The 144,179-nt window shown below is 39.9% G+C and overlaps 1 protein-coding gene across 2 annotated transcripts; it reads right to left on the bottom strand.

Moving 5' to 3' along the window:
- Nucleotides 1–7,847: 7,847 nt before the first annotated feature.
- LOC126184657 (rab11 family-interacting protein 1-like) lies at nt 7,848–119,114 on the bottom strand. Of its 2 annotated transcripts, none has more exons than XM_049927137.1 (12): nt 118,979–119,114; nt 110,385–110,423; nt 76,074–76,179; nt 75,829–75,966; nt 66,181–66,344; nt 44,245–44,313; nt 31,804–31,946; nt 27,093–27,318; nt 17,457–17,750; nt 11,435–11,592; nt 10,886–11,023; nt 7,848–9,043 (listed from the first exon to the last, which is right to left on the bottom strand). In XM_049927137.1, exons 1-12 carry the CDS (start codon nt 119,007–119,009, stop codon nt 8,996–8,998), a joined length of 1,554 nt encoding a protein of 517 aa, XP_049783094.1. In that variant the 5' UTR covers nt 119,010–119,114; the 3' UTR covers nt 7,848–8,995. The 2 variants fall into 2 exon arrangements, with proteins under 2 accessions (XP_049783094.1, XP_049783093.1); XM_049927136.1 differs by having other exon boundaries at nt 10,857–11,023.
- Between the last annotated feature and the right edge of the window lie 25,065 nt (nt 119,115–144,179).

Below are 144,179 nucleotides of genomic sequence, written 5' to 3' on the forward strand. Positions count from 1 at the left end.
AAGGTATGTAAATAGGAACCCAACTGTCTCAAACTCTTCTTATAGCACTGAATGTGCTATCAAGATAATATAACATTCTTTTACTAAAAAAATGGGACAATTCCATGAGGTTTATCTAGCCAGTGGAATCACACACCAGTCTGATTGGTCAAAAGAACTAGAACTGTGATAAATGTGCTTCATGTTCCTGGAGAGCTACTATACTTCCTCACAATACAACTGAAAACTAGTTTTACTTGCAACTTTACTCCCTTTAACACAGTTTGCAAAAACTGTCTAGAAACAACATTAAGAAAGTGTTGAGTCATATGCTATAAAGAAGTTCATACTTCGTTAAAAACTAAGGTTTTGTATGTGATAAACTAGTATAAGGCAAAGGGAAGCACGTGGAAAAGACACTCACAGTTCTACTGTTCCTTTTCACATATTAGTTCATTAAAAATATGGATATTAATACATTTGCACATGTATTCAGTTTTCACAAAATGATTGCAGCTATTTAAAAAAATAATTTTCACAATCTCTAAACCTAGTACTGACAGATAAAAACCATTTAAATCACTGGGAGAAGCTGTGACATACTTAAAAAATAGAGAGACATCTAAAGCAGAAGTTTATTAATGAGAATGAAGGTGTTCCCAGAAAACTCCACTGATGAAATCTTCTCTGGTTATTGTCCAAGAAACAGTGTCTTCTTGAGGCAACTTTTTTGACAAGTTTCTTTAGACGAAGAAGGTGTCTAAACACCCAATGAGCAGGAAATTTGTTGAAAACTGCTTAAGTCAATACTGTTACTCAGCTGATAAGCCAAGAATATTCAATCAAGAATATCTTACTGTACCAAAACCGAAAATGGAGAACCATTAAGTCACTGTTTCATGTGTAAATCTTTTGATGCCCACCTTAATGACTTCCGTTTTTATCTTTATACTGTTTCTTTTTGAAACATTTATCCTTACCAAAATTTAATAGTATAGCAAACAATGCAAATTTATTATAAAACTTTACAAGCGGACATATTTAATGAGCTAAATTACAGTTATTTAAATAGGTTTTATTCCTGACATACTTTGAAGCCAGTTATAAGGCATTCCCTGAATAATGCTTATGACACATTAATTCCCAAGATTATCCTGTAGAGAATCTTCGGCGAGAACGTGTACTTTGCGATTTACTGGCACAATCTGATTAGACAATCATAAAATGCAACTTCCTCATTAAAGTGGGCCTCAATGCACTGATTTATTACTCTCTGTATTTTTTGTATCCTTTATAAATAGTTTAATATGCTGTTTACAATAGGTATGATTGTGAAACATGAAAATCTCAAACAAATAAATTAAAGTATTTTGCTAAAGCAGAAATAATACTGAGATAGACTGTAAACAATGGCACAATCAGTAGTCAGCTTGATATATACATATATGGATGTAAGCCATTCATTCAGGCTTCTTCAATGCAATGTGTAAATTCTAAAATTAAGTTTTGAGACTGAATATATTGTTTTGGTCTTCCAAAACTTTGACGTAACAGTTTAAGTTTATATATTTTCAAATATATTTACAATGAGAGGCAAGCAACATATTTCAGTATACCTCAACATAAGCAGCAGAAGTTATTTCCTCTATACTATATGGGCATAAGTAAGAAAATTAGAAAGATAAGAATACATTTTAAGATAAAGGCAATTGTTAATTGTTCTGCAACCTAAACTGCCCAGTGAGACAAGAGAATTAAAAGGGCAAAAATTCTCCATGGCTCAGTATCCAAAATGCATTATATAACAATAAGTAGACAGAACAAATGTAACTGCTGATACCATTACTGTTCACAGTCTAATTCTAACTAATAAATAGCAGCTATCAAATAATACTGAGTGAGACAGTATGGCTACTGTTTATGAAAAAAAGAATCTTTCTGAAGAAAAGATTACAAACATCCTATCCATCACAAGGTTATTAACAGATAAGGATGTTTTTAAGAAGAACACCAAGTATAAAGGATAACAGTAATTGGGACAATACACTAAGCACTTGTATACTGATATTCTAACATTTTAAAAATATATACCTTTATTTTAATATACACAACCACACATTGCTCCTCTATCTGTGATGGGAGGGAGGGACGGAGGGGCGGGGGGTATGTGAGTAAAAAAATCTCTGCTAATGTAGTGACTCAGACAATAATCAGTAGCTAATAACTTTTTATAACACTACAAATCTCCAGATCGATTTCAACACTTTTTTTCTACACTGGAGTATACTTTCATCGGTTAACTGAAAACAAAACATAAAACACCCACAAGTTCATAACGCAACAAGAATATTATTCAGTGACACCACAGTAACTATGTTATTCCTTAATATTTTTTGGGTTTTTTAAATAGTGCTTCTCTCTATATAAATATACTTTTCAGTGCTATTTCATTTATTTTCTCTACAGCTCACTGCACATCTAACAGAATCCAGTTTTATTAACTTACCCTAAATATAAACTGGAAGCTGCCTGTCATTATCATCTAGCCCTCGGGCATCTATAATTGCATATGTAATAATTGTATATAGTCAGTTTGTTTGGTCTGGTATAAATCATTTAATGCTAGTCAAAGTGGCAATTGAACTTCATTGTTCAAATCAATAATTTATCTTCCTTTTGCTCAGAGGCATACACAGAGATTGCAACTGCATCCATATTTCCATCCATAGAGTAGGACCTGATTCAAACCCCCCAATCATATCCTCTGTATTATCTGAGTTCTACCAAACTTCCACCACAACTGGTCACACACACTACCGATATACTACATATTCCTAGGACTATCCCAACTGGTTGGTTGGTTTGTGGGGTTGAAAGGACTAGACAGCAAAGGTCATCAGTCCCGACTATCCCAACTCATTTATCCTCTAGGATAATCTGACCTTTGTATCATATATATGTTTTGCAGATAATCACAATTGTTGTGAAGAGTATTAATATTTCCAAAGAATAAGGTTGTGGCCAAATGAATCATCCTATAAAGTTAATCATATGAGTCCTAAAAGGATGAGGATGCTATGTAATGTCAGGGGAAAAAAGGGATCTAACAATAGTAATTTTTTTTCCATTTAACACTTTTTTACATATCAGAGAAGATAATTCATGAATTAGCCAGTGTATTCTGCAATAATTTCTGTATACAAGAAAAGGAGGATGTGGATGGGAATGTCCCATGTGTTGCTGCTGCTGGCGATATTGAATTTCCTACATAAGCGATCTCCATCACAATCATCTGTAATGAATATAAATGCAGCAGCTTGTTCCACACAAAAATACATATTTGTTTGAGCAAACGACAAAAACAAGGTGTTTTGCTGTAAAACAGAGATGAAATTAGGTTCTATTAGGAAATAACATAAGACAACTCAGTCATTTGTGCCAGAAACTTCAAAAGCGCAAAGTCCAGCATACAAATCATTGTCAAAATACAGTGTATAAGGAATAAGTAAATCTGTAAAACAAGCAAAGAGAGACACCAAATGATGTGAGGAGGCTATAACTGGACAGAAGATGAAGAAAATGGGTGTGATAACTTTGAGACAATGATATTTAAATGGGCTGTATTAAATTTATGTTACTGTAAAATATATATTAAAGCTGCCTAGAGTGCTTTCTTAGCATGCTTTTTATTTTATGACAAATTATATTTAGATATCTTTGGTTCTGATCCTATATCACAGACTTATCCACTTCCATAGTTGATAGTTAAATTCATGTTTCAAACCTGAGATCTGAATCATCAAGAGTGCCATCTTTTGCCAAATCATTGTGGCACAGGGGAGGACACAATATAAGCAGTTTATTTGAAATGTAGATTTGTTTTCAGCTGTACACCTAACATAAAACTTTTATCTAACATATTTTACTGTGATTGGTAGATTTTTAAAAGGTACACTACAATGGGCCTTAGTGTGACAAATAAAGATGCTGCTCCATGATATATGTAACAATGAAAAGTCTATCGACTGAAAATTAGCTCATATGTAGACAGTGTAGGCAAGTTGGTAAATAGGGAAAACATTATAGGTGTTGCACTGCTTGTTTCACAACAAAATTAACGTAAGATGACAACAATAGATATATATTTACTTTTACTGCCTCACAATTTATTGGAAGATGAACAAATTCCTACATCCAGTATCTACATACAGAAAAATCTGGCAAATCATCAACAGATGCAAAAAGAGGTATTTGCAATTACAGTTTGGCAACAGTAATCCAAGCAACAAAAATTTCAATTTCGTCCTACAAACAACCTGCAAAAATGCAATATGAAGCTTTCAAACCACAACCACAATGCAGATTTTAAACAATGACTCAAAAAAATACTTTTTTAATAAAGAATTGTACAAAATACAAATGCCACCTCTGTCTATTCAAGTTCTCTTTTCAAACATGAGACATATGCCAAACGAAAACTGAAAAACAATTCAGATTCTCTATAGAGTTTACCCCATACCAATAATCAGTGAATTGGTCTCGCAAATGCAAACTGAGTCACCAAATGCTGTTGTATGCATTTGGTCCACATATAGTACTACAAGAAGAAAGAACTGCAGTACAAATTGGTAACTTAATCCAGGTTTATAAACATGGTAAGGAAAGTTCTGGCAGAATGATCTATGGATTAAGGAGACAACTCACTGAATAGTAACTGACATTCCAGTTTAATGACTTACACCTTCAAATAAATCAAAATTGGCCAGGCGAATATTTTTAAATTTTGCACTGATTTTTGTCTATAACTGCAGTGTCACTTATTTTCAGAATAACTTTCTAAACAACAAGATTATTATCTTTGCTTTTTAATGACATTACTCTCCATTTTCAAGAAGAGATGTGAGACTCATACATGACTGTGAAAATGCCTATTATAAAAGGAAAAACTCATGTGTTGAAGTTGATTTATTTTTGGTTCTATACTGTTATGACACACATTTGATTGTAATCTGTACTGTATTATTTTATTACCACTATTACCTTTACTTCACCTCATTTTGTCTTTGTAAAAAATCTCTATTGGCAGTCATACCCAAGTTTTTCCATCTTTTTTGTGTGCCTGTTGTCGACTCAACACTTCTGCTATATTTGGTGAGTTGTCTCCTTTATTCCTAAATTATTTACTTTGGGTTTATCTATTTCACCCTCCTCTGCTAACCCTCCATCTGATAAAAAGTCATGCTAATAAAGAAAAGTTGATGTATGCATAGAAGACAGCCACAGAAACCCTATCAAACCATGTTTCTAACAGTCTTCAGTCAGAAACTTAAGAAAGAATCTGGGGAGGGGGGGTGGGGTGGGAATAAAAGAAATGGCAAAGGCAAAACAGTACAGGTGACAGGACATGAAGATACTGATAAAAAGAGACCCAAAAATGAATTAAAATTAGAACAAAACAATATCACACTGCCACATTTTTCTACAACTCTTTGTCTCCTTCATCATTCAGCAAAAGGATTATCAGTTCCAGCAGTTGGGACATTTTGTGAATATTAGTCACCATATATTTAACATCATTTCATTTTTTATTATTTGTTCCATATGATTACTTTCTTATCAATTCATTACGTATCTCTCTTTCTTTTCTGTTTTTGCTTCTGCTTTTCATTTATTTTTTGCCCTATTTCTTTTTAGAATCCTGACCTTCCCCTCCCTCCCCCAAAGTCGTTAATTCAGTTCTTTTCTTTCAACATTTTCATCGAGGCCAGTCATCTCATCCGGGCCAGACATCTCATCCACCTCCCAGCTGAATGCCATCCACTAACTAAAATCATTCTACAAATTCTGTGGATTGCAGGTAAAACATGCATCTCCTTAAGCTACCATCTTCGTGGAGAGTAGATTTAAAATCTGCATCTTATAAGCAGTTCTGAGATTATCTGAACCATGAAGGAGTTTACAATACACATGTTATTTTATGTCTCATCAACCACATACAAGCTAACAGTACCACACTGGCACTATCCCATACCCCATTTTGAGACATTCAGGATCTAAGAAGTCGATTAAACGTTACCTAGGTGTCTACTGATGAACAAAGGCAACAAAACACTAACACTATACATGGCCTAGAATTGGGTTCCAGAATTGGGTAGTTTCCCATACACATATTTCAATCACTAAGTGTATCATACATGCATATTCATTCATCTTTAATGCCATAAGCATGAACTACCAATATGAAGTAAATGCTGATGTTCTATCTGTGTTCATATATTTTTGGAATACAAGAGTAAGTCATTAAGTAAGTAACAAATTGATATGTGATGCTGAATGTCTGAATTAGGCACCACAGGATATGGATATATTAACTAGAACAGTGCCAAGTGATATTTGACACAAAAAGAGTGTTTACAAAAGCATAACAGCAGTTTAAAAATGTACAGTTCCTCTGAGAAAGTGTACAATTCTTAAGCAGCATTCTTTTATGCATTTCTTGTTGGTAAAGAATACGTAATCAAAGAATATCCATAAAGAGGAGCTTCCTATGTGAGGTGTGGGTTGCCTGTCATGTAGCACTGTTTACAATGCGTGTAGCAGTTTTTTGGTACACACTTATAAAAAAGAACATCACACTGGATTACAAGTAGAGATTAACAGAGGTAACAGACTGAAGAATTAACCCAAACAAACAGAAGTGTACAGACAATGTATCAGCTCCATCAGTTATTCATATGGCATTGCACACCATATAACACAAGACTGGTTGAGAGCATTGAACTAAGCACACAGAAGCAAAAGAATGGTATTACGGTATCCCAATCACTATGATGATTAAAATAGATGACAATAAGCCCTTGATTCACCATTACCAGCATAGGACAGTACCCACAATGTAGTAAACACATCTTGTTCTGGTTGTGAATAAATCTAAGGATACATCTGTTAAGAAAATTATATGCAGTGTTCAGGATTATAACAGCATTTACTCACCAGATTACAGCATCAAGATGAAACTGTAAATGTAACATCATCAGGAAGCTTTGAAAAGACATTTAACGAAACTGTCAAACACTCCACGCCAGGGCATGCTGGTGTGTCACACCACCACCAATAAGTCAAGCAAGCTGCTGCAAAATTTCAAGTTTTAACTCCCCAAGAATCTTCTAAGGTAGTATGATCTAACTCTAAGCTACTTTCATTTGTTCATACCTGTATATTTCTTACTCTGGTAGTCTAAAAGGTTACTGGACAAACAGGTATACACCTCAATGTACAGGGAGATTATAGTGGGAATTGTAACTATTGTTTACCTCAGTATTCTTAATTTTCTGATTTATGTCCACCTGTATCTTACTTATTGGCTTATGCCAGTAGTTCTAAAATTTTGTTCTCGTACCAGGAATACTAATATGTAAGTTCCAATACCATCATCAAAGTGACAAACAGTGTTGATGGTCTCCCTGTAGGTAATATTTTTCATGAGAGAGAGAGAGAGAGATTTAGAAAATTTCCCAGAAGTGACACAAAATGAAGCTCTATTACTGATAAACTTAAAGACAGTGAAGTCTATCTAAAGTCTTAAAATTCACCTTTGTTTTGGAAATTAAAGCTACATTACCAAATATGCTCTCTCTCTCTCTCTCTCTCTCTCTCTCTCTCTCTCTCTCTCTCTCTCTCTATCACACACACACACACACACACACACACACACACACACATTAATAATTTCCAGTGTTAGCTGTGCTGCACTCTTGGCTAATGGAAAAGATTCTATTCCGTATAGTGTGTATGCCCATATGATATACCACCAAGTAAGTATACAGATGACCTGTATAGTTATGCACTACTGTTACATTTTTCTCTCATTTAATTATAATTCCAGTTCTGATGTTCAGTCTTATTGGCAGGAGCATTGCTTATCAATCTAATACATTTCTAGCAAAAATATAAGCTATATATGGAAGGGCATAATAAGCCTGAAAAAACATTTCTTACCACCATTCAAACCTTCAAAAGCTTTCTCACACAGCATCTTAAAACACAGGTTTACATAAACCACTAAAAAGCAGCAAATATTTACAGCTTGTGGTTACTATCTAAAACTGACAGACAATTTTTCAAACATCACATTGAGTATGGACAGATTTTTGCAAACCTTATCTTTTAAAAAGCATAGAACAAACAAGAAATCTTCCATTATGAGTGACATTGCTAATAATTGCAGCTGACAATTAATCAGCCTGAGATACACAAACTTTAAGATTATTATGCAATAATTTTTGGAATAAAAACTGAGCAAACCTATTACGTGTGTCCCGAGAAATATTTGCATTCCTTCCTGGGCAAAAGGAAACAGTCTCTATGTGATTATTTATTGTCAACATAAACTTCGGTCCATTACATAACAGACACCTAGTAATACAACAAAGAGGCTCAAATCTTAAGAATTCCAATTTTTTTTGTCACTCTGAGAAAAACATTTCTATTTACAAAGTAAAGGAAATAATATATCGCGAAAATTATGCCGGTGGAAAATTCATGAAAAGAACTGAATAACAAATTCCAGTAAAATAATTTTCTGTGGTATTTTTGTTACAAAATAAATCAGTTTAATGACTGTTATTAACACATGTTCACTTCATGCAACCTCATACACAAAGAGGCATGAAATATCTATTAATAATGCCAGTTTGGAAGATTTATAAACACTTATGTTTTCCAGGAAGAGAGAGTGAATGAATCACAAAAAATATATAAGAATGGTAACAAAGGAAGAATAGCAGTAACAATAACAAAAACAATAACAAAACAACAGAAATAACAACAATAGCAAAAATAACAACAATAAAAATGTTAGCATAAAGTAACAGGAAGAACTTTTCACTGTATCAATACATTAAAATCACAGATTTAAATCATTAAAATACTAGAAGCTAAGATTTTCTTCACCAGATGCTGGCAGCTATCATCATGTTTAAGAAACTGACACTAACGTAAGTGTATTTCTGGATTCTCAGTAGTTTCTTAATAAATACTTTGCTCTCTCACAGAAACCATGTTCCTGTAACCCAAAAGAAGGAATTTTTCCACATTAGGTAAATGTTCCAAAGTGGTGGACATGGTAAGCGCACAACCTATAGTTTTAAAAAATAAGGTAGATACACATACGGAACAACATTTTATCCATTTATGGTGCTGTAGATTACTGTAACATCATGGCTTTGTTTTTCTGGTTGCCAAATGCATTACCAGATGGACAGTTTTCACTGACAAATTGGAATTTAATTTAAAAGGGAGTTCAAGGCCTATATGGCATAGCATCAAATCAAAGTGTAGATAAAACATATGCCAAGAATTTGATGAGAGTTTTCACTGAAATCCTTTTTAAGTAGTACAGTTCATTAATTTACTCTAAACTGAATCAATTTTAATAGGGAAAAGTAGAAGCTCAAGGTTTCTGAAAACTTTACAGTGGAAAAAGATTAAAGCTCTCACTTCATGATTCATTATTATGATAGGATAAATTCATTTACATAGACAATATCACATTTATTTTGTGAACTAATCAGTTAAATAGCAGACTGCTATACATAAAAAAATATTGTTCAAATTGAATAAGAGCTGAATAAAGAAATTAAAAAATAAAGTTTTTGTTATAGTGATGGAAATGGTTCTAATAAATTATATACTACAATGAAGTTACTCTATGAAAAAAAAATCCAATTGCTGGACGGTATATAGCAATGCAGGTACAGGGACAGGGGCAACCAATATTATAGAAAAATTAAAGAAATCTGTGGTGGTATAACTAGGTCACTCCTAAGAAACAGATTGACCACCAAATTACTTAACAAGTTACACTATAATAAATGAACTTTTGGTTTCAGTTATGAGAATTTAACTTCCTGTGTATCTACATGAAGTTAGCAGGAAGCTGCACACTATTGTGACTGGGGATGAAGATACATAGTTGTCATGGCAAGAAGAAAAGTATATGCCCTTTCTTCAAGAGGGAGACTTGTTCTTTGTAACTATCTTCAATTGTTACTCTATTTATTTCTCTAACCACTCGCCATTTTTTTTCTGTCAAGACAAAGCATGTAAAAATATGACACAATGAAGTGTCACAGGCTAAAATGCAATGTCAGATAAACTAACACATGAAAAACAGATTATCTGGCAAAAGTGGTCATACAATCAATACATTGTAAGATTTCTTGTTTACACAATGATAGTCACAGTCTTAAGCCATAAAAGCACTCATAAAAAAGCCTCACTGCATACCACAGCACAAAAAAACAAAGCTGGTATCTACTTTTCTACTGTTTCACAGACAAGTATCTAACAACAGTTTTCTGTCAGATCCTATGTAATATTCATGTTTACATATGGTCATGAATTATAATCTAAAAAGTACTACAGCATGAGGAAATACTGCTTTTCCACACACAAAAATAAAATCACTACAACACAATTTAAAACAGCATATAAAGGTTTTCATTTGAACTTTCAGGATAATCACTGTTCTCCTGAACAGCAATAGTGGGATAGCAACAATTTGTCATTCAATGTTCCACTACAAGTTTACAGGTAGCTGAAGTATTTGTATGAACTACTTCAATGGAAGATTGTTGCTGAGATGACTGATTCCCATGAAGCAGGCTGAAGGGACAGACATTGCTTCATAAGAGTCAGTCTTTTCAGTAGCAGGCTAGATAAAAACCTAATAAGTTGTATCTTATAAAACCTGATTAAAACTGTTTGCCACTGGCCAATGACTAAAACATATTGATGTTTATACATGCCATTTAACACTTGCTCAAAAAATATGTTTTGGTGTAAAAATTATCACGTCAACTGATTTATTTGCCTACCTAGAGTCTATTTCTGTTTTGACACTCACATACGGATTCTGGAGGATACGAGGAGTTGTTTCCATTACTCGCAGCAGTAAATTATCCAGATAGTCTTCAAGATCTTTCACTTTCTTGTTTTGGTCTTCAACAGTGAGCTGAAGGTTATATATTATTGAAATCAATTCCTGAAACAATGATTAACACATGAAAAACAGTATTCATGACAAACTGAAGTAGAACATCATTTCAAATATGAAACAAATTAATTAATTGTCTTATTAAGAAGCAGGGAAATATCATCTTATGGAAAATTACACAAGACACTAAAATTCAAGTTTTACGCACAGAATTTTAAGTTCTTACAGCCAGAAAAAGTTCTGGAAATACAATAAAGGGTCATGAGCCGTGCTTGGGTAGCTCAGATGGTAGAGCACTTGCCCACGAAAGGCAAAGTTCCCGAGTTCAAGTCTCGGTCCGGCACACAGTTTTAATCTGCCAGGAAGTTTCATATCAGCGCACACTCCGCTGCAGAGTGAAAATCTCATTCTAGACCCCTACTGACAGCACAGTATAATGATACATTAAGAATTACTTACTTCTTTGGTATTATTTTCATATTTTTGGATAACAGAATCTGGTGTTTTATTCCCACAAGTACGGACTTTTTTATCATCATTTTCACCACCTATAATTATTCGCTCTTCTGCAGTAGGAGTTTTCACCTCTGGTATAGCTTCCTCATTCTTCGGATCACCTACAATACAAAGAAGTTAAATACGATAATTTATAATCGGTAATTATAATGAGATAAGTGGCAGTTTATACGAAGAGGGCTTACAAGCAGTACACATAAATAATTTAAAGGCATCACTATCAACATTTGTTTTATAACAACATGCTAACGAGCATTATAGAATCCACACAAATTACTGGTGTTGGAACTAACCGCAGAGGTCAAACAAAGTAAGAGAAAGACTTGATGCAGAGAGCCACCTCACGACTGCAGCTCTGCCTTACTGCAGCACACTGTTTTTGTTTTTAAACTTTTATATTTCTAACAGTTCTGTTGATGCCTATGTATCACATCCTCCATATTATTATATTTATTTACTTTGGTAAAATGCAAGCACTGACTTCTGCCATTCTTTTGATCTAGCTTTACCTTCTTGCTTCACAGTGATTTCTCTGTTGTGACCACTATATCCCATTCTGCCTGGCTCCCTTTCTTACAACCCTTGTAAGCTGCATCATCTACCTTATTATGGCTGGATTAACTGGTGCAAGTACTTAAGGAATTTTAGTAAGTTGCTTGGGAGATCAATATTACTGGCCTGCATTTAACACAAAAGGTTCCATCCCCCCCAAAAACGTTGCCTGACTCACAGTACTCTGAACAATGTTGGACAACTACAGCTTATCAAGGACAAGATGGGTCATCAATTGAAATTAAATTAGCATAAGCTAGAACATGACAGTTTTATGTAAAAAGTGTTCTCACAAGTAATACACAATGAGAAACTGTGAACATACACCCCTCACCACCCCCAGTCCCCTTTTCACAGCGAACTAAGGTTGTGGAGCAGCCTTCAAGTGTTACGCAAATATTTCTAACAACTGTATAGCTCTATTAATAAAGTAAGATACAATGACTGTTTTATATATTTTTAATCTTCACTTTTTTTTGAATATATATGAAGTTGGCCTCTATAGCAGAAGGAAATGGTCATTATCAACTACAAAATTTAGCAGTTGTGAATGAAAAATCAGTTTTAACTCATTGACAGTTGCTGTTACTCTCAAAGAGGATATGTCTCCCCTTAGAAAAATATTGTGTCAACATTATGGTTTTTTCCAAAACATTTAAAGCAAAAGTACGACATAGCCAAATCATAGCCAAGGTTTTTGAATTCAGAATGTTTGATGGTAGTCTTCTAAACCAAATATTAATACACTGAGGGTAGTTACTGTCTTATTTTGTCAGCCACATGCAACTGGGCACCTTTCATTCATAACTTGTCCAAAAATAAAAATCTACCCTCTCCCATTAAAAGCCTGCCAGAATCGCACACGAGTACACTTCAGTTGAAAACAGTTGTTCTTACTGTCTTCACTCCAATGGCTAGTTCGACCCAGATCTCTATGCAAGTCTATCCTGTGCAAGTACCTCCACTTTGCACAATTGTTGCAATCTACATCCATTTTAACCTGCTTCCTGTGGTCACACCTATATTCATACTTAAGAATGTGTCCTATCCACCCACCTCTTCTTTTAGTCAAGTTGCGTCACAATTTTTTTTTCTCCACAGTTCGATTCAGTACCCCTTCTTTAGTTATCCCATGTACTCTTCTAATTGTCAGATTTTTCTGTAGCTCCAGATTTAAAAAGCTTCCATTTCCTAATTGTCAGCATTCCTTTACACACCACATTTCAAAAGCTTCCATTCTTTTTCCACATGAACTGTTTATTGTTCTCATTTTGCTGATGTATGAGGCCACACTCCAGACAAATACAGTTTGTTTCTACCTTCATCAGATATTCTGCAACTCAAATAGCGAAACTTCTCTGCTACCACTGTAGACACTACACGTTCTGTTCAGCTGATCTTCCAAGTTCTTTAGTATCCCTGACAAAATTACAGTATCTTTGGCAAAACCTTAAATTATTATTCCTTCTCCCTGAACTTAAATCCATATTTTTCAAATTTCTCTTTGCTTTCCTTTACTACCTGCCCAACATACAGATAGTAAAATGGGGGAGGGAGTGGGCTACAACACTGTCTCATTCCCCTCTCAACTACTTCCTTTAATGCCTTTTGACTCCTTATGCCACTGAATGGTTTCTGTCAACAGCCTTTTCCTCCTTGTATTTTATCCAAACTATCTTCATAATTTCATAATGTGTATTCCAGTAACCTTCGTCAAAAGCTTTCTCAAAATCTATAACTGCATTAAATGTAGTTTTGCCTTTTAAAACCTATCTTCTAAAATAAATTGCAATGCTCAGCATGTTCTTTTATTTTTTCAGAACCCAAAGTGATTTATCCAGAATTAGTTTCTTAAAGTCTTCTGATTCATCTGTAAATAATTTGCGTTAATATTTTGCTGTCATGTGATACTGAACTGATTGTCTGCTAGTATGCAAATGTTCGTACTTGTTTTTGGAATTGAAATTACTGCATTCTTCTTTAAGCCTGAGGATATTTCTCCTCTCCCATCTCTCCCATATACACTGCATACCGGGTGGAATAGTTTCGTCATGCTCGATTCTCCCAAAATCTCAATAATTCTGAAGGAATGTCTTCTACTCCATATGTCTTGTTTTCACTTAGGCATTGCACTGCAGCATCAAATTGTTCTCAGAGTATTATATCTCTCATTTTGTAACACTTATGCCTGATATTGATTAAGACAATTTTTAGCAACCTCCATGTTCCCCGTGGGTACTGTAACATCTATGTTATATATGTTCTTTGATTTTAAACATATGGAAATTCTGTAGCATTATGTAAACAGAATTAATTTGTAATTTTTTAAAAACTATGTTCTTTCATAGTATAATGAAATATAAAAACTGGAGTAAGTCTCTCCACAACAAAAAGGCTTAGGTGAAGTGTGAAAGGTGGTTTTGGCACGGAGTAGTGCGAGATATCTTTGTGGAATATATAGTCTGTGGTCAGCAGACAATGAACTAACATCCTGAGTGCTTAGTGAGGCAGGGGCTGCATTGAAAGTGGAAGAAATATGCCTGAGATGTGGATTATTATTTGTTGTTATATGATGGTATTTATTGATTTGCTTTGAAACAGGAAATTCTGACACCAAGAAGATATTTCAAATAGCATTTTACACCAAGAGCCATGATTGTACAATATGCCTTTGCTCTGATGCCACAGAAAAGTGCCAATGCCACCACATTCAGTCAAAGTAGGCATTAACGTTGTATTTACATGCTTGGACCAGAAGTATGCCGAAGTTACCAATAAAAAGTTTTCCTATTTAAATATGTCATGAATATTTGTTTATCCTTAATCATTTACCTTTAGAGGGTCTATTTCCTGTTACTGAGATATTCCAGGTTTTTCTCAAAGTTGATGAACTATATAATCAATATTGTTAAAAGTTTTTGCTAACTTTGGGGAAGAATAACTTTGTTAATTGATTAATGAACCTTTTCTATGAAGTGTTCAACATTGTTATTAAAGTACCTCAGGGAAAGCACAGTAAAACAATAATTGTTAACAAATACTAAACTGAAGCCTGAAATTTCAATTACTATTCAAATCATTGCACAGAATTTAAATTTTGCAAAGTAAAATAGTTGAGTACAGAAAACAAATGTAGGCTGCAACATTTCAAAGTCCCAGACCTTTCTGATTTACTTTACAGGTTTGCAATAACGTTTTTGTTTGTGAATTTATGACTGTGTGTATTATTACTGTGTATTATTAGAAGTGTTCGCATAAAACCCAATCAGTAAAAACAACAGCTTCTAGGTTCCCCTACATCAAATCTCTGATTTAATAAACCTACAGTAAAAATTTATATAAGGTTTAGTAATTATTCTGCAAATATTTGTGCACTTGATAAAATAACTGGCACTAACTGATTAAAACTGTAACAGATTAAGGGTCCATAAAAACAAAGAGTGCTCATGTCAGTTAAAATAACAGCTTCGTAACTTTTTAAAAATTACTGTCTTTCAGCAGTAAAGTGTTAGAACCACCTTATATCTGAATTGTTCCACCTGTTGGTTGGCACATTGTGATGAGCATTACCAATCACATTGTAAAGTAGACAGTGTGTGTTAGTGTGAAACAATTTGTTGCCATCACACTTTAAACACTTATCTATTTTATTACATTTTAATCATTTATCTGTCTCACTTATGAATAGTTTGTATGCCAACACATACTATGATGTGCTGGTGTTATCAAACCGATTTCATATTCGTGTATAGCAGTTAGTTTACTTTGTTAGCAGTATATTTACTTGGAATTACTTTCTCTAATTAGGCTGATGGCCATATTCATTTGTATGATCACAGATTTACTTTCCAAATGTAATAATGTAGGTTCGATTCCCCCCAGAATAATTGTTGCCTCCTTTCAATACACAGCCTTTCAGATGATGAAATGCTGTCCAGTTACTTTCCATTAACACACGTCAAATTTCAAATCCCATCAATAAAGTAACATTATAACTGACTTGCTCATACAGTAATAACCTAAAGTGTTACAATTTCATCTTTATCCATGTCTTCCTCCCGTTCTGTAACAATGACTTCATGTTTCTTTCCCTTATATGGCCCTTCTCTATGTTCTTTCCACCTCGCTGCTTTCCTTTCTTTGCTTAGTACTGGTTTGCCATCTGAGCTTTAGACATTCATACAGCTGCTTCTCTTTTCTCCCGAGGGTAAGCTATAGATGGCATCAATCTCTCCAGTCATGCATGCTTCTACAAACTTGCATTTGTTCTCTAGCCATTCATCTGTTGCCACTTTGAACTTTGTCAAGTTAATTGTTTAGATTTCCACACTCTCTTTTGACTATTTCATCTGAAGCATTTTTATTATTTCTCCTCTTATCGATTACATCAATATTTTGTGTGTTATCCTCGGATTCTATTGTACACTGTCTTTCTGCCTAGTTGATCTTCTGCTGCCATCGTTGTTTTATCTTTAAAAGTAACCCACTTTCATTCTATCATATTCCTTTCCTCTGTTTCAGTCAAGTGCAGCCCAATACTCCCTTTGACACTCTGAAGAACCCCTGGTTCTTTTAAATTATCCAAGTCTAACTTCCTATCTTTCCAAAATTTCTTCTGTTTCAGTCTGCAGTTCATTAGCAACAAATTATAGTTGGAGTCCACATCTTCTGCTGAAAGCATTTTGCAGTTTAAAATCTGGTTTTGGAACAACTATCTAACAATTATACACTGTATCTGAAACATTCTGGTGTGTCTAAGTCTTCCCCACTTATATAACCTCCTTTCATGATTCTTTGCAATGATTAAATTGTGCTCTGTGCAAAATTCCACCAGATGGCTTCCCCTCTCCTTTCTTCTTCCCACCACGTTTCCTTCATGTCTTTTCCCTAAACTACTGTCCAGGAATAATGTGTTATGGAGCATCCATTCAGCTAATTAGTACCAAATATTTGGTTAATAGGTACCTCAATATTATATAGTGAATGGCACTGAATACTTTGTAACTAAAAGCATGCACTTGGAAATCAAATAAATGTTTCATATTTCTCTTTACCAACACCAACTGTTGTCTTTTCATTTCACCTGCTCTAAGTTAATTTTTCCATCAATGTACTGCTTGTCAAACAGCATAAACATCTACACCAGTCCAGCCAGTCATCAGTGTCATAACTTCTTGAATCACCAAACATCTTACCCTGTTATCATCAATGGGATCAGATAACTGTTACATATTTTTCCACACACTTCTATTCCCTTCATTGGCTTCTTACCCAGCTGTGTGAACACCACAAGACAGCACTATATTCATAAGACAGATAAAGCAGCTACTACTAAACAGCACCATATAAACAAAGTTTAGTAGATACTGGAAAGAAATGTAAGAAACACACTTTATCTGTGCAGAAAACTCACCTTTACGAAAATGTTTATTAAAGCGTCTTGCAAGTTTTGAGATATCTTTTTCTTTTGTTTTTTCCTTTTCTTTATCATCATGTGTGATGGTTTCAGTAACATTTCTTGGAATATCTTCATTAACCTTTCGTAATGCTGCCACTGGAGTGTCTATTGTATTTGCGCGGACAATTGCTGGTGTGCTTGCATGAGTGATGTTATCAAATTCTTTATCTTCACACTGACTCATAGTAAATGACTTCGATGTATCCCAAGACCTTCTCTTTAGTGTATCTGAATTATTAATAACTGAATCTGTTCACAGAAAAAAGCACATCAGCTTCATTAATATAACAACAATATGTATAATTTCGAACATAAATTTCCAGTACACACAGATAATGATTGTAATTATTATGAATCTCACATCAACTGAGTACCTTCTGAGCTTGAAACAACTTGTAACAATAAAACCTGAGGATATGACAGCTCTAACTATAGGATGGTAGACTGATGAACAACTTTAGTGATGAAATGGAAGCAATGGACGTTAAATAACAAAACACTGTAGGTTGAAATCACTACTGAAATTGTCACATTATTTCTGAAATTATGGAATATTCCCCCCAAAAAAAGAGTAAGTAAACTTTTATGTACACTCCAGTCCATCTGATGATTCTGATGCTTTTATGGAAGTAAATGTAATCTTGTTTAAGCCCAAAAACACTGGGCATTACACTAATTACATTCCTTACAACCCAAAATTCTGTAAGATTCTCAGAAATTAGATTTCACTTGAGTATTACCAATGCTGGCCATCTATATCTGATTACAGGAGGACAATCAGATGCAGCACAGGACTGATATAGATGACTTAGTGAGACAGTGTATTGATATGGTGACATGATTTAGCAACTACTGCATATTATTCCAGTTATTTGGATGGTCATCTGCCAGTAAAGTGTGTTGTTTGCCCTTCTTCAGTATCCATTTTCCCAACTTCATTTCTGTGATTCCACCACACCGAAAAGTGGTCAGGGACTGTCATTAACTTCTCCTTTTGCACAATTTGAGAGATTACAACAAGACAGTGGCAGATTTACATATAACTTAAAAGACTCTTCATTAGTGTTACAGTGTGTTATGTCCAACACTGAGTAGTCTTGTTTAATTTTATGACACTCAAAAACTTTGGCTCCAGGTGATGGCAGAGGGAGCTCCACAGCAATCACATACAGTAATTTTTCAAGAAGAAAGACGATGATAGGGTTCAGCAATAGGGACATTGACAGACATGGTGTTACCAGTGTCATGTAGTGAAAGACAGGAGTACTGTATCTTTTACAGCCACTTGTATGTTACAACATGTGGGTAGCAGTATTCAGACCCACTGGTCGCCACATGATTTAGAATGGGGTCTGATGAAAACAGATGAAAGTTTGTTTACTTTGGTCCACAATCCATTTAAGCTCTGCATAAAAATGAGATCACATTAACAATAATGTCTATCATCATCTTCACAATGTTTGTTCCTGTAAAACTATCACAACAAGCAGACTGCATGTTTTTGGATTTCCAACCAATTTGACAAAAGAATTTTTTTGTGACCTAACCATCACCTTAGGCTGCACCACATGGTGGCCTTTCATCTTACACGTTCTTGTTGATTGGCCTCCAACTAGACTTTGAGATACTGTCATTGTCCCACATCTTTTTATAGCAGAGTTCCAATTCTAATGTCCAGCATGTCCTTTAATATACAGAATGATTCAAACTAAATTTTTCCGATTTGAGCCAGGGTAGACAGAAAACCATTTACCGTATGGTTTCACAACTTTAGAGGAATGATGTTCAGACGGCCGGAGGTAGGATTCTCATTGTTGTTAGTGTTAGTGTCATGACTTGCTGTGATGCACTGGCACTGGTATAGCGACATAGGGCTGAAACACAAACATCAGTGTTCATTACAGTTGCAGGCAGTCAACACAGGTCTGGACAATGTGAGCAGGGCTTTACCTGTAAAGCTGTTTTATGAAAACACCAAGAATAGTGTAGCTGCTCTTTGTATTAATGCATTAAAGGAATATGGAGAAGTTCTCTTTCTGCACCGAGATTGAAGAACCTATTCGGAAGTTTGAATTAATTGGCAATTTGCGAATTCCTTCTGGGAAAGGCCCACGGCCAAAAATTGTTGAAAAAATTACTGTTGCCATGACTGAGAATGATGGGCGCAATATGTGAGCTTCAAGTAGTGTACAAGCTGTGCCATGACAGCTGAACATTAAACGGTCCACCTTTCGAAAAGTGCAGTAAACTGGGAAATAGTACCTCTAGTGCCATTTCAGGCTCTTGTAGATACAAGTGGTTGTCACATTGGGCTATGTGTGTAATCTGGAACATAAACATGGTATGCAATTGCCTCTCATGTGGCAGTTAAAATGTATTTCTTTCAGTGGTTTATTTGTTATTTCTCTTCCACATGTTCCTACAAATGTTTCCACGAAGTTTCATTGTCCTACATCATTTGTTTTTCATGGGGTCTCTCAGAAGTAGTGGAAGTTTAATTATAATTGTCCTCCACATTCGTTTTTCTGTTATCATATCATTAAGCCTTGCTCACTGTTTTAAGGACTCTGATGAACTGTGTGGCAGGTGAGATCCTAAGCCTTCCTTAAATTCTGAATGTGTGTATTTTCTATATGTACAACAGGCCACAGGTATATCCACTCTTCTCTTAAGCCAACAGAAGCAGCAAGGCACATCAGCTGTTAATGAGTATTGCCTGGGATATAATTAGTAAATGAGAAACAAGGCCAGTATTGTGGCGAGAACTCTTGAAAAGTTTCCCATAGAAGATTGGCAAGTAGCCTCCTGAAATAATTAATGGCAAACATCATATAGGGAGGGACTGAGGTCTCAGATTCACTAATTTATGGTATCCCCAACTTAATTTGTTGAGATCTTCCCAGCAATCTCATCTGAAAGGACATTTTTCCATGGGGGAAAAAAACTGCAGCAAGGAGTATAGTGAGCACTGACAATTAACCTCTGTTGTACATATGGACACAATACATGAAAGGCAGTGAGCACAAATAATACCACTATTTGCAGCACCTGAAGGGGGAGACTACATTGGTTGTCAGAATACTGTCGCAAAAATGTATCAGTGTTATGCCCCAGAATGATACTCTGGGCAGATGTGAAACATTTTTGGTTTCCCCTCACTGGAGCCAGTGCCAGATTTAAAGCCAAGGCAGTCTAGTACGTAATATCAAGATTGGAATGCCGACGAGGAAGAATGGGCAATATTGCATGCAGAATGGGTAAAACGGGCGTACCAACAAATTAACTGCTGCACATCATCCGAGCTGGATGATTGAAGCACCGATGCAGCAGAGTGACCTCAGAGAGAAGAGAGTGTAATGTTATTCTACTGATCACACACAGTGAAGTAACAATGTGTAAGTTGTATGCAAAACTGACTTTCAGAACACACATGCTGCAGAAATAACTAAACTGAAAGTCCAAAGAGAAGAGTTCTGACACTGCGGTGCTTTGCAGAGCACCGTCGGGTCCAGAAAACTAGGCCACAACTGGTCATTCTTGCCACACAATAACATCATTGGCATAAGCTGACCAGTATAAACACTGTTGACTTCCAAAGGCCAGTTCTCAGTTTGCATCTAACCAATTCAGAGGGGGACCTGTGACACGCTGTCTGTTGTCCAACAAGTTGACTTCAGTCTACAATACAACAGCCAGGCCCATCTGAAGTACTTAGCTGCCAAGGGCTGCTGCCATCTCATCTTTGCCTTTGCTGATGAGATGACTTGGGTGCTTCCTACCACCACGCCTGCTTGATGTCTAGCTGATTGTACCTGGTGAGCTGCTGAACCATCATCAACCTGTGGGATAGCAATACCTGGCACCATCTGACCTGCATCTATGAGCAAACACTGGCATCAACACAGGGAGCAAAAGGTCATTTACAACTTGTACAGTAACTCAACTGCAGTTTTAAAAGTTGGAGGGCCTGTAGAGAAAGTGGTGGCTGAGAAGGGAATGAGACAGGGATGTAGCCTATCCCCAGCGTTATTCAAGCAAGCTGTGAAGGACAGCTAGGAGAAATTTGGAAAGGGAATTAAACTTTAGGGAGAAGAAATAAAAACTTTGGGGTTTGCTGATGACACTGTAATTCTGTCAGACACATCAGAGGGCTTAAAAGTGTGGATGAACAGAATGTACAGTGTCTTGAAAGGAGGATATAGGATAAACATTATCAAAAGCCAAACAAGGGTAATGGGATGTAGTCAAATTAAAACAGATTATGCTGAAGGAATTAGATTAGGAAATAAGAAACTAAAAGTAGTAGACTTGTTTTGATATTTGGGCAGTAAAACAACTTATGATGACCAAAGTATAGAGGACACAAATGTAGAGTAACAATGACAAGAAAATAGTTTCAGAAGAAGAGAAATTTTTTAACATCAAATATAAATTGAAGTGTTAGTAAGTCTTTTCTGAGAGCATTTGTCTATAGTTGGCCTTGTACGAAAAGTGAAACATGGCCAATAAGCAGTTCAGACAAGAAGAGAATAAAAACTTCTGAAATGTGCTACCGAAGAATTCTGAAGATTAGATGGACAGATCAATTAACTACAGAGGATGTACTGAATAGAATTGAGGAGAAAAGAAATCAGTGGCATAACACATTCTGAGACAGCTGTTTTAGTATAGGAGGGAGGTGTTGGGGGTAAAATTTGCAGTGTGAGACCAAGAGACGAGTACAATAAGCAGTTCGTATTCAGAGTTGAAGAGGCTTGCACAGGAGAGAGTAGCACGGTGAGTTGCATCAAACCTGTTTTTGAATTGAAGAAGAAGAAGAAGAAGAAGAAGAAGAAGACCACCACCACCACCACCACCACCAGAACAACAACAACAACAACAACAACAACATCTTTCCATTTCATAATCAACTACCAAATAAAACCAAAAGGCAACACCAAGGGAAGACTTAGTGGTAGCATATTTATCTGCTGACATCACATTTCTTGATACAATACCACAAATAACTGTACTACAAGATGCATTCTGGAGAGATCTTTAATGCTGTGTATGTTAGCTTTGATTCATGCTTAACATTTTTTGTGTTTTCAATTCTAAACTTGAGAGATTTAATGATTTGTGTGTTTACAATCTGCAGCATTTATGAGTTTGTGCAACAAAACAGTGATGTTCCCATTTGTTGGTAGATATTCCCTTGTATGTATGTTTACACAATGGGACACACTGACTCCTGAGAGAGAGAGAGAGAGAGAGAGAGAGAGAGAGAGAGAGAAAGGGGGGGGGGAGGAGATTTTTTCACATAAATGTGAAAAATCTTAAACATTCTTTACATAAAACAAACATGTCAGCCTACAATTTCGGAGCTATCTAGCAGTAAAGGGCTGCAAATGAAGAATAAAGATGCAGAATGTTAATAATGTTAGTTTTATTTAAAAAGCTTTAAGAGTTCTCACACAAAAAAATCAGAAGCAGTACTTTTCAGCATTTTCTTGTAATATTACACAACATATTTCTATTAAATTAATAAGCAAGTCCCAGCGACTTTAAGAAAACACAGAAGTGCACAAAAATTTTGGAGAAAGGAGGATACAAACAATCTCTCCTTTACATTTCCGCACTTATCTTATCTTATCTTATATTACTTGATCCCTAGAAAGCATTAATCACTGTTATGTTGTTAACTGACATTCAATTAGAACATATCATACCAAAAACAATGCATTTTTGATACACCTTCAATGTGCCATTACTTTGAAATGGCATACTTCCCAACACACATGTTGCAATTCAAAAACAATGAAATGCCAACATTCTTTCACCACCAATATGATGTTTCCCATCATTTTCTAACAACAAATCATGCAAATAATGATGCATTTTTGAGAGATCCTTAATGCACTGGTGCTTTAAACTAGCATATATTCTAAGGATATGCATTATAATATAAACTCAACAATATACAGACTTAAAATAATTAGGACGAAACGCAATATGTCACCATCTACGTTCTGCTTGTGACACAGGATGGCTAGGCTGTAAGGACTGAGCCAACAGGAGGCCCATAAGAGCCGTACTCTGTAAAAGCCACACTCCCAAGCCTCTGGTGCATAGAGCTAAGTGGAATTTCAAGGAACAGCCTTAAGACTAATTACTGCCTGTTCGCAAACATCATTTGACATCAGATGCCAAAAATGTTGACTGTCATTCTGTAAATTCATGGCACAAATATTTGATATCAGGGGGTTGCCACAAGTTTCCCCAAGTGAAATTCTCCAATATTTTTCTAATTTCCAAACAAGTTTTAGCATTTCCCTGACAAATTTTGAGATCTCAAGGGTATGGAAAGACATAGGTTGACAAAAAAATATGACTTCTGTACTTCTCCCTCATGTGAGTAAAAAATCTTAAAATACTAACATCAACATCTTTTGTAGTGAACTGCTTTTAGATGGAGAAAGCAAGCCATATGGTATGTATATTTCAGTAAGACCACTGTTGTTATTTTATTTCAATACAACGAAACACATCCGGTGACAAAAATATGCATTTCCTTGGAGTTGCAAGAGAGATTTAAAATACCTTCACTGATTACAGAAATAACCTCAGAAAAAGTAGGCCTCTTGAAAGAAGTGCATACCGTATTTACTCGAATCTAAGCCGCACTCGAATCTAAGCCGCACCTGAAAAATGAGACTCGAAATAAAGGAAAAAAAAAATTCCCAAATCTAAGCCGCACCTGAAATTTGAGACTCGAAATTCAAGGGGAGAGAAAAGTTTTAGGCCGCACCTCCAAATCGAAACAAAGATGGTCCATTGCAATATGAGACACAATTTAGGTCGAATGAATGACAATACAGCTACAGTAGTTTGGTTCGAGTCGAAAGCTTAGCAGTTAAGCTTTACCAGGTAGCCATTGCTATGCGTCAGGCACTCCGTCCGTATTTATACAGATACCCTTCCTTTTTCACGTGCTTCGTCTGGTTTGAATCGATTGCTTATTTTGCTTTAATCTGATAAGTGCCGTTTTCTATGTTATAGGTGTTTACGCCAGTCACTCTAAGCTGAAAATGCATTACTATACTGTGTCATGCATTGTTTGACGCATTCGATAGTGCGTGTTTATGACCTGTCGCTGCTCGCGGCATGGCTTGTTTTTGTGCGTGCTACCGCCGCCTACAATTAAAAAAAGAGAGGAATCGTCTCATTAGCGAAACAATGGCAAGAGACTGCTATTTGTTGTTAATTACACTGCTGCTTTCTTTGATAATGATCAACAAGAACCAAATAATAGACTGCGTATGATAGAACATGTTCTGAACGAGAGTTTGGCGAAAATTTTTCTCCGTTTGAAACTCTTTGCGGCCGCTTCTTTAGTACATCAAATTCTGCACAGAAATTGGTCATCTTAGATTTAAAAATCTAGTCAGTTGCCGTGCTTCATTTCTGACTGTATCACTATTAGGCATAAGAGTAATATGAATATAAACATGACACGATACGTATATTCTTATGCGTTTGCTGTTGTCTCACTCTAGTTTCGTAGTTTATTTGGCAGACAGGATTTAAATGAGATAGAAGCAAACGCGAAAGAATACATGGCAAAATGTTTATATTCGTATTATTCTTATGGTGAAGAGAATACTGCATGTGATTCACATTTCATCAGGTTCCTATTAGCAACCATCTATTCTCACAGGTAGGAAAAAATTCAGAACGTAGAGTTGGCCATATTCTCAAAAATCCCAGTATTACCAGTCGGATTTTCGTAGTACATTGAAATTCGAAGATGAACAATACGGAATTTGTATTTACTTCGTTGGATAATGTATGAAAAAGCAGTGGTCGAAACTCTGGCGGAGAAAAAAAACTCGTCTTCCAATTTTTTTTTAATTTTATTTACTGACACAGAGGTTTTGGCACCAGTATTTATCTTTGTGCGTACAAAGGATGCCTGTGTAGCGCTACATATATTCGACGGCAGAAGTTAGTCGTGGCGGCACCTATCAACATTTTTCAGAACTTCCGCTTGCTTTGCACTCGATTCTAAGCCGCAAGCGGTTTTTTGGATTACAAAAACCGGAAAAAAAGTGCGGCTTAGATTCGAGTAAATACAGTAAGGCAGGGAAGAGTTATGTACACCAACACTATAGGTTACCACCAATAAAATGTTAGTTCTACTATGTTCATTATTGTCGGCTATTATCCACTGCGTTATGACTATTATTTTACAGGTACTGTGTGATTTTTCTTTAAAGAAATATACGAATACATAGTGTACAAACCACCAGCGACGGTCACAATTTCCTTCTTATTATCATTCATACTTTCTAATACATAAACTACTTTCGAAGAGCCAAAATGTGCTACAATTAATAAAATGTCTATAAAATGCCACACTGTACAATACACTTGCGGTGAGACAATCACAATTCCTGAAATCCATCGCCCATGGCCTCTGGCATGCTGAGGAACACCTTGGTCTTGGTCCATGGAGAAACCACACAAATCCACAACATTATGCCAAACACAGACAGGCCTGACCTGACCTGCAAGCATATCTGTGAGACTACATCTGACAGGCATGGCCTGCACATTAGAGGGAAACGAAGGGCTTCAGACTGGCAGGCGATCCGTTACAGACACCCACAGAAATGGCCTGCAGTTTTGGTCCATCACAGAAATCCACTTGTGTGGCCAGCTATTCACTTGTCACATGTGATGAAGTGAGATTCCAGTGATCAATTGCAACAGATAACTTGCGCAAATACTCTGAGAATCAATACTAATAGGATGGGTAGCAACTCACCATAATAATGATTTCTGAGCTGCAGACGGGCATGTAGGAAAGACAATCACACTCTCATAACTAAATTTTCGGCCACAGCCTTTGTCAGAAAATGAGAATATACACATATTCCCACAATCACTCAGACGCAACTCGTGCACACATGACTGCCATCACCAGCCATTGCATCAACAATCTCTGAGAATCAGATTCAAACAAACCACTCCTCGTGCTTCCCTGCGTTGGTAGTTACTAGGCTAGTGGCAAAAAGCGGTGGCAGCACTGACTTCAAGCTGAGAGATGTGGTAGGAAGGGTAAAAGCAGTAAGAATGAGGGAATAGGGAAGTGGCACACGTTCTCAGCTGCGCCCAGCCAGTGACGATTCATGACATCCCAGTAAACAAACCATTTCATCTACTGAGACAAAAATAGATTTATTTATTTATTTATTTTTTCAAATGTCTCTGACACATTTGAAATTCCCTGATCTTCACTTATTTCCAGAACTTGTGGCAACCCTGGATATTCATTCTGAAATTTAACTTCTGTAATCCATTAATGAGAAATGTATCTTCATTTAGGGGTGGCTCTACCTGAGAGCATTTAACTATGAGCCATGCCTGCTGTAACACCAGAATATCAGTATTTTATGGGCTCTACTTCTCTAAACATCACAAATGTTACTAATAATAAGAAATAAGAAACTGCTTATTCAGGTAGTTGCTCAACATAATTAAAAAGTCTCTACTTAGATTAAGAAGTAAACCGAACTACAAGTATAAGTACTACAGCTATTTTAGAATTACCTTTCCCCTGCTTTCCATATAATTTCTGTTCCCATTCATCAACAGTCTTATCCTGTGAAACACTTCTCGGTGGCTTAGGTGGAACAGAAGCTGTACCAGTCATGTTTGTTCTTCGCAAAAATTCTCCTCCTGCCAAATTTTCAAGGGATCCAGCAGGTGGAGTTGCTGCCGTTTGCTGACTTGTACTCAGAGAACTCAGGGAACTTTTGTGAGACAGGTCATCAAACTAGAAAGAAAATGTTAAGATACTGTAGACTAGAAGCCCAGTAACATTTTACTCAACAACAAATACAAGGTAGGTGTGTGAGGGGAAAGAAGGGACATGAGAAAAGGTAAGCATGAGGTGGTTTGTGGTGGTGGTTTTGTTTTTAAGATGTTGATTAAGCAAAAGAAGAGTGAATCACAGGCACATGGTAAGATTAATATTATTTTTTAATTTGACTGGTAAATCATGGACGGAATAGAACAATCTGCAATACAGAGGGAGCCTTGAGTGACAGATAAGCTCATTAATGACATGGTGAACAGTAAAGAGCGGGTCTGTCTTCTAGTGTAAACCAATTTGTGTGCCAATCTACTGTTCAATACTTCCTGTACGTAGCAACTGACATTACTGAAGAATTTGAGCAAATATATGAAATGGGGAACATGATTCTGTAAGTTTATACCTATACTAGGAAGTAACCAGATACAGTGCACAGAAACATTCTAATGCAGCAATCAGCTTCATATGTTAAGATCTTCTCACTCAGAGAAATGTATGAATTTTTCAAATACAATATTTGCTAATGAGACTGACGGCAACGTACTCTTGTGTATGAACAATGACCATAAGAGAAATTAGGGATAATATGGAGGCATACAAACAGTCTATTTGCGAGTGGAACACTCAAGGGAATGACAAATAGTAGTGAAAGATACACTTCACCATGCACCATATAGTGGCTTGCAGACTATTTATGCAATTGTAGATGATAGCTCAAAACCAAACACGACTTTTTGAAATTTTTAACATGATCAATAAGAAAAGTTCTGAGAGACCATCTTTAAAAATAACTACCAAAAGTTTAACCTTGTAAAGAAAAATGACAGCTGACTGACCAATCATGTAAGAACACCATTTATTTAACAGTCTGTTTACCCATTCTTTGACTTATGAAAATACTGATTTCAGCTGTGGCAGATACCCCACTAGTGAGAATCTAATCTCAGCATTTCTCATCAGAATATATATTCCACAATACATTCAAACAATATAGACAGCTGCTTACCACACAAAGGAAGTGTCAAAATAAGTTGATAACTGCACAAAGAAAAACTCAATTCTGTCAGTGTACTGTTCAACACCACCACCAAACAGTGGGTTGTTGTAATTATCCACTTATTTCTTGACATGTATCCAGGATTTTCCATTACCACAGCATAATCATTGTATTTACATAAACTTTGTAAATCATGGAAGTAAATTTACTAAGTATCGCCATGCACATGATTAAATACCAGATCAAAATGTAACAGAGATTAGAATAGAAGTAGCCCATCAGAGTCTATTACTAAGGGCAAATTTAGTATGATAAGCTGCCACACTCCTACATGTCTCATCCCATCGGCCCAAAGTTTAACTGTGATGCTGGTGGTAATAAATATTTATATTTGATTACTTATGAACCCCACTGTCACCCATGCATGTTAAAACAACTTTATGATATTTTATTTTTGGCACAGGTTGCTACCACACATTGAATTATTTACTCATAGTGATTAGAAAGTTACACAATGAACTAGTTTAGGCATTTTGCCATTATCAAGCATACCTGTGCAGATAGTATAGTGTGCATAATATTGTTTCTTATGTCTGTGTTATGTATTATGAATATGTATGGTAAATAATGCTTATGTATTAGCTGGTACAACATGGTCCATATTGCATCTTGGAGTGTATCAGTTGTCTTTCTTTTATGTTATGATCACATTATTTCTATATACTTTGAAGATTTCAGTAATTTTTTAGTTTTATTTATTTATTTTTTGACGGCTCCAGGGATGCTGTATTTTTACAAAGAAAATCATGTTTTGGGGTAAGTCAGTGAGAATGTTTAATTTCACTGATTGTATTTTTTTGGTTTTACATGCATAATGTCCTATTGTTTGTCAGGACAATTTACCCTTTTTTTCTTTTATACTGTCAATAAAATTTTTTCAGGTATTTTTATGTTTAAAATCTGTTGGGTATTTTTCTGTATAATGTAAGTAAAATGTGGATTGCTTTCTGTCGCAGTTTTGTATATATTCACTAAATATCATTCTGAAATTCCTACCTGTTTGTTTGATATAAAATTATTTGCAATTGTCACAAGAAAGTTTGTAGATGCTTGGATTTGAAAAAGTGGAGATATATTTTTTGGTGACTGTATTTTGGCCTTCAAGTTGTTATTTGTACAAAGTGCTAATTTTATTTTTGTTTTCTTGACCATGTTGTTCATCTTATTCAGTATTGGACCTATGTATGGTGCTGCAACATAGGTAGGTTTCTTTGTGGTTTTTCTTCTCATTTTAATGTTATTTCTTTGTCTATGCTATGTTTTTGGTTTTGTATGCTGTTAATATAATTTTAGTACTATTTTGGAGTTTTTTGTTGTGCTACACACTGTAGAGTTTTTATTTCATATTGTATCACATTATTAGCAAGATGTAACTTTAAAATTCTGTTACTCACTGATTTGAAACATGTGCAGATCTTCAGACTTGGGCAATAAGAATTTTTATTTATGATGATGTCTTTGGTAGTAGGTTTTTATATATACAAGGTGCGGCTAGAAAAAAACCGGACTGATGCTGGAAAAAACATTTATTTACAATTATTTACAATTTCATGTTATTTCCTTCAATGTACTCTCCTTCAATGTACTCTCCTCCTCGGTCTCTACACCGCTCCATACGAATTTTCCAGTGTTCATAGCAAAGATGCAGATCATTTTCGGTAAGTCCATACATTACTTCCATCGCTTTTTCTTTTACTGCTTCAACAGTCTCAAATCTAGTTCCTTTCAAAGCTGACTTGACTTTAGGGAAAAGAAAAAAGTCACAGGGGGCCAAATCAGGTGAGTAGGGTGGATGATCTAAGATGGGAATGTTGTGTTTTGCCAAAAACGTCTTCACTGACAACGCACTGTGAGCTGGGGCATTGTCTTGGTGAAGGATCCATGACTTTTTTCTCCACAAATCGTTCCGTTTTCTCCGTACTCGCTCACGTAGGGTAACCAGGACGCTAATGTAGTAATGCTGATTCACTGTTTGTCCCTCTGGTACCCAATCAATGTGCACAATCCCTTTGATGTCAAAAAAAAACAATCATCATTGCCTTGAATTTCGATTTTGACATTCGTGCTTTTTTTTGTCGTGGAGAACCAGGAGTTTTCCAATGCATCGATTGGCGTTTAGTTTCGGGATCGTAAGTAAAAAACCACGATTCATCGCAAGTAATAACATTTTGTAAGAAGGTGGGATCACTTTCAATGTTTTCCAGGATGTCAGAACAAATCATTCTTCGGTGTTCCTTCTGTTCAATTGTGAGACACTTTGGAACCATTTTTGAACACACTTTGTTCATGTTGAAACTTTCATGAAGAATCTGCCTAATACTTTCCTTGTCAACTCCTGTTAACTCAGACACTGCTCTGATTGTTAAACGGCGATCTTGTCGAACAAGTTTACCGATTTTTTCAATGTTTGCATCAGTTTTTGCTGACAATGGTCTGCCAGTGCGAGTGTCATCACTGGTGTCTTCGCGGCCATCTTTAAATCGTTTAAACCACTCAAACACTTGTGTTCGCGATAAACAATCATCGCCGTACACTTGCTGTAACATTACAAACGTTTCACTTGCAGATTTTCCTAGTTTGAAACAAAATTTGATGTTAACACGCTGTTCTTTCTGTACACTCAACATTTTCCGACGCACAGACAAAACGTCAACTACTTAAAACAGACGCCACGGGCAGACTGAGTGCAGGAGGCAGATGAAACTCGAGCAGTAGGCGGAGCGAGAGTCACGTGACAGGCCACGCGACTTTCAGCCTTATTGCATTCATTTTATTGTTTCACCAGTACTAGTCCGGTTTTTTTCTAGCCACACCTCGTATTTCAAACTGGTGGTGGCTGTTTTTGTTGCTTACTTCCATTGTAAACATAAGGCATAGCTTGAGCCAGAGCTGTCAAACACTTTATGATAACAAGTGAAACACCCAAGTTAAAGCAGATATTTTCAAACTGCAATTTATGTTCACTGAATGTATTTAAGGGGCCAAAGACGTTTGTTGTTAGCCAAAATAGAATATATGTACGGCTTCGGCAGCCAGAGGCAATGGTCGTGTGTGTGTGTGTGTGTGTGTGTGTGTGTGAGATGCTCTACAATGTTGTGCATTTTTCATTGTCGTATCTACTGTGGTTTTTCTCTCCTGGGTCTTTGAAATCAGGGAGGTTTGGGTGGGACACCCTGTATATCCCTTTCTTATATTGCCATTATTCCATCCCGGATTTTCCATTGTTTGATATCTATTACTCAGTTGCCTCTAGTCCCAATACAAGACTGAAGAAACAAACAGCTATGAAACATGTAGAGATTATGAACACTATATGAATTGAAAACATTTTAGTACGTGATTCCTATTTCCATTAGTCAATTAATTGAAATTTGATACATAATATTTACAGTGAATTCATCCTCATCTTCACTGATTACACCAGGGTCAGCTTCTCCAGCGATCTGGCCAATTCTTCGGTGGCCGGGACCAAGATTTCCATCAAATGACTCTTCCTTCAACTTGCTATTTGAGCCTTTCCCCACTTTCTTTCCTGAAAAATAAAGTGTTCATCTGAAAATCGAACTCTCCATTACTTGAGTTCTTCAATATCTACTAAGCATTTAGCTTCTAAATTATTTACACCCATTCACATACTCTGCTGCAAAAAATGAATCAACAAGTACTGCAGATAAAATTAGACAATGCCAGTTTCTTTATGTCTGATAACAGTAATTGCATTTTTCCCTCCACCCTCTTACTTTAATTGAAGACTTGTTCACAGTTATTAAATCATGAGGCCAGCAAGTAAAATGAGCCATATTAGGCACCAAATTACTTATTCTGATGATGAATTACTGTTTCTATCAGTTTGTATGTATGTACGTATTTTTGAAACCACACATAATTTGTTCCTGTAAACACAGCAACAGTGCTATTATTTTTATCTACTGCACACAAAACTCCACAACAAAAGCTTCTCTACTGCATCAAACAATTAAAAATAAAAGTAGAATGTTAATTTCGCAACCAGTGACTGAAGCACAACCACCTTTTCTCGTCATTAATAATCCAAAACTGGCATCTGATTTTGTCCTTCATACAAAATTTCTATACTGGAATATTTTCAAATTTTTGGAAAGCTTTAAAACATTTACATTGATGGTCAGATGCATTAGAATAGGTAATAGTGTAAGATAACAGCATAGAGGTAGCGAACAATGCTGTAGAAACCACTGGAACCTAGTCAAAGATAGTCACTGACTGCAGGAAAGGCTGGCTGCCACTAACAGAGTTACAACACTGACATGCAGTGGTTTCCTTTGAAAAGTACTGGTAGCTACAGAACTGTGTGCCAAAGTAAATATGTTTGATAAACTGATATAACAGAGTAGTACGGTTTACTTTCACCCTACCTTGGTGGTTTGGCAGTTTTGAGTCTATGCTTGTTGACCATTATCACAAATGCATGTTCTGCTACAAAATGGATGTTTTAGAGTTGAGGGTTTGACAAACTGAAACAGCTTAATCCTCAACAGATTTCTTATCTCCAACCAATGTGATAGACTCACATTACAACATAAACTACATACTTCTGATTGTGAAAGAGGGTGACAATACTAGAATCCAACAACATTACCAGCAGATAAATGATGGAAACTGGTAGCATCTTCTGAGGAGAAGTATGACAAATCCAGGGGGAATGGTAATGGCAATAGGACTTGCAACACAGTGTAATCAGAATCTTCATTGATTGTGGAGTGAAAGAGCTGTAGATGATATTCCCCCCCCCCCCCCATTCCACTCGCAGGTCGCACGAGGGAAAAACAACTGACTGAACGTCTCAGTACAAGCTCTAATTTCCCTTATCTTTGAATGGTGACCATTGCGCAATTTGAAGGTTGTTGGTAATAATATATCCTCTACATCCTCGACAAAGATTGGATTTTGGAATTTAGTGAACAGCCCCTTCAGTTTAGCGCGTCATCTATCTGCAAGTGTGTCTCACTTCAAACTTTCTATGAGATTTGTAACACTCTCACAATGGCTAAATGTACCAGTCACGAATCTTGCCACTCTTCTTTGTACCTTCTCAATCTCTTGAATCAAACCCAACTGGTAAGAGTCCCATACAGACAAACAATACTCTAAGGCTGGATGAACTCAAGTATTGTAAGCAATTTCCTTTGTTGAAGGACTGCATCGCTTCAGGATTCTACCAATAAACTGCAATCTAGAGTTCGCCTTAGCCATTACTTGTGTAATCTGATTGTTCCATTTGAGATCATTTCGAATAGTCACGCCCAGATCCTTGACAGATGTTACCTCTTCCAAAGACTGGGCATTTGTTTTGTACTCATACATTAATGGGGATTTTCACTTTGTTATATGCAGTAGGTTACACTTACTAATATTGAGAGATAAATGCCAGTCATTACATCACACATTTATTTTCTGCAAATCCTGATTGATTTCTTCACAACTTTCGTGTGATACCACTTTCCATCATCAGCAAACAGTCTAATGCCACTCTCAATACCATCAACCAGATCGTTCATGTAAATCGTGAAAAGCAGCGGATCTATTATGCTGCCCTAGGGAAGCAGTACAGAGATATGTAAACAGGCAGAATACAGCGCTGTGGTCGGCAATGCCTATATAAGATAACAGATGTCTGGTCCAGTAGTTAGATTGGGTACTGCTGCTACAATGACAGGTTATCAACATATTAGTAAGTGTGAATGTGGTGTTAATAATCGGCGCATGAGCAGTGGGACACAGCACCTCCAATGTAGCGCTGAAGTGGGAATTTTCCTGTACGATCATTTCACGAGTGTACCGTGAATGTCAGGAATCTGCTAAAACATCAAATCTCTGACATAGCTGCGGCCAGAAAAATATTCTGCAAGAACGGGACCAATGACGACTGAAGAGAATTGTTCAGAGTGACAGAAGTGCAACCCTTCCACAAATCGCTGCACATTTCAATGCTGGACCATCAACAAGCATCAGCGTGCAAACCATTCAATGAAACATCATCGATATGGGCTTATGGAGCTGAACGCCCACTCGTATACCTTTGATGACTGCACTACACAAAGCTTTACACCTCACCTGGGCCCATCAACACTGATATTGGACTGTTGATGACTGGAAACATGGTGACTGTCTGGTTTGAAATTGTATCAAGTGTATGGGAATGGAGACAACTAAGCGAATCCATGGACCCTGCATGTCAGCAGGGGACTGGTGGAGGCTCTGTAATGGTGTGCGGCATGTGCAGTTGGAGTGATATGGGACCACTGATATGTCTATATAGGACTCTGACACGTAACACGTACATAAGTATCCTGTCTGATCACCTGCATCCATTCATGTCCATTGTGCAATCCGATGGACTTGGGCAATTTCAGCAGGACAATGTGACACCCCACACATCCAGAATTGCTATGGAGTGGCTCCAGGAACACTCTTCTGAGTTTAAACACTTCCGCTGGCCACCAAACTCCCTAAACATTAACATTACTGGGCACAGCTGGGATGCCTTGCAAAGTGCTGTTCAGAAGAGATCTCCACCCCCTCATACTCTTACGTATTTGTCTGCAGCCCTGCAGGATTCATGGTGTAAGTTCCCTCCAGTACTACTTCAGACATTAGTTGAGTCCATGCCAAGTCACGCTGCGGCACTTCTGCATGTTCACGGGAGCCCTACACAATATTAGGCACACAATATTAGGCAGGCGTACCAGTTTCCTTGGCTCTTCAGTGTATTTCGTACACATGTATTTGATCCTTGTCATGATAAAAGAACAAACTGTCAATCATTGATCTTGCACTGCTTAGTGGATGATTCTAAAAGATGTGCTGAAACTTGAGGCAGCCATAGATCCCCATACCACATACCAGTGTGCGAGTCAAGAATATGTTCTTACATCTCGTATCCCTTATGGCGATGAAAACAGCCTCCATTTTCTTCGTGGCAGACAAATGTTCTGACAGCAATGGTTGTGCCCTCAATTTAAAAACTTACATTTGATTTGTTATAATTTTTTAATAGTGAAACTAGATTTGTCACCTACAACAATGTTGTTCACATAGTGAGATAAGCTGCTTTCAAAATTTTTGAACATTTATTTGCAACACAATGTGTTGTAAACTTCTCTGGCATAAAGCATATCATAATCGAAGATTGTGAGAACTGCAGGTGGAGAAAGGCATTAATATTCTTCCTTTCAGTGATGTAATAAACAGTGGTTTCACTCTGTTTGTTTCTGTAGTGTAGTACCAATCCCTTTAATGACCAAGGAATTAGATAAAGGTGAAAGGAACGCATTCTCAGGCCTGAATAACTAGTGAGATTTCCTCTGAGCACTGATATAATGTCAGCAATAAAACTGGTTTCTTATTCCCCTTTTGATGATGCTGTTAACTTATCCACACACTATATAATGCCCAGAACTGATTAAGACCTCTGACTACGAAATATGCACTTGCATATATGACATGAATATCTTATCTCAATAGCCAGATAATTTCCATCTCTCAAAACTTGAAATAACATACACATAGATAATACATCATTATAAGGCTGATTACAGTAACATAACTCTAAAGGAAAATGAACAAACTGCCACCGCAATATTTAACTGTTGAGAAGCAGATTATGTTGGCTCACCTTCCGGAATGATTCCAGCAGGTTGCCAAAGGTACCTTGCATCTTGGTCCTCGCAAATCTAAGGGCTCAATGTACACAAAACTGTCCTGTCATCTCTAATGCTGGTGCTTTTTCTATTTTTAGTGTAATTTTTCACGCCATTTACATCCCCTCAAATAACTCCTGCAGTCTAGCTGTACACTAACATCTTCTGAATCTTGATATTCATTATTTTCTCTACATTGCAAGTTGACAATCAAACATTAGATGGGTACACAAATGTGGACAATTAATATTTCACTTGTCTCACCAGCTCATCTTTAGGGTTTTCCTCACCATTTTCACACACACACAAAACCACAAACAGCAGCACTGCTGAGAGCTTGGTCCCACATTAAACCCAAAAAAACTATACCCTCCACCACTTGCATGGACTATGATATATTGCCAAGCAGGATGCACCACCTCATATGGTTTCCAATGACTGATAACCTGCCAATTAAACTGATATTTTTTTCTTGCTCTTACAATCTGTGACAGTCTAAAACGAAACCAGTCATTAACACACTATTGTCCCCAGTAGCTTATCCTGGTAGCACTAGTTTTCTTCAAAGTGTGGTACTCATGGGACAATTTTGTCATTGGGCAGGGGAAGAAATCTGTGGTTGCACAACCTCAGAGACAGTGTGTCATATGGCTTATTTGATATCCTAGAATGGCAATACCAATTCTGACAGGACAGCAGAGACACTACTACTTATATAGTCATATTGGGTATTCAAGTGTGAAATGAGTACAATAGCCTGTGCCTATGACAGACTGGTACACACTGTGGCATTTGTGTATGAAGCCATCATTAATCAACATTCAGATACCTGTATACAATTGAGCTCTTCTTTGCTTATAGCATGGACTTTGATTTTGGATTCTCAACTCTACTTAACAAGATTCTTGAATATGTCATTGTCTGTCACATCTTCCTTGTAAACATGTAATCATCAACAACTGTCCCATACGGTAGTCTCTTAGCAGCAGTTCTGCAACTCCTAACCAAACTTCTGCAGTTCCACAACTACTTCAGCATTAACAAACATTAAAGCTCTGCTGCCTTTACAGTGTTCAGAACTTTGTTTCTCTCAGGTATAACAGAAAAGTGTCAACAAGGACAATGGATCCACCCGATGAAGTGGCATAAATGTTGTTAATTCAGCCTTTGTTACATTGCAAGTGGTATTTCTGATATTACTCATCAGATTGCTACTTTACTTTCTTAAACTAGTAAACAATATGAATTATTTCACAAGTCATAACTGAGCAAGTTCGTATAGTGATAAGATACTGCACTTTCCTTCAGGAGGATCATCGTTCACATTCCCATATGGCCATCATGCTTTAGGGTTTTCATTGTTTCCCTAAACTGCTGAAGTCAGACACCAGATTAGTTCTTTTGAAATGGACATAGTCAATTTCATTCCCCATACTTGTGTTCCCCCTCTAATGACCTCATCACTGATGGGATGTAAACAGAGCCATATGCTGCTTACATCTAGCCCACTTGAGTTCTCCACAGTGGGCTGACCTGTCTTGGGTGAGCTGGCCACTCACTGGTCAGCCAACTGACCTCAGTCTTGCTTCCACAACAGACTAGTCTGTTAGTCTGGCCAGTGCATCCAGCTCAGCCAACCCATAGCTCGGGATCCACAGCAGGTCCAGGTCCAGGTCCAGGACGTAATGCTAACCCCAAGCGCCAAATTTGTAGCTTCACTGCAGTGCTCATCTACTTTATGAAATTCATTTCATCTACTTTATGAAAAGTCATGTAATCAACCAAGTGTGTGGTACAAATTAAAGCAGCAAGAACTATGTTATCACAGCATATGCAGTTGCATGTATTTTTACATTTCCATATGAGAAAAAAATACTGCAATTACAAACATAGCTACCAAAAAAGCTCTCATTTAGGTAACAATCTCAAGAAGCAGGAAGCTTTTGTCTCTTGTGAGCTCTCTGCATCAGGTTCAAGATAAAAATAAAAATGGAGAATTACTTATTCTTTCTGTAACTCCATGAAAGAAAAGTCTGCAATTTTACAGTAAATAATTTTGATGAGACCCTTACCAAACAACTGTGTACAAGTAGAGCACAATTCTAATTCTGAGCACTTATTGTACCCTTTTTCTGTGAAATGACAAGTCCTGCGCAACTGAAATTACATCCTGCTTAGGCAATAAATCTGCATCTACTTGACTAATCTGCAGTTCACACTTACATGTTTGACTGAGGTTTCATACAACCAATTTCAGACTCTCTCTTGATTGTTCCTCTCTATACAGCATGCGGAAAAAACGAATACCGAAATCTTTCTGGGAGAACTTTGATTTCTCAAATTTCTCTCTTTATAGGTAAAAGTCAACAAAATATTTTTGCATTCAGAGAAGAAAGTTGGTGATTGAAATTTTTTCAAAAGATTTCATTGCAAGAAAAAACACCTCTGGTTTAATGACAGCCACTCTAACACACTTATTACATCCATGGCCATTCTCTCCTGTGTTTTGATAACACAATACCAATTGCTCTTCTTTGAACTTTTTCTATATCCTCCATCAACACAATCAAGTAAAGATCCCATACAACATGGCAATACTCCAGAAGAGAACAGACAAGTGTAGTGTACATAGTCTCTCGAGTACAGTTGTTACATCTTCCAAGTGCTCTTCCAATAAAACATAGCCTTTACTTCACTTTCCCATAAGATTTTCTATGTGATAGATGCATCAATAGATCACTTTCTTCGAGGTACTTTATAGTGGTGGAACTCAGTATAAGTTCTAAAGTCCTGCTACAAACCGATTTCAATAATATGGGTCTATAACTCAGCAGATTACTTCCGCCTCCTTTCTTGTTTATTGGTATAATACGTACAGCCTATCAGTATTTACATAAAAACCTTTCATCGAGCAAGCAGTTGTATGTGATAGGTACAAATTAAGTTATTTAATCAGCATACTATGAAAGGAATCAATCTGGTACATAATCTGGACTGTAAGATTTGTCTTTATTAAGTGGCCTAAGTTACTTTTCTTTACAAAGGGTACCTACTTCCAACTTACTCATGTTGGCAGCTGTTCTTTGTTTGACTTCTGGAATATTTACTGCTTCTTCTTTGTTGAAGAATTTCACAGAACTATGTTCAGTAACTCAACTTTAGTTGCACTGTCATCAATAATACTACCACTGCCATCACATTATGAAGATATTGATTGTGTCTTTCTGCTAGTATGCTTTCCATACAACCAGAATAAACTTCGATTTTCTGCCACATTTGGAAGAGAGTTTCATCTTGGAAACTATCAAAAGCATCTCACACTGAAGTCTGCACTAAGTTTCGAGCATCTGAAAACCATTGCCAATCTTTGAGATCTTACATTATTTTAAATCTAGCATCATCTTTTTGTTGCTTCTGCAACAATCATTTGATCAGTTTTGTGTACAATGGGGGATTTGTTCTGTATCTTATTAATTTACTTGGTACAAAATTTTCAATAGCTGTCAACACTATTTCTCTGAATTTACACCACATCTGGTTGAAACTTACATAGTTAGTATGGAAGGAATGAAGACTGTCTCTTAGAAAGCCAGCAAGAGAGTTTTATCTGCTTTTTTAAATAGATATCTTTCATATTTATTTCTGGTGGATTTGGATGGTACGGCATTCAATCTCGCTAGAACCACCTTGTGCTCACTAATTTCTGTATCCATCTAGATGCTCTCTGCTCAGGATTGTTTGTCACTAAGACGTCTAGTATGTTATCACAATCACTTACACTTTGTGTGAGCTATAGATCTAATTTCTCAAAATAAATTAGTAACTGGAACAGCTAAAATCTTGCATTCCAGTCTAAAAAGGTAGCACTGATGCCACAATCTCCAGTAGTAAAGCAACATATTTGGGTCTTCACTGTCTGGCTTTTTTGTCATTAGGTACAGTCTTGCCTTCAAAACATACTGACATTCTCAAGTCTATCATTCTCAGAAGCCCAGTTTCCAAATCTGTTCCTCTTGAATGACGAGCATTTCTTATCTGGTGTAATTTCATTTTGTACATCTAGAAAAAGAATCACTGTCATATGATGTTATAATAATTAAAACATCAAAGTTTGAGACTTTATTCTAACCTTAAGCGGAAAATTAACAGACAAAATTTTACCCACAAATACCTCTCCCTCCTGATCTGTTTTCTCCGAGTACTATTTTTCTTCCACTATCTAAAGTTCACAAGTTAACACACAAAGATGAACTCAGTAGCTCCCCATAATTTTATTTGAAATAGAAGTGTGTTCACAGTGTCCATACATTTCCACTTTGTGGTTACAGTAGCTCTCACTAGATTATGAACACACATCAAATCAAACCAACTTAAAATAGTAGCAACTACAATAATGCCTTCTTTAGTAGCTACATAGGCATGACAATGTTGCTGCACTACACGTGTGATTCGATTTATGGGAAGCACAGAGTTCGAACCTACATAGAGACGAGCATGGACTTGCGCACACGGCTAACGGCTAAGCATTCAGTACAACACACAGCATGATATGCTAGGTGAGGTTCGCAGTGGTCAAACTCCAAGTAAGCACTGACCCAGCCGGCCAAGTGCCACCCACAAGTAAACACCTCCGCCAGTGGGTCTGCCCATAGTACACATCCCGTGCATCCTCCATGGCAGGTTATTGTACTGTCTGACTGCGCTCCCCATCAAGATATTGACCTCTTTCATTTCACAGCAGTTAGAAGGCAGAATGAATGAATGCAATCATCACAGATGCGCAATGTGTCTTTAGAAGGAGTGCAGGCACATGAGAAACAATACTCTTGAGGAAACACTATAGAAGGCTCAATATATTGTCTTCATTGATTTAGAAAAGCATCTGACAGGGTAGACTGGCGAATACTTTTAACATGCTGAGAGAGAGTGGCATAAAATACACACAAACAGACAAGTAGTGCAGAAACTATACAGAGAAGAGCTGGCTGTGGTAAGGCATTGAGAACATCAAGAAGAAGCTACTGTAAAATAGGGTATATGAAAGAGCAACTCACACTCTCCTGTCTTGTTCAATGGATACATTGCAAGGGCAGATGATGATGTTAGGGACAAACAAGAGACTATAGAAGGAATTAAAATTCATGGTAAGAAAATAGACATGTTGAGAGTTTCTGCCTGTATCACAGTGTTAACTGAAGTTGCAGAACAATTAGAAGCAATGCTGGTCCAGATGGAAATCACCATCAATTCTTCCTATAATTGAAAATTAAAAGAGGGGAAACAAAAATCTTAGCGGTGAGCAGACAAAACATTGTTGCCCAATGCTCATTTATTAATGAGCGACTGAAGACCATCGAATTCTTTGCCTGACTACAGAGTAAAATTACATCAGACAGAAGATCCAGGGAGGATATTGCATGGTGAAACCACCAGGCAAAAGCTGCTTTTAACAAGAACACCTCAGGAAAGACCTCATAAAGACATTTGGAGTGTGGTGCTGTACGGAAGTGAAACATGGACACTGGGACAAGCATAAATCACAAAATAACAGACTTCAGGATGTGGTGTTACCACAGAATGCTGAATGAAGAGGTGCTCAACAGAGTGGAGGAAGGGAAGCCTTGTCTCCTAAAACTTATCAAACACAGAAGGGACACATGGGTTGGCCACCTTCAGAGACATGATGGTATCATTAAAAGTATCACTGAAGGCATAGTAGAAGCAAAGAAAAAAAAGAGGCAGACCAAGACTAGAGCACATCAACCAGATCATGGAAGATACCACAGGGTTGCCACAAGTTTCCCCAAACGAAATTGCTTGATATTTCCCTGATTTACAGACAAGACTTGCATTTTTCCCTGACGAATTTTGAGATCTCAAGGTTAAGTTCAAATGTAAGTTGACAATCTGTCTTTGCAGCAACAGTAAACAAGGAAATATCTAAAAAAAACTTCAAGCAGATGGTGTTTCCTGGTGTGAGCAAAAAGCTTAAGTACTAAAAACAATGTCTTTTGTAATGAACTGTTTTTAGGTGGAGAAAGCAAGCCAAATGGTATGTGTGTTTCATTAAGACCGCCAATGTTATTTTATTCCAATAAAACGAAACATTTTGGGTGACAAAAATATGTATTTGCTTGGAGTCGCCAGACAGATTTGAAATACCTTCACTGATTTCAGAAATAACCTCAGAAAATAAAGTAGGTCTCTTGAAAGAAGTGTACAAGTTGAGGAAGAAATGTGTAGGTGACTGACAATAAAATTTGGTTCTAATATGTTCGTTATTATCATTATTACCCACTGTGTCATACCTATTACTTTACAGGTATTTTTTGACTTTTCTTTCGAAAAATATATCAGTATACAGTGTACAAACCCCCAGTGACTGACGATCTTCTTCTTCTTATCGTCCATACTTTCTAACACATAAACCACTTTTTAAGCACCAAAATGTACTAGAACAAATAAAATGCCTTTAAATGCCACACTGTGCAATGTACTTGCAGTGAGACAGTCACAATCCCTGAAATCCATCGCCCGTGACCTCAGACCTACTGAGGAGCACCACAGTCCTGGATCCATGGATAAACCATGAATATCCCCTACATTACACTACACACAAACTGATCTGGCCTGCGGACAGATCAGTCAGACTAGATCCGATGGGCAGGGCCTGCTCATTAGTGGGAACTGAATGGCTTTAGATTGGCAAGCTCAACCCGTGACACATGCCCGCAGGAAAGGCCTGCGGTTTTGGCCCATCGTGGAAATCCACTCGTGTGGCCAGCTATTCACGAGCCACAGTCAGCATGTCGATGAAATGAGACCACGGTGATCAATCCATGCAACAGATAACTTGTTCAAATACTCTGAGAATCAATAATAATGAGGATAGGTAGCAACTCACCGTAAAGATGATTGCTAAGCCACAGATAGGCACGTAGAAAAGAAAATCACACCCTCACAACTAAATTTTCAATCATAATTTTTGTCAGAAAATGAGAGCACACACAAATTCACTCAATCACCCACACACAACTCAGATACACATGGCGGCCATCTACAGTCTCAGAATCAGATCCAAACAAAACACTCCTCATGCCTCCCTGCCTCTCGTCAGGTGGCAAGAATGGTGGCAGCACTGACTGCAAGCTGAGGAGAGTGGTAGGTGGGGAAGAAGCAGTAGTAATGAGGAAGTACAGCCAGTGACGATGCAAGACACCTCAGTTAACGAACCATTTTGTCTACTGAGACAAAAAGAGATTATTCCAGTTTTTTTTTTTTCAAATTTCCCTGATATTTCCCTGACATGTTTGAAATTCCCTGATTTCCAGAACCCCTGGCAACCCTGTACCAGCTCCACCATCTATACCACTCTCAAGAGGGAGGCTGAAGACAGTAATGTATGGGAAGCTGCTGTGAACCAATTTAATTTTGAACACCTAAAAAAAGTGTAATGTGTTTTACACAGTCTCTTATTCACGATATAGTGATTAGATTAGTCCCTCATAAAAATGTAAGAGTAAATATGCTGGGAACATCAGACCTACACATTGGTGAAGTCCTGACAAAGCGTTTTGTTCCCTGGAAAAACCCAAGCAATCCTGGGAGTTTATATATGTTAATTCTGCTGGGACTATTCCAGGAAGCAATGTAGCTACTTGTGGTACATGCGGTCTAAAATTTCCTTGTGAGGCACAGAGGTCTACCACCTCACTGAGCACTATGAACCATGCCCTGAACACCATTTCTGCAATTGAGGATAATTCTTTTGACGTAATGTCTGATGCTGGTGGCCTGTTCCCAGTCACAGCTGTTGCTATAGACCAACCCCAGCTGTACTACTCACACACCACAGCAGCATTATGATTTGAGATCACACCAATAGTTTTCTAAGGTTTATACAGAGCAGAGATGGAAGCCATCAAGACAGAGCTCCTTCCGCCACTCGTGCAACTCCCAAAACCAACGCTGTCAGAGGCTGACCCGAGCAACGCCCCACAGGCTGTAGACAGAATGATTTCATTACTGCCTCCCGTGCTGTCACCTGTTGCTTCAGACATTGAAATATCACTAGATCCTGGCATTGTCATGGCCACTATTGTTTCCATCATTCATCAGCATACGTAAATGTTGATTAGTACAATTACTAACCTATACTTTTGGCTATTTTCTTCAAGCTCTTCCTCTTTTCCAAACTTCCAATACTGAGTAGACTGCCACCTGAAAAATACAAAAAGAACAAAACAATGAAGGTTTTCACTGCTCATCATCTTTGCTGCTGATGAATTTTCCATGTTGTATGGTCATGATTCATGAAACAGACACAACCATGCAAACCTGGTGATTCTCTGGCAGCTACAAAAATAATTACTGGCTTTAGCCAAAAAGCTCAAATAAAAGCAATACATTATCATGAAATCTCCATTAAGTAATTTAAGGCAACAGTCAACAAAAGTATTTATACTGACAGCATCACACCGTACTCATTGCATTTTAAAATACTTTAATGATTTTCTATGACACAAAAGGACTTGTTAGACTACAAGGCAAAATTTGGAAACTATACCGTTTGCACTATTGTACTTGTGTTTCTCATATATTAGACATATGTTGTTGTTGTTGTTGTGGTCTTCAGTTCTGAGACTGGTTTGATGCAGCTCTCCATGCTACTCTATCCTGTGCAAGCTTCATCATCTCCCAGTACCTACTGCAACCTACATCCTTCTGAATCTGCTTAGTGTATTGATCTCTTGGTCTCCCTCTACGATTTTTACCCTCCACGCTGCCCTCCAATGCTAAATTTGTGATCCCTCGATGCCTCAGAACATGTCCTACCAACCGATCCCTTCTTCTAGTCAAGTTGTGCCACAAACTCCTCTTCTCCCCAATCCTATTCAATACCTCCTCATTAGTTACGTGATCTACCCACCTTATCTTCAGCATTCTTCTGTAGCACCACATTTCGAAAGCTTCTATTCTCTTCTTGTCCAAACTAGTTATCGTCCATGTCTCACTTCCATACATGGCTACACTCCATACAAATACTTTCAGAAACGACTTCCTGACACCTAAATCTATATTCGATGTTAACAAATTTCTCTTCTTGAGAAACGCTTTCCTTGCCATTGCCAGTCTACATTTTATATCCTCTCTACTTCGACCATCATCGGTTATTTTACTCCCTAAATAGCAAAACTCCTTTACTACTTTAAGTGTCTCATTTCCTAATCTAATTCCCTCAGCATCACCCGACTTAATTTGACTACATTCCATTATCCTCGTTTTGCTTTAGTTGATGTTCATCTTATATCCTCCTTTCAAGACACTGTCCATTCCGTTCAACTGCTCTTGCAAGTCCTTTGCTGTCTCTGACAGAATTACAATGTCATCGGCGAACCTCAAAGTTTTTACTTCTTCTCCATGAATTTTAATACCTACTCCGAATTTTTCTTTTGTTTCCTTTACTGCTTGCTCAATATACAGATTGAATAACATCGGGGAGAGGCTACAACCCTGTCTCACTCCTTTCCCAACCACTGCTTCCCTTTCATGCCCCTCGACTCTTATAACTGCCATCTGGTTTCTGTACAAATTGTAAATAGCCTTTCGCTCCCTGTATTTTACCCCTGCCACCTTCAGAATTTGAAAGAGAGTATTCCAGTCAACATTGTCAAAAGCTTTCTCTAAGTCTACAAATGCTAGAAACGTAGGTTTGCCTTTTCTTAATCTTTCTTCCAAGATAAGTCGCAAGGTCAGTATTGCCTCACGTGTTCCAACATTTCTACGGAATCCAAACTGATCTTCCCCGAGGTCGGCTTCTACCAGTTTTTCCATTCGTCTGTAAAGAATTCGCGTTAGTATTTTGCAGCTGTGGCTTATTAAACTGATAGTTCGGTAACTTTCACATCTGTCAACACCTGCTTTCTTTGGGATTGGAATTATTATATTCTTCTTAAAGTCTGAGGGTATTTCGCCTGTCTCATACATCGTGCTCACCAGATGGTAGAGTTTTGTCATGACTGGCTCTCCCGAGGACATCAGTAGTTCTAATGGAATGTTGTCTACTCCCGGGGCCTTGTTTTGACTCATGTCTTTCAGTGCTCTGTCAAACTCTTCACGCAGTATCTTATCTCCCATTTCATCTTCATCTACATCCTCTTCCATTTCCATAATATTGTCCTCAAGTACATCGCCCTTGTATAAACCCTCTATATACTCCTTCCACCTTTCTGCTTTCCCTTCTTTGCTTAGAACTGGGTTGCCATCTGAGCTCTTGATATTCATACAAGTGGTTCTATTCTCTCCAAAGGTCTCTTTAATTTTCCTGTAGGCAGTATCTATCTTACCCCTAGTGAGACAAGCCTCTACATCCTTACATTTGTCCTCTAGCCATCCCTGCTTAGCCATTTTGCACTTCCTGTCGATTTCATTTTTGAGACGTTTGTATTCCTTTTTGCCTGCTTCATTTACTGCATTTTTATATTTTCTCCTTTCATCAATTAAATTCAATATTTCTTCTGTTACCCAAGGATTTCTACTAGCCCTCGTCTTTTTACCTACTTGATCCTCTGCTGCCTTCACCACTTCATCCCTCAGAGCTACCCATTCTTCTTCTACTGTATTTCTTTCCCCCATTCCTGTCAATTGTTCCCTAATGCTCTCCCTGAAACTCTCTACAACCTCTGGTTCTTTCAGTTTATCCAGGTCCCATCTCCTTAAATTCCCACCTTTTTGCAGTTTCTTCAGTTTCAATCTGCAGTTCATAACCAATAGATTGTGGTCAGAATCTACATCTGCCGCAGGAAATGTCTTACAGTTTAAAACCTGGTTCCTAAATCTCTGTCTTACCATTATATAATCTATCTGAAACCTGTTAGTATCTCCAGGCTTCTTCCATGTATACAGCCTCCTTTCATGATTCTTGAACCAAGTGTTAGCTATGATTAAGTTATGCTCTGTGCAAAATTCTACAAGGCGGCTTCCTCTTTCATTCCTTCCCCCCAATCCATATTCACCTACTATGTTTCCTTCTCTCCCTTTTCCTACTGACGAATTCCAGTCACCCATGACTATTAAATTTTCGTCTCCCTTCACTACCTGAATAATTTCTTTTATCTCGTCATACATTTCATCAATTTCTTCATCATCTGCAGAGCTAGTTGGCATATAAACTTGTACTACTGTAGTAGGCATGGGCTTTGTGTCTATCTTGGCCACAATAATGCGTTCACTATGCTGTTTGTAGTAGCTAACCCGCACTCCTATTTTTTTATTCATTATTAAACCTACTCCTGCATTACCCCTATTTGATTTTGTATTTATAACCCTGTAATCACCTGACCAAAAGTCTTGTTCCTCCTGCCACCGAACTTCACTAATTCCGACTATATCTAACTTTAACCTATCCATCTCCCTTTTTAAATTTTCTAACCTACCTGCCCGATTAAGTGATCTGACATTCCACGCTCCGATCCGTAGAATGCCAGTTTTCTTTCTCCTGATAACGACGTCCTCTTGAGTAGTCCCCGCCCAGAGATCCGAATGGGGGACTATTTTACCTCCGGAATATTTTACCCAAGAGGACGCCATCATCAATTAATCATACAGTAGAGCTGCATGTCCTCGGGAAAAATTACGGCTGTAGTTTCCCCTTGCTTTCAGCCGTTCGCAGTACCAGCACAGCAAGGCCGTTTTGGTTAATGTTACAAGGCCAGATCAGTCAATCATCCAGACTGTTGCCCCTGCAACTACTGAAAAGGCTGCTGCCCCTCTTCAGGAACCACATATTTGTCTGGCCTCTCAACAGATACCCCTCCGTTGTGGTTGCACCTACAGTACGGCCATCTGTATCGCTGAGGCACGCAAGCCTCCCCACCAACGGCAAGGTCCATGGTTCATGGGGGGATTAGACATATACTCCATATAATTTAATTATCACTGAACTACTAGTGAAAAGTTATTATTTTCCCCAACAAAAGTCAACAGTCCAGATACAATAGTCTTGATGTTTCTTAAGATATGTCTCAATTGGAAAAGAGATTTCAGGGTATGATTAATACAAAAAATATTGATATTATTCTGGGACTATTGACATGTTTGTGCTGTGTGAATTACTGACACAAATAATACACTGCACAAAATTTAAATTTTTCATGGAACTTTAGACTTTCATACAATGTGGTGTGAGGTAAGGGCAACTCACTAAGATGTCACATACCAAGCCCAAACTGCATATTTCATTCATATTCATTTTATACGTGACATCACAAGAGATAAATAGTACATGTTGTTAACTGCCAAAGATGAATTAATCTTTGAAATTAAATTCGACTTTTTTTTTTTTTTTTTAAGTTTAGAACAGTGACTGAAAGAATTTGCAGAAATGTTGCTGAAGACTGTTGCAGTAGCCACCAGAAAGATCGCGGGAGGCGCATATCGGCATGGTGCGTCACGGGCAGTAGTTGCCACAAGTAAAGTCCCGTCCACCAGAGGGCACGCGAGAATTCGGCCGCACCCTCTGCCGGTGGAACAACAACAACTCAGGCACCACGGGCTGTGCCCAGTCAGTTTTATATCGGGCATGCCTAGCAGACAGTTCCCGGTCTACACTATGTGAAGTGCGACGGACAACGTGAATCATGTTAATACAACTCTGCTATCTACAGCACCATACTTTTCAATGATCATATGCAAAATACAAAGAAAGGTAAAAAGAGAATGAAAATGTGTGGAAGACACAAAGTCCACAGTGTGGTAGTTATTGGATGCCAGAGGAAACGAGAGATAAAGGTAAATATTACAGGTAATATGCAGGAAAAATGAGGTATTAGCAAAATGTGAATGAATATTGAAAAGACAACATGACCGTAACATGCAGGAAGACTGTGATGGTGAAAAACAAAACACAGAATTGAGGAATGGAAGGAAAACCAAATTTATCAGCTCAAATAAATAATAAGTAAAATATGAAAAATAGATGCAATAAACAGAAACAAAAATTGCATCTTAAAACCTTCAGAAGACAGACAGAAAGGAGAAAGATATATGAAACTTGCATTATTCGATTACAGTTTCAAAATGGTTAATGAATAGTCACTCAAGCTGCTAATTTTCTTCCCCTCCACAGTTTTGGTTTTTACACTGAAGCCATTTACTAGTGGATCTGAAAATGGCTTCAAAATAAAAGCTGAAACTGATTGTGGACTAATATAAAGAACATTGCAGCACCTGGGGCAGCTATTCATTAATTCAGTATACTGTTGCACACCAGCAGTTCTCTCCAAATAAGGGGAAACTAATAATTTAAAATATTTATTATAGGAAAGGCAGGAAAATGATGTCACATAGGAGCTCTTCGTTTTCTCAAATAATAAATCACTTCATGGTTAGCATTACTTTCTTTCCAAACTACAACATATTCCTCAAATTATCACACACACACACACACACACACACACACAGACACACACACAGAGAGAGAGAGAGAGAGAGAGAGAGAGAGAGAGAGAGAAAGAGAGAGAGAGAGAGAGCTGATCTACTTTGTTAAATAAAGCTTCCTACAACAAACAGTCTGCTTTGGTTTGGACATAGTACGTCATCTTGAATCCCAACAACGAGATAATTTTGTTTCTTCTTCCCCTATTTGATGTCCAGCTGGATGCTAATCATATACCGCCATGCTCTTTATTGCACTTTCCTTAGTTTTGTTTGTATACAGACTAGCTTAAAAGAAAAGAACAGGCTAAAAGAACCTGGTTTCCATAAATTTGGGAATAACCAAGAGAACTATAACAATTCGCAAAAACTGTAAACTAACAGACACAAATACTTATGTGATTATCACAGTAAACATCACATGCAAAGCAGAGGCACTAACAGCTAACTGACCGATATGATGAATGTAGCAGATAATTCTAAGTTTGAAAGCAGGATGGTAATCGGAGCTGTGCAAGTGAAGAGAACAGGTAAGATGGAAAAGCTGGTTGAATGGTATCACGCCATTAGTTAGCAGGTATACTGTAATGAATGGCCACAGAAAGATTGTGAAAGTAGGTTAAATAGAGGCATGCAGTGAATTGTTCATCTCTCACTGACTTTGTAAACAACTGTATCACAGGTTCAGTACAGACAAGGTTTAATTAGTGACAATCATGATATGACAAACACCAATGATCAATATTTATGTTACATAATTGAAAGTGTAAGATCCTAAGCCATCCAAAATTTAGTGAACGTTTGTTGCAGCCACTTGTGGAGTGACATGAACTATGATGCTAAGCAGAGAAGGCTTCATAATGTTAAGATGGAGGACAAAAATATAAGGGTTTAATGTCCCTTCAATGGCCTGATCATTACAGATAGAGCACTATCTCAGATTGGAGAAGAATGACGATGAAAAGCTGCTGTGTCTTTTCAACAAAACCAGCCCAGCATTTACCTTCTGCAAAATTATCCTAAACCATGGGAAACCTAAATCTGGGTAACTGGTGGGGGATTTGAACCCACCTTCTGAAAGCAAAACCTTCATGAATGTAACATGTATGTTTGTAGAGTTTAAACCCATCACAGGAGGGAGCATTTGCAATAGGTACACTGACTTGTACAATTGAGTGCACATCATTTAACACTTGTTCTCTTGACAGAAAAGTTACAATTACGTTTGCAAAGTGACAGCAAAAGATTTCAATTTGGCGAGAAGACAGAACCAGTTAATAATCACAACAGTGAATGAGAAATAGAAGCTGGTTCGTTAGAGGGAAATGAACGTATACATCTTAAGGACGAAGAAATGTCATGAAAATAATGATGTTGGTGACAATGATTTTGATTTTATTTGTGAGTCTTTTGTTGGTAAAGATGGTAAAACTAAATGATCCAAGGAAAGTATTATAGCCAAACCTGCAAAAACGCAACAAAAATCCTTCTTGGTCCAAAGAGGTCTGCTGAGGATATAACAAAGGAAGTGACGCCTTTCACAAAGATTATTAGTGCGGAAATGATTGCTTCATTGTGGAATACACCAACTTGCATATTAGAAACATGATATCACAAAACAAGTATATTTGAGAGAGAGAGAGAGAGAGAGAGAGAGAGAGAGAGAAGTAAAGGAGACATCAACAGAAGAGTCTGTGCTCTTATTAGAACCCTTATTTTGACTGGCTTGAACAGTGGAAATAAAGCAAATGATGAACAGCTATGGAGTAGTTATGGCACTGGTATGATGATTCTCATGAGTTTGTATGCCATGCAAACAGTTCTTATTTCTCTTCAGAAGTGTTAGATTTGATGATGGAGTGACAAGAACTTGGAGACATGAGAAAGATAAATTTGCACCGATCCTGTCATGTTTGGATAAATTTGTTACAAATTGTAAGGAAAGCTATAGTTTGGGAGAGTTTGCTCGTTTGTTCGTTCCTTCAATACATACCAAACAAACCAGCCACGTATGGCTCGAAATTCTTTGCTATTTGCAATGTCAAAACATTCAACGTGGCATCAGTTGAGTTATACTGTACAACACAATCAAATGGCCTTTACAAGGTGTCAAACTATATGATATTGTGCATCAACTAGCAGAGACTTTGAATGAGTCCAATTGGAATATTACTTTTGATAACTGTTATATTAATTACCCATTGATAATCTCACTTTTGCAGAAACACAACAGTTGCACTGGAACTCTTGGGGAAAAAATAAACAAACAAACAAATAAATAGAAGGGAAATCCCCCCGGAATTCCTACTACTGAAAGCCAGGAATATTGGTTCTTTACTGTTTGGATGCCTGACAGATGTCACAATGGTGTCATATGTGCCCAAAAAAAAAAATAACTGTGTTGTTTTGCTTAGTATCACACACAGTTAAGGCACAATTGATGAAGAAACCAATAAACCACACATTACCATGGACTACAATACGACAAAGGGAGGGGTCATTGCAGTCGACCAGATGTGTAGTAAATACTCTGTGGCTTGTGCAATTAGAAGATGGACAATGGTTGTATGGTTTGATTTACTAATGCTGGCATCAATGCCCAAATTTGTTTCAGTCTAACGCAGAAACCCCAAGAAAACCAAGGACAATATTTCTGTAACAGCAGCTTCAACGCCTTATTAAAGCTCATTTAGTTACAAGATCTCACACACCTGCACTTCCTAATGGCATCAAAATATTTTTGGCATTTTATAAACTGGAAGAGCCTCAACAACTGAGAGAAACTCCAAACAAAAAGAAGAGTTGCTGCATTATGTGTGAAAGGAAAAACAATGTTGTTAGCGCAATTCATTGTTATCAGTGTAAGATGTCTGTGTACAAAGAGCATTCTTCCATTGTCTCTGAAAAGTGTGCATGTAACAATGGATGAAGTGGAGGAACAGAATGAGTAACATTTGTTTATATATAATAACAATAACATATTTAACAAATAACCAAAATATAATGTAATAGGATAGATATAAAATCTACTCATCAAGTGGCAGCAGCACACATAAAAGAAGGTTGTAATTGGGCAAGCTTTCAGAGCCAGTGGCTCCTTCTTCAGCCAGAAGGGTTGAAGGGGAAGGAATAGGGATGAAGGAAAAGGACTGAAGAGGTCTAGAAAAAGGGGTAGATTTTGGAAAAGTCACCCAGAACTGCAGGTCAGGTGGAGACTTACCAGATGGGATGAGACTCAGTCCCCAACAGTCAGTCTTTCCTTCTCATTCCATCCGGTGGCCCCAACAATCAATCTTTTCTTCTCATCCTGTCCGGTAAGTCTCCCATGACCTGCAGTTCTGGGTGACTTTTCCAAAATCTATTCCTTTTCCTATACTGTCCAGTCCTTTTTCTTCACCCCTTCTACCTGAAGACTGAGCCACTGGCTCCGACAGTTTGCCTAATGATTACCTTCTTTTATGTATGTGTTCTGCCACTGCTTGTGAGTAGATATTTTTATCTATCCTATTACAACACAACAACAAAAATGATTGTTTCCTTTGTTAAATAACACAAATATGATACAGTAAGTGTTACATAAGTAATATGCACTGTGAAACAAATGTAGGCTGATTGTGATTTTAGATTATTGTGTGTGTTAGAAATTTGATGTTAATTAAAAGAATAGGATAATTTTATTAGATTCTGTAACTACCTACTATCAGGAAATTAAGTTCAAAAATTAAAATATATGCTTATGTACATAAAAAACAAAATAAAGTTAATTTTTTTCAATGCCAAGCTTATTAAGCCAGTATTTTTTGTGCCTCTAAAGAACACAATGGCTAGGTGATAAGAGTCAACCATGCGACCACTGCTGTTGCAAAAAATGACACGGCCACTCGAGGGTTAAAAGAGAACTTTTTTTACATACTGCACAAATAACAGAGCCGTTTCACATGCAAATGTAGTGACATATCTCTATGGAGATGAGATAATTCATGCTTGTCTGTCTCCTGAGGGTGGCACATAAGCCAATGATTTCATCCTATAAGAGTTATTTTAAAAATATCTCATATTTTTTTAGGGGCATAGAGAAATATGGTTGTTGGCCACTATGCTGTGGCTGCACTGCTGCTGCTTCCAAACAAGAATGTGCGCACTTTGATTGAGTGCTCAGTCTTGGTTTGGCAGCCATTCAATATAGAGTTCCCATTCAACAGTACTATGAAGTACAAAGCTTGCACAGTTATTCAATTTTTGAACACAAAGGCATTAAACCAGTTAAATTCATCCCCAATTGACTGAAGTGAATTGACAGTCATGAATGGATGTCAAAAACATTTGCTAGGGGTGTAGAGAGTTTACAATCGGTTGTACTTAAATTCATGATGGAGAAAGGAGCAGCAGGCTGCCAGTTCCTGACAAGACAGTCATGAATGCTGAGGAAACCATGTGTTAAGATCAGAGGATCACTCTGAATACTCACCAAATTTCATTCCCTAGCTTTATCGTAGCATCATCCACAGGATTTTAACAGAAAAGTTGCAAGTTAATTCTAGTTATACCTGTGAAACAAATGGAATGTACCTATTTCATACAGAAGAATTTCTGCTGAAAATTGTGCTAGTTTTGTTGGTTGTCTAAACAATGGATCATGGTTAGAACTGATTTCACAGTCAATTGCTAACAATGCTTATGATGCTTTCTGTTGAATATTCATGTCAAATTTTGAAATGTGTTTTCCTAAGAAACTAACTGGAGCCCATTTATGTCAAATAACTAAATCTAGTTCCTCGATTATGTCAGGCATTAAGATTTCCTGTATTTTAAATATGCTCAGTTCTCAAATGAAAAGGCCCACAGATTCCCAATTTATGGAATATGGAAAGATTTATAAGAAAATATACTGACAGGTAAGTGTAAAGGCAAAGCTTCTTAGAAATGATATAATAAGAATGTCAGGCAACTAATCAAAATCTGTATGGAATACTGTAAAAACTGGAAGATGGAAGATACACGAAGAGCAGGGAGTTACGCTTAAAAAGGTTGTTGTTATCAACAGTGCAAAAAAGGCCTGCCAAAAATGCTTCCCAAAAACTTAGCTTAAATATCAAAAATCAAGATAAACTAAGGTTTTGCACAGAAGCATACAGCATGAGATTCGTTCCAACTAGTGAGCATCAAGTAGTAAAATGTCAGATGGTGTAGATGATATACCAGTGTCACCTATAATCCACACTACTCACTTTGCTAATTTATCATTCACTGAGGGACTGTTCCTCAAAGATTAAAAATGTGGGGAACAGTACATAAAGTTGAAAATTACCAACAAATTTCACTCCTCTCAGCATTCTCTAAAGTAACAAAGAGATTAATGAAACAACGAATTGTCAAGTACTTAGACAACCCCAGCCTTCTGAATAATAATCAGCATGGCTTCTGAACAGGTACAAGAACAGAAATAGTTATAAATGATTAAACCGACGAAACAGAAATCTGGATAACAACAACAGTGTTGTAGGAGTTAATTTAAACCTTCCTAAGCTTTCAACATGGTTAGTAATGAAATTATTTTAGATAAGCTAGAAGAAATGGTGGTAAAAGGAATAGAAAACAAGTGGGTTCAATCACACTTGCAAAATATGATCACAGGTTGTGGAGTTCATATCAGTTCATGCTAATCATAAAATCAGATTAGTATCGGATGTGACCTCTTAGCCACAAACAATTCAAAGCTAATAGAGAGCATCATGACTGATACAGGGATTAGTGATCCCCAGGTCGTTGTAGCTAGGCTCAATACCATATCTTCCAAATCCACCAGAAACAAACGCAAAATAATTTTATTTAAAAAAGCGGATGAAGTGTCACTTCCTTCCGAACTGACTATGCAAATGTAGACGAGATGTGGCTCAAATCCAAAGATATAGTAGCAACAGCAATTGAGAGATTCATACCTCATAAATTGGTAAGAGATGGAACTGAGCCCCCACAGTACACAAAACAGGTCCGAACACTGTTGCAGAGGCAACGGAAAAAGCATGCGAAGTTCAGAAGAACGCGAAATCCCGAAGATTGGCTAAAATTTACAGACGCGCGAAGTTTGGCATGCACTTCAATGCGAGATGCCTTTAATAGGTTCCACAATGAAACATTGTCTCAAAATTTGGTAGAAAATCCGAAGAAATTCTGGTCGTATGTTAAGTACACAAGCAGCAAGACGCAGTCAATACCTTCGCTGCACAGTGCCGATGGTACTGTTACCGACGACTGTGCCGCTAAAGCAGAGTTATTGAACGCAGTTTTCCGAAATTCCTTCACCAGGGAAGACGAATGGAATATTCCAGAATTTGAAACACGAACAGCTGCTAGCACGAGTTTCTTAGAAGTAGATACCTTAGGGGTTGCGAAGCAACTCAAATCGCTTGATACGGGCAAGTCTTCAGGTCCAGATTGTATACCAATTAGGTTCCTTTCAGATTACGCTGATACAATAGCTCCCTACTTAGCAATCATATACAACCGCTCGCTCACCGATAGATCTGTACCTACAGATTGGAAAATTGCACAGGTCACACCAGTGTTTAAGAAGGGTCGTAGGAGTAATCCATCAAACTACAGACCTATATCATTGACATTGGTTTGCAGTAGGGTTTTGGAGCATATACTGTATTCAAACATTATGAATCACCTCGAAGGGAACGATCTATTGATACGTAATCAGCATGGTTTCAGAAAACGTCATTCTTGTGCAACGCAGCTAGATCTTTATTCGCACGAAGTAATGGCCGCTATCAACAGGGGATCTCAGGTTGATTCCGTATTTCTGGATTTCCGGAAAGCTTTTGACACCGTTCCTCGCAAGCAACTTCTAATCAAGCTGCGGGCCTATGGGGTATCATCTCAGCTGTGTGACTGGATTCGTGATTTCCTGTCAGGAAGGTCGCAGTTCGTAGTAATAGACGGCAAATCATCGAGTAAAACTGAAGTGATATCAGGTGTTCCCCAGGGAAGCATCCTGGGACCTCTGCTGTTCCTGATCTATATAAATGACCTGGGTGACAATCTGAGCAGTTCTCTTAGGTTGTTCACAGATAATGCTGTAATTTACCGTCTAGTAAGGTCATCCGAAGACCAGTATCAGTTGCAAAGCGATTTAGGAAAGATTGCTGTATGATGGGGCAGGTGGCAGTTGACGCTAGCTAAATAACGAAAAGTGTGAGGTGATCCACATGAGTTCCAAAAGAAATCCGTTGAAATTTGATTACTCAATAAATAGTACAATTCTCAAGGCTGTCAATTCAACTAAGTACCTGGGTGTTAAAATTACAAACAACTTCAGTTGGAAAGACCACATAGATAATATTGTGGGGAAGGCGAGCCAAAGGTTGCGTTTCATTGGCAGGACACTTAGAAGATGCAACAAGTCCACTAAAGAGACAGCTTACACTACACTCGTTCGTCCTCTGTTAGAATATTGCTGCGCGGTGTGGGATCCTTACCAGGTGGGATTGACGGAGGACATCGAAAGGGTGCAAAAAAGGGCAGCTCGTTTTGTATTATTACGTAATAGGGGAGAGAGTGTGGCAGATATGGTACGCGAGTTGGGATGGAAGTCATTAAAGCAAAGACGTTTCTCGTCGCAGCGAGATCTATTTACGAAATTTCAGTCACCAACTTTCTCTTCCAAATGCGAAAATATTTTGTTGAGCCCAACCTACATAGGTAGGAATGATCATCAAAATAAAATAACAGAAATCAGAGCTCGAACAGAAAGGTTTAGGCGTTCATTTTTCCCGCGCTGTTCGGGTAGAGAGATAGTATGATAGTGGTTCGATGAACCCTCTGCCAAGCACTTAAATGTGAATTGCAGAGTAGTCATGTAGATGTAGATGTAGATGAAGAAAACAATCTATGTAGAATTTGGGAACATGAATCAAAACCAAGATCTCCGCCTGTTACAGGGTGGAAGTTAGTTAGAGAGGGTATATGCAAAAAATTTTGAAGAAAATATGTTGACCAAGACTTAAGCTGGAAAGACCACATGACTAAACTCTTCCAGAGTGTCAGTTCTGCATGCTTCGCTCTGATAATAATTTCTAAAGTTTGCTACTCAGATGAAGCTAGAATGGCTTATTTTGGTTGCTTCCAGTCCCTTGTAGCTCATGGAACAATTTTCTGAGGTAAAATTAATGGTCAATTAAATGAAATTTTTGCATTACATAAATGGGCTATTCGAATCATGTCACACAGCTCTACTAGGGCTCACTGCAAGTCCCTATTTAAGAAGTTGTGTTTGCTTACTATACCCTCCTTCTACATATATAAATGTGTGTTGCCACCAAGAGCTGCACTTGGTAACCTGCAAACCAACTCCAGTTATCACAGCTATAATGCTCGCAACTGTGGGTCCCTCCATATGGAACAACTTACAACAACTTGTAGTCAAAGACATGTGAGCCAATTTGGTGTCACTCTTTATAATGCACTGCCAACACACATAATGAGGTTGCAGTCACAAACAGCTTTTAGAGCAGAGTTAAAATCATTTATTGTTGAGAGGTGTTCCTATAATTTTAATGATTATGTTGGCTTACAGGTTTACTAGACCATCATTTATTGTTGAGTTCTTTTGATTCTCTTAACCGATACACCATGTATGCTGTCTTTGCAAAGAATGTTTCTGCTGCTGTTTGTTTTCTGTTTCCTCTCTTTTAGATGCAGTGCAACACACATCCTCTGAGGAAGGATTTAATTCTAGCATAGTTGTGATGGGTACAGTGTCAGCAAGTTTTCAAGTATTCATGTGTTATACTTCTCCGCAGTGCTACATAATGAGTTCATTTATTTTTATTATTTCAGTAGAGTTTTATATCAAAGTTTCCTTATTTAACTGCATCAATGATTTACTTATTGTGCATATTGCACTTTTCAGTAGTGTCATATAATGTTTTCAAATGTTTATACTTTTTCAGCAGTGTTTTTATTTTCAAAATTTCTTGTACATTGATTTAGTTCTTGTGCAAGTTGTACTCTCAATGTACACTATGTATTTGTGATTCCCTTTCCAATCATGTACCGAGTGAGATGACTGCACCAATCTTAATGTACCAGACTTGCACACAGGAAGACAAGGGCTATTCTCCATCCAGCCAGACTGATTTAGGCTTTCCATTGTTTTCCAACTTACTACAGTGAATGCTGGAATAGTTCCTTTGATTAGGTCACCTAATCCTATCCTACCCTGTTAATGTTTTATATATGTATATATTTTTTCTGTAATGTATCTGACATGTCCAACACTATTGTACTAAATGGTCAATGAATGAAAGACTAAATTAAATAAATAAAATGTCAGAAGGTGTGTGCCAGATGGGTACTGCATATGCTGGCAGAAGACCAGAAACAGCAAGAAGCTGATTCTTCCTGCAAATTTCTTCACCGCTATGCAGACAAAAAGGACAACTTCTTGGGTGTGATTGTCATGGGTGATGAAACCTGGGATTTCATATTATGCATGAGATGAAACAAGTAACTTGGGTGGTGGCACCCCTATTTGTCCAAGCCACAAAAATTCAAACAAACACATTCTGCTGGGAAATGCATGGCAGCTGTGTTTTGGGACCAGAAGGGGACACTGCTGGCTGTATTTCTGTCCACTAGGGGTAACAATAAACACTGAAAGGCACAATGATACACTCAAAAAACTGAGAAGGGCAATTCAGAACCAGAGAAGAGGAATGTTGACCAAGGGGATAAGCATTCTCCATGACAACACCAACCTGCATGTCACTTGCCATACCACTAATCTCTTGCAGAACTTTAGTTGGTACATAATCAACCACAAATCATATAGCCCGGACTTGGCACCGAGCAAATACCACCTGCACCTTCAGCTGAAGGGATATTTGTCTGGATGGCAGTTCTGCTCCAACAAAGAGGTGAAAGATGAGTTTCAATACAACCTGAATGACATGGTCATTGTGAAACTGCTGCAGCATCTACAAAAATGCATTGCCTGAAATCGCAATCAAGCAGAAAAATGAAACACTCTTCAACTTTTAAAATGATGTAACTATTATAGAAAATAAATGGCTGCTTGTAAATATAAGAATATAAGGTCCCTCACAGTGGCAATGCCCTTATGGAACCAGACCACGCTTGATGACAGCACACAGTTCACAGCATTATTGGGCAGCTAGATCGACTAATGTTAAACCCATAAGGCATATTGAGATTGCTCTAAAGGGACCTACTGCTGCACAGATTGAACCTAGACAGATCTCTGCCATTCTGAAAGCAGCTTTGGAAGACAATCAGAATTACCTCCAATGTATAGAGGTCTGTGTGGATGCAGACATATGCTGTAGTAAATATTGGGTAAAAACCTGTACAGGTGTGGGCAAATACCGGGTTTACCTCCTAAGAGTCTTCATGCAAATTTTCATCAGCATTTTGGCAGAAAATTGCAAATTTTGTTTTCACAGTGCATAGTGGGAGTCAGCCCAAACACATACTGCTCACCACATCTTTCTTGCAATGTCCAGTGTTGATGGAAAGCATCAGTTCGTTTCCTATTGTGAACAAAATTATTTTCAAAGTGGATTTTTGCGTGCCCATTCAATAGAGTGGTCTGAAATTAATCTACTACAATACCTGTTTTATCAGTATGTATTAAAAGCAACATTAAATCATGCTGCCCTAGCCCACACTGATTGCTACTGCCATGCAGCAGCGATGCTCACTCGCTGCTGGCGTACTGTCTACTCGTTGTGTTGTAATACTCCTGTTAATAAATATTGATAAAATGGATACCGCACTTGACTAATTTGAGAACACTCTACTGAATGGACACACAAAATTCCACTTTAAAAACAATTCTATTTGCAATGGGAAACAAACTGATGCTTTCCACCAATGCTGGTTGTCAGATGAGACATGTAATGAGCAGTATTTGTTTGGGCTGACTCCAGACACACATTGCAAAAATGAAATTATAAATATCTGTCAAAACACCATACTAATCTTAGGGACACCATCTATACCTGTGAATTTTCACAATAAAACTACACTGTATTTAAGAGGATAGTGTCAATATTAAAAATTATTTTCATTTCCTTTTATTTCATATACTTCATGTATACCCACATTTGCAAGAACCTTTACAACACAATTGCATAGAGCATTGTTTTGATTGATTTATTTTGTTTTAGGGTGAAAATAAACTAAGGTCATATACACCCATTTCAGAACTGTAGGACATTAAGACAAAGAGAGGAGTTAAAAACGGTTACATATTAATCCTAACCAATGGACAGCTAAAAACAGGGAGGTAGAAAAAGGTCTATAAGATACGCCACAGAGAAACTGAGGTCCTGAACTAAAAATTAAATGTCCTTCGCCATATTGCTTCAACGGATAAAAAGTAAAACGTAGTCAACAGCCCGCACGTTGTTTGCTAAAAATAGCCAATAACTCAGACGGCAAACATAAATGGTTAAAAGAAAAAGGGCATTTCATCAGGAAATGGCAGGCCATCAAAGGCTGAGCACAATGAGGACAAAGTGATGAGGGAGAACCACTTAACAAATTGTGACGGCTAAAGAGACAGACGGTAGTGCTCAGTCAATTACTACTGACAACCTTGGATTTCATAAAGTGTTTGCAAGGTGGGTGCCTCATCTTCTCATTGCAGACCACAACTTTCACTATCTCAAGGTGTGCAAACGGCTACTGACATGCTACCAAACTGAAGGGGAACATTTTTTGCACTGCACTGTGACCTGTGATGCAACGTGGGTGCATCACTACACCTATATCTACATCTACATTTATACTCCGCAAGCCACCCAACGGTGTGTGGCGGAGGGCACTTTACGTGCCACTGTCATTACCTCCCTTTCCTGTTCCAGTCGCGTATGGTTCACGGGAAGAACGACTGTCTGAAAGCCTTCGTGCGCGCTCTAATCCCTCTAATTTTACATTCATGATCTCCTCAGGAGGTATAAGTAGGGGGAAGCAATATATTCGATACCTCATCCAGAAACGGACCTCTCGAAACCTGGCGAGCAAGCTACACCGTGATGCAGAGCGCCTCTCTTACAGAGTCTGCCACATGAGTTTGTTAAACATCTCCGTAACGCTATCACGGTTACCAAATAACCCTGTGATGAAACGCGCCGCTCTTCTTTGGGTCTTCTCTATCTCCTCCGTTAACCCGATCTGGTACGGATCCCACACTGATGAGCAATACTCAAGTATAGGTCGAACGAGTGTTTTGTAAGTCACCTCCTTTGTTGATGGACTACATTTTCTAAGGACTCTCCCAATGAATCTCAACCTGGTACCCGCCTTACCAACAATTAATTTTATATGATCATTCCACTTCAAATCGATCCGCACGCATACTCCCAGATATTTTACAGAAGTAACTGCTACCAGTGTTTGTTCCACTATCATATAATCATACAATAAAGGTACCTTCTTTATATGTATTCGCAATACATTACATTTGTCTGTGTTAAGGGTCAGTTGCCACTCCCTGCACCAAGTGCCTATCCGCTTCAGATCTTCCTGCATTTCACTACAATTTCTAATGCTGCAACTTCTCTGTATACTACAGCATCATCCGCGAAAAGCCGCATGGAACTTCCGACACTATCTACTAGGTCATTTATATATATATTGTGAAAAGCAATGGTCCCATAACACTCCCCTGTGGCACGCCAGAGGTTACTATAATGTCTGTAGACGTCTCTCCATTGATAACAACATGCTGTGTTCTGTTTGCTAAAAACTCTTCAATCCAGCCACACAGCTGGTCTGATATTCCGTAGGCTCTTACTTTGTTTATCAGGCGACAGTGTCGAACTGTATCAAACACCTTCCGGAAGTCAAGGAAAATGGCATCTACCTGGGAGCCTGTATCTAATATTTTCTGGGTCTCATGAACAAATAAAGCGAGTTGGGTCTCACACGACTGCTGTTTCCAGAATCCATGTTGATTCCTACATAGTAGATTCTGGGTTTCCAAAAACGACATGATACTTGAGCAAATAACATGTTCTAAAATTCCACAACAGATCGACGTCAGAGATATAGGTCTATAGTTTTGCGCATTCTGCTCGACGACCCTTCTTGAAGACTGGGACTACCTGTGCTCTTTTCCAATCATTTGGAACCTTCCGTTCCTCTAGAGACTTGCGGTACACGGCTGTTAGAAGGGGGGCAAGTTACTTTGCGTACTCTGTGTAGAATTGAATTGGTATCCCGTCAGGTCCAGTGGACTTTCCTCTGTTGAGTGATTCCAGTTGCTTTTCTATTCCTTGGACACTTATTTCGATGTCAGCCATTTTTTCGTTAGTGCGAGGATTTAGAGAAGGAACTGCAGTGCGGTCTTCCTCTGTGAAACAGCTTTGGAAAAAGGTGTTTAGTATTTCAGCTTTATGCGTGTCATCCTCTGTTTCAATGCCTTCATCCTCCCGGAGTGTCTGGATATGCTGTTTCGAGCCACTTACTGATTTAACGTAAGACCAGAACTTCCTAGGATTTTCTGTCAAGTCGGTACATAGAGTTTTACTTTCGAATTCACTGAACGCTTCACACATAGCCCCCTTTACGCTAACTTTGACATCGTTTAGCTTCTGTTTGTCTGAGAGGTTTTGGCTGCGTTTAAACTTGCAGTGAAGCTCTCTTTGCTTTCGCAGTAGTTTCCTAACTTTGTTGTTGTACCACGGTGGGTTTTTCCTGTCCCTCACAGTTTTACTCAGCACGTACCTGTCTAAAACGCATTTTACGACTGCCTTGAACTTTTTCCATAAACACTCAACATTGTCAGTATCGGAAAAGAAATTTTCGTTTTGATCTGTTAGGTAGTCTGAAATCTGCCTTCTATTACTCTTGCTAAACAGATAAACCTTCCTCCCTTTTTTTATATTCCTATTAACTTCCATATTCAGGGATGCTGCAATGGCCTTATGATCACCGATTCCCTGTTCTGCACATACAGAGTCGAAAAGATCGGATCTGTTTGTTATCAGTAGGTCCAAGATGTTATCTCCAAGAGTCGGTTCTCTGTTTAATTGCTCGAGGTAATTTTCGGATAGTGCACTCAGTATAATGTCACTCGATGCTCTGTCCCTACCACCCGTCCTAAACATCTGAGTGTCCCAGTCTATATCTGATAAATTGAAATCTCCACCTAAGACTATAACATGCTGAGGAAATTTATGTGAAATGTATTCCAAATTTTCTCTCAGTTGTTCTGCGACTAATGCTGCTGAGTCGGGAGGTCGGTAAAAGGAGCCAATTATTAACCTAGCTCGGTTGTTGAGTGTAACCTCCACCCATAATAATTCACAGGAACTATCTCCTCCTACTTCACTACAGGATAAACTACTACTAACAGTGACGAACACTCCAGCACCGGTTGCATGCAAACTATCCTTTCTAAACACCGTCTGTACATTTGTAAAAATTTTGGTAGAATTTATCTCTGGCTTCAGCCAGCTTTCTGTACCTATAACGATTTCAGCTTCGGTGCTTTCTATCAGTGTTTGAAGTTTCGGTACCTCACCAACGCAACTTCCACAGTTTACAATTACAATACCGATTGCTGCTTGGTCCCTGCATGTCCTGACTTTGCCCCGCACCCGTTGAGGCTGTTGCCCTCTCTGTACTTGCCCAAGGCCATCTAACCTAAAAAGCCGCCCAGCCCACGCCACACAACCCCTGCTACCCGTGTAGCCGCTTGTTGCGTGTAGTGGACTCCTGACCTATTCAGCGGAACCCGAAACCCCACCACCCTATGGCGCAAGTCGAGGAATCTGCAGTCCACACGGTCGCAGAACCGTCTCAGCCTCTGATTCAGACCCTCCACTCGGCTCTGTACCAAAGGTCCGCAGTCAGTCCTGTCGACAATGCTGCGGATGGTGAGCTCTGCTTTCATCTCGCTAGCAAGACTGGCAGTCTTCACCAAATCAGACAGCCGCCTGAAGCCAGAGAGGATTTCATCTGATCCATAGCAACACACATCATTGGTGCTGACATGAGCGACCACCTGCAGATGGGTGCACCCTGTACCCTTCATGGCATCCGGAAGGACCCTTTCCACATCTGGAATGACTCCCCCCGGTATGCACACAGAGTGCACATTGGTTTTCTACCCCTCTCTTGCTGCCATATCCCTAAGGGGCCCCATTACGCGCCTGACGTTGGAGCGCCCAACTACCAGTAACCCCACCCTCTGCGACAGCCCGGATCTTGCAAACTGAGGAGCAATCTCTGGAACCAGACAAGCAGCCATGTCCGGCCGAAGATCAGTATCAGCCCGAGACAGAGCCTGAAACCGGTTCATCAGACAAACTGGAGAGGCCTTCCGTTCAGTCCTCCGGAATGTCTTTAGCCCCCTGCCACACCTTGAGGTGACCTCCCACTCTACCACAGGTGAGGGATCAGCCTCAATGCGGGCAGTATCACAGGCAACCACAGTCGTAGTCCGATCGGGGGATGCGTGGGACGAGCTGGCCGTCCCCGACAAACCCCCATCAGGACCCCCACAGTGATGCCCATTGGCAACAGCCTCAAGCTGTGTGACCGAAGCCAACACTGCCTGAAGCTGGGAGCGAAGGGATGCCAACTCAGCCTGCATCCGAACACAGCAGTTGCAGTCCCTATCCATGCTAAAAACTGTTGTGCAAAGAACATCTGAACTAATCTACAGAGAGTGCAAACAAATCGACACAAAATTTAAACGGTTATTAAAATACAAGATTGCCTAGTAAATTCAGTAATGCTGCTACTTGCACACTGCTGACACACTGCTCGGCGGCGAAAGGAGACTACGCGATTTTGCACTATTCAGGTACTAAAACACGATGCTACAACTCTCAAATACTATAATACGCCCGAAATTTATGAATTAAACAATGCAAGTACCAAAAACACGCAAAGAAATTAAGAATTAAACTATGTAACAAATGAGTGAGCTAGGAGTATACGACTTGCTGCTGCAGCTGCTTATCCAACAGCGGCAGGGAGCACCCCAGAATCAAAAAGCAGTGGACATATCTGCACCCATCACAGCCAGAAACCATCTCTCTGAAGGAAAGGTTCTTAGAACATACTTTTTTTCATTTTAAACGAGTTCTTCTCATTGATTGTCTCCCAGAGCATCATACCGTGCACACTTATCATCAGAAATAAAGTGTACTTTCAATCTGGGATGTGATCATGCTTCATGGCAATCTTCACCCCACATACCCGCCTGAACTCAATAAAAAAAATTCAGAAACTGTTCTGGACCACACGAGAACATTCTCTGATAGTACAACACACTGCCCTGCAATTTTCATTTCTCTGGCCCACTAAAGCAAGCAGTCGAGAAGAGACAGATTTAACAATGAGGGTGCTATCGAGGTGCTCATGTGCAACTGCCTGCTGTCGCGGCCACGCTCATTTTACAAAAACAGGATCAAGAAACTGGCTATCTACTGTGAAAAATGTGTTTCCTCTTCAGGAGACTATAAATAAAAATGAGTTCTTGTGTATGACTTTTTCTCAAGATTAAATATTAATAAATTTATTACAAAATCTGGTTTATATTTGATTCACTGTAGCAGTATACCATGATAAGACATTACAAAAAATAAATAGGCAAAACAACAAACATACCGACAGATTGTGCCATGTGAGACAACTGTCCAAGGGACTTGTGTTTTTCTTTTTTACTTAGATCGGTGAGGCTTCCAGCTTTCACTATAAATGTTACTTTCACTTCAAGTTCTCCCCTGTGTTTCTGTTTCTCCTTACCAGGCTTACTTTTTAGCTCATACCATCTGAAAAGCATGAAAAGTGATATGTTCTGTCACTGCACATAACCATGAAATTTCATCTGTTTAACACATGCAGAAATTTTGTATACAAAATGAAATAAAGGGAAAGAAAACTTAACTTCTACTAATAGTACAGCACGTGCACCATATTACACCTAGAAACAAACAACACTCATTTAAAGATTTTTATATGCTTTGTTGCCATTTTTGTGCATCCTGTCTTTAACATCTTTCAGGTTATCTTCATTTGTTAAAAAATAGTTACATGGCATGGATACCATTTCATCTTATGGTATAATTAATAATTTCTTAAAATTTACTAATTCTGATGCTTAATCAAACATTGCTACATATGACTGATGTATAAACACAACACTTTCACATTTGTACCAGGGATGGACAAACATCCCCAAAAATCAAACTGCATACCTACATTTAATATACGAGGGTAAGTCAATTATTATCCACAATTTAGTTATATTTTTGTTTATTTTGGTAGTACTGTCATTTTACATTGTTGACACATGCTTTGTTTATTTGCTGTTACATCTTTGCAATTTTCAAGCTACTAAGTTAGTTTCATTATTGCTGCCATGCTGTTAATTATGGCTGCTCTGCTGTCTATTTGCACCAAAGAAGAGCAACATTCAGTGAGCCGTTTTTTGTGATTGGAAGGCATATCAGGGGCCGAAATTCATCGAAGACTTTCGGTACAGTACAGGAACAGTGTTTTGCCACAACGTAGGGTCTACAAATGGAATGAAAAATTCCGAAATGGTCACACAAATGTTACACACGATGAAGGAGCCGGACGGCCATTTACCGTCACAAATGAAGAAACTATTGAGCGTGCATGCAAAATGATTCTCTTAACCAGACAATTAGCTACTGATGAAGTGGCACATCATCTGCAAATTAGTCATGATTCTGCCTACGAAATCATCCACAACAGACTTAGGTTTCATAAAGTTTGTGCAAGATGGGTCCCAAAACAACTCACACAGTTGCATAAACAAATGCGCTTGGACATCTGCAAAAAGCATTTGGATCGCTATGGTAACAAAGGTGACAACTTCTTAGACAATATCATTACTGGTGACAAAACATGGATCCATCATTAAGAGCCGGAGAGTAAACGGCAGAGTATGGAATGGACACATCCAAATTCACCATGCAAGAAAAAGTTCAAGACCCAACCATCCGCAGGAAAACTAATGCTTACAGTTTTTAGTGACACACAAGGTCTAGTACTGGAACATTATGGGGAAAGAGGCAAAACAATAAACAGTGTAATTTACAGTGAGATGCTTACTGCCAGGCTAAAGCCTGCAATTCGAAGCAAACGCCAAGGACTGTTGTCAAAAGGTGTTGTGTTGTTGCATGTCAATGCCCATCCGCATACTGCTGCCCAAACTGCTGAAACGCTCCAGAAACTCAAATTTGAAGTACTGGATCATCCTCCATATAGTTTCAATCTTGTCCCTTCTGACTATCACTTGTTCGGTCCACTCAAACAGGCATTAAGGGGTTGCTGATTTGCCTCAGACAAAGCAGTGAATGAAGCGGTGCATTCCTGGCTCGCAGTTCAACTGAGAACCTTCTTTTAAGAGGGCATCAGGAAGCTTGTACAACGATGGATCAAGTGCATTGAAACGCAAGGAGACTATGTCGAAAAATGATGTTTTTGTAAGTTTCCTATTTGATTACAATAAAATTTTGTAACTACTTTGCAGATAATAATTGACTTACCCTCATATATTAAAATTTCAACACTCAGAAGCTGTCACCCAAAACAGATTACATGAACAATGACATATACATAATAATTATGGTCACAACATGTAATAATAAAGTTCCTAATCAAAGAAGAAACAAAACAGTCCAGAACCCAAGGCTGCATTATGAAATAGTAGTACAGAGTACCTAGACAAGTAAAAATGGCCACACCAACTTGTTATCTGGAGACTCTTAACTAAAGAAACATTGTTCACCCAAGAGATGATGATTTTCATCAGTTTCCCTAAACCTGCTATTATGGTTTGTCAGAATAGGCCAAAACTAATTTTCTGCATCATCCTTGTCTAAAGTGCTCGGTCTCTGTAATCGTGTCAGTGAAACTTCCTGATACATTTAAACTGTTTGCCAGACTGGGACACAAACCTGGAACCTCGTTTCTTGCACAGAATGTTATTAACCACTGTGCTATAGAGGCATGATGCATAACCAACAATCAAGGAACTAATTGTATCAGTGCAGGTTTACTTTTCAAACTTCACAGAAACGCTCCTTGCTGGACTATCACTCCCAGAAGCATGTGAGAAAATGGGCCACAGTTTGGAGATTGATTCCAAGCATAGTTCCTGGTTTGGGTCATAGTCCAGCACATAGTTGTGATCTATCACAGTTTCAAAACAGCATACACTCTACTTGAAAGTGAAAAAATCATTCTGCAACTTTGTAACCAATGGAAACTGAATTTTGTTTCCTTTCCTGTTGCTTGACTAAGAGATTTGCCATATGATGTAAATTTAAAATGCACATCATACTCAGCTCACAACAGAAGATCCCTTTCAGAGACACAATATGCGACAGAGACAGAGACAGAGACAGAGAGAGAGAGAGAGAGAGAGAGAGAGAGAGAGCAGGTGGAGGGGAGTTAGGAATTAGCAAAAAATGTGGTGAATTAAACTGATGATGATGATGGTTATGATGGTTTCAGGATGCCCATCTCTCTTGAGACAATTGCCCACTAGCATATATTAGAGATTTAACAGATTGTCTGACAATAACAATCAGTTGCTTATCAATTAATTAAAATGGATAGTAAAAAGGACGAATAGGGTGTGTGTATGTGTGTTTCACACTTCAATAAAACTATAACACAGTAATAACAAAAAATACTGACAGAAAACAACAATTAGTTGAAAAATGTAGTTAAGTTTTTCCCCAGGTACATGCATCTGGCTGACCACTAATAAAAGGAAAGAGCAAGCCACTCTCAGACCAAGTAAAACTTGGTTAACAGTTCTATACACGCACATTAAAAGAAACTTTATACGCATTAAACAAAATAAATGAACACACAGTGAAAATTACAAAGTTTTGGTTCCAATAATTGTGACTGGTTTGATCACTGACTGAAAACTGATGCACCAACCACTCTGAGACACCTTAAAATACCCTATTGAGTAAACTGAGCAGGAGTCCTGTCAAGACACAAAACTTTAAAACCTTTTCCACTTTCATCTCATTGTTACTTAAAACAGTGGAAAAATTGTTATCAAGAAAAACTAGTGTCCTCTTGTCAAAATATAAAATGCAATTTGGTACATGAATATGCCACAAGTAGTGCAAACTGATAGGTCCTCACACCAAAGGAGGTGCCCGTGTCTGAGGATACCATTATATTGTCAAACAGGTCAAAGTCGCTTTTTTCTGTCTTTGTGTCTGGAGGGATGATTGTGACAGCAAAACTGTTGCCAACATTAGTCTTAGTTTGTTGTTTTCTACCTCCAGCCACTGAGTTACATCACTGGCATGTAACTCTCCTCCTCAAAAGTGAAATAATAGTACCCAATAGGTAGTACATTATTTTCCTAGCATGTATCCCTTGCTGCAATGTAGCCTGCTCATCTCACTAGATTCTTGTATGGCTCAATACCCAGCAGAATGCCACTTACTTCCCTTGCCATTGTAGTACATGATGGGTGTCTTGTATGACTTGTATTTACTTCAACTGTTGGTTACACCTGCTGAATGGTCTGTAGGGCACATGGAACAGACACAAAAAGTATTCCATCGACTGCACATGTGCTCCTGTGCCTTTACGACTGCAAAGGGCTCTGCATTGAAGACAAAATTCATCTATTAATCAGGGAGCATACTTGCTTCAATTCTGTGTTAAAACATTTAGGTCCACCACACTGAGGTTCATAAGTTACTCCTTCACTTTAATCACAAACAGTCTTGTTGCCCTTATTCGATTTACATACACAAGTTGTGCTGCTGGTCAAACAAGAGCATCAGAAGCTGGAGACTGTACGAGTGACGGGATCTTATATGCATGTCACACAAAGAGGAACTTCCACAGGGTGGTTAAAAATGGTGACCAAACCTCAGCACAGAGGTTGGGAACAGGGTTGTTCTGAAGACTCTTGCAGCCATCTAATGCCCACATGGTGAGTGGAGTCCAAGGTCTTTATCTTTTAAAAACCATTCAAAATCCAATATCGAACAATTCTTTTTTTTTTTTTTTTTTCTTTTTCCAAAACATCTGGTTTCAACAGTCTTAGCTGTCATCTTCAGGTCTTAAACATTTTTTTTTATTATTATTTTCTTTTTGTAGCAGTAAAACGTGTTCATTTTACACTGAACCTCATGCACAACATGTCAAGTGGATAAAACACAGCACATTATAAACATCTGTCATTGCTAAAACATTTAATAACTAACAGCACCTTGTCCAAAAGGCCATGTCCATTTACATGTTGCTCACAGATGCTTGTTACATGATACAAATACAGTAGACATCTGTTTACATATGCTGACACATATCAAGTGTACTATGTTTGTATCATATAACAAGCACCTGTGAGCAATACGTAGATGCTGTTTGGTATGTGTCAGCATATGTTAACAGATGTACTATTGTGCACCGTATTTGTATCATGTAACAAGCATCTGTGAGCAATATGTACATGGACATGGCCTTTTGGAAAAGGTGCTGTGTGTTTTTAAATATTTTAGCGATGACAAACATTTATAATGTGCTGATACCAGAAAAGGAAAGTGCTACTCACCATATAGCGGAGATGCTGAGTCACGATAGACACAATAAAAAGATTGACACAATTAAAGCTTTCAGCCATTAAGGCCTTTGTCAGCAGTAAACACACACACACACACACACACACACACACACACACACACACACACACACACACACACAAATGCACACACATCAGCAGTCTCAGAGAGCTGAGACCACACTGCAAACAGCAGCACCAGTGCATGATGGGAGTGGCGACTGGGTGGGGGTAAGGAGGAGGGTGGGGCAGGGAGGGGGAGGGATAGTATGGTGGGAGTGGCGGACAGTCAACTCTTGCAGTTTAGACTGAGGGCAGGAGAGAAGGTGTGGAGGGGGGGGGGGGGGGGGTAAGTAGTGGAAAGGAGATAAATAAAAGAAATTAAAAGACTGGGTGTGCCGGTGAAATGACGGCTGTGTAGTGTTGGAATGGAAACAGGGAGGGGGCTGGATGGGTGAGGACAGTGACTAACGAAGGTTGAGGCCAGGAGGGTTATGGGAACATAGGATGTATTGCAGGGAAAGTTTCCACCTGCGCAGTTCAGAAAAGCTGGTTTTGGTGGGAAGGATCCATATGGCACAGGTTGTGAAGCAGTCATTAAGATGAGGGATATCATGTTTGGCAGCGTGTTCAGCAACAGGGTGGTCCATTTGTTTCTTGGCCACAGTTTGTCGGTGGCCGTTCATGTGGACAGACAGCTTGTTGGTTGTCATGCCTACATAGAATGCAGCACAGAGGCTGCAGCTTAGCTAGTAAATCACATGACTGGTTTCACAGGTAGCCCTGCCTTTGATGGGATAGGTGATGTTAGTGACCGGACTGGAGTAGGTGGTGATAGGAGGATGTATGGGACAGGTCTTGCATCCAATCATGTGATTTACAAGCTCAGCTGCAACCTCTGTGCTGCATTCTATGTAGGCATGACAACCAACAAGCTGTCTGTCCGTACGAACAGCCACCGACAAACTGTGGCCAAGAAACAAGTGGACCACCCTGTTGCTGAACATGTTGCCAAACATGATATCTCTCATCTTAAGGACCGCTTCACAGGCTGTGCCATATGGATTCTTCCCACCAACACCAGCTTTTCTGAACTGCGCAGGTGGGAACTTTCCCTGCAATACATCCTACGTTCCCGTAACCCTCCTGGCCTCAACCTTTGTCACTGTCCTCACCTATCCAACCCCCTCCCTGTTCCCATTCCAGGACTACACAGTTGTCATTGCACCGCCACACCCAGTCTTTTAATTTCTTTTATTTCTCTCCTTTCCGCTACTTACCCCCTCCCCTTCCGCATCTTCTCTCCTGCCCTCCGTCTAAACTGCAACAGTTGACTGTCTGCCACTCCCACCATACTATCCCTCCCCCTCCCCGGCCCAGACCTGAAAATGACAACTAAGACTGTTGAAACTGATTGTCTTGAATAAAAAATCTTTTGTGTGATCTTGGCTTTTTAATGGTCTTTAACAATTGAAGGGCTCAGTGGAAAAGGAGCACATGCCACCAGAGTACGTTGTGTCAGAAAATGGGAATTAAGGAAATATGATTTTGTATAGTAATGTGAACTCCTGCTGTGATACCAACAGTTGTTACAGTAACTAGATGGTGTTTTGCTAATACTATTAAATATTAAGCCACTTTATTACAATTTAAAGTACAGAAAATGAAATCCTGGATATGTAGACACGTTACATAGCATGTCATTAATAGTCAAATTCCTCATTAATGTTTTCCAGTTCCATTGTATCGTCACTACCATCACCATCACTTATCAATGACTGATAAAAACTTGAATATATTGGAGGCAGAAATTGCAATAAGCTTTGAAGGTCCTTGAACTTTGTTGCCTTAATTTGACATCCATTTGGATACTTAGTAACTAACTGGCAGTCTGCAAGCTTCATAAATCGTCCATGACACTTCTATACACTAACTCGCACAGGTTTTGTCAGTTTGAGTGTGTGAATATCTGATATATACAGAACGTTCACCACTCACTAATCTAAACACCATTGCGTTTGTGATGTCTGCAGGCTTTTTGTCAACAGTAACGTTATGTTTGATGATAACTGTTCATTATAGACGACACAGACACAAAGTCGTCTTTCTTCATTTCAACCACAATGAATGGGTTCTTTTGCTTGCTCTTCAACCCATTTTGCTGGACTGTACACAGCCTGTGTCTTTCTTTTCAGCTTCTCAGTAACTATAAAACCCAGACACATGGCAAGAACATGTGACCAGGGAGGAGAAACTTGTGCTCAACATCAAAACATTTTTTATCAAGGAGGTACAACTGCAGACATAGCATAATATAGTTTTTATTTTGTCCAACACATAAATCAGAATAATTGATGAGCGTTCAATGATGTTCTTCCTTCACCATGTCTAAAGCCTTTAAAACACAGTTACCTACTTCTTCATTGGCCCCTCTAGATGCAACATTCTCGGACCAGACACACATCACTGCCTTACCAGACACATATCACGGTCTTCTTATCACTACAACGGTGAATACAGAAATTATATGTCCAAAGTTGTCTCTTCTAGAAAACTGTTTCCATCAAAATATATGGTGTTGGCAATGCTTGTTGTCCATGCACAAAACAAGCGCATCACTACCATCCTGTTTTGATTCATTTGAATCACTTTTCAGGGCACTATATGCAGCTTCAGCTTTCTCAAGGTGTAGTTTGATGTCTGTGGATTCGGTGTTATTACGTGCCTTAGCAGAATCACAAATATGACATATATCACTCAACAGCAATTTAAAACCAATATTATATTCCTTGTTGAAAATGGTTTCATACACATGTTGTTGCACTGAGACTTCATCTGTATTTTTAAGATCTTCACAGTCCAAAGGATACAGTCCAGCAATCGACTGAACAGAGGTTATGTAGGACTTGTTCAGATTCTGTAACAGAGGTTATGTAGGACTTGTTCAGATTCTGTGTTCGACTATAATGTGATGTGTACCTTGGAAACATTTCAATGTGATTTCTAACTTTATTTTTTCTCTTGTTATCAATGCCATGAGGTCTGTTAGAATGCCTGCCTCTTCTATCCTTCCTAGGTGTATGTACAGATACATGTGTTGTAGATTCATGACTCTCAGTGTCACATTCTTCATTGCTATGGACAGTCCTCAAACGTGTAGCAGAAATGGCATGAAAAGCTAAAAATGCAGTCCTACACACTTCAACTTCAGTAAATGAAGTGTCACAAATAAAATACCTGAAAGAAACATTCCTCTGGCTAACTGTTGGAACCTTCCTCTTCTTTGGATACACTTTTTTGCACTTATTAGGCCACACTAATCCAAATAAATAAGTATTTTGCTTGTTATAATGTCCTAACTGATAAAACTCAATAAATATTGCCTCCTTCTGTTCTTCATTCAATGTTGAGTATTTGCAGAAACTAGTTTTCAGCATGGATCACTGGCACTACAAAACACTTTCTCGGGCACAATCTTATTTTTTCAGGCTATATTGTTTTCCATTGTTTCTTAACCTCTTCATTTCATTATCTTTCCACTCATTTTCTTTAATTTTTTTCTTACATTACTATTGCATTTTCTTCATGATTAACATTAATAGCAACACCTATTGCCACCCTCTTGGAAACACATGAACAACATCTGAGAAAAACTTTCTCATTGGCTTTCCGAAACAAGTCAACCAATGAGACGAATTGACTCCTGAGACACAGATACAATTGGCATGGGCCTGTTTTTCACTGGGAATGTGTCAGCAAATATAATACTCTCTCTTTAAAGGAATGGGCACATGCCACTGTGCTAGAAGTTCCCACCTCTGATGCTAGATGGCATTGGCTGTCTTCCTGTACCAAAATCACAAAATCACTGCACAGGTGGTATGTGCCCCTTTTCCACTGGGCCCCTCAATTCAAACAAATAATCCTTCAAGACTCTCAAAATGAGAAAGTTCAACCAAGGCCTTTAAATAGGATGGACGTGCTGATACCAAATTTTTCTCTGATAAGTTTTTTTTATATCAGTTTTTACAGTTCAAGGGCTTGTTACTGTTCTCCAGATATTTAATTATGTATTATGTATGCTTTAATGGTTCCTTAAACCTTGAACCTAAGAGAAAGTAAATCATAAGGAACCCCCATAATAAGCATCATTCTCTGAGGAATATCATACTTATAAAGATGTGCTGAAAAGTAATGTCTCCAATTTTTTAATGTGAAAATTACTCAATCTTTTTAGACAAGTGAGGTTTGAGGTATATTTGGCACCAACAACATGAAGGTTGTCCATTTCATGACAGCTGCAGCACTTTTCATATACAGATGACCAATAATTTAAGGTGCATTTGTTGCACGTAGAGTACAGCTTCTTCCTGTGTCACACACCACATGTCTGCCACATGCATTCTACAACCACTAATTGCACTGCAGTATGAGAATTGCTTCTCTCTCCATCTCATTACTACGGCATCATTTAGAAACTTCAGGAATAATGCACTCCCTTTTATGAATGGTGAGTTAACTTATCATAGTATTCACACAAAACTAAGCAAAGCATATGTAACTTAAAGCTACAATGTAAAGTTCCATCAAATCAAAAAGCAGTTGAACATGAAGGAACTGCCATAATCATCAATTTATTTACACAATGAGAGACTGGATAAATTATATGCAGAAAAACTTACTTGCATCTTGGCCTTTCATACACATCAAAGTCTGCCAGAGGAATGTTAATTACTCCTAGGAATTCATCTACACCCATAAAATTGCGGTGTAATGCTGTCAAGACAATTTCAGCTGTATTTCCTTGTTTAGGTATTGGCCTGAAATATAGATGTGTTGAAATATTAATGCTTACATATGAATACAAACACTTATAATTTAATTACAATTTCAACAATTGTGGAGTGCAGAAAAAGTGATGCCTTACAGTTCACATTCTTCATGCCATTCGACATCTTTGTCTGCCTTCTCCTTGACTGACGTCTGATACTTCTCCTTACCAAGTGCAATAGTAACAAAGGCATCATTGGTTCCTACAACCAAGTAAAATATATACATATTTTATGCCAAAACATATTCATCTTTAAATGAAGTCACATACTACCAAATGAGTATGCATTACTTAACAATAAAGGCCACATTTATCTACAACTTCATTAGGAGACTGCAGTGAACATCTACATAACAATCATTACTGAGGAGATCTTCTACACTAATTCTTCTAAAAACAGATTAACTATGAACTTTGTTATTACTGCCATATCTTTTTCCACTTTTAAATCATTTTATTGTAACAGACAGTACACGACCCACAACACAAATACCTTGTATACAATAAATACGTGCTTGTGGAATATCAGAGCAGGTATGTGACTGCATTGAAGAGTACACAGTTAGCAGATAGTTTTCAGTAAAGACAAGTGGCTACTCAAATTCCTGGAATAATATGGTGCCAAGATGCTCCTGATAAATTAACTGTGATTGGAGGGGGTGGGGTGGGGAGGGTGGGGTGGGGGGGAGGGGGGCGGAGTGGCCGCATACCACAATAATGACTTTTCTTTATCTCAGCTGAGCTACATACCAGCCATAAGCAGTAGTTAAACTACAGTTTTTAAACATCAATAATTTATATGCAAAAGTATTCATATTGTCGCAGAAGAAGCTGAGTAGCTCAGTCGCCGTAGTGTAGTGGATATGATACTAGACTGTTGCATGGAGGGTTGTGAGTTCAAAACTCACCTGAACTGTATGATTTTAATTTATATATTCGGTTCGAGTACATTCTGGAAGTATCCACAAATGTCAAGAATAATTGTACTGGAATGTTCTGTAGCTGTATATATACCATATGTGTTCTGGCTGGAGGCAGTTCGCTCCGTGCTCTTACACGTGCAAGTGCTAAATAAACCTTCGTTAAGTGAAGTTAGTGTTCGTCATTCATCTACTTACACATTCCTCTATGTGACATTATTCTGGTGGAGATGCTGAGTATTGGAACTTGTGATACCGCACATTATCGATGACACAGTGGCTCCCATCAGGCCACAACAGAGTCGCCGTTTACATGGCGAGAAACCCGAGTTTGAGCCATATTCAACAGATCGCACTCTATTGGAGACAGAAGAAGAAGAAGAAGAAGAGAACATTACGATGACAGCAACTGTGTGCCACCACATGAGACATTCTTCCAGGTTCTCTGGTGATGATGGCCAACATCCAAACAAGTGGCTGAAGGTATATGAGAGTATAGCCAAATTTAACAAATGGGATGACACCGTGTGTTTGGCTAATGTATTTTTCTACTTGGAGGGCACTGCAAAGCAATGGTATGAGAACAACGAGGAGAAGTTCACAAGCTGGGAAGTATTTCAGGTGGAACTGTGCAAGTATTTCAGCAACACACAACGACAGAAGTGCAAGGCTGAAGATAAATTAAAGTGCAGGGCACAGCGCCCAGGAGAAATGACAGTACCCTACATTCAAGACGTCTTGGAGCTGTGTAAAGTAGTGGATTGTAGAATGAAGGAGAAAGATAAGGCTGCACATTCATGAAGGATGCTGCTGAGGACATGTATCAAGCCCTACTCCTGAAGGAGGTTTCGACAGCAGACGGACTTCATGAAATGGTGCCAGTATATCGAGACAATGCATCAAAAAAGAATTATACGCAAGAAGTTTGAACGGCTACCAAACATCATATCAATGTCTGTGAAGGAAGAAGAAACTGATTTCACAACTGTTCTACGTCAGATAGTGCGGGAGGAAGTTCAGAAAGCACTTGGATTGCACGGCGAGCAAAAAACCGAGACACTTCAAGAGGCCATAAGGAAGGAAGTGGGACAGACATTTAACCCAATCTCCCTTCTTTCATTTCCCTTTAAAACGGTGAAGAAGTTGAGACCCAGGCGAAATTACATTTCTACAATGCCGCATGAGGAACCTGTTCGGGCACCAAGGAAGACTGACGTCTGGAGGACCCAGGATAACCAACCAGTGTGTTTCCACTGTGGACAACCTGGACATGTGGTGCGCTATTGCCGAGAAAGGCAGTGGGTATTTGATGACGCCTGTGCCAGAAGACTGATCTTAGCCGACACCAACTCCGGAACGACGAAGATGAACAAGAAGATGTGCATGCAGGACGACGTAGGTCACCATTGCCGCAAGCTAACCACTGGAGAGGATGCTCCCCAACACACCGATCAAGGTCTCCAATGCCGTTTAGAAGCTCCAGACAATCACCTAGCTGCCGCAACCTGAAAACTAAAGCATGTGGCCTTTCTTGGAGGTGAGGCCACAGAAGAGAAAAATACTCTGCCGTCGATCACTACAAAAATGATAGGAAACTTCATCGGTATTCTGATGGATGGCTGACCAGCCCAAGCTCTTGTGGACTCTGGAGCATCATATTCAGTCATTTCGGAGAAGTACCGATGCCAGTTACAGAAAACATTATTCATCGACAACAAATCATCTCTGCTGAAGGTGGCTAATGGGAAATGTGTAAAACCTACAGGAAGATGTGGCCATACACAGCCCTTAAAATTCATTATCTTACAAGAGTGTAGTCATGACATCATTCTCGGATGGGACTTTTTGAAAGCTTCTCAGGCAATTATAGGTTGTGGTCGCTCGAAGATTATGCTAGACGAGATGAGGTACTGCGGACAGGAAGATGCACATCTGAGTGTGTGTGGAGACTATATGTGCTGGATGAAGTGGTCATTCCTGCAGTCAACACTAGAAAGGTAGCTGTCATGTGTCATGTCATGCGTCAACCCATGGATCTTGTAGTGTAATGTAAGAGAAGCATACCACTGAAGAATAACTTGGTCATCCTAGCCTCTGTCATCTCGTTTACGAACAGATTCAGTGTATTGTGGATAGTTAACTGTCGCTGAGAACCAAAGATCCTTCCAAGACACATGTGTGTTGCAAACGCTGAGCTGTTAACTGCAGAACAGTTGAGCATCATACAAACCTCTCATGCCAAGTCTGCGGGTGAAAGTAGCACTACCACTACAAGACAAGATTGCCATTCTCCAAGAGTTCTCTGAATGCTTCAATCCACAGGAGAAGAGAAAATTCGGCAAATAGACGGTGAACCACCGTATTAGCACTGGAGACCATCAACCAATAAGCCAGAGAGCATACCATGTGTCAGCAACGGAACATCAAATAATTCGTGACGAGTTAGAGAAAATAATGAAGAATGACATCATTCAGCCTTCACAGAGCCCATGGTCATCACCAGTGGTTCCCTTCAGGAACAAGGATGGCAGATGGCGTTTTTATGTTGATTACAGGAAGCTTAATAAGATAACTAAAAAGGAGTGTGCTCCCTGTCGCTGTTGGATAAACAACTGCCACCAGCAAGTCATATACTCTTAGCTCACTTATTTGTTACATAGTTTAATTCTTAATTCCTTTGCGTGTCTTTGGGTACTTGCATTGTTTAATTCACAAAATTCATGTGTATTATACTATTTGAGAGTTGTAGCATGGCGTTTTAGTACCTGAATAGTATAAATTCAAGTAGTCTCGTTCTGCCGCCGAGCAGCGTGTCAGCAGTGTGCAAGTAGCAGCATTACTGCATTTACTAGGCAATCTTGTATTTTAATAACCGTTTAAATTTTGTGTCGAATTGTTTGTGCTCTCCATAGATTAGTTCAGACGATCTTTGCACAACAGTATTTTGCATGGATAGGGACTGCAACTGCTGTGTTCGGATGCGGGCTGAGTTGGCACCCCTTCGCTCCCAGCTTCAGGAAGTGTTGCCTTCGGTCACAAAGCTTGAGGCTGTTGCCAATGGGCATCACTGTGGGGGTCCGGAAGGGGGTTTGTTGGGGACGGCCAACTCGTCCCATGCATCCCCCGATCGGACTACGGCTGTGGTTGCCTGGGATACTGCCCACATTGAGGCTGACCCCTCACCCATGGTAGAGTGGGAGGTCGTCTCGAGGTGTGGCAGGGGGCTAAAGACATTTTGGAGGGCTGGACGGAAGGCCTCTCCAGTTCGTCTGATGAACCGGTTTCATGCTCTGTCTCGGGCTGATACTGATCTTCGGCCGGACATGGCTGCTTGTCCTGTTCCAGAGGTTGCTCCTCAGTCTGCAAGATCTGGGTGGTTGCAGAGGGTAGACTTACTGGTAGTTGGGAGCTCCAACGTCAGGCGCATGATGGGGCCCCTTAGGGATATGGCTGCAAGGGAGGGGAAGAAAACCAATGTGCACTCTGTGTGCATACCGGGAGGAGTCATTCCAGATGTGGAAAGGGTCCTTCCGGATGCCATGAAGGGTACAGGGTGCACCCATCTGCAGGTGGTCGCTCATGTCAGCACCAATGATGTGTGTTGCTATGGATCAGATGAAATCCTCTCTGGCTTCAGGCGGCTGTCTGATTTGGTGAAGACTGCCAGTCTCGCTAGCGAGATGAAAGCAGAGCTCACCATCCGCAGCACTGTCGACAGGACTAACTGCGGACCTTTGGTACAGAGCCGAGTGGAGGGTCTGAATCAGAGGCTGAGACGGTTCTGCGACCGTGTGGGATGCAGATTCCTCGACTTGCGCCATAGGGTGGTGGGGTTTCGGGTTCCGCTGAACAGGTCAGGAGCCCACTACACGCAACAAGCGGCTACACGGGTAGCAGGGGTTGTGTGGCGTGGGCTGGGCGGCTTTTTAGGTTAGATGGCCTTGGGCAAGTACAGAGAGGGCAACAGCCTCAACGGGTGCGGGGCAAAGTCAGGACATGCAGGGACCAAGCAGCAATCGGTATTGTAATTGTAAACTGTGGAAGCTGCGTTGGTAAAGTACCGGAACTTCAAGCGCTGATAGAAAGCACCGAAGCTGAAATCGTTATAGGTACAGAAAGCTGGCTGAAGCCAGAGATAAATTCTGCCAAAATTTTTACAGAGGTACAGACGGTGTTTAGTAAGGATAGATTGCATGCAACCAGTGGTGGAGTGTTCGTCGCTGTTAGTAGTAGTTTATCCTGTAGTGAAGTAGGAGGAATTTTTTTTTTTTTTTGTGGTTTTAGGGCGCACAACGTCAATGGTCATTAGCGCCCTGACTACTCTAAAAATGCACCGCGAGGCACAAGTTGACAACAACTAAAAGGGAAAACACGCTAAAAGAGACTGACAGGCATAGGATTAAAAAACAACATCAAATGTCCTTAGCGAGGTTTGTCAAATTGATAAAACATAGAACACGAGCAGCTGCTCGTGGGTCATCCGCTAAAACGGCATCGAAAGTATTAGGCAGGTTAAGATCGAGGCGCAGTTGGTTAAGATCGGGACAGGACATTAAAATGTGTCTAACCGTCAGCAAGTGCCCACATGGGCAGAACGGCGCCGGCGCAGCTGTCTGCAGATGGCGATGGCTGAACCGGCAGTGTCCAATCCTTAACCTTGCTAAAACGACCTCCTCCCGCCGAGAAGGGCGTGAGGAGGATGTCCAAGTCACGGGAAGAGGTTTTAAGGCCCGAAGCTTGTTGTCGGTAAGTGCAGCCCAATCGGCATGCCACAGCGACACAACGCGCCGACAAATGACCCTGCTAAAATCGGACGAAGGGACACAACAAGAAGCTGTTCGAGGCTGGAGGACCGCAGCCTTGGCCGCGGCATCTGCAGCTTCGTTCCCAGGGATACCGACATGGCCAGGAACCCACATAAAGCTAACTGGCGGACTGACGTCCACCAGCCGCTGAAGAGAGCGTTGGATCCGGTGTACGAAAGGGTGAACCGGGTACGGATCACTGAGGCTCTGGATGGCGCTCAGGGAATCTGAGCAGATGACATAAGCAGAATGTCGGTGGCGGCAGATGTAAAGAACAGCCTGGTAGAGGGCAAAGAGCTCAGCTGTGAAGACCGAACAATGATCATGGAGCCGGTATTGGAAACTTTGTGCCCCGACAATAAAGGAACACCCGACCCCGTCATTGGTCTTAGAGCCATCTGTATAAATGAAAGTCATGTTGATGAACTTCGAACGAAGTTCCAAAAAATGGGAGTGGTAGACCGAACTGGGGGTGACCTCTTTTGGGAGCGAGCTGAGGTCAAGGTGAACGCGGACCTGAGCCTGGAGCCAAGGTGGCGTGTGGCTCTCGCCCACTCGAAAGGTTGCAGGGAGTGAAAAATTAAGGTGTTGAAGGAGGCGACGAAAGCGAACTCCAGGGGGTAGCAGGGCAGAGACATACAACCCGTATTGACGGTCGAGAGAGTCGTCAAAAAAGGAACGATAAGACGGATGGTCGGGCATTGACAGTAGCCGACAGGCATACCGACAAAGCAGTATATCGCGCCGGTAAATGAGCGGCAATTCGCCAGCGTCAGCATGAAGACTCTCTACGGGACTGGTATAAAATGCTCCGATCGCAAGTCGTAAACCCCGATGTTGTATGGAGTTGAGGCGGCGTAAGATGGATGGCCGTGCAGAGGAGTATACGAAGCTCCCATAATCCAGCTTGGAGCGGACGATCGACCGATATAGACGAAGTAGGACGGTTCGATCCGCTCCCCACGACATACCACTGAGAACGCGGAGGACATTTAAAGAACGGGTACAACGGGCGGCCAAATATGACACATGTGGAGACCAGCTAAGTTTCCTGTCAAAGGTAAGGCCTAAAAATTTGGTTGTCTCCACGATTGGGAGAGCAACGGGACCAAGTCGTAAGGACGGTGGGAGAAACTCTTTGTAGCGCCAGAAGTTAATACACACCGTCTTCTCGGCAGAAAAACGGAAGCCATTGGCGACACTCCAGGAGTAAAGACGGTCAAGAGAACGCTGAAGACAGCGCTCCAGGGCACGTGTACGCTGCGCGCTGCAATAGATGGTAAAATCGTCCACAAAAAGGGAGCCTGATACATCAGCTGGGAGGCAATCCATTATTGGATTGATCGCGATGGCGAACAGAGCGACGCTCAAAACTGAGCCCTGTGGCACCCCATTCTCCTGGCGAAAGGTGTCGGACAGGACAGAACCCACACGTACCCTGAACTGTCGATCCATTAAAAAGGAACGAATAAAAAGAGGGAGGCGACCGCGAAGGCCCCATGTATGCATGGTGCGGAGAATGCCCGCCCTCCAACAGGTGTCGTAAGCCTTCTCCAAATCAAAGAACACAGCCGCGGTCGGGCGCTTCCGCAAGAAGTTATTCATAATGAAGGTCGACAAGGTAACCAGATGGTCAACAGCAGAGCGGCGCCTACGAAATCCACATTGTACATTTGTAAGTAGGCGTTGAGACTCAAGCAGCCAAACCAATCGAGAGTTAACCATTCGCTCCATCACTTTACAGACACAGCTGGTAAGTGAGATAGGTCGATAACTGGAAGGCAAGTGCTTGTCCTTCCCCGGCTTAGGAATCGGGACAACAATAGACTCGCGCCAGCATGCGGGAACATGTCCCTCAATCCAGATGCGATTGTATGTACGAAGAAGAAAACCTTTACCCGCAGGAGAAAGGTTCTTCAGCATCTGAATATGAATAGAATCAGGCCCTGGAGCGGAGGACCGTGATCGGCCAAGTGCGGTTTCGAGTTCCCGCATGGTGAATGGGGCATTATAACTTTCATAATTCGAGGAGCAAAAGTCAGGTGGCCTAGCCTCCTCTGCCTGTTTGCGGGGGAGGAAGGCAGGGTGGTAATGAGCGGAGCTCGAAACCTCGGCGAAAAAGCGGCCGAAGGCATTGGAGACAGCCTCAGGGGCCACAAGGACTTCATTCGCGACCTTCAAGCCAGAAACTGGGGAGTGGACCTTAGTGCCAGATAGCCGGCGCAGGCTACCCCAGACAACAGAAGAAGGAGTAAAACTGTTGAAGGTGCTTGTGAAAGCAGCCCAGCTGGCTTTCTTGCTTTCGTTAATAATACGACGACACTGAGCACGCAATCGTTTATAATTAATACAATTCGCCACTGTAGGGTGGCGTTTAAAGGTGCGTAAAGCACGTCGACGAGCACGTAAAGCGTCTCTACATGCTGCGGTCCACCAGGGGACCGGTACGCGACGTGGAGAAGAAGTAGGGTGAGGGATGGAATATTCAGCAGCAGCGAGAATGACTTCCGTGAGGTGTGCGACCTGACGATCGCAGCTTGTGAAGGTTTGATCCTGAAAGGTCGCCCTGGAAGAAAAGAGCCCCCAGTCTGCCTTGGAGATGGTCCAACTAGAGGAGCACGGAGAGGGAGTATGCTGCAGGAGATGGATAACACACGGGAAGTGGTCGCTCGAATATGTATCAGCAAGTGCATACCACTCAAACCGGCGTGCAAGTTGGGGAGTACATATAGAGAGGTCTAAATGGGAATAGGTATGAGATGTGTCCGAAAGAAAAGTAGGGGCGCCAGTATTAAGACAGACAAGATTGAGCTGGTTGAAAAGGTCTGCTAACAAGGAGCCCCTCGGGCAGGAGGCTGGAGAACCCCAAAGGGGATGGTGGGCATTGAAGTCTCCAGTTAACAAAAACGGTGCAGGTAGCTGAGCAATAAGTTGCATCATGTCTGCCCTGGTAACGGCAGATGACGAGGGAGTGTAAACGGTACAAAAGGAAAACGTAAAAGTGGGGAGAGTAATGCGGATGGCAACTGCCTGCAGGCCGGTGTGCAACGTGATGGGATCGTAGTAAATATCATCCCGGACCAGGAACATAACCCCTCCATGAGCTGGGATTCCTACCATAGGGGGTAGGTCAAAACGCACAGAGGTGTAGTGTGCCAAGGCAATGTGATCGCATGGGCGTAGCTTCGTTTCCTGGAGGGCTACGACGAGCGGACGATGCAAGCGGAGCAGCAACTTCAAGTCCTCTCGGTTGGAGCAAATGCTGCGAATATTCCAGTGAATAAGTGCCATCGTAAGAAAAGGAAGATGAGAGAAGGGGTCACCTCGAAGGCCGCTTAGGGCCTGGCTTCGAGCGAGCACTGCCGCCGCTATCAGTAGGCGGACAGTCATCGTCCATGGGGTCTATAGGGTCATCGGCCATCTCGGGAGGATGGCCGGGAGGGGGAGCTTCCTCCGCCGGTGAACGGCCAGATGTACGGCTACCGGCGGTGCGGCCAGGCGAAACGGATGACGGCCTGGGGCGGCAACCGCTGGGTGGCGCAGGAGAAGAGATGCGCCGTGGCGGAGAAGGAGAACTGTGCTTCCTATGCGCCTTTTTGGAAGGACGTTTGGTGGAAGTATCGGTCGAAGGCTGGGAGGTCGAGGGACGGAGGAAGTCTGCACGGGATGGTTCCTTCTTGAAGGACCGTGCATCTGACTTCGGGGTCTTCGACTTAGCAGAAGCTGAGGAAGTGGCTGGTGTCTGTGGTGTGATGGGAGGAAGAGGAGACGTCGACCGCGCGATCTTAGCACTGGCCGAACGGACGACCGTGGTGCTGAAGGTCAGATCGCATGTCTGGGTTGCGACCTCCCGGGTAGTTCGAGGAGAGGCGAGGACAGTACTATATTTCCCCGCTGGGAGCAGCGTGGGCTTCCTACTAGCCAATAGCTTGCGAGCAGCCGAGGTGGACACTTTCTCTTTGACACGAATTTCTTGGATGCAACGTTCGTCCTTATAGACAGGACAGTCGCGGGAGGATGCGGCATGGTCACCCTGACAGTTCACACAATGAGGAGACGGAGGTGGACAGTCACCCTCATGGGCATCCCTGCCACAAGTGACACATTTAGCCGCATTGGAACAAGACTGTCGAGTGTGATTGAAACGCTGACACTGGTAGCAGCGCGTAGGTGTCGGGACATAGGGGCGAACAGAAATAACCTCGTAGCCCGCCTTGATGCGCGATGGCAGCTTAACACTATCGAAGGTCAAGAAGAGTGTCCGGGTCGGTACAAGGTCGTTGTTGACCTTTTTCATGACCCGATGGACAGCCGTCACGCCCTGCTCAGCGAGGAAAGATTGAAGCTCCTCGTCAGTCAATCCGTCGAGGGAGCTAGTATACACGACACCACGAGACGAATTCAAAGTTCGGTGGGCCTCCACCCGGACAGGGAACGTGTACAGGAGGGTGGCCCGAAGCAGTTTTTGTGCCTGAAAGGCATTCTCAGTTTCTAGTAATAAGGTGCCGTTACGCAACCTGGTACAAGATTTGACAGATCCGGCTATGGCATCAACGCCCTTCTGAATAACAAAAGGGTTGACAGAGGAAAAATCCTTTCCGTCCTCAGTGCGAGAAACTACGAGGAACTGTGGGGCAGGCGGTAGTACTTTTGTCACTGTTGGCTGGTCACGTTTCCGTTTTTGGGTCGAAGTCGAAAGCGATGGAGTAGAATCCATTGCGGAGGAATCCCCCATGATTGCCAGCGTCTCCGATGGCGCGCTCCTTCCTTGTGGGGACCCTCTCAGAGGGCACTCCCGCCTTAGGTGAATGTTTACACCTCAGGTCACACCTCCCGAGAAACAGACGGAGGGACCAATCGGCATGGTCAGAAGGTATCAGCTCAGGCAATCACCCCTCCCCGGGCCTGGCCTTTACCAGGGGGTACGCGTGTGCCTTACATGTCTACCCAGGGCGGGGACTTACGCGTTACCCCGTCACCGGCTACGCGTGCGAACGCGTGGGTCGGCCTTCAGACACGCACAGGGAGGAAGGAAGAAGAGGAAAAAGAAGAGAGAGAGGGAGAAAGAGGACAGACTGTCTCAAACGCCGAGGCGGAGACCAGAGAAGGCAAGGAGAAGAAGGCAAGGAGAAGAAGGCAATGAGAAGGCAAGGAGAAAAAGGCAATGAGAAGGCAAGGAGAAAAAGGCAATGAGAAGGCAAGGAGAAGTCAAGGGAAAGAGTAAGGAAGACAGTGAGGTGGAGAAGAGCAAAGAAAGGGACCAACAAAAGGAAGGAAGAAACGAGAAGTTTAAAACCAAAAAGACCACGATTATAGGTCGTGAAACCGTCCGTCTCCGGACGCAGGCGCTAACTACCCCCGTGAGGGGGATGGACTCCTTTTAGTCGCCTCTTACGACAGGCAGGAATACCTCGGGCCTATTCTAATCCCCGGACCCGCAGGGGGAGAAGTAGGAGGAGATAGTTCCTGTGAATTATTATGGGTGGAGGTTACACTCAACCGAGCTAGGTTAATAATTGGCTCCTTTTACCGACCTCCCGACTCAGCAGCATTAGTGGCAGAACAACTGAGAGAAAATCTGGAATACATTTCACATAAATTTCCTCAGCATGTTATAGTCTTAGGTGGAGTTTTCAATTTACCAGATATAGAATGGGACACTCAGATGTTTAGGACGGGTGGTAGGGACAGAGCATCGAGTGACATTATACTGAGTGCACTATCCGAAAATTACCTCGAGCAATTAAAGAGAGAACCAACTCGTGGAGATAATATCTTGGACCTACTGATAACAAACAGACCCGAACATTTCGACTCTGAAAGTGCAGAACAGGGAATCAGTGATCATAAGGCCGTTGCAGTATCCCTGAATATGGAAGTAAATAGGAATATATAAAAAAAGGAGGAAGGTTTATCTGTTTAGCAAGAGTAATAGGAGGCAGATTTCAGACTACTGAACAGATCAAAACGAAAATTTCTGTTCCGACACTGACAATGTTGAGTGTTTATGGAAAAAGTTGGCAATCCTAAAATGCGTTTTAGACAGGTACGTGCTGAGTAAAACTGTGAGGGACGGGAAAAACCCACCGTGGTTCAACAACAAAGTTAGGAAACTATTGCAAAAGCAAAGAGAGCTTCACTGCAAGTTTAGATGCAGCCAAAACCTCTCAGACAAACAGAAGCTAAATGATGTCAAAGTTAGCAGTAAGGAGGGCTATGCGTGAAGCGTTCAGTGAATTCGAAAGCAAAATTCTATGTACTGACTTGACAGAAAATCCTAGGAAGTTCTGGTCTTACGTTAAATCAGCAAGTGGATCAAGACAGCACATCCAGACACTCTGGGATGATGATGGCACTGAAACAGAGGATGACACGCGTACAGTTGAAATACTAAACACCTTTTTCCAAAGCTGTTTCACAGAGGAAGATCGCACTGCAGTTCCTTCTCTAAATCCTCGCACTAACGAAAAAATGGCTGACATCAAAATAAGTGTCCAAGGAATAGAAAAGCAACTGAAATCACTCAACAGAGGAAAGTCCACTGGACCTGACGGGATACCAATTTGATTCTACACAGAGTAAGCGAAGGAACTTGCCCCCCTTCTAACAGCCGTGTACCGCAAGTCTCTAGAGGAACGGAAGGTTCCAAATGATTGGAAAAGAGTACAAGTAGTCCCAGTTTTCAAGAAGGGCCGTCGAGCAGATGCGCAAAACTATAGTCCTATATCTCTGACATCGATCTGTTTTAGAATTTTAGAACATGTTTTTTGCTCGCGTATCATGTCATTTCTGGAAACCCAGAATCTACTCTGTAGGAATCAACATGGATTTGGGAAACAGCAGTCGTGTGAGATCCAACTCACTTTATTTCTTCATGAGACCCAGAAAATATTAGTACAGGCTCCCAGGTAGATGCCATTTTCCTTGACTTCCGGAAGGTGTTCGATACAGTTCCACACTGTCACCTGATAAACAAAGTAAGAGCCTACGGAATATCAGACCTGCTGTGTGGCTGGATTGAAGAGTTTTTAGCAAACAGAACACAGCATGTTGTTCTCAACGGAGAGACGTCTCCAGAAGTTAAAGTAACCTCTGGCGTGCCACAGGGGAATGTTACGGGACCATTTCTTTTCACAATATATATAAATGACCTTGTAGATAGTGTCGGAAGTTCCATGCGGCTTTTCGCTGATGATGCTGTAGTATACAGAGAAGTTGCAGCATTAGAAAATTGCAGCGAAAAGCAGAAAGATATGCAGCGGATAGGCACTTGGTGCAGGGAGTGGCAACTGACCCTTAACATAAACAAATGCAACGTATTGCGAATACATAGAAAGGAGGATCCTTTATTGTATGATTATATGATAGCGGAACAAACACTGGTAGCAGTTACTTCTGTAAAATATCTGGGAGTATGCGTGCGGAACGATTTGAAGTGTAATGATCATATAAAATTAATTGTTGGTAAGGCGGGTGCCAGGTTGAGATTCATTGGGATAGTCCTTAGAAAATGTAGTCCATCAACAAAGGAGGTGGCTTACAAAACACTCGTTTGACCTATACTTGAGTATTGCTCATCAGTGTGGGATCCGTACCAGGTCGGGTTGACAGAGGAGATAGAGAAGATCCAAAGAAGAGTGGCGTGTTTCGTCACAGGGTTATTTGGTAACCGTGATAGTGTTACGGAGATGTTTAGCAAACTGAAGTGGCAGCCTCTGCAAGAGAGGCACTCTGCATCCCAGTGTAGGTTGCTGTACAGTTTTCGAGAGGGTGCGTTTCTGGATGAGGTATCAAATATATTGCTTCCCCCTACTTATACCTCTAGATGAGATCACGAATGTAAAATTAGAGAGATTCGAGTGCACTCGGAGGCTTTCCGGCAGTCATTCTTCCCGCAAACCATACACGACTGGAACAGGAAAGGGAGGTAATGACAGTGGCACGTAAAGTGCCCTCTGCCACACACCGTTGGGTGGCTTGCGGAGTATAAATGTAGATGTAGACGTTTACCCTCTTCCACAAATTGATGATACACTATATTGTCTGAAGGGGGCTTAGTTTTTCTCAACCCTGGACATGTACTCAGGATACTGGCAAATCAAAGTAGATGAGGTTGATCGTGAGATAACTGCAATCATCACCCCTGAAGGCCTGTATGAGTTTAAGGTAATGCCGTTTGGTCGGTGTAATGCACCAGCAACTTCTGAACAAATGATGGATTATCTTCTAAGGCACCTGAAGTGGACAATGTGTCTTTGCTATTTAGATGACATTATAGCGTTCTCAGAGACATTTGATATACACATAAAAAGACTGAGGGCTGTTCGTAAGTGTTTCCAACAAACCAGACTGAAACTTAATCCAAGAAAGTGTCTCTTTGGAGCAAAAGAAATCAAAATACTTGGGCACCTTGTGTCAAACGAAGGCGTGCGGCCAGACCCAGAAAAGGTGAGAGCTATAACGGAATTTCCTATTCCTAAAAGTATTACAGATGTGAGAAGCTTCCTCAGATTGTGTTCTTATTACCATCGTTTTATCAAAGACTTTTGTATCAAAGCCAGACCACTCCAAGAGTTGTTAAAAGCCGATGCTAAGTTTATCTGGGGTGATGCTCAACAAGATTCTTTCCATGTGCTGCAAAAAGCTCTGACGACTGACACTGTACTTTTGGTCTGTATGATGAGAGATCACCTACAGAATTACACACAGATGCCACTGGGTATGGGATCGGTGCTGTTCGGGTGCAGATTTCAGATGGGGAAAAAAAAGAGGTTATAGTCTATGCTTCTAGGACACTTAGAAAAGCCGAGAGAAACTACTCAACTACAGAAAGAGAATGTCTTGCTGTGATCTGGGCCATGCGGAAATTTCGACAGTATCCCTATGGAAGGCCATTCACAGTTGTTACAGATCATCATTCACTTTGTTGGTTCACAGGTCTTAAGGATCCAACAGGACAACTCGCCAGTTGGGCACTGCATCTTCAAGCGTGTGACATTACAATACTGTACAAAAGTGGAAGAAAACACCAAGATGCCGACGGTCTCTCAAGAAACCCTGTGCAAGACCATCAAGACTTTGATGAAGATAGTGACTGTCTCACTGCACTCCAGGATCTCTCTGCTGAGCAGAAGGATGCCCAGATATCTCAAATTACGCTTGCCTTAAATTGGTCAGAGGATGTGAAAGGACAATTTAAGGTACTTTGCAAGAAAACTTTGATCCGTTTGGAAAGAGGTGGCTACGAGTGATTCCTAAACATATGCACTTAGATGTTCTACAGAAATTCCATGACACACCTGTGGCCGGACATTTACGATTTATTAAGACATATGATAGGATATGCAAGAGATTTTCCTGGCCAGATTTCTTTAGGAGTGTCCTTCACTATGTATCACATTGTTGAGAGTGCCAGAGGATAAACGCAGTTCCTCAGAAACCACCTGACCGACTCATACCAATTCCACCAGCCGAAACGCCTTTCCAGCCTGTTGGGATTGATCTCCTCATGCAATTTCCAATGTCTGCTAGTGGCAATAGATGGATTATTGTTAGCAATGATTATCTGACATGCTATGCCATTACAAAAGCCGTGAAAACAGCCGAAGCATTCAAGGTAGCCAAATTCATTGTGGAAGACATTGTATTAAAACACAGTGCCCCAAGGTCATTAATTACAGACCAAGGGAAAGTTTTTCAATCGAATCTTGTGGCAGAGATAAACTGTTGGTACAACATTACACATCACATGACAGCTCCATACCATCTGCAAACTAAAAGGCTTGCTGAATGCCTTAAGAAGACCTTGGCCGACATGCTGTCAATGTTGAGCAAAGCAACTGGGATGAGGTGCTACCGCTCATTATGTTTGCCAACAACACTGCAAAACAAGACACCACAGGATTTACGCCATTTTTCCTGGTGCATGGGCATGAGGCGATGACAACGATGGACACTGTGTTTCCATTACATCCTGATGACATGGTTGACGACTACATCGGCCAGGTGTTAACCAGAACTGAGGAAGCTCGGCAGTTAGCTCAACTCCGCATGCTGCAAGCTCAAGAAAACTATTGCCGAAGGTATGACGTGAGCCACTGCCCTGTTGTCTACCAGGCTGGTGCCCTCGTCTGGATCTTCACTCCTGTTCGGAAGGTTGGTCTCTCTGAGAAGCTCCTCAGGCACTACTTTGGACCTTATAAGGTTGAAAGACAGTTATATGATGTTACTTATGAAGCTGAAGATCTCGATCCCAACACAAGATGACAAAATATAAGAGATACGATCCACGTCCTTTGAATGAATCCCTATAAGGATCCTGCAACCCAGGATAAATTTGAAGCTCCAGTGACAGGCAACAAGCGGAAAGGTGACGAAGAACGTAGCGGCAAAGGAAGTTCTAAGAAGATCACTGCCAGGGCGAATATCAATCATCGGGAATTGGAGTATGCAGGACTGATGACTCGTTCCCGGACTAAGAGGACGTAACACCAAGACGCTGTTCTCTTAAGGAGGGAGGAATGTCGCAGAAGAAGCAGTGTAGCTCAATTGTCGTAGTGTAATGGATATGATACTAGACTGTTGCATGGAGGGTCACGAGTTCAAAACTCACCTCAACTATAAGATTTTAATTTCTATATCCAGTTTGAGTACATTCTAGAAGTATCCACAAATGGCAAGAATCATTGTACTGGAATGTTCTGTAGCTGTATATATACCGTATGTGTTCTGGTCAGAGGCAGTTCGCTCTGCGCTCTTGTATGTGGAAGTGCTAAATAAACCTTCGTTAAGTGAAGTTAGTGTTTGTCATTCATCTACTTACACCTTCCTATATGTGACAATATAATTAACTCACTTTGAGATATTAAGTATTTTAAATATTGTGATTTATAAAACACAATAAAATTCAATTTCAACACTAGGTTAACAATGCAAAATTCCCAGAGATTTTGTGAAATTCTTGAAATTCTCTGAGTTTTCCAGGTTATATGTAATTCCCTGAGAACTCCAGGTTTTCGAGAAGAATTGCCTCCCTGGAAGAGAGACTAACAGAAGTGGACATTGTATCACACTTAACTCAAAAAAAGTGTGATACGGCTTACTATTCAATATATATGTGGAACTAAACTAAACTCTGCCTGAGCAGGCCATGAAGGCCCAACGGTACCAACTGGCTGCCAAGTCATCCTCAGCCTACAGGCGTCACTAGATGCAGATATGGAGGTGCATGTGGTCAGCACACCACTCTCCTGGCCGTATGTCAGTTTACGAGACCGAAGCTGCTACTTCTCAATCAAGTAACATGATATATGTGGAAGTGTGGAAGTTACCTGATAATAAAGGCACGTCTCTCACACTCCTTGAGATTGGCACAGTTGTATATTATGAGGGTTGTGTATCATTACAAAATTATTGGAAAATGCACAAAAACATGAAACGCATCCGTGCTTGGCACAAAAAAAAGCAACTGATCCCAAACATAAGTATATGTAAAACAATGTCTGTCAATAGGCTACAGGACTCGATATTGTTTGATTACGTCAGACTGATCAATCAATGGAATAAGTCAGAACAAGTCAAATACTTTGAGGTATCCATCCAGAGTAATTTAATGTGGAACGATCACAAAAATTTAGTTGTGGGAAGGCAGAGGGACTGAAATTCATAGATATAATCCTAAAGTAGTGTAATTCACCAATGGAAATCATTTAGAAAACTCTCATTTGATTATTTTTGACAGGTGTTCATCACTTTGGGACTCTTATGTTCAGCTAACAGGAGGGGGGGAGGGGGGGAGGGGGGGATGGGGGAGGGGGGGAGGGAGAGAGAGAGAGACAGAGAGAGAGAGAGAGAGAGAGAGAGAGAGAGAGAGAGAGAACAACAGTGTTACTCATCACAGGCTTGTTTAGGAAATATAACAAGAGCGTCTCAGATATATTAAAGAAACTGCAGTGGGAGACACTATTAGAAAGACTTTCAGTACCATGGAAACACTTACTCTGTAAATTCCAAGAGGGATTAAAATGAGGTAAAATCAGTTTTATATCAAGTGTGACAGCAGTCACTTCATTCATTCTTGAATGAGACAGCAAGATGGGAAATACTACTGGTATTAGGGAGGAGCAACAGTGATAATGGAGAACTATTTACTTCTTGCCACACGTTATCATGGTTTAGTGTGTACAGATATAAATGTCAAAAGTAACTATTAAGTGTGTCATCAATAAAGAGAGAGAGCTGGACCTTTTACAAAAACCAAAACTCAAGACTAAAGAAAAAATTTTCTGGGTTATAATTAATGACAGAACAAGTAAAAACTGGCACACATGAGCTTCCCTGACTAACTGTATCATATATGAAAACACTAAAATCTTTGGCAAACAAATTAAATAAAATCATAACAGAAGTACAAATAGATAGATTACAGGTAAACAATGAAATCATGATTTAATTTATTAATGACAACACAGTAATTATCACAACAACACAAATATCTTTGAGTAAATAACAAGCTGTCAACCTTGAATTTCTATGACTGTCAGACAGTAAAAAAGTATTATAATACCATGTGCCACAGCAAATTATCAAACAGCTTTAAAACATCACAGAAAGTAATATTACAACCATGAACTACAGACATCAATAATCATTTACTCTAAGTTGACAAATGTCCATCTACGGCAGGACGTGTAAAAAAACTTTTATAAATTATATATTACATAAATTATACATAAATGCAATTGTTTGCAGATGTACTGATGAAGGCAATAAAGCTGAAAGAAGTTTATATACCAAAATAAAAAATTAAGCAGCACACTGTTTTAAATTCTCTACATAATGTCCTACTCTGACATAATATATGCTGCAGGTCCCACAATAAAGAAACAATATATTTAACATCGGTTTACTGCAGAATCCTTGAACACATTCTCATTCTCAGTTCAAATATAATAAATTTTCTTGAGGGGGAAAAGTTTCCACGCGCAAATCAGTAAGATCTTAGAAAGCATCGCTCATGTAAAACTCAGCTTTCTCTTTTCTCGCACAAGATCCAGTGAACCACGGATGAAGGGCAAAAGGCAGATTCCATATTCCTAGATTTTCATAAGGCATTTGACATGGTGCCACACTGCTGACTGTTATCGAATGTACAAGCATACGGAATACGTTCCCAGGTATGTGAGGGGCTTGAAGACTTCTTAAGTAAAAGAACCCAGTATGTTGTCCTCGACAGCGAGTGTTCATCAGAGACAAGGGTATCATCAGGAGTGCCACAGAGAAGTGTGATAGGACAACTGTTATTTTCTATAGACATAAATGATCTGACTGGACAGGGTATGTAGCAGTATGTGGCTGTTTGCTGATGACGCTGTGGTGTATGGGAAGGTATCATTGTTGAGTGACTCCAGGAGGATACAAGGTGACTTAAACATAGTTTCTAGTTAGTGTGATGAATGGCAGCTAGCTCTAAATGTAGAAAAATTTAAATTAATGCAGATGAGTAGGAAAAATAAACCCATAATGTTTGAGTACAGCATCAGTTTTGTGCTGCAAGACAGCCATGTCGATTAAATACCTAGGCATAATGTTGCAAAGTGACATGAAATGGAATGGTTATGTAAGGACTGTACAAGGGAAAGCAAATGACTGACTGACTTCGGTATACTGGGAAAATCATAGGAAAGTGTGGTTCTTCTGTACAGGAGACAGCATACAGAACACTAGTGAGAAACCACTATTGAGGACTGTTTGAGTGTTTCCCATCAGCACCAGGTCAGATTAAAGGACAACATCAAAGCAATTTCGAGATGGGCTGCTATATTTGTTACCGGTAGGTTCAAACAATGCACAATTATTAAGGGGATGTTTCAGGAACTCAAATGGGAATCACTGGAGTGAAGATGATGCTCTTTTTTGTGAAGCACTATTGAGAAAATTTACAGAACTAGCATTTGAGGCTGGCTGCAGAATTCTTTTACTGTCACCAATGTACATTTTCCACAAGGACCATGAAAATAAGACTAGAGAGATTAGAGCTCATACAGGAGTATGTACACAGTTTTCCCTTGCTCTATTTGCAAGTGAACAGAAGAGCAATGACTAATAGTGGTACAGGGTATCCTTTGCCATGCACCATATGGTTGCTTGTGGAGCATGTATACAGAAGCAGTTGAAAGTTGACTGATTTTGATGAAACCCATCAGAGCATAAGAACATGGTTCAAAGTCAAAAAAAACCAGTGCATACTAATATTACACAACAAAAGTTTCACTAGTTTCTTTTGTGATGGACCTGTTAGTGGAGAACAATTCTGGGGAAGGCACAACTACTTGGAGCTCATCATTTACCACACACTGCCACAAAGGGTCACCTCTGTTGCAAATGAGCAATATGTGCATTCTCTTTGTCTAAACGAGTCTATTATTTACATCAGCAGATTGTGATGGTGCCATGGAACAATCTCAACATGCAGTCTCATCACAGTAGTAATGCTTCTCTCACTATGGATGGTTATGACATGGTAAGTCATCTTCCAGCAAACCCATGCATAACAAGTGCATTCTGGACACCTGAAGGTGAAAAGTGGCATTATTACATAATGAGGCCATTTCACGGTATATAGGATGCATATAACTATTACAAAAGGCACTCTGAAATCAGATCACATCACTCTTGTCAGAGACTAATGGCATCCTTTAATGAATGATGGCTGCTTCAGTGGGCATGGAATTTTCCTGAAGGACAAACTCCTCATATGACAAGGCTTCTATAATGCTACAGTTGTCTGAAAAGCACGTTGGTCTATTTGGAAAGGAACCAAGTGTACGCTCAGAGTTCACATACTACCTCCTCATAATATACTCATACATGGACAAATGGTGTCTCCTGTCAATAGCCACTACTAAGCAACAAAGGACAGAAGGTTATGGTTTAACATCCTCTTTGTTGCGGCATTAGGTCAAGCACCAGCACGCCAGTTGGGAACGATGGAGAAGAGATGACTATGAGAAGAAGTCAGCAAATAGCATGCTGAGCGACCCCTCTCCAGAATGACAACGCAACAGCAGTGCCCCTAGGTGAAGAGGACATAAGTGCCGTGTCCGGCTGGTCACAGCCCTGTAGAAGAGTAGCTTCAAGATTAGGCACTTGTATAGCAACAACTTAGGAGTCGTTTATACTGAAGAAGCTTATTTATTTTGTAGGCCGCCCTTTGCTTGCAACACATCTGTGTAATGAACAAAGTAATCTCTACCATTTGTAATAAAACTCATTAAAACAATTTGTTTGAATGCTGTCTAGCGATCCGAGAAAGCAACTTTCCTAGACACCCATATTTGACGACTAGGATGAATTTAACACTGTTGATATCAATATCATTAAAGACTGAGCACAAGCTCTGATTGTGGAAGGAGGGGAAAGGAAATAAAGCATGTCCTTTCACAAGTACTATCCTCAAATTCACTTTGAGCAACTTAGGGATATAATGGAAAATTTAATCTGGATGCATAGACAGGGTCTTTAACTGCAATCCTTCCAAATACATGAAATGTGTCTTATGATTGCACCACCTTGCTTGGTGCGTACTGACAAGGGGAACTCCTCATGGCGTCCCCGTCAGATTTAGTGTTAGATGGCCCAGAAAGTAGCCCATCAAAAATTGAACACAGATCAAGCACGAAACCAGGAAGGTGTACTGAACTGCGAGAAAAAGCAAAATAGAAACAGTGAACGGTCAGCGTCGTGGGTAAGTGGTCACAATGTTGGAGTCCATACGGGTGAGCCATGTTCAAAACACTCTTGTTCCATATGTTTTTTCCTTCATAACATTATGAACTGTCCATCTGGTCATTGAAATATTTGTTCTTTTTCTGTAGCCTTGGCAGTTGTCATACTATACATTGGTTATAGAATATGAGTCATGTGGTACAAATATATTACTGTCACAGGTAAATGTGATGAATAGTGAGAGCAGGCGAGATACGACATAAATATCTTACAGAAATGAAAACAACAAATAAACATGTGTGAACTATGTTACAAAAAAAGGAATTCAATAGTCAAGGCTTCCAAAGCAGAGCACAACTCCAAAAACGTTAAAAACATATGTTTTGACAGAGCACAGAGAAATTGTGTGATTGTGAAAATGTTTTACACTTTTGTTGCAGCTTATTTGGCAAAATGTTATGTTTTCATCATTTACCTGGAAGTGATCACATCCACATTCATACAAACACCTATATCGGACACAGCAGCACCCGCCATACAAATTAGATGTGTCTATACGAGATTCCTGTTACATAACACATGTACTGCCACTAATGCCATGTACTGCATACCAGACGTGTTTCCCAGTGGGGGATTCGGCTGACTTGTCACCTGTTCATCAAACATTTGCAGTTCCCATTTGAAATACACTTCCTTTCAGTTGCTAACAGATTAGTTGTCTGAATCAACTGTCTCTATGGGTCCCTACCTTACACCTTGCTGTTGCAAATGGATGTTACATCATGACAAAGACACAAATTTGAATAAAGCAAACAGTGAGGAAAAAATAGAAATTGGCTGAAGGAACATTTGAACACAGCTCATCCCATTGTCACTCAAACATCATAACCACTTATCCACAATGCCATTTCTCTAACCGGCTGCATTATATAACCCTTCTTGTCCTTGGACCATTCACTGTTTCTATTTTGCTGCTTCTTCGCCCCCCCCCCTCCCCCCCCCCCCCCCCCCACAGTCCAGTACATCTTCTTCCTGTTTTCATTCATGATCTGTATTCAGTTTTTGACAGGCTGTCCAATGGGTCCTCTTACCACTAAATCTGAGGGGAGTGCGATGGGAAGTTTCCTTCATGAGCACTTGCAGCTGCTTTATATGCCTAATGTGGACACTATTAAGGAGGCAGTTATAATGTTATGGTTGATCACTGCATAATGTCCAATACACTATGTTTAATTTACACACGGTTAAGATGTTTCATATCATGGTTTTTATAAGTCATATGGTATATCAAACATGTCCTTAACTCGCTAACTAATTAGCCCCTCCCTCTCTAAAGTGCTGTTTCTCTTACCTGCACAGTGAACCATTTCATGTCTCTCTCAATCAGTTGCTTTCTGATTTTTTTGTACATGAGCGGGAACCCAAAAGAAACTGAATCATCTTTTTTTAACTTATTTATTCACATTTAAAGCACAAACCTTCTCATGCTTTTAAAGTACTCTCCACTTGCAGTAATACACTTGTCTAATTTTTATTCCATTTTTGAAAACATGGTTGAAATTAATATTTTGTGGTCCTTGACAGTGCCTCTCTCATTTTTTCTTCACCTCAGCAACATTAGCGAAACACTTTCCTTTCATGTCTCTTTTTATTCTAGGAAACAAAAAAAGTCTCATGTGGCAAGGTCTGGTGAATATGGGGTTCAGAATTGTACAGACAGGGCTGTATGAGCAGGGGCATTATCATGATTGAAAAACTAGTCATATGACTGGCACAAATCAGGCCACTTGCATCGCACACTGTTGCGCATTAGTTTCAAAACTACCAAGTAGAAAGCCTGGTGCTTCTGAATGGACAACCACTTTCACATAAAAAACAACAACAACAAAAAAACAGCACTGTCTTAATGTTTGATTTCACCTGACGAGCTTTCTTGAGGCAAGGCGAACTTGCAATCTTCCACTCGTTTGATTGTTGCTTTTACTCAGGATCGTAAGCACAGCACCAATTTTTGTCAGCTGAGATAGTTTTTGAAAAAAAGTTTGGATCATTTTGGGACTCTTCAGTCAAAGCACATTATGCTCTCATGCGATCTCGTTTTCGTTCAGCCAATATCAGTTATGGCACGAATCTGTGAACCATTTTCATTCCCAAATCTGTCATTCTTCAATGGTCTGTTGACAATCTTCATTGATGACTGCACGAATGTTTTCAACATTTTCATGTGTTCGGGCTGCAGGTCCTTGTACGCCATTTTTAACTATTAAATCGTTCCTATTCCACTTTTTCCAAGCAAAATACAGAATTTCACCACTGCACACTGTTCACAGCTGTCACTATAAACTCTACTGAAACTAGCCCTGACGTCCTTCAGTGACAGTACTTGGCTCACTGTCTCTGAAATGTTCACTCTATGTGGTCTTAGTGGCAATTCCTTTTAGTACCCCCTGTGTGTGTGTGTGTGTGTGTGTGTGTGTGTGTGTGTGTGTCTATATATATAATCATCTGTCACAAACCATTCCCAGTTATTGGGTGCTATTTTCCCTACACAATTGTTTCATCTGTTCTATTTAAGCTCTGTGAGTACACAAAAAAGTATATAATTTACAGAACGCTTATGATACATAACTGGTGTCCACACCTGTTTCCATTGCTTCTAATACAGTTCACTACAGTTGCCCAACAAAGGTGTTTATTAGTATGTATCTGGTGAAACAGATTTATCCCAATTTTTTCACTAAATTTCACTAACTCTTTTCAGCACATCGCAACATGCTGATAGTGACATCATAATTAACATAGTACTCACTCGTGTCATCATGGCATTTGCTTGATTTTACTTGTCATGAGGTAAACTATATCACAATTCCACTGAAGTTTGCTGCAATACGCCTCCAAGCCTTGGACTGACTTTATTTGACAAATAATGGGGAAGTGCTGAATTTTAAACTACACCAGCAGCCACCAATTTACCTCTGATAATACAGTGTTGCACAGTAAGGATATTGTAGAACTTAACATTATGATGACAAAAAGGGCAAATTCAACACACATTTCCTGATGTGCGGCAACACGCCCATGTATGCCGATACACTAACTACAGAGCTCATACATGGTGCTGCCAGTACCAGACCAAAATGAGAGGGTGTGCTTCGGTTGCTGCCAGCATCTCCATTGGTCGGATAGAGACAGGTGCATGTCAACAGTGCAGCCCACTCTCACTTGCATCAGTAGTGCTCAGTGAGACACATCACTGCCGACTAGGGTTGTTCAGTGCTTTTGCTATAATGAATTTTGCCTGTTACCAGACTCAGCCTGGACTGTTTTTTCCTCTGTTTCAATCTTCACGTGCAGAAGTAATTCTGGTGTTAAGCCACTACTGTTGTATGTTCTGTACACTTGGTTGTTGTAATAAAACTGTAGATACTACAGTTTTGGTGACAAGGTTGTTTCTGCATCTGCACGTGTTCCATGAGCACAATGGCTCCAATGCTGGTTCTGTTTTTACAACAGCACCAGTTAGATTTTCTTTATCAGTTGGTTACGACTTTGCAAGGTGCCAGAGTCCTTCCACAATTGCCCTTGGCATGCCACCTTCACCCCAGCTTTCCACCATTCCAAGAGGTAAAGGAAGATTGGGACTCATACGAACAGTATTCTGTGACATTTTAGATAGTGAACCCAATTTTGCGAAAATCCTTTTTCTTGTCCTGAAACATTTGATTTGCTTCAGAAACTTGCTCTGTTAATGGACCCTGCAGCATTGTTGTTTTCTCGGGTATTTGAGTTGCTCAGTGCTTATTATCTTAAACAAATCCATATTGTGGTTTCCCACATGAAGTTTCACCAGCACAAAAGAAGCCAGGCCAGTCCTATCAAGTGTGAATAGCTGATCTCTGGGGTTTAAGTTGGAAGTGCTGGTTTATTTGTGCTCATGTAACCAATCATATGCCGGCTTCCAGATATGTGACACCGCAGTCCATTCTGCTCCAGGCAGAGGGGTGCATAGGGGTGCGATACTTTTAATAGGTCTTACAATCACGGTGGTCTTAGCTGTAGCTCAGGCATTCAAAGTCACACAGGCTGGGATTTAACAGTTTTAGGATTAATGTACACCTCAGCAATGTGTTTGGTTCTACAGCAAAGACATCATTCACTGACACCCTTGTCATTTTCATCTGATTCACAACTGGACAACAACTCTTCCAGACACAGGTTTCCCTCGTGACCTAACTATTTCCATGCATGGGCCATAGCCGCTGCCCCTACCAGCAGGTGCGATGTGTGGCTCGCTACAAACATGGCCATGTGGCAGCCATTTGTCATAGCTGCCCATGTGGTTACACCTCGGACACAGAACAGAGACTATACACTGAAACCAAGTAAACAGCTGTGTCTGAAGTCAAAGGCAGACAGACACGTTTTGTTTACTCTATTAATTGCGCATTTTAGCTACTGGGCTTACCCACAAGTAAACAGTTGTTTGATGTACTGTAAAAGTTAAAAACATTAAATGAGCAGTAGTACGAGAAAAGGCCACACAGGAAAGTAACCAGCTCGAAGAAGCTGATAGCAGTACATGAGAAAAACAAGTTTCCTGATTTTCTTGCTGTAAACAGTAAAAGCTCATCAAACTCTCCATTTCTTTCCAAAATTAAAAACGACTTGTTTCACAGTTGCACATCTCCTTCACTACTGTATATATCATCTCTCATTCGATCCTGAGGAAAATAATTGACATACAAAATTGATTTCTTTTGTGTCTTACGGTTTCATACCACAGCTTGATGAAGAAGTGTTTACTTGTTCTTTATGTGCCATAGTTACTGTAATACTTAATTTCCAAACACCCTGCTGTGCAAAATTTGAATGGTTTGCACTAAAGTGTCGTCACTGGCTACTTTACGTTTGGTTCATTTTAGGTGCACATTGCTGTATACTAAATGTAGCTAACATATCATAACTGTTTTTGAAATTGGAAGGAAAGCCAATCTCACCCTGTACAGAGAAACTGGAAGTTAAAATATTTTATTTTAGGGCACTGCCTGAGCACACCACACACAAGTTGCCTGCAGCTCACAAACAGATTACCGGTCTTATCCAAATTTACAGTATGTGCAGCGCTTGGCCTGAAGTACAAGAGACAGAAGCGAGAGTTTCACATGGCCAGGCATTTAAAAGAAAACAGCAATTTTGGTGTGGCTTGGGTGAGGGATGAGCCATTGATGGTAGCACAAGTTGTAAGCAGTGTGTGGCGTAGTAGCAAGAATGTGGAATAGTAAGGCATGGGTCACAGATTCGATTCTGTCCATGGAAGCTATTTTATCTTTTCTGTTTCCAATTTTTATGTTACTTACACTGCTAAATAAACAGAAATAATGTTTACTATATTGTATTTATTAATACTTTCACAAAACGCATGAAAAGGAAAGGCAAACAAAAATTTGGGTTTGCATACAATTTTACAGGAAGCTATAATAAGCTGTACATGAGAATGTCGAATATAAAATTAGAAGCTTTAGTTACTTTACAGTTGACGATTTACAATTAGCGGGGTCATATTTATCATAAAAACAGTCATGAACTGTTCATGGAAGTAAATGCATGTTTCTCAAACTAGTAACCACAAGTTATTGCAGTGCTTATGGCTGGAAGAAAATGAAGAAAAAGAAGACATCCTACACCAACAGTTACATAATGGAAAAGCTGAACACATCTCATATTTTGGACAAAGTTGACAGAAGTTTCTTTACGACGCTTATCAATCGTCATTTATTACACGAACATGATTTATATTAAATAAAATGTTAGAACGAACTTGCAGGTCTGGGCATAATTCAAAACATTTGTGAACAATTAAATTTTAATCAGCCTACTATCTTAATTTAAAGTAATGCCTATGCGTTACTTTCCGGTTCAAAACACAAATGAAAACTCCAGCACTGAGGTATACCCTGAAACCTCTGAAGAGTGTTCAACAACAATTGTTTCTGCTGGGAGTGAAGTGTATTTATTAGTTCACAGTCCAAGAGAGGAAAAACTAAGGAGTAAAATAAAACTGCTGCAAAGAAAGAACTGATATTTACAAAACAAAGCAGCTTCACTGTCACCTGAAGCTAAAAAGCACTGGCAGTTCATTGTATGTAAATGCAAATAGTAACTAATTTAAAAGCTCATGCGATAAGTTTTTAAGTAAAGATTCATCACAATTTGTTTCATTAGCATTTCTTTTCGTAAAAGTATTCATTTACTCAGTTAGCTTATTTCTGTTCTGTAAGAATGTCTATTTCGAGCCATAGTAGTAAGCAGCTATCATTTCACGTTTACTTGGTTTCAGTATGGCTTCATGCAAATCAAAGGTGTCACCCTCAACTTTCCTTTCCATCTACTCTCTATTCTGTGCCCCAGATGTGGACACGGAGTTTCTGGAGTGTCACAGCGTCACACCACTGTGCAGCTGGGACCTTCACGTTTCTCTGCAAGATTTTATGTTAAGCTGCTATTCCATTTCCCGGTTGATAGCAGGGTCCTTTGTCTCTCCAGTGAATCTTGAAACCTATCACTGCTTATGATGCCCTTCTCTGCCCTCCACCAATTGTCGTTCAGTCAGTTACAGCGATTGGCCAATCCCTGATCAAAGCCAGGCCCGATCAACACTGAGAATGAACATTTCATGAAAGCAGTAACGTTTTTGGCTGTCGCCATCACAATATCTGAAAACATTTCTGGTTTTGATGCAGTCACAGTTTTTGGGTTTCAAATTCAGCACGCTGTGCATCTCATTTCTGACTCCACCCTATTCCAAGCATTGGATCACCTCTGCCATGAGTTCTGACTCCAACCCGTTCCAAGCACTGGATGACCTATGCCATGAGTTAGGGTCTCTTGTTTCTGCTGGGATTGGATGCTGCCAAAGACTACAAGGCCCACATAACCCTGAAGTTGACAGCCATTGCAAGTTCTGTCATGTACAGCCTATTCTATTTTCCCTGTAGCAGGGTTTCAAGGAAGAACTGGACAGGTTGCACAGCCAGGGCATCACTGAACCCATTCCTTCCAGCCAGTGGGCTATGCCTCTGCTTGTTATCCAAAAGACTATGAGAGCATTTTGTTTGTGGGGAGATTTTAAATCTGCTGTTGATGTGCAATCAGTTTTTATGACCTGCAGAAATACTTGTGAAACTGCCTGGTAGTGAGTGTTTTTCAAAGACTGACTCGGTGGAGGCATACCTGCAGCTTCAGCTAAATTCTTCCTCTCAAACAGATCCCAGTTACCAACACCCCGTTTGGGTTGGACTGTTATAAACACCTGCCATTCAGCATCATGAGTGTTCCCACCATTTTCCAGAGATTTTTAGAATACTTAATGCATGGCATTGCTATCTGTGCAAACTATCTTTTTGACATTATTGTTATGGTTTCCTTACAGTTGGACCATATCGCTAACCTACAGATTCTGTTCATTAAATTGCAAGAGGTGGGCCTACACTACAATCGAGTTAAAGGTTTCTCAGGTAGAAATCGAATATTTGGACCACCTCCTTTCGAAGGATGGCATCAAACCTATGACATGCCACATAGCAGCAATCAATAACCTACCTAAACAGCAGAACCTGAAGGAACTCCAATTGTTTATGTCCAAAGTCAGTTATTATTTGAAACTTCTACCTATCAAAGTGGACATCATTTATCCGTTGCACAAGTTGTGTAAAGGAGGGTGCTCCTTTTGTTTGGTCTGTAGACTGCGACAGTATTTGCCCACATAAAATCACTGCTGAAGACATCATGCCCTGCCTCATTAACTTGACATTGGGCAAACTGCTTGTGCTTGCAACAGATGCTTCCCAACATGGTGTCTGTGCAGTTCAGAGGAATGCTGACACTTCCAAACAGCCTATCACATTTGCCCCCAAAACACTGACAGCGACTCAGTGCGAATATTTTCATATAGAAAAGAAAGGCTCAGCCTTTATGTACACAGTCCAGAAGTTCCATGTTTTCCTCTACAGCATCAAATTCCACCTCATCACTGACCATAAGCCACTCGTGGCATCCTTTGGCTCCTGTTCGCAACTTCTGAGCAGGACTGCAGAAGGATTCCATCACTGAACTTTGTTTCTGAGTGAGTATCACTATGAGATTCATTATACATCTGCGGCATAGCATGCTAATGCAGACCTGTTGTTACACTTGAAGGGACGCAACCCAGATTTTGACGAAAGCCAAAGAACTTGTCCCCCCTCCCCCCCCCCCCCCCCCCCGATTGATTATCACTTCCAGCACATGGTGGTTAGACAGCCTGTAAAGGTCCATCACGAAGTACAGCCCACTTGGAAACATCCCATACTCCGATACAGATGGTTGATTTTTTGTACAATGGTTGGCGCAAGTGACTGCCCACCAAGGAGTCTGCTCCACTTTGCAATTATTTCCTCCTCCACCATCAGCTGGAGGTAACTGATGGCACTCTCCTCCTTAGCACTGATTCAAGTGACCCCTGGCTCATCGTCCCTCCGGCCCTGTGGGCTTGTATCCTCCTCCTCTTACACTGTGGCCTATGGGGTATGAACTGCATGAAGGTCTTCCATGACATTTTGTCTACTAGCCTGACATCGTTTTGACGATTGAGAAGAATGTCCATGTGCCAAACAGCAGGTGGCCAACACCGAGTCAGCCATGAGCCATGGGGCTGCTTCCACCTTGACTTTACGGGCCCTTTCTGTAATTCTATGGGGTTGGTGATAGCTGACGCATGTCCAATTACTCATATGTCCTCCATATGCGCTGCATCACCACAGAAGCTACTGTGTAGGCTCTCAACAAGGTCTTTGGGATTTACGGGCTGTTCGAGATGATTGTCTACAATAATGACCCACAGTTCATATCTACATCTAAATGATTACTCTGCTATTCACAATAAAGTGCCTGGCAGGGGGTTCAATGAATCACCTTCAAGCTGTCCCTCTACCATTCCACTCTCGAATGGCATGCAAGAAAAATGAGCATTTAAATTTTGCTGTGGGAGCCCTGATTTCTCTTATTTTATCGTGATGGTCATTTCTCCCTATGTAGGTGGGTGCCAACAGAATGTTTTTGCAATTGGAGGAGAAAACTGGTGATTGAAATTCCATGAGAAGATCCCGTCACAACGAAAATGGCCTTTGTTTTAATGATTGCCACTCCACATCATGTATCATGTCTGTGGTACTATCTCCCCTACTTCGCAATAATACAAAACAAGCTGCCCACCTTTGAACTTTTTCGATGTCATCCATCAGTCCCATCTGATGCGGATCCCACACTGCACAGCAATACTCCAGAATAGGGCGGACAAGCGTGGTGTAAGCAGTCTCTTTAGTAGACCTGTTGCACCTTCTAAGTGTTCTGCCAATGAATCACAGTCTTTGGTTGGCTCTACCCACAACACTATCTATGTGATCGTTCCAACTTAGGGTTGTAATCCCTAAGTATTTAGTTGAATTTACAGCCTTTATATTTGTGTGACTTATTGCATAATCGAAATCTAGCAGATTTCTTTTAGTGCTCATGTGAATAACTTCATACTTTTCTTTATTCAGTGTCAACTGCAACTTTTCACACCATACATATATCTTATCTAAATCATTTTGCAATTCGTTTTGGTCATCTGATGACTTTAGAAGATGGTAAATGACAGCATCATCTGCAAAAATCTAAGACTGCTACTGAGACTGTCTCCTATGTCCTTAATATAGATCAGGAACAATAGAGGGCCTATAACACTTCCTTGGGGAACAATGGATATTATTTCTGTCTTACTCGATGACTTTCCATCTATTACTACGAACTGTGACCTTTCTAACAGGAAATCATGAATTCAGTCGCACGACTGAGGCGATATTCCATAGGCACACAGTTTGGTTAGAAGACGCTTTTGATGAACAGTGTCAAAAGCCTTCTGGAAATCTAAAAATATGGAATCAATTTGACATCCCCTGTCAATAGCACTCATTACTTCATGAGTATAAAAAACTAGTTGTGTTTCACAAGAATGATATTTTCTGAATCCGTGTTGACTATATGTCAATAAATCGTTTTCTTCGAGGCACTTCACTTCATAGTGTTTGAATACAGTATATGTTCCAAAACCCTACTGCACTTCGACATTAGTGATATAGGCCTGTAATTCCACAGATTACTCCTACTTCCCTTTTTGGTTATTGGTGTGACTTGAGCAATTTTCCAGTCTTTAGGTACGGATCTTTCTGTGAGCAAGCGGTTGTATATAATTGCTAAATATGGAGATATTGTATCAGCATACTCTGAGAGGAACCTGACTGGTATGCAATTTGTCCCAGAAGCCTTGCTTTTATTAAATGATTTAAGCTGCTTTGTGACACCGAGGATATCTATTTCTATGTATCTCATCTTGGCAGTTGTTCTTGACTGGAATTCAGGAATATTTACTTTGTCTTCTTTGGTGAAGGAGTTTTGGAAAATCATGTTTAATAACTCTGCTTCAGTGGCACTGTCATCAGTGACTTCACCATTGTTATTGCGCAGTGAAGGTATTGATTGTGTCTTGCCACTAGTGTGCTTTATGTATGACCAGAATCTCTTTGGGTTTTCTGCCAGACTTCGAGACAGAGTTTCATTGTGGAAATTATTGAAAGCATCTCACATTGAAATACGCACTATATTTCGAACGTCTGCAAAACTCTGCCAATCTTGGGGATTTTGTGTCCTTTTAAATTTGGCATGCTTTTTCCACTGCTTCTGCAACAGTGATCCAACTCGTTCTGTGTACCATGGGGGATCAGTACCATCACTTATTAATTTATGTAGTATATATCTCTCAATTGCTGTCTATACTATCTCTTTGAAATCATTCCACAACTTTTCTATGCTTACACATCAGATTGGAAGTACTGCAGACTGTCTCTTACAAAGGCGTTAAGAGCATTTTTATCAGCTTTTTAAATAGATATACTTTTTGACGGTTGTAGGAGTTACGCTATTCAGCCTAGCAGCTATTGCCTTGTGGTCACTAATCCCTGTATTCGTCACGATACTCACTATTTGTCCAGGATTATTTGTTGCTAAGAGGTCGAGTATGCTTTTTGCAACCATTTACACTTTGAGTGGGCTCATGAACTAATTGTTCAAAATAATTTTCTGAGAAAGCATTCAGTACAATTTCGGATGATGTTTTATGCCTGCCGCCAGCTTTAAACGTATAATTTTTCCAGCATATCAAGTGTAGATTAAAGTCACCACCGACTAAAATTGTATGAGTGGGGTACCTATTTGAAATGCAACTCAAGTTTTCTTTGAACTGTTCAGCAACTATATCTTCTGAGTCGGGGGGTCAGTAAAATGACCCAATTAATAGTTTAGTCCGATTGTCAAGTATAACCTCTACCCATACTATTTTGCAGGAACTATCTACTTCGATTTCACTACAAGACAAACTACTTCTGACAGCAATAAATACTCCACTGCCAATTGTATTTAATCTACCCTTTCTGAACACTGTTAGATCGTTAGAAAAAATTTCTGCTGAGCTTAATTCCAGCTTTTTATTGGTGTTGTTTTACGATATCTGCTCCCGCTATCTTATTACCCACTTTGTGTAAGCATGAAGCATACAGCACAGTTAAGAAGTGCTTGACTGACTCTCAAAATACTTAGTGTTGCCTCTGTTTTTCAGTATCTAGGACCACACCACTGCATGGCAGAAGCCAGGTGGAGGTACTCTATAGCTGGCAGCTCCTGACTCTGCTGCACCTGCTGTGCCACAGCCTGAAGTGTAAATGCACCCATTACGATACACTCTGGTCAGCCGTCTGGGCATGTACTTTCGGTTGGGGACCTGGACGGGCACTGGCAATGGTGCACACTCAGCAAATGTTCACCGTGGATACTGGTGAGGTGTCGCTCTCCCACCATCAGAATCAGTTGCATCCACAGTGGAGAGCTAAGACACCCCACCTGCAAGCACAGCTCCTGAGGCCTGAGGCGCTGCCACTCGAGGAGCTGATTGGCACCAACAACGTCAAGATGTTTGATGGAGGCCACGAGGATGTGGCCCTCCCACACGAGCACACGTCGAGCCTTGCCCGCCACCCCCCCCCCCCCCCTATCGTATTTATAGCCCCCGTCCCACATAGTGTGTTTCCCCTGTTACCCATATGCACTGCTATGCTCAGTTCACCATCATACAGGTCCCTCTGGCCATATGCACAACTGGGGCAGAGACAGCTGACGGCCCAACCCTGCTACGGTGATGCCTCATCAGAGACTGATGAGTCAGTGGAGGTGAAGTCATCAACACGCACCTGCAGCCATGCTGCTGACACAGAGTCACTTTGCGGACCATGTGGCCTCTTTGGCCAGATTAGTTTGTAGCCAACAGCCCTGCCAGTTTGGCTCTCTGCCTTCTTCCATCAACAACTGGAGTGCCACCTCCCTGAAAGAGTTTTTTTTTTTTTTTTTTTTTGGGGGGGGGGGGGGGGGGGGAAGAAGGATGTGGCAGTGTGCACACATATGCAGTCACCACAACCACAGAGCTCATTTCTTGTGCCACCAGAGAGAGACCAAAATAAGAGCACATGTTTCGCTTGGCTGCTAGCACGTTTGCTGACCACATGGAAACAGCCATACATCAGCAGCACAACTCAGGCTGTCTAGCATAAATGGTGCTTAGTGAAGGTTCTCCTTACCATCTAGAACTGTTCCATGATTTTGCTATAACTAACTTTGCTTATTAATGGACTCTGCCTGGACTGTCCCTTCTTCTGTTTCAATGTTCATGTGCAGGTGTAATTCTGATGCTAAGTCAATGCTGTTGTTATGTTATGTGTACTTGGTTCTTGTAATAAAATTGTACATCGTATATAAAATTATCTGTTTGCAAACACATGCAAAACTGATTGCCTATAGAACTACAAAAAGCTGAATACTGTAACAAGCATTACCATTCCTGCCTTTAGTCAGCAATCCTCTGGCTCTATGGACTGCAAAGAAAAGAAAAGAAGAAATTATTACATTGAACATCCCACTGTACAGTGTAATTGATGACACAGAACAGTACAAAGCATGTGACACTCCTATTTACAATGAATAGTGTGGTTATAATTAAACTTCACTACTAACGGGCGGTAGTAGGACAATGAAACTCCGTGAAAACATTTATAAGGACATGCACAAGAGAAATAATGAATAAATCATTGAAAAAAAGAAATTTTAATTTCCACATGAGAGATTAACACTCATTAACTCTGTACCATGTGTACATTCCTTGTCACGGCCATCTGCATCCATGATAGCCTGGAACTGCACTAAAATTTGCTCTTGTGCTGCCCATAACACCTCAGATGGGATATTGGTTATCTTCCCCACTATCCCTATCTTTAACCTCTAATGTATGTTAGTGTCTCATTGATAAGCCACGTCCTTCAGGAAACCTCGGGAGCCAGAAACCATACGAGTTCAAATCTAGTGGTGTGGGTGGCCACGCAGTTTGTAGTGAAGGATCAATGATTCGGTTTTCTCCAAATGTGTTACAGAGTAACCGAGTGACCTCACAAGCAATGTGAGGCAGAGCTCTATCATCCATCAAAACAGTTGAGTCCAAAGCATCTCCTCCCATAGAACAGGGACCATATGTTTGCAAAGCAGGTCATAGTAATATGTCCTGCTCATACTGCATGTCCTTGGTCCTTAAGGTCAGAGTCCCTCAATGAAACATGGACCAATTATGAACTGTTCCATAAAGCCACACCACTTGGTGATGCGTTCACTATGCAGGGGAACTTAATGAATTTTTTTTTTTCCGGTCATGATCCCCAAATGTGACAGTGTTCCCGTATTCCCTTCATGTGTAGATTCTCACAAAGGGCAGCACCACTATTTTTGTTGTTCTGAGAAAACAGCTTTATGATTAAAGCCCTGCTCACCTCGTCCATATCCATGTTGACTGTCTGCAATTGTAATTCACACTGTTGTCTGATGCTTGTGTTTCTACCCTACATTGTTGTACATGTACTGGTGCCTAATGGCAACTCATGCCACTAACACTACTAACAATGCAAATCCTGCAGCAGACAGTCTGAATATCATTCCTACAAATTTGGGACTCTCAAATTTTATGTTGTTATTGTGCACTGAATTTTTCTGATACAAGCTTTAAAAGCATCTCAACCAAAAACTGACACCAAACTGCAAATAGCTAAACGCTGAAATTGTCCATTAGTGGTTAGGCACCTTTTCAAAAAATTCTGGCTGTGGAAATTAACCTAACTTAATTCAGCAGATTATGTTCTTGAAGTCGCACCAGAAAATCTAACATTTCTGAAAACAAGACCAGCCCGAATGAATCCAAACCAAGAGGATTTATAGAAACATGTGCCTGCAATAAGTGTTTCAGGACGCAGAGGTTCACCTGTGGGGTCCTGTCGTAAGTGTGTAATGCCTCATGCCTCACAATTACATACTACTCCTATGCACACTTAATCCATAGGCACAGTATCATCTTTTGCAAGTCAAATGCACTAAAAATGGACATTATTCAAACTACAGAAAAGGACTCAACTAAAGACAAAAGTTGGGTTCATTATAAAAAAGCTGTTTGAGGAACTGAGGATTATAACTGCACCATCTGTTTACATCTCCTAATCCATTATGCACATTAATAACAAGTCAAGTAATTATTACTATTGATGATCAAGGAAGAGAGAGCATGCATTGAAAGAATTAAGCAACAAATTAAAGGCAGTATTTTCTGCCAGGGACCCAAACCCCACAACAGACTGAAACTTGCTGGTAGATTAAAACTCTCTGCTGGACTGGGACTCAAACCTGGGATTTCTTCGTTCACAGGCAAGTGATGTACTATTGAGCTGTCCAAGCACCAGCCATGACCTGACAACAGACTGCCCATGGAAATAAGAGAGATAACTAAAATCAACATGTTTAAATAGGGGGTGAAAGCTGTTAACTAGTGCACACTATACGTTGAGGAATTGTGATCCAGTTTTTCATATAGAGGAAGGAGAATATGAGACAGTGAAGTCTTCAGTCCCTTGTTCATGAGGTAGGCCATCTGGAGCTAGTAATAAAATATGTTGAACTGTTCATTTGTATAACTTAGTAGCAAGGAGAAGAAAGGTCTTTCATTCATCAATGCTTTTATATGAATGGACAATCCTGAAAAAGTAAAATTGGATACAGCAGCTACAGAGACTACCCGTAAATAACAGTAATTAAGAAACAAAGTAAAAGGTGGACGATCTGACTGGCTGGGAGAGGAGGAGGGATCCCCAGGTCCAGCATGCTGTGAGAAGCATCCCATTGCCAAATTCCTCCTACTCCCCCCCCCCCCCCCCCCAAAAGCAGTTTAAAACTTCAGATCTGAGAATAAAATCTCTGCTTCATTGGAAACAGAGAACCAGTTTAATTGTATGCATGCCATAGGCCAAAGTTCTATGCAAAAAATCTGGAAGATCATTCTTGGCATAGAGAGACAGAAGAAGGGAGCATTCCATTATCCTCGTTTTGCTGTACTGATGTTCATCTTATATCCTCCTTTCAAGACACTGTCCATTCCGTCCAACTGCTCTTCTAAGTCCTTTGCTGTCTCTGACAGAATTACAATGTCATCGGCAAACCTCAAAGGTTTCATTTCTTCTCCATGGATTTTAATACCTACTCCGAATTTTTCTTTTGTTGACAAACTGCCTATTGGCTTCTGTCTCGGGTTCTTCGGCCGACGTTCATCTAATGATTTTTCTGAAATTTCGCCAGCACGAGTGGCTGGCATTGTCAAAGCTTCACCCTCCATTGCCGGTGGTGAACTGGAAGCGAGCTCGCGGCCGCAGGCTATATGTACCTGGCGCGCCAACGTCCGAGGGCTTCTCTGCGATCATTTCTGGTGCGTTTCTCCTCTTGCTACCTGCGACGGTCGTTCGCTGCAGTACGGGAAGCCAGGATCCATTTACCTTAAGGCTTTCCTCTTTCTTGTTCAAACTGTTCGTGTGTTTTTGGATTTCTACAGCTTCTCTGAACAAGCGCGTGTGATAGTGCTTCTCTAGAGACAGAACTTCCGTGTCGGCGAATTTTATTACGTGGTCGGTCTCATTCAGTGCGTGCTCTGCCACGGCCAATTTCTCCACCTGCCCCAACCTGCAATGTCGCTTATGCTCTTTGATCCTGGTGTTAATGGATCGTCCAGTCATTCCGACATAAACTTTTCCGCATGTGCAAGGTATACGGTATATTCCCGACATTGCAAGTGGGTCTCTTTTCTCCTTCGCCGATCTAAGACACTCTTTGATCTTCCTTGTCGGTTTGAAAATCGTCTTTATGCCGTGTTTGCGCAATATACGGCCGATTCTGTCCGTCACTCTGGGAATGTATGGCAGAAAGGCCGTACCCGACATTTCTTTTTCTGGTTCCTTACTTCGCCGAGTGTTTGGCTCTGTTACACTTCTAATGTAATTTGTGGAGTACCCACTGCTCCTCAGAACAGATTCCAGGTGTTGCATTTCTCGTTTGAGGTGTTGAGGCTCACATATTCGTCCTGCTCTCGTTACGAGCGTACTAATCATGCCTCTTTTCTGGCTCGGGTGGTGGTTTGACAGTTTGTGCAGGTATCGGTCCGTGTGTGTCGGTTTTCGATACACGCTGTGTCCCAGGTTTTCGCCGTCCCTTGTGACCAGCACATCTAGAAATGGCAGTTTCTTGTCCTTTTCTACTTCCATGGTAAATGTTATGTTGGCATGGAGGCTGTTCAAGTGTCTCAGGAATTCACCGAGCTGTTCTTCACCGTGGCTCCACACCACGAAAGTATCATCGACGTACCTGTACCACACCTTAGGTTTGCAAGTGGCCGAGTCCAGTGCCTGTGCTTCGAATTGTTCCATGAAGAAGTTGGCCACCACTGGACTGAGAGAACTACCCATGGCGACGCCTTCCAGCTGTTCGTAGAAATCGTCATTCCACGTGAAATAGCTCGTGGTGAGACATGCATGGAAGAGCTTTTTGATGTCTTGCGGGAACATGGAACCGATGTGCTCCAGAGCGTCGCTGAGTGGCACTTTCGTAAATAACGAAACAACATCAAAACTGACCAGGATGTCGTTTGGCGCAAGTTTCAGTTTCTTCAGCTTCTCAATGAAATGTCCTGAGTCCTTAATGCATGTGTCGGTCTTTCCCACGTGTGGTTGGAGCAGAGAGGCCAAGTGTTTCGCCAGTTTATACGTTGGTGAGCCAGGAGCGCTAACGATCGGTCTCAGTGGAACGTTGTTCTTATGGATCTTGGGTAATCCATACAGCCGAGGTGGTAGGGCTTCTGTGTTGCGCAGGTTTCTCTGTATGTCCGCCGGCAGAGAAGATGCCTTGATTAATCGATTCGTATTCCGAGTGATACGCTGCGTCGGATCTGCGCTTAGTTTTCGGTACGTCAGCCGTGGAAGAGCACGCACTGAATGAGACCGACCACGTAATAAAATTCGCCGACACGGAAGTTCTGTCTCTAGAGAAGCACTATCACACGCGCTTGTTCAGAGAAGCTGTAGAAATCCAAAAACACGCGAACAGTTTGAACAAGAAAGAGGAAAGCCTTAAGGTAAATGGATCCTGGCTTCCCGTACTGCAGCGAACGACCGTCGCAGGTAGCAAGAGGAGAAACGCACCGGAAATGACCGCGGAGAAGCCCTCGGACGTTGGCGCGCCAGGTACATATAGCCTGCGGCCGCGAGCTCGCCTCCAGTTCACCACCGGCAATGGAGGGTGAAGCTTTGACAATGCCAGCCACTCGTGCTGGCGAAACGTCAGAAAAATCATTAGATGAACGTCGGCCGAAGAACCCGAGACAGAAGCCAATAGGCAGTTTGTCAACAAGTGGCCACGAAAGCCTTAACAATTTTGTTTTCTTTTGTTGCCTTTACTGCTTGCTCAATATACAGATTGAATAGCATCGGTTAGAGGCTACAACCCTGTCTCACTCCCTTCCCAACCACTGCTTCCCTTTCATGTCCCTCGACTCTTATAACTGCCTTCTGCTTACTGTAAAAATTGTAAATAGCCTTTCGCTCCCTGTATTTTACCCCGGCCACCTTCAGAATTTGAAAGAGAGTATTCCAGTCAACATCGTCAAGAGCTTTCTCTAAGTCTACAAATGCTAGAAACGTAGGTTTGCCTTTCCTTAATCTTTCTCCTCAGATAAGTCGTAGGGTAAGTATTGCCTCATGTGTTCCAACATTTCTACGGAATCCAAACTGATCTTCCCCAAGGTCTGCTTCTACCAGTTTTTCCATTCGTCTGTAAAGAATTTACATTAGTGTTTTGCAGCTGTGACTTATTAAACTGATAGTTCAGTAATTGACACATCTGTCAACACCTGCTTTCTTTGGGATTGGAATTATTATAATCTTCTTGAAGTCTGAGGGTATTTCGTCTGTCTCATACATCTTGCTCACCAGATGGTAGAGTTTTGTCAGGATGGGCTCTTCTAAGGCTATCAGTAGTTCTAATGGAATGTTGTCTACTCCCGGGGCCTTGTTTTAACTGAGGTCAACTTATAGGTAATAATCTGCTCACAACAGATATAATCAGTATGGAGGATGTGAATACTAAAGACCCAGTAACTGAGAAGAAGAGTGAGTTTTCAGAAACATTACATGAATATGACAATAAAGGAAGCTTGCTTTTCTTCGCTTTAAGCAAGGGCATCTACATACTGAAACTGAGTTTCTCAACTTACATCCAATATACACTCTCTCATCTATGCACTTTCTGAGATAACTGATGAAGGGCTGCAGACACATTTCTCAAAGAAGTTACAGAGTTAGAACCAGCTGTCAAAGAGATCATGCCAAGAACATTAATTTTGTTGGAGTTTCAGATTGCAAGAAAGATAACAGACAAATACGGGTATGCTGCAATTCCACGGAGAGCTCTTGAAAAAAACACGAATACAGATTATATGTATGAGATCAAGGGGCTCATTGTAGGTGTTAAAAGTTGATGAGAAGGATGTACCCTACATCAAGCTTGAATAAGTTCTTGCTATTGTTCCAAGTCTGGGCACCAAGCACGTTAGAAACACAAATTTTCCAGAAATTTAGACTTTTTCAAATTTCAGCGAGTAGTAATCTGCATTTGATAGCTTTTTTGATGGTGGAATTTTTAAATCAAATAATCAGGTACTCAGACTTTAAAGTAATACTGTTCAGAAATTTATCTTACTCATAGGTAACAACACACTACAAGGTTATTAAAAAGAGAAAGTGGTCTTAAAACTTTAACTGCCAATTCATCTACATATTAGCATACCAAATTAATTTTCACTTATGAAAACAGATTCTACTTCACACTGTCCCACCTGTGACAATTCCTTTCTGCCTGTGGCAGTCTTTGATTGTAATTTTTGTAAGTAGCCTAAATATTAATACCGTTACATTCATTGATATTTCACCATGTAAGGAATTGTTGTAATTATGTGAATTCAATGTCTTCAAAAGACAATATGGACACATTTCACAGAGTTTCTGTGAAATGCTGCTGGGCATTCAATGCTATGTCCATTTGCTGTCCCATAGTGTCAAGGTTTTAAAGAGGATTAACAGCTCATTTCGCAAAGTTCTGATATTCAGTTTTAATGAGAAGGTAAAGCAACTATGCACATGATCATCAATGCATTATTAATTTATTTCTATTTATCTTTTTTTGTTATATTAGCTTTTGAGTTTTGAAAAACACAATGCAACTGTTCCACCAATGACGATGGAACCACCTGTTCCGTTTCCAGCTGAGCGAAGTTTATTTTTATCTTATCTCAACAATTATAAAGATGTTCTACTTCACATCAAACTGGCAATCTACTACCTTTCCACATATTCTTGTAATACAACATTCATTTCCCCCCTAGCTGAACTTAGATGTTTCACTATTTCTGGTTGTATGGGTGCAGCCTTAGACCTCGTTTCCCTATTCTGAGTTATATCAGACTGTTGTGAGATCTCATTTTGCTGTTAAGACAGGCATGAAATCACTAACACGAGTTGGCTCTATCCAAAGACAGAAGAATAGACCATGATGTGTGATATAACATTTTCAGAACAATGTAAGACAAATAGTGGCTTGATGTAAACTGACAACACAATCCACACCACATTCAACTCACAAGACATATAAAGTAATTAAGTATTTCTCATCCACAACAATGAATTAAGGTCACAGCCAGCCATTCAGGCAAAATGATCCTATCAATGCTTGATGTCTTCATAATGTGATGATGTGGCATATAAACGTAAATGCACATGAACAGAAAAAGAACAGAACAATAACACTACTATTTTTGCATCTATATCAGTTTTGGGAATGTGGGTTGCTGTGACACACTGATCCTATCTTGAGATCTAGGTTAGGTCAGAAGGTGATTGGTCTTGTTTATCCACTCCTAAATCCTGAAGTGTGAAGATGAAGTACTTCAACACAACACAAAGGCTTCATATTAACACACAGTGTCATTGCTAGATCAGTGGAGAACTTGCTGCGCTGACGACCTCGCCGTTTAGCGCCCTAAATCACTACACTAAATGGAAATCTATTAGTAGAAACACTGTGGTACACTTGATTTTTTGGGTGCTCATCAAAAATTATAGCATTAAAAAAAGTCCAGAAAACGCGAAATGATGTAAAACCTACTAATATGATCATTTAGACTTTTCTAAGTCATTATAGGGAATACTGTAATGATTCTCTGACTGTCACATCTGATTACATATCTTTCTCGTAAAAATGAACTTGTGTGCCCTCTCCATATAACTTCACTGCCAGCAGTTCCAGAAAGAATGGAAAAAAACGTACATAAAGCCGAAAAGAATCTCACTTTCTCAATAATGTCTAGCAAATTTGGAAATAAATTAACTGCAGTTTCTTTTCCACGACCGACTTTGTTAAGCAAGCAGTAATATTTTTGACAACAGTTTCATAACAAAAACACTTAAGTCTCGTTGCAATATATGACAAAGATAACAAACGCAATCAGCTATACTATGGATACTTTTATGCAAAGTGAAAACACATAGTGAAGCACAAAAGTTATCCGGCAACATTTGTTTCACATACTGCTTTCCATAACATAAGTAATACACGATGTTGCAATGAAACACGCGTAACGGAAGTAATAACTATCGATGAGCTGTTATACGTCCCCAATGTAGATCTACAAAATTCTTAGCAAGGGTCTGTAATTATATATCCATAATTAATGCTTTCATAGCCTCCAAATGCATAATGAACCAACAAACCTACCCAACCCAAATACATTGGTTCCGTATATACGTTCTAAAGTTGAATATCAGCACACGACACAATTGTGTTTTTACAGGACATTCCAACCTGGTAATGCATGCCATTACAACTACACTACAGCACAACAAAGCATTGCTGACGGTTATGGAATCCTAAAGGTTCATACCGTAACATTACAAACGACAACGGAAATTAATGCATCCAAACATTAAGAAATTTACACACTTCCGTAAATCAAACATAACAGACGCACCTGTAACTAAAACGTGAGTTGGACTCCACATTTTGTATTATTTATTGCCAAACTACAACACCACCTGATACTATAAACAACGCATCACCCGATGTACTGTTATCTCCACCAATTGCTCACATTATACGTCAAAACACTAAAGTGACACAATTGTCAAAGATAACACACAACTGATAGTCGGCAAATTATCGATAGTACAACTGTGGTCGAATGATAGTCTCACATGAGAAACTCCCCATCGCACAGCCCTCAGATTTAGTGGTAAGATGGCCCAGTGGACAGCCCGTCAAAAACTGAACACAGATCAAGCACGAAGCCAGGAAGAAGGTATACTGAACTGTAAAAAAAGCAAAATGGAAACAGTGAATGGTCCAAGAACAAGAAGTGTCATAAAGTAGCAGGCGTTGTGGGCAAGTGGTCCCAGGGTTGGAGCACCATGCGGGCGAGCCGTAGTCAAAACGCCTTCGATCCACTTTTTTTTTCCTTCGCAACATTATGAACTGTCCGTCCAGTCATTGAAATATTTGTTCTCTTTCTGCATTCTTGGCAGTAATACTATACATTGGTTATAGAATATGAGTCATGTGGTAAGAATACGTTAGCGCCGCAAGTAAATGTGATAAATAGTGCAAGCAGATGAGATGCCACATAGACGTCTCATAGAAATGAAAACAACAAATAAGTGGGTGTGAACTATGTTACAACAAGGGAATTCAAGGATCAAGACATCCAACATGGAACGTAATTCCAAAAACGTTAAAAACATATGTTTCGACAGAGCACAGAGAAACTGTGTGATTGTGAAAGTATTGTGTTCATTTCTTGCAGCTTATGTGAGAAACTACCATGTGGTTATAATTAAACTTTCCTTATTTAAAATGTTATAACATGGAAACTAATTACCACACGAGGACGAAACTTGGTATCATTTATGTCAAGGACATGGGGAAGAGAAATAACGCAGAATCAATTCAGCTGAAACACTTTTAATGTGGTGCTAGCAATCAGCAATACCATTACATACTGGTACCATTACTGCTACAAAATGAGGTCAATATTGGGCCATTAGTGTTCAGAAGAGTCTGAAAGCACAACACAGCAAAACGAAGCATGTCCGTAGGTATGCTGACTACCTCTCTTGATATGCTATGCTTCATGTGTAACTGTTCCCCTGGTAAACCCTATCCTTCAGGTAGAACCACAACCAGAAATCACAGGGAGTGAGATCAGGTGATCATGCTGGCCAAGCATTTGGAAATGATTGTCTGATAATTCGATGGTTTCTAAATGTGTTTCGGAGAAGCGCTTGAACTTCACAACCGATGAGTGGTGGGGCCCCATCTTGTATTAAACCTGTTGAGTTCAATGAATCTTTCTGCTGTAAGGGTGGAGGGGGGGGGGGGGGGGTACGACATGCTGGAGAAGCATAGTGCACTGACGCTGGCCATTCACACTGCACGTCTTTGGTCCTTGAGCGCCAACCTGTTTAAAAGAGAATGAGGCAGTGATGAACGTAGTCGTGAAACCACACCATATGGTGACATGTTCACCATACAGAGGAACTTCATGCACAGTGACTGGAGGTGAAGATCCCCCACTCGGCAATTCTGCATGCTCACCTAATCCATCAGAGAAAAATGAGCTTCGTTTGTCCATAGGATGGTCGAGGGCCAGCCCTCATCAACTTCAACACTTGTGAGAAAGTGGGCAGTGAAGTCAACACGTCGTTGTGCGTCCTGTGGTGCAAGCTGCTGTACAGTAAGGATCTTGTACGAAAACCTTTTGAGAATGGTTCGAAGCACGTTCTGTACAGTGGAACACAGGATGTTCAACTCTTGTGATACAGCACAGGCACTGTCTGACGATAGGGAATTGCGCACGGCGTTGTCTGCCATAGCACTGGAAGGTCTTTAACGCCACAACTTGTCTCATCCTGGCATCAAATCCACAGTGAAATTCATGTCAAGCAAGGTGGTATGACTAGATGTTAAGAAAGGCAACTGTATGAGGGCATCCTCCTGCGCTTTCTGCCAGATAACCAAAATTTCATGGCATGTGTACCCAACGATTCAAGATTTCCCTCTCCCAATGGCAGGTTTCGCATACATACATCTGGATCTCGTTGTCCCGTCACCTTGTATAGATGGTCACCATTACTTGCGTACTACTGTTGATCATTGTATCAGGTGGTCAGAGACTATATCAATTGCAAATATCATTGCTGAATTCATTGCCAAAGCACTAGTGGGCGCTTGGTTCTCTCGTCATAGAATTCATCTTTCAATTACAATTGACTGTGGTTACTGGTTTGAGAGTTCTCTGTTCGACGAGCTCCTTACTCTTTGAGGCATTCATCACATTCATACCACACCCTTTACCCTACCAGTAACTGCATGTTGGAGTGCATGCACCACGCCCTGAAATCTATTTTCATGTGCCACACAGCTGCTTGGGGCAATTCATTGACAAGGACTCTGCTCGGTCTACAGTCAGCCAGCAAAAATGGTTTGTCTTGTTCACCAGCTGGATTTTCCTAGTGACTTTACTGCATCAGCACTCCCTACAGCTCAGCCCTCCTGTGACCACACTGGACTTATATAAAAACTGGAGTTCCTAATACAAGAACTTCATTTACATAGCTCGCAATGCAATGGACAATGTCATCCTTTCATTTTCAAAGATTTGAAAACCTCATTACATGTTTGGCTGTGTGATGGCGATGTATGTCCGCCTCTTACTCCTCCATAATCCGACCCATATGAAGTAATATGGAGTGGAATGAACACCTTCACCATCCATAAATATGGCGCGCAAGAAACTATGTTCACTGAATGATTTAAACCTGTTTTCTTTGACATTCCAACAAACGAGCAATATGTGCCCCTCACTACTAGATACATCACACTGCCATGCCACCAAACTAGTTTGCAGCGTCCCTCACTGCTCCTCGTTAGCACCATAGCCAGTAGTGTGCCTGTGTCTACCTGCACCAGCATTCTTGTGGCCACCCTTTGACTCTTTGGTCACATTCCTTACATCCCCCAATATGTATATCACATTAAACACGCCAGATCACACACAATTCTTACACCAGGGAATAATAGGCTGACAGTGGAATTAATTGTGTTGCCTACAGACATGTGATCTGAGAATTTCAAGTAGACATTCCTTACACCCCTGTCAAGTTAAATTCATAAGATCACAAACATTCCATGTATCTGGGAATTTTAGGCAGTTAAGCCTACCCAGTTAAATATGTGTTGGGGTGTAGGACCACACATTTTCCCTGTAGCTGGGAATTTTAGACAGTTAAACTTGTCAGGTTAAATATATGTTGGAGTGATTCTTTCCATTCGATACAAGCACCCAGCACCCCTGTCAAGATAAATCTATAAGACCTCTCACACTTGCTGCAGACCTCTCTGAATTAATTGACCTTCTGCAAATCACAAAGGGCAAGCCACGATGGCGACATCTATTTTACCCCCAAAATCAAGCTCCCTGATCGTCAACTCATTATTTACAGCAGGGAATTGATTTGGAGAAACTATATTTCTTATCTTGGCCTTGAGAGTGATCGACGGCTAATATGGAAGAAACATCTCGCCACTCCAGCAAACAAAGACTTGCTCTTTTCTGTAGATAGTGTCTCACCCTGAAAGGTAACAGACTAACTGTTCAGTGCAAACTCCTCTTCTGGCGTCAGCTCATACTGCCGGTCATCCTGTGGCGTCAGACACAGCACTAACAAGACTGGAGTGGCTCCAAAACAAAATTTTCCCAGTCAGCTCAGGTGCTGGCAGATACATCCCAAACATATATACAAGAGACCTTTTAGGCTAACACAAAATCTACATACTTATTCAGGATAAGACTACAAAATTTTATGAAGGAACGCAAACCTCGCCTCACATTCTCCTACAAAGTTTAGGGCAAGAACCACCAGACGCTTCTCACAAACGAATAAAATTAAACCTTGCGCACCACTTTAGGGACCAATAAAACACACACAAAACATAAAGCCCATGCTTACGCACTCAGAACACACACACAACCCCAATTCTTCATCTTTATGTAATCCCCTAGCGGATTCTGAAGTACACAGGCACAACTCGATACATTGTCCCTTGCTCGTGTCCGTTCTTGCACGTGTTTGCTTCTATTTATCAGCACACAGCATGAAAGCCCACAAAGTCTTTATTTGCAGCATACGCGACATCGAATTCTTTGCAAGCTTTTTCCAACTGATTAATTCCCTTTTCACCATGTGCTAACCACTTTTACAACTTGTTTCCTTGTCTGCAATATTTATATAAGGGAATATGTTATTCTTCAGGCAGCTTGTCGAAAATACCGCAGCTACCATTTGTGATGTACTTCCTACCAGATGGTATGGCATGGTTGGAAGGTTTGCGTACCTTGTTACGAGTATATATCATATTTTTAACTTCAATCCAGCTGTTTTGTGATGAAGGTAAACCAAGCCACTGAACCAAGACCTTATTCTCCCATCGCCTTACGACAGGCACTATGAGAAACATGTCTGATTCACTATTTCTCTGTAATTCTTCTGTGTAAAAGATACCAGATATTTGATTACTACTGCCATTTTTTATGATTTACGATCTAGGATTTGTTCGTTACACTTTGGGAACAGCAAATACTTCCACTGATCAGTGCAGTAGGTATGATTTCTACAGCTACACCTGCATCAATACTCCACAAGCCACCTGATGTTGAGTGGCAGAAGGTACTTCTGGTACTACTAATTAATCACTCTGTCCCTCTTCCACTTACGAATGGCGCATAGGAAGAATGATTGTCAGTAAGCCTCTAATTTCTCGGATTTTCTAAAAGTGATCATTTTGGAAGATGTATGTGGGAGGCAGTAGTGTTGTTCGACTCGTCCTGGAAAGCACTCTCTCAAAATCCAGTAGTAAACCTTTCCATGATGCACTATGTCTCTCTTGTAGTGGCTGCCACTGGAGTTTGTTGAGCAAGGTACTCAGGCCAACTAAACGACCCTGTGACGAAATGTGTCGCTCTTTGTTGCTTCTTATCCATCTATTTTATCAGCTCTATTTGATAAGGGTCCCAGCCTGATGAGCAATGCTCAAGTATCGGTTGAACAAGCTCCTTCTAAGCCACTCCTTTTGTGGATGAATTACATTTATTTAAGGTTATTTCTGATATGCAATCTTCTACTCTGAAATACATGACAAATCACCTACATTAAATTTCTGTTTGCATGGTTCTAATATTTACTGTATTTAAAAGCTAATTAGTCTGAACATCAATCCGTTGGATTTCTATTGTTCAGTTTATAATTAGATTAAACAACTAAGTTAATTATGGAGGACTATCTGTCTGTTGGCATGATCCATGAAAATTAAAATGCATCCAGATGTGGATTTTTATCATTCTGTTCAAAAGTTCCATGATACTTGCTTTGTTGTGGGTGAATGTTGATTAGTGATGTATTCTGTGCTGTTATAGTGCCATCTTGAAATATCTAATATAAAACTCACCACCATGAACAGTTTGAAGTTTTCCAAGACATCGATTTGTTCCTGTCTGCATCAAGTTCTCCATCACTTGTGCCACTTCCTTCCACATATTTGTTTTCTCTGGTACAGTGGAAGAATCTGTGGAAAAGGTATCAATGACTACTAAAATTTATTTGATGTGTTCATTTACTGATGAATATTGCTGCTTATCTACAATATCTACTTGATATAAATCATCTGACCCTTCTGCAACGTCGTGAGTCAATATGCAATATCATTAATTGCACTACTTTGCAGTACAGCTCATAGCTTTGGAGCTGTTGGCAGTGATAGAAACAGCCACTTGTATCTTAGCGTGACTCATTCACACCTGTCGCTAGCCTAGCCATGGGAAGCGGTACCTGTGTCAATTCGAGAGACAGAATATTCAAGCCCCTAAGAATCTACATAAACTATATTAAATATCATCCAATATGGAATTTCTTTGTTAGATATCCACTGGAAAAGGTCCGAATGTGAAACTCGTATATTGCAGCAGAGTAATGACAGTAAATCGCATGATAACTCGGGTTGGACTTAAGTACATTCCTGGTTGCCTTATGTGTGTACTGGGTTGTCTAAACTGTGAGCTGAGGACAGTGATATTATTCGTTAATTAAATGTGGGCTGATGGCTAGTTTTATTTTGAACCTAAAGAAATAAAAGAACTTGAAGCAGAATTTTGACATCTTTCTAAAGAGATGAAGCAATTACCCTCCACCCGAAAATTGTTATAAGATTTTACTGGCTAGTTTGCTATCAGAGTTTATGCGGACTTTGCAAACGTAAGTACTGATGGTGTTTTTCTTCAATGCTCCTTTTAACGCCATCGGAACAATATCTCCGTATCTAGAGAAACGGACTGGTGATCAGACGCCATACTGACGTAGGTAGAACTTGTGTAGTGCACAGAACGATGAGAGACAGTGATCAAACATACGAGGTGGGACAATAAAGTAATAAGACCGATGTGAAAAAAAATGTTGCTTACCGCATTAGTCAAGTTTAGTGTCATCTCCTTCAAAGTAGTTCCTTTCTGATTGTACACTTTTTCCAGGGCTTCTGCCATTGATGGTAACATTTCTGGAACTCATCTTCCGTAATATCCTCCAAGACCCTGGTCACAGCTTTTTTGACATCTTGTGTTGTTTGAAAATGGTGTCAATTGACCGCCGTTTTGACTCTTGGAAATAGAAAAAGTCGCATGGAGCGATATCTGGTGAATGAGGTGGTTGTGGTAGTACTGAAATTTGTTTTGAGGTTAAAAATTGCTATACTGACAGAGCAGTATAGGATGGCGCATTATCGTGATGCAGAATCCAATTACCAGCAATGTTGGCACGGACATGAAGAACTCTTTTATGAAGTATTTCTAAAACTTCTTTGTAGTAATATTGGTTAACTGTTTGTCCAGGAGGCACCCACTCTTTATGAACAATTCCCTTGGAATCAAAGAAGCACACAAGCATGCATTTCGTCCACTGCAGTCTTCATCTTCAACATTCGTTCTGCCTTCACTAAACATTTTATGCCAACGAAAAACTTGAGCTCTTGACATAACCTCCTCTCCAAAATCCTTCTGCAGCTTACAGTAAATTGTCGTCGCGTTTTCACCCAATTTAACGCCAAAAGAAATGGCATTCCGTTGCGCAATGTTATGCAGTTCCATTTCCGTGATGAGAGACACAAGCACATGTTAACTTATTACAGCACGACATACGACTGAGCAGATGCATCGATATGCGGCTTGGACTAGAAGCAGCTTATAGACCAAGGTCAAAGATATTGTGCCTACGCTAGCCTGCAGGGTTGCCTCATCTTGCAAAAAAAATCAGTCTCATTATTTTATTGTCACACCCGTGTTACTCCGCATTTCTAACCCGCCCCAGCGCAATTGGTGCTTTATCAGCTGGGAAAGTTCGCATGTGTAGGAACTTTATAAAAGCAACAGTGTTAAGTGAACTTGGGAAGTAATCACATGTGTGTGTAAAAAGGAACTATAGGACAATAGACACGTGTGTAAATGAACTTTCATCAAGAATCGGCAGTTAGTGGAACTAGTTGGCAGACTACATCAGTGGCCGGTCAACTATAAGGGACGGCATTTCTACTGCAGTGCACTGGCATCTGGAGCGGTTGGTAGTCATGGCGGAAGCAGTGGTCCGTATACTGGTTCAACCTAGGCAGAGCTTGGTGGACTGCATCTTGCCGTGGACTGCATCTTGCCATGCAGTCAACCGGACGAGGCCAAAGATAAATAGTGTTCCATTTAAAGTTTTGTGTGTGTGTGTGTGCCAAGAAACTTTGCAGAATGGCTGAAAACAATCAGGAAATAGTAGATACGAAACTGAAGGTAGATTTAGGTAATGTAAATTATGAAGATGAGTCAGTGATAGGTAATTTCAGTTTTGAAGTATCACAGACAGAGGACAGTGGTTTATCTGTGTCAGTGTCGTTTAACTATTGGGTAGATAATGGACTAAGTACAGTGGAAGCCGATGTTAACTATATGCCTGTAGCTATTCCTAAAACGAAATGGGAACCAGTATCAGTGGCTTGTGAACCAAGAGGTAGTGTTTCAGGTATGTTAGTAAATATTCTAAATAATATGAATCAGATGAATGTTAATATGAAGGAAATGGGTAGCGACATTAAAACGTCATTAAGTGATGATATTGATGATAAAATAAATAAAATGGGTACTAACATTGATACTAGTATGAATAAATTTGGTTTGGAAATAAATTAGTTACACACTGAAGTTGATTAGGTTTTCTAATAGCTTGTCAGTGGAAATGGAAGCTAAAATGGAGGATAAAATGTTGAATTTGAGAGATTCTTGGAAAAATGAGGTGACTTTGTTCAGTAACAATGTTAAAAGTGACATTAATCAGGTCAGACAAGAATGTAATACTGCTATTGTGACTGTGAAAAGTGAACTAACTGCACAGGTTGAGCAAGTTGCTGAGGACAACTAACCGTCAAAGCAACAGTTACATTTGAAATTAGACAAAGTTAATGAACAGGTCCATAATGTACAAATGCACTGTGAGGAAAGTCACACTGTATTAGCAAACAAAATCAAAGAAGGAAAAGATGTGTGTGTGCAAAGTTTGGTATGCAAGCTGCCATACCCAGCAATTCAGTACCAGTGTGAATGAGCAATTTTGAGAGCATGAGGGTAGACTAACCCAAGTGGAGCAAAATGTTAACAACCATAGTGGCTGTGTAGTAACTAATGGTGTAGTAGAATCATCTAAATTGCTTATGTAACACATCGCCAATTTTTGAGATTTGATCCTAGTAAAATTGTTCATCCAAAAGAAATTTGGAGTGATTTTGATGTGGTTTCGCTAAAAGTATGGAGTGATAAGCAGAAGATAGGATTCATTACTTCAAATTTGATGGGAGAGGCAAGAATTTCGGGAAACTTGGCCTCAGATAAATACGACAGATTAGTGGAGTTCAAACAGGCCTTTTTCAATGAGTGTTGGGGAAAGAGAAAGCAAATGGAGACTTTAAATAAATTCTGGGCAGGGGGAAAAGACGATCCCAAGAGAGATAGCATAAAAAGATTTGTATTGTCCTATTTGAATGCCAAAGTAGAAACAGAAGAAATTATTATGGGAATTGAAAATAAATTGCCATTGTATTAGCAAAATAAGATAATTTCTGCACCCAGGGACTACAATGACCAGTTTGTGCATTATTTGGAAAGAGATGAAAATATTTTAACAGAGGAAGAAATACTAGGAGAGATTTAAGGCCTCCCACTAGACCAATCGACAACAGAGCCGAAGTTAATGTAAACAGAATAGGCATACAGCATGTGAACAGTTATAGAGTCAGATATTGGGGGAGATGTGGTTCTACTGGAAATAGTTTCAATGACAGAGTACAATATTTTGATTGCCGTCATCTGCAGTCTGATGACGTAACGGGTAGGTGTGGCCTGACAGGTGATAGAAATGTCAGAAGTAATGACGTCACACAGGAGGAAAACTGTTAGCAGTCTGTAATGACTCTAGAATTTGCAGACTGAAACCATACAGATTAAACCCACTAGTGATGCCATTTGTAAAGAAGAAATCTACTAAACAGCATAGGTGTAGCAGAATAGAAAATAGAAGGGTGGAGGAGAATGACACTGCAAAACAATTTGGTTATTCAGTAAATTCAGTAGTTTCTTGTGAAAGGGAAATCTCAAATAAAGATCGCAGGAACCATATTAAGAAGGAACTAAATACAGAAAGTGAAGACTAAGGTCAGGAGTTTAGGGTGAATCAGCACTGTGAAACAAACAACAGGCTACCTATAGACGGTGGAATGAAAACTATGAAAATACTGGAGGAGGATGTGAATAGGTTGAATCAAGTAATTATCGAGAATGAGGAAGAAGAGTTGGAAGAGTAAGAGGAAGGAGATGATTTAAATAATTCTGGCAATATCTCGGATGGGGTTGCAGAAACAAAAGTGAGTACAGAGGGTGAAAAGTTAGAGAGATATTTCGATTTATCTATAGTGGACAGGACAGTAAAGGCCGCCACGATTAATGAAGCAAAAGGGGATCCAGTTAAGTGCACTTTCCATGGAAAGGGTAAGGTCTGACATATGTGAAGTAGTGGATGATTTATTAGAGAGTCTGAGTGTATAATCAGAAGGGAATATGTTGGACAACCTATCATTGAAGTCACTGTGTTTAAAGAAAAATTTCCTTGTTTAATAGATACTGATTCTCAAGTTTGTGCAGTGTCCCAGAATTTTGTGAATGCTCTCCCTAAATATGAGCAAATAGTGATAATGTCCATGAGTGGGCTGAAAATTGTGGTCGCCACTGGGAAAAGCAGGAAGGTGATTAAATAGGAAATGTTGTTACCAATCATAGTAAGTGGAGTACAAATAGAATTAAATTTTTTTATTATTAATGGACTTAGTGTTGAAATGTTGGTATGGGCCGATTTCTTACATAAATACAAGGGAAGATTAGACTTTGGAAAAATGAAGGCGATAATAAATGTACTGGGGGGAAATTGTATCCACTCCCTTTGTTGGAGAAAAAGGATTTATTGTCAAAGATCTGCCTATACGTTATTGCAGGACCATGGTAAACACTGAAGAGATAGATGATAATGTAGAAGCGAATGAGGCAGGTCCTTCTGGGATAGGAGAAAGTCATTATGTTGATATAAAATCATTCAAGCGGTTGGGAAGCAGAAACATACCAGACCTGAAAAGATACTTAATGGAACAGCAATTAAACAGCAGGAACTAAGAAACGTCAGGGGGCACACATTCTTTGCGTTGTCATGTGTTTAACGAACAACAGGCGTTCAGAGTTTTTGGCAGTACTGTTTCCTTTTATTTTCGTGTTGTCAACCTTCCTCTTAATCATTCAGTACTTCTGCTATCATCTTTCCTTCTTTCCTATCAGTAAATAGTGTACATAGTGCTATACAAAGAATAGAGAGGCAGGAGAAAGCTAGTGTTCCAGTAGATGACTGAAACACCAATTAGAATGAGAGAGAAATGAAAATGAGATAGTAAAGCATACACTAATGTGATTAATTTTCTGAAGTCTTCGATATGTAGAGATATTGTTGTAAGAAATGTGTTCAAGGCAAGAGAAGATTGCCTGCATAATGAGTAAATGAAATGGTATATGAGGTGTTTTGAAGTCCACAGAGAGGATGACTTAAGTGGAATTTAGTAGTTTCAATAATGTGTATTTTCTTTGAATATTGTGTACAAGATGTGTTACAGAACAACTGAAGTGGGCATGAGTAATTTTCAGTAATTTGATATAATGGTTTTGTACTTTTTGTATATAATGTATATAGGAGGAGTTGCAGAACTACAGAAAGTTGCCTGAATAGTTTGCAGTGTTCAATAGTTTAGTATTTCCTTACATAATGTATAATTATATTTTTCAGAGCCACAGATGGTGGCAGAAATTTATTTTCAATATATTTAATGATTTATATTTTCCTAGTATATAATAGCTTACTTGTGTAAAGTCAAGCAGTAAATTTTCTGAAAGAAGGTTAACAAAGAAAGTGTAAATTGTTGTATCAGAAATATTTGTAACAGTAACTTGCGTGATGATTAAAACAGAGTTTAGAAAAAAAGATTTCAGTAGTAGTACCAATTTTAGGTACTGTTGACTTTTTTTGAGGGAAATAGTTAATTCATTTTTCACTGAGTTAATTAATACTAAGTATAAAGAAAAAGTTACTACAGTAAAGTTTGGAAAATTTTTAAAAAAAGTTTTGAAAAATTTCTTCGAAGAAATTTTAAATTTTGAATCTGAAAGTCAAGCTTTGAGAAACATGATTTATTAGGATTTAATGTGTGTGTTACATTAGGACGTAAATGCTAAGGATGGACACTTAGACATGCTGTATATTGCAGGTATGGAAAAGGTGACAGAACCGCATATGGGAGTGAGAGAGAATCTGATGTTGAGACAAAGCCAGATGCTGTACCCTAGTGACAAGCCCTTATGTGATCCAGGTGTAAGTGTTTGTGATCCGTACCTATTTGCTTCATCTGTGAAAGTATTCGAAACCCCAATTTCCTGTCAGGACAGTGCTAAATTTGGAGACGACCCCCCCATTGCAGTGTATGGTTTAGGAAAGGACACGATTTGTCATGCCTGGATTATATTTCAGTAAAGTTTTTGGATGCTACTTATGCAACGAAATAGAATTCTTGTTTTTGGTTAAATATTATGTGGAAAATGTAAAAGTTTGATTAGAAAAGAGGTTGTTGTTTCAAGAACTTATGTAAAAATTCTCTTATACGAACATTTTGTAAATTTAAATTGAGAGAAAATGTTGTAGCATTGGATTGTGGAAGAAAAGAATTGAAAATTATTTGTATAAGAATTTACTGTATGACATCAAGCCAAAGCCATTGACTATTGATGTAACTGAATATAATGTTATAACATAATCTTAGAAATTTTTTTTATTCGAGAAAGATTTCATTTTAACATAGATTTTAGCAAGAACAATTTAGATTTGACAGTGTCGGTGTAGATATCGAAATCATTCTTAAATAACATTTATGGCCATAATAACCATAAAACATTCTCAAGAGAAATTTTAGGTTCTTATGAGGTGTGTATTGTCATGAGTCAATACGCAATAACATTTATTGCACTACTTTGCAGTACAACTCGTAGCTTTGGAGCCATTGGCAGTGATAGAAACAGCCTCTTGTATCTTAGCGTGACTCATTCACACCTGTCGTTAGCCTAGCTGTGGGAAGCGGTACCTGTATCAATTCGAGAGACAGAATATTCAAGCCCCTAAGAATCTAAATAAACTATATTAAATACCATCCAATTTAGTTTAAAGTCAGTATACTGCCCTTTGTTATTAAAAAGAAGATTGTGTAAGAATCTCAACTTTGTAGCTGGCATACTTTCAGAGTTAGGGAAAATTACCTAAAACATCCCAAACCGACATTTGTAAGGTTAAAGTCAGTTATGATTCATAACAGTTTGTCTTTAATATCATTTGGAATCACTGCTGAAGTTCCCAAAATGTTAGGTCAAATTGTTTGAATTTTCATAATTAAAAATGTTAACTATTTTTCATTTTTGTAATACAAACTTCAGTAAAGATCAGTATTTATTTAATGTGTTGCTGTGTGAGTAAATGAGAATGGGGGAGATTGTGTATGTGGGACATACGAAAAAATTCAATATTACCTCATGTTAAACATTATGTAACTATGTCATGGGAAAGTGTTAAGCAAGTTGCAATGAAAAATGTACTTTCCGCACCGTGCTAATGACGTATGCCCAAGGGTACGTGCTTTTGTAAGAAGGCAACCAGAATAGCCATTTGCAGAGTAATAGTTTTCTAAAGTTATTTCAAAATTATTTTTCTTTTCATTTGGTTTTGTTAAACATTTTATTATTATTTGCATGATGAAGTGACATAAATGCATCTATGAATGTTGATTGGCGTAAGACAGTTTTAGCACGAAAATGATCTCGAAGGATTGTTTTGATTGGTTGGTCATTTTGAACAACCAATCAGAGTTAAGCATTTCCCGCGCATTGCAAGTAGTTATAGGTCCTGGAAGAAACGACAGTGAGACAGTCACTAGTCAGCTATTGGACGTGCAGGTCGTGTTGAATGCTTCCATCTGTATTATGTGTAAAATGAAGAAATAGTTGGCTTCTTGCGTCCAGACTGTGTGTCCGTAATAGTAGTTGCATTTACGGACAGTTTTGTGAAGTGTGGAAGTTTTTGGATTGTTTTGTTGGAAAGAGAACCGCTTGTGAACTTTCGGCCTTTGTAAAATTCCGTGTGGCATGCTTCATATTCGTCTATGGAATATTTGGCGAGCAATTTCTTTGTTAGATATCCACTGGAAAAGGTCTGAATGTGAAACTCGTATATTGCAGCAGAGTAATGACTGTAAATCGCATGATAGTTCGGGTTGGACTTAAGTACATTCCTGTCTGTCTTGTGTGTTTACTGGGTTGTCTAAACTGTGAACTGAGGACAGTGATATTATTCGTTAATTAAATGTGGGCTGATGGCTAGTTTTATTTTGAACCTAAAGAAATAAAAGAACTTGTTGCAGAATTTTGACATCTTTCTAAAGAGATGAAGCAAACACCCTCCACCCGAAAATTGTTATAAGATTTTACTGGCTAGTTTGCTATCAGAGTTTATGCGGACTTTGCAAACGTAAGTACTGATGGTGTTTTTCTTCAATGCTCCTTTTAACGCCATCGGAACAATATCTCCGTATCTAGAGAAACGGACTGGTGATCAGACGCCGTACTGAAGTAGTTGGATCTTGTGTAGTGCACAGTACGACGACAAATAGTGATCAAACGTATTACGCAGCATTTCTAACCTGCCCCGCCCCACTTCTATTATAACATGTATATGAGGTAAGTTTTTTGCATGCAGCTTTGTGGAGTTCTTGAGCTACTGTCTCATAATTACTCAGTAATGCAGCTGTTTTATATATATGTTTGATGTTTTTACGAATATTACATTCAGTAAACCAGCTTCTCTTTCAGATTCTCTACCCCAAATGTATTGCATGCTCAGTTGTAATTATATGTTGTGTACACAGCATGTTTGCCTTTCCCCTGTTGACTCCATATATTTTATTAATTTAGTGTTGTAACGATTAATGATGTCAGCAATAGCTACTTTTTCTTTGCCTGCATCTGGCTTCTTGCTCATTTGAAAATTAATTGAGAGTATTAGCAACAGGCTTAAGCGTTTCTGGAAGAGAATCAGCTCGCTCCAACTGTTGTAAACTTAACAGTCAAAATTTATGTAGAATTGCCTTCTGCACCTTGATAACCGTGCATTTTGTTGATGTGCTGTTTCATATTAAACAGAATCTGAAATAGTATTCAGCTTATATTCTCTCATATTTGCTGCATGGGAGATTTTTTACATTTTCACAAGCATTTAATGTTAACCTATCGATTAACCTAAAATGTCTGTTATAATGCCTTGATTCCCAGCTTTCATGTTTCTATTACACTTGTTAGTGCTCTCTTCTCAAGCAGTTATATCCTTGATACTTTACTGATGCTTCTTGAGCATTTATATCCATGACACTTTTAGTAAAGCTTTTTATCAAGCATTTATATCACTTATACCTTTGCTCATTCTTTCTTCCAGAGGATTCATATCCTGGATGGTTTTGCTGATGCTTTCTTCTTGATCATTTATACCTCAGATACTTTTACCAATGTTTTCTTCTCAGGTATTTACATTCTCGATACCTTTGTGGACATCTTCAGCACAGAGTATTTTCGTATCTTTTTCAAGTACAACAATCCTTGCAGCTAGCATATTGATTGTCTTCCACGTGCTCTCGGATCTTACATTTAACAGTTGCTCAGACTTATCATAATATGTGTTAATATGCTGATCAGCTCGTTCAGGATTTGTCTTAACATTTCTAGTAAGTATTTCTATTTCTGTAGAACAGTTTTTAAGGTTTTCATTGGGCTTTTTCTAATTTGACGTTTAACGCTTTCGCTGATAGAATCCATTTTCGCGTCAGTGGCTGTTTGGTCTGTGCATCACGTTCTAGGAATGAATGCATGAGAAGCATACAAAAATTTCCATAGTGTAATGAACAATGATGTAATTACCTTTTAACCTTATCTTTCTATATAGATGCAAGTGCAGTTTCAATGTCCATCATCCAATACAGTAATATATGAAATTCTTCTGTTGTGTTCCATAGTTTACTAATGCTCGTTTCATGTTGTGTAGCAACATACTGAATAGTTTTGCATACATCTACAAGAATACTCAGTAATTCAGTTCTGAAGCCCGCTTACATTTGCCTCTGAAAAGGCACCACATGACCATATTTGCCCATGGTATGCAGTTAACCGACACAGTTACATACTGGTGCATTATCTTTTAAAAGGAAAACCTCAAAATTTCGTTTATAGCTCCAGTCCTTAAATTTTTATATCAATTACAAAAAAACCTGTACTATGTGTGATTCCAGTTATCTCAATATATGGTTATAAATTCATTGAATGTCATGTCAGTTCCTAATGTGCTTCATTATCGTGAATCTCTCGCCCAGCACAAAGTCCCAAATGAATGAAAAAATGTGCAGATGACTCATGTATATAAGAAGGATAAAAGAAGTGGCCTGAGAAATTACAGACCATTATCCTTAACATCAGTTTGCTGTATTCTCAGTTAGTATACAATACATTTCCTGTGCCCAATTCAGCACAATTTTAGAAAGCATCGTTCGTACGAAACTCAGCTTGGCCTTTTCTCACATGATATATTGCAAACCATGGATGAAGAGCAACAGACATATCCCATATTCCTAGATCGCCGGAGAGTATTTCACTCAATGCCTCACTGCAAACTGTTAACGAAGGTGCGAACAGATGGAATAGGTTCCCAAATACGTGACTCACTCGAAGACTTCTTATTTATTAGGTTCTAGTAAGATATTCTCGATGGCGAGTGTTCATCAGAGACAAAGGTATTGTCAAGAGTGCCTCAGGGATTTTTGGTAGGAGCGCTCTTATTCTCTGTGTACATACATGATCTGATGGACAGGGTGAGCAGCAATCTGTGGCTGTTTGCTGATGATACTGTGGTTTAGGGAAAGATGTCACAGTTGAGAGTCTGTAGGAGGATACAGGATGACTTACAAAAAAAATTCTACTCAGTGTGATGCATAGCAGCTAGCTCAAAATGTAGAAAAAGTTAGTTAAAATAGATGAGTACGAAAAACAATCCCATAATGTTTGAACATAGCAATAGTAATGTACTACTTGACAATGCCAGACCAATTAAATATCTAGGTGTAACGTTGAGGAGTGCTGTGAAATGTAACACGCCTGTGAAGACTGTACTGGGGAATATGGTGGTCAACTTCGGTTTATTGGGAGATTTTTAGGAAAGTATGGTTCATCTGTGAAAGAAACCGCATATGGAACACTAGCGCCACCGTCTTGAGTACTGATCGAGTGTTTGGGGGGGGGGGGGGTCCACTAGGTCAGATTAAAGGGAGACATCGAAGCAATTGAGAGGCGAGCTGCTAGATTTGTTATCTGTAGGTTTGATCAACATGCAGCTCTTGCAGAGATAGTACAAGAATTCAAATGGGAATCGCTGGAAGGAAGGTAACGTTCTTTCTGAGGAATGCTAATGAGAAAATTTAGAGACTGGCATTTTAAGGTGACTGTAGAACGTTTCTACTGCACCTAATGTACATTTGACATAAGTTCCAAGCACATAAAATAAGAGAAATTAGGACTCATATGGAAACAGGAAATTGAGTAGTATTGGTACAGCAAACCCTTCGCCATCCACTGTACAGAGGCTTACGGTGTATGCATGAAGATATATATGCAGAAGATTAGATTAGATCAGATTTACTTCCATTCCAATTGATCTGTAATGAGGAGGTCCTCCAGGATGTGGAACATGTCAGAAAACAAACAATACATGACAAATATTTACAACTAAAACAAATAAGCTGATGTACCATTCCACAAGTCCCAAGTGGAATGATAGCCAATTTTTTAATGAACACTGTATGAAAGTCATTTTACAAATACTAAGGCACTGAATTTAAAATAAAAAAGTTTATTTATTTACTTATAAGGTAAATAACTTGTAATACAACTACTATAATACTTATTTACAATGGACACATTACTGCACTGAAATGGTGCAGACGTTAGATTGTACTTACACACACACACACACACACACACACACACACACACACACACACACACACATTACTGCACTGAAATTGCGCAGAAGTTATTTATATATATATATATATATATATATATATGTATATATATATATATATATATATATATATATATATATATATATATATATATATATATATATACAAATCTGTTCGTTTTACTGAGAAATTCATCAATGGAGTAGAAGGAGTTGGCCACCAATAAATCCTTTAGGCTTCTCTTAAACTGAATTTCATTGGTTGCTAAGCTTTTTATGGCTGCTGGCAAGTTATTGAAACTGTGTGTTCCTGAATAATGCACACCTCTTTGTACAAGACTAAGTGACTTTAAATCCTTGCGACGATTATTCTTATTTCTAGTACTGATTCCATGAATTGAGCTGTTGGTTTGAAAAAGTGATATATTTTTAATGACAAATTTCATTAAGGAATAAATATATTGGGAAGCAGTAGTTAGTATCCCTAGTTCCCTAAACAGGCCTCTGCAGGATGTTCTTGAGTTCACACCACATATAACTCTTACTGCACGTTTTTGTGCCCGGAAAACTTTAGCTTGGCTTGATGAATTACCCCAGAAAATAATCCTATATGACATTATGGAATGAAAGTAAGCATAGTATGCCAGCTTTTTCATTTTTATATCCCCTATGTCTGACAAAATTCGCATTGCAAACAGAGATATGTTAAGACGCTTCAGCAGTTCTGTGGTGTGCTCCTCCCAGTTGAATTTATTATCAAGCTGTAATCCCAAGAATTTAACACTGTCCACTTCTTCTATCTTCTTCTTATCGTTTGTTAGACATATACTTGTGGGACACCCCTTACAAGTTCTGAACTGCATGTAGTGTGTTTTTTCAAAGTTTAGTGACAAAGAACTGGCTAGGAACCAGTGATAAATGTCCACAAAAATTTTATTAGCTGATCTTTCTAAGACTACACATGATTTGCTATTTATTGCAATGCTTATATCATCGGCAAACAAAACTTACTGATGAAAGGTCATTGATATACACAAGAAAAAGTAAGGGCCACAAAATGGAACCTTGTGGGACCCCACATGTAATTAGTTCCCAGTTGTATGATGCCTGATAGATGTCTCTTTCCTAATAACACCCTTTGTTTCCTGCCAGAGATATAAGATTTGAACCATTTTGCAGCATTTCCTGTTACACTATAATACTCTAATTTACTTAAAAGGATATTGTGATTTACACAGTCAAATGCCTTTGACAGATTACAAAATATACCAGTAGCCTGCAATTTTTTGTCTAACGAATTAAGCACATTTTCACTGTAAGTGTAGATAGCCTTCTCAATATCAGAACCTTTTAGAAATCCAAACTGTGACTTTGACAGTATGTTATTTGAGATAAGATGGTTATAAAGTCGACTGTACATTACTTTTTCGAAAATTTTTGAGAATGCTGGCAACAGTGAAATTGGACGGAAATTTGATGCTATTTCTTTATCTCCCTTCTTAAACAGTGGCTTAACTTCAGCATATTTCAGCCATTCAGGACATATTCCACTGATAAATGACTGGTTACACAGATAGCTTAATATGTTACTTAGCTCAGAATCACATTCTATAATTAACTTTGTTGATATTTCATCATACCCACTAGATGTTTTTGATTTTAAAGATTTTATGATGGACATTATTTCTGTTGAGGTAGTGAGGGTCAAATTCATATTATGGAAGTTGCTTGAAATTTCTGGTCTGAGGTATTCCATAGCAGCATCTACCGAACCTGACAACCCCATCTTTTCAGTAACAGTTATAAAATGTTTATTAAAAAGTTCTGCAACACTATACACATCTGTCACCAATGTATCATTTACTCTTAATGCTATTTGTTCCTATTCATGTCTGGTTCTACCGGTTTCCTCCTTCACTATATCCCATATTGTCTTTATTTTGTTATCTGATATGACTATCTTTTCCTTGTAATATATTTGCTTTGACATCCGTATTAAAGTCTTTAACATTTTGCAGTATTTCTTGTAATGTGCTATAGCATCAACATCAGAACTGTTTCGGATTGTTAGACACAGTTTTCTTTTTGTTTTACAAGATACCCCTATTCCTCGAGTAAACCATGGTTTTTTGTAGACTTTGCTCTAACCTTGGTAAGTTTTGGGGGAAAGCAGTGTTCGAATAAGGTAAGCACTTTATTAGCAAAAGTGTTATATTTTTCATTCATGCCATGGGCACTGTAAACATCAGTCCAGTGAATGTCTCTGAGGAGTGTCCTAAAATAATCAATTTTTTGCTTATTGATTACCCTCTTCAGCTCAGATTTAACAGATTTTATATCCTGTTCAGTATTAAAATTTAACAGAAGGAACTGCATGTCATGGTCTGAGAGGCCATTGACTATTGGTTTTGTGATATAATTTTGTTCATTGGACTTTTCTATAAAGATATTATCAATGGCTGTTTGTGAGCAAGAGGCTACCCTAGTGGGGAACTTTACAGTGGGAATTAAGTTGAATGATAGTGTTACTAACTCAAATAAGTTCTTATTGGGAGAGTCTTTAAGGAAATCTACATTGAAATCTCCAGCAACCACTATTTCTTTGTTTTTGGTTGTTAAATGGGCCAGTACAGCTTCAAGGTGGTTTACAAACAGATTAAAGTTACCTGCAGGTGCTCGATATACACTTGATATTATGAAGGATTTTTTGTGAAATTCTAATTCTGTTGCACATGCTTCCATATGCTGTTCTAGGCAAAATTTATGAATGTCTATGTTCTTAAATTTATGACAGTTCCTAATGAATGTGGCCACTCGTCCTTTCTCCATTTCTGATCTACAAAAGTGAGATGCTAACCTAAACCCTGTAACACTTAAAAGTTCTATACCAGTGGTCACATGATGTTGAGAGAGCCAGATTATATCAGCTGGGTTTGAAGACTCTAATTCATCTATGCAGATAGTTAATTCATTAATTTTATTTCTCAGTCCTCGAATATTTTGATGCAATAAAGATAGCTGACATTTCACATTGACTGAGTTAAAATTTGGTAGAGTTATAATATCTGCTGACTGTTGAAAATTCTTAACCAATAGCTGTTTATGCTGATGTAATAAGCTGGAATTATGTTTTTTGATTTCTTTCTCAAACTGAAGGTTTGTCTCAGTTCTAACCTCTCTTAAAATTTGCTTTCTTTCTGTCCTCCCTACCCTAAAAAAGGGTCTTTTCTGAATCCTAATCACTGGTATTTTGCCACTCATGACAGTGCCTCCCCCCTTTAACCTTCCTACTATTAAATGAATTCAAATGAAGACAGACTTAAGTGTGGTCATAACAAGCAGTTATTCCTCAATTTGTCCCCATAAGGCACTAGTGCAATTCAGACCCAACACAGTGGTATCAGTCTCTCCCTAAAGAGAAATACACCCATTGTTTAAAATTTACAAAAACATATGCAACCTGGCATACAAAGTGTATCTGAACACTTTCCTGAGGAAGTGCATTGCAAACTTGTCATTGATGATTTGAGAGATTGAATTGGTGCATTTACTTATTTACACAGTTCGAGGTACAGTACATTTAAAGGTAAGTTGTTAGGAAAAAGTAGCTTCCATGACATTTTCCTACAAATTAAAAAAAAATGCACCTTGGTACCAGTTTCACTATATTATGAAATTAGTGTGTCCTGGCATATTAAAACTGTGTGGTTGATCATGACTCAAACCTGTGATCTTTGCCCTTTTGTGGCAAGTGCTACATCAACTAGCAGTACCGTGGAGGCAGTTGTCGCAGGTCATGAGTTGTGGTCTCATAGTTCAGTCGATACAGCACTTGCCTGAGAAACACTGGACTCGCATTCGGGAGGACGATGGTTCAATCCCGCGTCCGGCCATCTTGATTTAGGTTTTCTGTGATTTCCCTAAATTGCTCCAGGTAAATGCCGGGATGGTTCCTTTCAAAGGGTATGGCCAACTTCCTTCCCCATCCTTCCCTAATCTGATAGCCTTGCTGTCTGGTCTCCTCCCCCAAAACAACCCCAACCCTTGCCTGAGATAGGCACAGGTCCCAGTTTTGAGTTGTGGTCGAGCACAAAGTTTCAGTGTGCCAGGAAGTGTTTCATATTCGCATACTCTGCACTGCATATTAAAATTCATTTCAGTATGAAATTTAGTTCAGAATAATAATGCATACTGATAAGACAACAGTTTAACTGATTACCAGTTTTGACTCTTGCCAAGGGCAATCTTCATATAAGTAGCAGTTGCAAAAATAGTCCAGACGTTCTTAATTTGTCTTAATAACCTCTCTTAAAATTTGCTTTCTTTCTGTTCTCCCTACCCTAAAAAAGGGTATTTTCTGAACCCTATTAACCACTGGTATTTTACCACTGATGACAGTGCCTCCCCCCTTTAACTTTCCTGCTATTTCCCCAGCCAATTTACCCTTCCCCTTTCTGTTGAGGTGAAGGCCATGCCTAGTATAATCCCACCTACTGAGAGAATCAACAGGAACCACACCAATGTGTGACCCTGCACCCGACATAAGCAGCTGTTCCAGCTCCAAATTAACTCTCTTGACAGAAGAATTCAAATGAGGTCGGTCATGACGGCCAAGAACAGATACAAACTCAACACTAGTATGCTACGATGCTGATGCAATCTTCGCCAGGTCACACTCTATACAGTACCCAGGATCTCTGTCAATACTGTTACCTGCCCCACCCACTATAACCATGGTATCTTCCTTAGTGAAATCTTTGCAAAGTGATCCTAAATCCTCTGTCACCTGCTCCAGACCAGCACTAGGTTTAAAAAAATTAGTGATCTGGTATTCTGATCCTAGTTCATCCTGCAAAAGTTGGCCAACACCTCTTCCGTGGGAACTACCTAACAACAACACTTTCTTTCTCTTTACTGATTTCCTTAAACTCTTACTTTTCAATTTGCTACTGAAAGTTTGTTGTGCCCTGTCTACACCTGCAACTGATTGAGGCTCACCATCTTCTAACTGAAGCAACAGGTTAAATCTATTTTTCACATTCACCATGAAACTGTCAGACAAAGTTCTAGGCCTGTTCCTCCTGTTGCCTGTTGCCACTTCCCACCTCTCTTTACCCTATTCCCTCCTTAACCTGTCAAGATCTCCCCTGGAATGTTTTAGGTTCGAACTGCTTTGTCTGAAAGCGATAATAATGTTTGCATTATCCCTCACCGATTGCTTTGGAATCCTAGAGTATGTTTGACTCAAATGAAAGACCTGTACCTCCATATGACAACCGAAACAGAAATGTTTCATCATTTGATCCTGGTTTTTCACAGCAATATTTTCTAATATACACTCCTGGAAATTGAAATAAGAACACCGTGAATTCATTGTCCCAGGAAGGGGAAACTTTATTGACACATTCCTGGGGTCAGATACATCACATGATCACACTGACAGAACCACAGGCACATAGACACAGGCAACAGAGCATGCACAATGTCGGCACTAGTACAGTGTATATCCACCTTTCGCAGCAATGCAGGCTGCTATTCTCCCATGGAGACGATCGTAGAGATGCTGGATGTAGTCCTGTGGAACGGCTTGCCATGCCATTTCCACCTGGCGCCTCAGTTGGACCAGCGTTCGTGCTGGACGTGCAGACCGCGTGAGATGACGCTTCATCCAGTCCCAAACATGCTCAATGGGGGACAGATCCGGAGATCTTGCTGGCCAGGGTAGTTGACTTATAACTTCTAGAGCACGTTGGGTGGCACGGGATACATGCGGACGTGCATTGTCCTGTTGGAACAGCAAGTTCCCTTGCCGGTCTAGGAATGGTAGAACGATGGGTTCGATGACGGTTTGGATGTACTGTGCACTATTCAGTGTCCCCTCGACGATCACCAGTGGTGTACGGCCAGTGTAGGAGATCGCTCCCCACACCATGATGCCGGGTGTTGGCCCTGTGTGCCTCGGTCGTATGCAGTCCTGATTGTGGCGCTCACCTGCACGGCGCCAGACACGCATACGACCATCATTGGCACCAAGGCAGAAGCGACTCTCATCGCTGAAGACGACACGTCTCCATTCGTCCCTCCATTCACGCCTGTCGCGACACCACTGGAGGCGGGCTGCACGATGTTGGGGCGTGAGCGGAAGACGGCCTAACGGTGTGCGGGACCATAGCCCAGCTTCATGGAGACGGTTGCGAATGGTCCTCGCCGATACCCCAGGAGCAACAGTGTCCCTAATTTGCTGGGAAGTGGCGGTGCGGTCCCCTACGGCACTGCGTAGGATCCTACGGTCTTGGCGTGCATCCGTGCGTCGCTGCGGTCCGGTCCCAGGTCGACGGGCACGTGCACCTTCCGCCGACCACTGGCGACAACATCGATGTACTGTGGAGACCTCACGCCCCACGTGTTGAGCAATTCGGCGGTACGTCCACCCGGCCTCCCGCATGCCCACTATACGCCCTCGCTCAAAGTCCGTCAGCTGCACATACGGTTCACGTCCACGCTGTCGCGGCATGCTACCAGTGTTAAAGACTGCGATGGAGCTCCGTATGGCACGGCAAACTGGCTGACACTGACGGCGGCGGTGCACAAATGCTGCGCAGCTAGCGCCATTCGACGGCCAACACCGCGGTTCCTGGTGTGTCTGCTGTGCCGTGCGTGTGATCATTGCTTGTACAGCCCTCTCGCAGTGTCCGGAGCAAGTATGGTGGGTCTGACACACCGGTGTCAATGTGTTCTTTTTTCCATTTCCAGGAGTGTAAATATAGTGTTTGGCTTTGCTTTTTGTGGCGACGGGATACTGCTCCTTTTGCTGAATGTTGTGAATGTTACACTATCAACGCCAAACAGTCATATATCCTGTAATATGTAGTATTTGGGTTGAAATAATATACATATATGGGCCAAAGCGAATTTCATATGTTTGTCTTAGCAGTCCCATAACAAAATTCATTTTGCTGCAAAATGATGGACATACATTTTCGCTAGAAGTTTGCCATTCTTCTTCGTCTTTTAGTTTTTAGTAATAGTGCATGACCAGTCAGTTACTGCAATGCCCTTGTGACAGGAAGGACACCATGTGTCATAATACTGAGCGACAGTTTCTTCTGTAGAACGTAAAGTGTGGTGTACTAACACCATCAAGTTGGTCCATATTTTCTCATAGAAGCTGTACACATCTGGCTGCCAAATGAGCACTTGTCTACAGTATGTAACATGGCATCCATTAAATTTTTCAATTTAAAGTTTAACCTTCAGTGGGAAGTCTCCTGTAGGGACTGTATGATATCCTAATACTGCTGAGTGAATTGTATACTTCAGCTGAACGTTGTAGCAATTCACATTGAAGTCTCACATGGACAATTCCACTCATCCAATGATAATGTCACTTTCACATCACTATGTCAAGAATTTTCG

Source organism: Schistocerca cancellata, chromosome 4, assembly GCF_023864275.1.
Source record: "Schistocerca cancellata isolate TAMUIC-IGC-003103 chromosome 4, iqSchCanc2.1, whole genome shotgun sequence".
NCBI lineage: Eukaryota > Metazoa > Arthropoda > Insecta > Orthoptera > Acrididae > Schistocerca > Schistocerca cancellata.

Excerpts from the sequence above, each read along its gene's own strand:
- LOC126184657 (XM_049927136.1), bottom strand. The coding sequence starts at position 119,009 with ATGTGGAGTCCAACTCACGTTTTAGTTACAG. Across the intron at positions 27,319-31,803 it reads AAGATGAGGATGAATTCACT|TTTGATGACCTGTCTCACAA; the intron begins GTAAATATTATG and ends TTTTCTTTCTAG. Across the intron at positions 9,044-10,856 it reads AAAACAGAAATAGACTCTAG|GAACATGGTTTCTGTGAGAG; the intron begins GTAGGCAAATAA and ends TTTGGGTTACAG.